This window comes from Dicentrarchus labrax, unplaced genomic scaffold (genome assembly GCF_905237075.1).
Source record: "Dicentrarchus labrax unplaced genomic scaffold, dlabrax2021, whole genome shotgun sequence".
Taxonomy (NCBI): Eukaryota; Metazoa; Chordata; class Actinopteri; family Moronidae; genus Dicentrarchus; species Dicentrarchus labrax.
In genome coordinates, this window is record NW_026136707.1 from 24,633,588 (window position 1) to 24,741,462 (window position 107,875).

The window sequence follows — 107,875 nt, forward strand, 5'->3', positions numbered from 1 at the left end:
AAGCTCATCAACTGGGTATATTTCTTCACATAGTACTTTTACCATTGATACTTCAATTGATCTGATAATACTTGTATACTTTATTCGAGTCAAATAACGCAGGGCTTTTACTCGCAATAAAGTATTTTTATATGCATTGCTACTTGTGTGTACTACTTTTACTTCACAGCTAATAAAGGATGTGAACCCTTTTTCCACCACACACAAACACACACACGCACACTTACACACACTTACACACTGAAATATAGAGCACGGTACTAATGTGGAGGTACTGGAAACTATTATCAGCTGTGTCTTTGATTAACGATCCAGAAGCAAACACACACACACACACACATACACACACACACACACACACACACACACACACACACACACACACACGCACTGTCAGTCCAGGAAAAGAAACCCCAAAGGAGCAATGATTATTTGTATTCAAAGTGTCCCTGAGTGGTTGGAAGAGATCAAAAGTACTAACAGTAAGTACTTACATCAATTCTGCAGAATTCTGTCTCTTGGTAGACTTTGCAGAAGAGGAGGTTACTACTTACTTACTCATACAAACCGGCAGAGTCTACATTTGCTGGCCTGTGTCTGTGAGGGAGGAAAACTTCAAGCTGATTAATAACCACAATCCACGATCAAATGCACATATACCCATACCCACAAAGCTTTTCCTGTCTTGTTCTTTCAACAGCTGTATAGACTGCAGAGTATGTTGTGGCCTTACTCATCCTCCTGTCATCGTCCTGCTCACCACGTGTATCTTCTGCCTCACACAGCTGTCTGGGTGTCCCCTTTAGACAAGCACACAAACCACCAGAACCTCTCCAGCCTGCTCACAGCCCGTTATTAGAGGCAGGACCTCGTCAACATTGTGGTTGACTCTTCGGTTGCAGTGAGGTTCAGCTGTCTGCGGGCAGAACACTAGCAGATTTAATCATGGTTCAAACTCTGTATCAGAACTGACATTTTAAAACTCTGTTTTCTGAATCAGCTCTGGTCTGATGCAATCACTGAAAGAGAAGCATGCTGATATTCTGGCATTAAGTTTTATTTTTGGACCTTTAAATAAAATATAGAGAATGCAGGTTATTCAGCTCCCTGTATATTTAATCTGCATTGTGGCAGGCGTGTCTTTGACTCCCTAAGGGATAATTCAGGTTTACTGTATGACAACTTGAGTCTTGCTTAGTTTTAGCTCTAATTCTTAGCAGCACCAGTAACACAGTATTGACCAATTCAATAGCAAAGACCAGAGTCTGACAGAACAAGAAACATAAAAAATCAGATAAACAGGCTTTAAACAAACCCTTTCATTTTGGGAATAATATATGAGACGTCGGACATCAAACTGAAACTTAATTCACGATTAGTATTGAAATGATTTTCCCAAGATTTTAAACTTTTTGTTCATTTTCCAAAATCTTCCAGAAGCTGTCTCACCACTGTCTGCAATTTATCTGAATAAATTCCAGCTGTGAGCAGCTCCTGCATTTCCTTTGTGCATTGCATAATGGGAGAATAGTGTACATAGACAGCACACTTAAAAATTGGCCGTATTTAAATTGCTTTCTGTCTAGTCTGAGTATACTTAGTTTTGTCATGTTTCCATTGTGAACACACTGTGCACTCAAACCCTGCTTAGAATTGGTGCGTATTATGGTGTCAGCCACAACCAAGGGGCAACCTCTGTGGCTGGCAAATGAAGTATGAAAGTGTCAAAAACTGCAGTTCCTCCAACATCCACTTGGGACTGGCTCAAGAAGTGAGTCAATCTCCAAAAGGCCCCATATTAAAATGCCCAAATTTACAGCAGAAATAAACAAGTTTAATACCTGGTACAAAATACGCTCCACCTCTTTGCTCATTTTTGGATTAGCCAGCAGAGTCAGGACTTCCAAGATGGCGACAGCTGGAGCACAATGAGTTTCATAACCCATGTGTGATGTAACAGAGACTACATCCAATATTGATTTGCACACTGCAATTCAAAGATGGCACAGGATTTTTTCCTCTCTAACCAGTAAGAGTGGTGCTCAGCAGCGGTGTGCTCAGTGCTTCCACCGATGGCTATGAGCTAAATGGCAGAGTCACTACTGATTAAAAGGTAGTCTCACTATTGTCATTTTCCAGCCCCAAAATGCTGGTAGGGTGTATGTAATCCTGTGTAGACAGTTGAGGTTTTTTTTTCCCTCCAGATATTTAAACTCTTTTCAACTTTAAGGCTTGTTTCAAAGCATGTGGTTAGGGTATCCTGTGTCGATTTCTTCCCTCCCTTCTGCCATTCCACTTTAGTACTGCAGAGTTTATTAAACATTCCTTTTGGCACTGGTGCATTGGAGCAGCAAGTGTACATACAGTACTCCTCTCTTCTGTGGTTTCATCTTTAATTATTTCTTTGTTCAGACAAATAGCCCACCAGGCCTGAATGTAATCCATGCAGCCCTGGATCACTATGATGTCAAACTCCCTCTCTGTGTTGCCCCTTGACCCCTTTCACTTGCCCTTTGACCTCAGTTCTCTTCCTATCTCACCCTGCTCTCCGTCATTCTCCTCTTCACTTCTCTGTTTACGCCTGTTTTTAGGTCTGTCCCCATGGCTACCAATCTGGGCCCTCAGACCAACGTCTGGGCTCACAAACATATCTGGGGAGAAAGAGTGGAAACGAAGAGGAGGAAAAGAGAGAGAGAGCAAGGAAGCCAGAGAGAGAGAGAGAGAAAGAAAGAGGGAGAAAAGAGACCAGATCCAAAACGCTCTCAAGACATGGCAGCAAAAAATACATCTGTCTGGGAAAGCGAGTCCAACTCTCCAGCTTTAATTATCTTTTAAGACGCACATGGGGGAAGTGAAGGATTCCAAAATGTAGGGACGAGAAGAGAGGCCACAGAGATTCATGCTGCAAATTCCTACGACTTCTTCTTTTTCATGGCGGACCAACAAGAACAAACACAAAAAGTCTACAAAGAAGAATAAATGATTAACAGAGATGTTGGGAGGGAGATGGCAAGAGTAATAGCGTGTGAAAGACACATCCAAAGAGTAAAATGTAAAAAAAAAAAAGTCTAATTTCAGTCTCATCCTCTAACAGTTACAGATGAAAGAGGCCTTAAATGAACCTGCTGTGCAGAGCAGCATCTGTTTGCCAGGGAGCAACTGAGGCCTCCACCGTGGACCAGACCAACACTGAGATCATAGTTGTTCCACAGCCCTCGCCGGGCTCTAGCACTGGGGCTCCACTGTGGTAGGTCCTTCTCGCTAGGTTTTAACTGTATTTTCCAAAGTCATTACTGCTCCGTGAGATAATACATCATGGAGTATGACAGGAACACAGGAGAAAGATGTATTGATAGGTAATTAAAAAGGTCACAAGATAAAAGCTTGTGATGAAATGTTTGAAAGACACAGGAAGAGTGAATCTGTTGACCTGACTGCACCAGATTGTTTCTTACAGGGAACCATCTAGGAAGTCATCATTGGAAACTGTTTGGTAAAGCGCAGGCTTTATCAAAAAATACTCGGCAGGTGATTGGATGAACCATTTGCTCTATCACCGTCTATCACAAGGGAACTTCAAATTCAAATCAATGCACCGTATACTGTAGTTAACCTCTTACTGACCTTCTGTTCTTCTCTCTTTCAATGAACAAATACCCTCCAGTTCTGATATAACTGATGCTAGTAGTTACGCTAACCTCTTTAGCAGCCGCCATTTTTGTTTAACGCTATGTCTCCTCGCTATGTCACCCCTAATGCTCACCCCAGTAGCTGCCAGTACTTCCTCAATGGATGCTGATGGGTTAAAAAAAAGACAGGACTTAATTTGAGACCTCAGTTATTTCCATACATATGAATTCAAGTGCCTGACCCTGTGACCTATCTCAAAGTATTTTCTGTATGGTTCGTGGCAGTATTGGTAATTTACAGTACATAGTATGAGAGACATAGAAAATGGTAGAACATTAACACCACTAAAACTATATTCACACGAAACCCTCAACTGAGGATCCTTACATCGTAGGAGGTCCCTGTTACTTTATTTGGATTAAATAAGGAACAAACAGATGCAAAAGTTTGGGCCTATGTATATCCTGTATGTGTGAAATCTCAAATTTCACATCAAGAAAACTGTCGGGCAACTGAAGGGGAATGGATTATTTTGTAAATGTGGAACATGTACAGCGCTGACATTTGGTTGGTTAAAGCTCTCGTCAATTCCCTCAAGGAACCACCAACCTCAATGAAGCAGGGAGCATCCCGAGATTACAGGATGCTTGGGTGAGGGTGGGGCTTTTCAAATGTTACATGAACACTATATGAAATGTTAAACGAGCAGTCTGCTTCCCCCACATTGTTGGGATGATGTTAAAAACAACTGCACGACATTCAATCCTATTGCGATTTTCTGGCATTCATTACAAAAGAGGAATCTTGCCTTGGGTAACTCTCTTGCAATACCCCACATGGACGAACACACACAGCTCATCTTGTTTCTTGTCTACAACACAACGGTGGTCTTAGTAATGACATCACTCACACTGGAGCAGATTCCAGGATGCTGACTTTTGTTGTTGTTTCTTTGTAGCTGTGATGTGCTGCTCTCCAGTGCACAAGAAGTGGTTGTTTACGTGAAATATATTTGTGCTTTGTGTTCCTATGACTCAGCAGTGTATGGGATATTCATAAAATCAGCAAGGATTAGAAAGTACTGGTTACTCTTTTTTTTCCATCTTCTGTGCTTCTCCTCCTTATTCTCATTCTCAACCCTCATCCTCCCCATCTATGTCCATCTGGTTCATGATGTCCTCTGTGATAAGTTCCTCACTGACATACAGACTTTGGCACTATGGCTTATGTTTAGCCCAAAACCGAAATCCCATCCTGGATATTCTCATTGCACAACTGAAAACACAGTATGGTTCCCATCATATAAAGATCCATCCCAAATATTTCCCCTTGCCCTTTTCACACCCTGACTCACCTTTTAAGAAACAAAGGCTGGAGATGTTTCCACTCAGCTACATCAGTCAGTCTGAGGTTGGGATGAGATGACAGAACAGCTTGACACTGGTTCAAATCCCTAGATTAGTAGGGAACATTATGATGGATATTGTAAACCCTATTGTTTCATTAAGAGACTGATAATCAGAATTGACTCCACATGATAAATAAAGATGAACTAATAAAAAGTATACAAAGCTGACATGTTGTAATAGTTCAGACCGGAAGTGGAATAAGAATCCTTTAGCTACAATAAATATTTTTATATATGGACAATGTGACAATACATATATTATTTGCAGCTCTCTTTAACTTTATGGAGCTTTATAGTGAGTTTTAGCTCTCACCACTTTCATAATGTTGTATTTAACAACAGCTTTCCTGTTAAACAAAGTCATTTGATCTGTTTATTTGAGTCATTCTTCCATCTTTAAAGTATCAAAAGGTAAAGTTTTTTAAAACAATGGGAAAAATAAAACTTTAATAGTTAATAAAATAGTAATAAACTCACCAAAATAGTCTTTACAGGTCGTGTGTTTATCAAGAAGCAGCCCTAATATTGCTATAGTTTGCCAGACTCCATAGACAAAGGACAGGACACCATGACTCAGCTATATCTTTATGCATCAGAATCAGAATCAGAATCAGGAATACTTTAATAATCCCAGGGGGAAATTATTTTAGTTACAACACTCCAGATATACAAACGACATATTATACAAACAACATATATATATATACAACATTCAGCACAAAAAATATAAATATATACATATATATAACTATATATATATATATATATATATATATATATACAAGATCAATGTATGCAGCAGGTCTCGCTGCCACCATGAGTCCCCTCAGCACACAAACAGACACAACAGTCTAGTTATTCTTTCCTGCAAACGCACACACACAAGTATACAACTCCTTCTTACATCACTAGTTGCCCATCTTCTCTAGCACCCACAGTTCAACAAAAGAATATTTCCAACAACAGTCTGATGGGCTACCTGTCTGTACTTATACCTGGAGCTGCTCTCAGATGCCAGAACACCCCTAAAAATCAGATTTTCATTGGGTACAGAGAAACTTTCCACTTTCAGCAAAACATCCTTCTAGAGTCAAACTCTGCATATACATCATTCAAACAGCACACTGCAGGAACAAGAAGAAACACTGATTTCTGACTGGAGGGGGGTTTTTAGTAAAATACAGGTACCTCAAGAATGTACTCAAGTGCAGTACTACAAGTTCTTAGTTATAGTTCACCACTGGTTCAGAGGGACTCAGCACTACAAAAGAACACATAACAAAAAGGCTGAGACATGACTAAAAGAGCGGGCCAGCAGAAATGAAAAAGGAGAGTAGTGACAGCTGAACAAAAAGAGTGTGTGAACAGACTGTCATGGTTGTAAAAATCTTGGCTGGGGTTTCCCCAGAGCTATCAAAGCATTAAATTATCTTTACCCCCACTGAATACAAGTATAAGGGAACTTATCTGATAATGGTACAAATGTGTGTTTGTGAAACAACGCCCCATTTGTTATCTCTGACCGCCTGTGACTCATGGTCTTGTAGGTTTTAAGGTGCGTGTCTCCAACAGCGAGCTTTGGGAGTTTCTGCAGATTTAACAGAAACTTGCCCTGACCAGCTGTGGATCCTGCAACAAGAGGGTTACATAACCGCAGCACTGTTGACAAAGAAGATGTGTTTCTCACAGGTTAAAGATTTCTGGGTTTCACACAGAACAGTCATTAGTGGGAAGAAAAAGGGACAGCACAACTCTGCTTCACCACATTTTCCCTCTCAGCTACAGACTTTACAGAACACATCAGGGAAGACAGCAGATTGGATGTTCACTCTTCCCTTTACTTGGAATGCTCTGAGTACAGTGCAATATAAATGAATGTAGTTTGAATGATGGTGGGGTTCCAAACTGCTGATAATGTACAGTAGTGTAAAGCCAGAGGAATGCTGCCAGGGAACAAAGCTCTCACTGTGTGGCAGAGAAATATCTCTATCTGCCTCTCTGTGGTTTGGAAATATTCTCTTCCATAAAGCCTGTGCAGTGTAACAGAATGGAATGATGCAGTACAAATGAGCACACATTATGTACTGTACATGCAGTCACTCAAATACTTTATTGGACATGCTCTCTGCTGCACAAAAATCTCTGCTTGTGTTTTCTACACACACACACACACACACACACACACACACACACACACACAGAGCGTCCTGTTACGCAGATCTTTTATGCAGCTGAAATGTCATACAGTGTGAGCCGTAGGGGTCGTGTGGCCTGGGGGTCGGGTGAGGGGTCAGAGGTCAGCAGAGTCAGATGAAGCAGCTGATTGTACAGTGAGACAGTAGTCCTGAACATTAGGAATAAGTGAGTGGGCGGCAGAGAGGCAGAAAGGTCAGAGACCAGATGAAGCAGATCACTTTGTTTCTTACACACACACACACACACACACACACACACACACACACACACACACACACACACACACACACACACACACACACACACACACACACACACACACACACACACACACACAAACACACACTACATTATTCCTTTCCCTCTTTCTCCATTTCTCCACACACCAGGGGTAGAATTCTCACCGTATCTTTTTTTGTACTGATCACACACATGAAAATTGAAATTGTTTTCGGACAGGTTTGAGTCAGGAACTTCTTCTTCTATGGTGCTCTTTTGAACATGCAAAATATGCTGTGATTATAAAAAGTATGAAACTGATAACATCAAAGGAACTTTAACAGAAGTCCAACTGTTCAACTATACTTCTTTTACCAAGACAGGCCATGCATATGATGCAAAACAACTCTTCTGAACTGTTGTTAAAGGATATGTAGAACAGTAAAAGAGTAGTAAGTAGGTTCATGGAGGCACAGGTGGCTGCAGTCTGTCACTGGCAGGTCTCTAGCCCCACAAGTTGCATTATATTCTTGGATCTGGATTGTATCAGTGTTTAGTCGTAAGATATCAAAAAACATGTGAGTAATTGCATTCAGGGGAGTTGAGATTTTTTTAATTTAAAAAACAGACCAACATCGCCACCTACAGGGATTCGTCCTTCGACACATCTGACAGCAGGCTGAGGGTCTACCGTACTACTGTACATACTGTGTAGGAATACATACTCATTTTCCTAGTGTACTTCTTTTGCAGTTAGTATTCAAAGAATGACTTATCTGCACTTCTACTTGCCTGTATTGATTTAGTTATGTACTTTTTCTTGTTTTGTGCCTTTCTTATTTTTTTATTTTTATGATGATTATTATTATTTTTTTGTTTAGTTATTTTTCACCCCAGTAGCTGTCATTGTCTATTTTGCCTTGTCATGTATTCCTGTCTCAATCATTTATCTTGCATTAAAATATTTTAGAAAAAAAGTATTTGAGGAGTGAATGTATTTCCATGTTGTACTAAGGAAGTGTTACAAGACGCATGGAAACTTCACAGAGAAAGAAAAAGCAAAATGTTTTTTCCTGTTATATATGCAGTATTGTTTTCCAAGAACTTCCTGGAGCTGTTTCCTATAGAGGCCAATTTCTGCCAGGAAAAAAATGCAAAGAAAATAAAAATGTAATGAAAAGTATAAATAGTATCCAATATTTTAATGTAGTAAAGTCTGCAAATTCTCTATGCACTCATACAGACGGTCTGGTCGTAAGTCCAAGTTTTATACTTTTATAATCATGTTTAACTATCTTAAAGTTGTGACGTAGAAAATGTCATAATTTTGACACACTATCTCATAATTGTGACAGTCCTTACATTTCCTTTGTTTTTTTCTTTACTGGCAGAAATGGGCTTCCACAGTTTCACCAACAGTTATGACTAGTCTCTCTATTTTCATTGTGCACTCAAGTGAATTTACTATGCATACAGACACCTTAATTGATTATTTTCACTTTTCCTGTATAAATGCACAACATACTCAAAACCAGCTTAGAATGAGTTAGGAAATTATTATTTGTGCTGATTATGTCAGCATCTACTGGGCTTAGGACAAACACATGATAGTGTACACAGACATAGAAAAGCCAAAAGTTCAGATAGCCTTGTTGAACACAAGAGGGCACCCTTAACCTTCTACGAGAGTGCAGTATGGGGTGCACAGCTTGTGGCAGAGGTCATAAGATACTGTCATTATCTGGTCCTGCTGATGAACTGAACTGTCTCTCATCAGTTAATGATATTAGTATATAATACTTTAAGTTTCTCTAGGACATTAAAGCTATTGATAATAACTTGATATAGGGAGCTAAAATAGAATTTAAAAAAGCTATATTGTTATTATTAATAATAAACCCTCATTAACCTTTAACCAGTCAAGGCATTAAAGGAAATATGCCCCTGGGAAAAAATACTGAGGTCTTGACCTCGGTGACGGTTACGACCATGCTCACCAGAGGTGGCGGTACTCAATAAGAAGTAAGGGTACTCTTGTGGACAAAAATCTGAAGTGCCGGTACTCAGTTCCGTTGAGTACTGACCCATTTCAGGCCCTGCTTACATCATTATTAGTGTGTATGAAAAAAAGCAGAAAAAGCAGCAGGACATATGAGTCAAACAGACAATACAAGCTTATGACTGTTATGAAATCTGTTAAGTATGTGGATATGTTAGTAAATATGAAATGTGTACCTACTAAGTTATTATTCAGATATCATTATACATGCATGCTCTATGTAACCTATGATAGGTGACAGCGAGTCATACCGTCACCAGTAGAGGTCAGGGATATGGCAGTGACACTTCATTTATCTCATGTCATGTGCTTTTTTAGATATGGTAGCCAAACAACCTTTAGCTACATATCATTATGATTTCTTTCCACTTTAAAAATAACTTATTTGATTTCCCATGTGGCTGGGAAAAGATGTTTGTATGCGTGTGAATTTGATTTCCCCTTCCAAACATTTCCATAAAATATGTAAAGCTATGTTTTCCATTTCGAGGCAATATAGTCTGGGTTATTCCCTGTGTCAGGGTCTGTCTTGAGTTTTCTGGCAGCAGGGAGAGACGTCATTATGGAAGCCCATTTCCACCAATGTAACAGGGAAAAAAGATTATTTTTCAGTATATTGACTTAGTATCTCAAAATAATGACTGTGTGATACTCATTATAAGTCATTATTTTAAGATACTAAGTCAAAATACTGAAAAAGTCTCTCAGTATTTTGAGAAAGTTTCTTATGATAATTGACTTAGAGAATCCTTTTTTCCGTCACATTGGCGGAAATGGACTTCCATACATTATTTTGTGGAGGGGGAAGACTCTTCTCATATTTCACTCCAAGCAGTCTGAGTTCCTCCTTTAACACAGGGGCTTTTACTTTGAAATCAGCTTTCCCAGACGCTCGCGTGGAGCAGCGCGTTCCCCCGGGGGAGGCTGGGCTCGCGACAGCATGTCGATCAATGTTTAGTTTGCAGTGAAGGAAGTGAACGTATGGTGATGTGACCTGTACTGTATGCAACTTTTTAAACAAAGCAAACTGCGTTTAGTTAACTGTGGAGAGGTTTTTCAAAGTAAAGTGACTGAGTGAGTCGCGCGCGGCTGCAACTTCAGGACCACCGGCTGTCCAGTGCTCGTGCGGAGATCGACCGACCTCGGGACGGATGTCTCAGCGATAAATGACTTTAAAGAGGCTGGAGTGGCATGCTCTCGAGCGGGGATATGAACCATGGTAAGACTCCTGTTCGTGCTAACGTTTCCCCTCCAGCCGACTCAAACTAAACGGAACACACCGAAGTTTGGGCTCTGCTGAGTAGGCAGATCCTGGACCTGCAGATGCGAGTTCAGTTATGGCTTTAAGAGTGTCAGTTGTTGTCACCAGCAGCTTAAATGCTGGCTCAGTTGTTCTCAGTGTTATTGTTGGTAGGGAAGAAGAAAAAGCCCTATACAAAATTGTATTCATTTTTCAGACTTTTCTCAAAGCTTTTACTTTGAAACAATTTGGTTTTGCTGGAAGCCCACTGCATCTTCCTAAAAGCCAAAAACCACATTCAAACTGCGGACATGATCAGTCAACAAATACTATAACAGGACAGAATGCAGCTGTTTTATAGCCTATAGCATTTGGTGTAGTCTAGCATTAGGAAAAGGGGCATTCAACATTTGTTTTGTTTTTGATTTATTTATTTTCTTATTTTTCTTCCAAGGTTTATTTATTAAATGACTGTGTAAAAGTATACAAGGAAACATCTTTCCTAGTTATATTTTCTGTTAACCCAAAACACCAAAAAACAAAAAAGCAAAAAGGTCGTAAATGGAAGTTACAAATGGATAAAAAAAAATAATCTAAATTCATCAAAAAAGAACATTAAAAATATTAATAATAAACAGTTGCAGTAAAATTGTACATTTGCAAATTGTACTGCAAACTACCAAACATTTCTTATTTGCATCGTTGGGATTTGGACTGTTGGTCGGACAAAATAAACAATTTGAAGACTGTGGGAAGTAGTTCTGGTAAATTGTCAGATGTTTTGAGAACATAGTTTGCAGATTAATTGGCAATTAAAATACTTTCAGCCCCACTCTGTCTATCAATCTATCAATCAATCAATCAATCAATCTTTGTAGTTTAGTCATCTCAGATGTAAAATTGAAATAGATGGAAAGGCAACAACTGAAAGGAAATGCAGTACAGACATAATGGAGATAATAGGGAGAGCACAAACAACTGTGTCGCCAGACATATTTGCATATGTTTACTAAAGAGGTAAACTTCGAAAATAGCTCGGCTGGCAAGTCAAAATAGCGTTTTCCTATCTTCTGTCGGGTGATTGTCTGTCTTTCAGGCAGTCTCTGCAGTCTCACATTTCAAATTGGTTCCATATGCAGAGCAGACAGGCCCCTGGTCTGAGCTGCCACATAGAAACCAAGAGGGAAACTCTCTGCCCATTCTTCTCTTTTCTCCTTTTCTTCTCACGTTTATCTATTTTGGACATTTCTGACTAAATAGCCGCTTAGTCTACATCCCCACTACACCCTTCAGTAGGAACAAAAGTACACTAAGTTGATTTAAGTTGTTGTTGCACATTACATTCAACGAATGTGACAGATTGGTCCACGTGTAGATGTTTCAGAGTTACTTTTATACATTAAAGTGTGGCACATTCACTGCTACCTTTCCTTTTTAAGTTTGTAAGATTTGTTTGAGACATAACCTTCCAGTCCTCTGCAGATGTCAGGTCTGTTCTTCAGTTACGGGGCCCACATTGGAATTCAGCGCTGGGCACATAAACCCCTCCAGACCAGCAGTATAGTCAGTCTTTGTATGTTAAACACCAGGGACTGCTGTCCTGCTGCCGCTCATTGTGTTCTCAGCTGTGCTTTCCTGTTCCTTTGCTCCACGTCTACGTCTGTGTGCAGGGAGAAAGAAAAATAGAGGGGTAGCCATGCTTTAAAGGTGCAGTAGGTGATTTAAAAAAATATATTTACTGAAACTTTCACTATATCCTAACAGTAGTACATGAGACAGATAATCTGTGAAAAAAGGTTTCTCTGGCTCCTAGTGCTCCTAATGGCATTTGGAAGAATCCACCAGGCCTGAATGAAAACCAAGCCGAGAACGATAGAAAGACGTTTTGGGTTGGTGGCCAAGATCGTTGATTGTTGAGTCTTATTCCCAGGAGCACTAGGAGGAACCAGAGGAAGCTGATTTTTCCACAGATTATCTGTCTCGTGTTCTACTGTCAGGATATAGTGAAAGTTTCAGCCAAAATGGCAAAAAAGTTATTTTTATTACAGGTTCCTACTGCAGCTTTAACTGACTGGAGTGACTGAGTGTGTATGAAGTGCCCCCACACACTCCCTTAGATTTTGAAAATGAAAGGAGTGTGGTTTGGAGCTCTAGGCCGAGTCAACCAACCTTCTTGTTTTTTCTTTCTCTCTCTCACACACAACACAGCAACTAGCAGGCACTAGGACCCCGAGCTCTGCAGTCACTCTGAAACAGTTGTGAACTCCACTTTTCTATTATGTTTTCACTAGCCCTGCAGGGTAACTTAATTGAGTACCATCTAACATTTCTACTGGACAAATACACACACATATGTTTCAGTGCAGCAGCAGACTGTCATTTATTATGGATATTGTATGTGCAAAAGCAAACCTTCCTGACTTCATTCCATCTAAAGAAAGCGAGCAATTTAAAATGACAGGAAATGTCTGCCTCATTATAAACTCAGGTTTCTGGCTATAATTAACGATTTTGCCTGAGGCAGCACATTGGCACAGGATGGCCCTAATGCATGGACATTTACCCACACACCGCCTCCCGTGCACACATTTTTGTACAGATTCTACCTCCCCCCTCATGCTGACACATTCATCCAGCAGGGCAGAGCGTTTCTTGCCCTGTTGCATTATGAATGACCCATGAAATCTCAGCTTCACCTTTAAATGTGCAGCGTCCAGCCAAATGACCGGAGGGGAAACTAAAGCAGATTTACCTCGAAGCCATGACCCTCGCATTTAATCGTTAATGAGCTGGCATGCATGTATCTTCTGAATCATAACTGGCTGCAGTATTGTAGCGTGACTTGTGCTCACTATGCATCTAACTCTAGGAAAGACTGCACACAGCTTAGGAATGTGTCCATTTCAGTTTGATTCCAACTTCATTTGTTCCTTGCAGACATTGCAGTGCAAGGTTTAAGTACAGTTCTCATTGTGAGCAGCCACACACGATATCTTCAGCAACAACCAGCATTAAGGAGGCCTAGTAGACCTTTTTCATTGCAGATATTTTGCCTTTTATAGCAGCGAAAGCACTGGTGTAATTAATGACGCTAATAATGGCTCAGTTCCATTAAGTGTCCAGGGCAGCCAGCGTACACAATACAAGGGCCTGGAAACTGTTTGACCTAAATGGATTGCAGTCAACTTTATTACTTACACCTTAGAAAAGTCAACATGTCTGCTTTAAGATCACGTTTTCTTAAATGTCATGTAAATGCAGAAACTTTTCATAATCAGCCGGGGATTAGAGAAACCTTCTTGGTCATGTGTACAGGTAACCAGGTTTCTAATCTGCTTTTTACAAGAATATGCGAACAACAGAGTGGCTGAATGAAAGGAGAGATCATTGAATGGAGTGAGTACTAGAAGAAAGTAGCCTCTAGACAGATAAATAAGCCAGTTTCTATTACTTAAAATTGATTTTATATTTGTTAAATTCAGTCACATTTGTGCTGTCAGGAAAAGCTCCAATTTGTCTGTCAGGTCTATCAAGTCAGGAAACAACGTCTTCTATCACTACTGCAGTTCAAATAAGAAATCCACTCTTCAAAAAAAGGCTTGAGATTAGGGGAGAAATCTGATCATTGGCCTGTAGCATTTATTCATCTTTAACGGCCCATTTTTGGTTTTGTGCATCATGTAATTCCAAGCATAGCTCCACCCAGCTTCAACCAGAGCAGAGGTCCATTCAACCACAGTGGTTTAAAGCACCTGTGGGGGTGTGCAGCCACAAAGAAAACAATGGGGTTAAAAAATTGTGTAATATCAAAAACATATCTTAGTTTGTATTGTGTCAGAGCTAGGGACTAATTTATGATTAATGATCAATTTAGCCTTTTATAGCACAGCACCCATTAAAACAGTTCATTTTTAAGAAATAGAGGGCGCGCCATAGAGGCCTCATGTCTCCACTGCACTAGTTAGTGTCTCACCAAGGTTGTCTGATGTGTACCAGACGGAGAGACTCTGAGTGAGGAGCATAATAAGTGTTTATCTCCCATTCAGCAGTGATGAAGTTAGTTAGTGGTGATGCAATGTTAGCTTGTGTTTGTGTGTGAGAGCTGTTGGTACAGCAGTTGGGAGTCAGAGCAAGCTTGACTTTCAGCTCGTCATTATTCACCTCAGAATGTTTTTCAGTACATTTAAGTTACACAGCAGCTTGATGGCATAACGTATTCGGGCTTGAGGGACCGAACTAACATTACGTCTTCTACCACACTGATTGTTGTATAGCAGCAACACTGCAAACCATTCTCAAAAATGGAAGCCGGGTGCTTGCTTACTGTGATACAGCATAGTATAGCTAGTAGTAGGAAATGGTTCCACACTGAGCTTTATTTAGCATGCCTCATCAAACTGATTAACAGTTAACCACTGACATCAGAGCATTCTGCTTTCTTTTATCAATCAGAAATTACATTAAGCTCTATGAAACAGTTAATCAAGGTTTTAAAATGTAGAGCTTGTATAATGTTTATTTAGCCAATTTAAAATAAGTATAATGTTATGTAGTGTAATGTTGGCTGGGGAAATTCAACTTCCTACTCCCAGTGATGAACTTAGTTGACTCACCAAGGCATTTCATTAAGCTCCCAGTATAAGCCCATATCCTGCTGGCCTTAGTGTTTATTTAAAATGTTTACACTATAAGATAATAAACCAGAAAAGAGTGAATAAAATATGTAAGCACATTTGAAAAAACAGCAGTCAATAGATGATGAAAATGCATGCTGTCTAACAGCCTCTGGCATTTGTGTGTCTGTGTATGTAGAATGAATGATTTGCCGCCCTCTGAAGCTTTGTGGCATTGGCTTTGTACAGACCAACTGGACAGAGAACAATAGGAGAGATTTCAATACAGTGAAAGTGACTTCAGAGGCACTTTGCCTCCCACTCAATCTGCCACGAGTAACTCCAAGAGGGACATCGTCCACACAGCCATCTGCCGCTCGTCTCTGTGCGGAGGTGGCTCGTGTGTCATTGAACGCTCATGATGTGCAGAGTGACTTGTTGTTTAAGCAAACCAGGTAGTGGGTGGTCAAAGAGAGAGACAGGCAGGGGTAAGAACAAGGTAGAGAAAGGGGGTGTTAACAGGGTATAAACAGGATGACGCATAAAGGCTGGAATAAGTACTGGAACACAGTAGTGTTTATAGTCAGTGGTGGTCTTTACAGTGGAGGTGTTAAAACAGCTCAGTGCTAAAAGCCGTTTGCTTTATGATGCCTGATGGGCTGTGTTCCCCCGTCTCCTCAGAGCATTTAAGAGAAGTAGCCTTGTAAAAAACTGTCACTCTCTTTCTCTCCTTTTCTAGAGTATCTCTTCTTCTACCTCTCAGGCACAGACAGGTAGCACTTGCTGTGTCTGTGTGTGTGTGTGTGTGTCTGTGTGTGTGTGTGTGCGTGTGTTTGCTTGTGTGTGCAGGCAGATCCCCGCAGCTTGTTTGTAAAACAAAATAACCAGGTTGGTCGCCACAGCATAAAAATTACATCTGTATGGGTTGTAACTGCAGGTGGTTGCGTGACAGTCAAAGGAGGACAGAGCAGAGTGATAGGAAGCAGAGCCGAGGAACTGAAAAAAAATAGAATAATTAACAGATATGAGAGAGGGAATGGGAAAGTGTATGAAAGAAGAGGGGGGAGAAAGGCGTGAGGACAAGACAGGCAGAGGTCAGATGTGACAAGCTACATTGATTGCCATTTATTTGAATTAAATATGCATATTTACAGTAAAATCAATATCCAACATTTATTTTTTTGTCTAACTTGCTAGCGGTGGGACCTGAGGGTGCCAGTGTTTGTTGTACTACACATCAATTGGTCCATTGGTGTTTCTCCTTCCATCTGACAGTCAAACTGTCCAAAACTTTTGTAGAAAGCAATTTATCCTGACACTACTGGCTATATTGCAGAGTTTCCCCCAGGAAATTGCTTAACAGAGGTGGTAAGCATTCACCCCCTGACCTCTCACCATCTCACCATCAGCTCTAATTTTCTACTTGTACAGAAGACCTCTCACCATCTCACCATCAGCTCTAATTTTCTACTTGTACAGAAGAAATATGAAATGCTACTGGCCAGATTGCTGTGAAATTTACAGAGCACTTTTATACTTCCCAGAGGACAAAGTCATTTCCATTCGGAACTTTTCTCCTCTACTGCCAAATGTTCAAGTTTGAGAGTTGCATGCAACAGAATGAGTTGTCAAAATAAACTGCAGCCAATGAGCAATAAAGTTAAAGAGTTTTTTATACCGTGTTTCTGTAAAATCTCTTCTTTAGTTTCTGGATGGAGGTAAAAGAGGCAATGTTGGCTGTGAAGGCTACGGATTAGTGATTATACAGAGTGCCTCTCCTACCAACTTCATAACACAGAAACAATCTCTAACAAATTTCCTGCTTAATTATTGTTTTGAATAAAGGAGGAAATCGAATTTGAAATGGAGTTTATAAGCCACAAGTAAGCTGCTGTTTTCTCACTCTTACCTATGCCACTAGCAAGGGATGGCAATGCCAGGCAGTCAGTCCACCACTGTGCTCCAGACTGAAATATCTCTACTACTATTGCATGGATTGCCATGAAATCTCGTGCAGATATCCATGATGCCAAGAGAATGAAGCCTAAAGACTTTGTTGATCCTATGATTCTCCTCTTGTGCCACCAGCAGGGATTTTTTACTATCCTGAGAAATATCTCAACATCTATGTCTCATCTCAACACCTGATGGGTTGCCACAAAATGTTGTGAGACAACCATGATTACATGTTAGCATGCTAACACGAACTAACATGGTGAACCTGCTGAACATTATACTTGATAAGCCTAGCAGAGTCGCTAGCATAGCTGTTGTTCTTGTTAAAAGGATATTGGACTCAGTGTCCATGATGATGTGTTATTAAAGACTAGTGCTGTCAGTTAAACGTGTTATTAACGGCGTTAACGCGATCCCATTTTAACGGCGTCAATTTTTTCACATGCTGTTGCAACAACTAGTAACGTTAGAAAAACTACAACACCACATCGGATCTAGCTAGACCAGAAATAAAACAACAGGCACGCCGCACACACTTGTTTAAGAGTAGTAGACGTTACGTTTTGAGTGGATGGCGAGCGTGAGACCCCGAAATGGATGCCAATAATATTCTGAATGGAAAGTTTACTTTTAAAAAGTTGCCAAATGGTTCCATTGACAAGACCAAAGTGATCTGTGTGTTTTGTCGTTGTGAACTGAGCTATCATCGCAGCACGTCCAGTCTGAAATACCACTTGATGGCCAAGTATACAGCTGATGGCAATTCTCCTCCCCCTCGTCAAAGCCAGACGACAATGGATGATTTTTCAATAAAAACAACATTTGCACAAAACAAGCTGATCCACTTTTCCATGTTGATGAGAACATTAAAATAAGAAAAAATAATGGGACAAAAAGAAATCAAGGGACATTTAGAATAGATAAAAGTGTGCGATTAATTGCGATTAATTCCGAGTTAACTATGACATTAAAGGGACATTGTGTAGGAATTTCTCCCATCTAGCAGTGAAATTGTATTTTGCATTCAAACGAATAGTGCTCTCTAGCGCCTCGCGTTTTCAAATGCGTGTTACAACTACGGTAGCCGTTATGTACCAAGAAGCCTACCTGTCGAGGAGAAAGCAGGCAACTTCAGTGTCCCTTTGAAAGTCTTTCTCCTTCATTAGCTCTTTCCACCTGGGATAAGCTACACCAATGTTTACCCTCGTTTTTTGAATTTGCCGGTCATGTTGCCTTTTTAATTCCCTTTTATCGCTTTTTTGGCGACGAGGATTCCTTCTCCTGTGGCTCGGCATAAGTATGATCCTCCATTATTAACTAAAGTGCAGTGCAGACTTTCAAATGTGCCGGGGTAGTGACAAGCGCCTCTCACTGATCTCCTTCTCCGTTATAGCTGGTTTCAGTCATGTGACGCTTGTGCTGGTAAATTTACACCACTGAGGACACATTTATGAATGAAGACATTGATTTTAGCTAATAAAATACTTAAAACACTACACAATGTCCCTTTTATGCGATTAATCGCGATTAAATATTTTAATCGTTTGACAGCACTATTAAAGACACATGTCAGTGGCTTACTGTATGTGGACAACCCTTACAGCTCATTATACAAGTAGCCCACAGTCTCCAATATCACAGTGTTACTTCCTCTGTCAAAGGTCTTCCCTGAAGGTTGGTAGGAATTTGGCTGTAAAATCAGAACAACAAGAACAGCCACAATGGCCCTGCAAAAGGGGCAATGGTAGTCACCTTGCAAGGCTGCTGGACAGACTGGCTTTGTGATGGTTCTTTGGACGGACTTCAACCTATGCACTGGTGTCCAACCCATAGACATATATACATAGACACCATACTGACCACTTCAGCCCACTGCTGGGACAAATACCAGTAAACCGGGGAGCTGCATTTTTTCTGGACAAAAAGAACTATAAAGTTTACATTTCTCAACCGATTTCATTGAGTTGTTTTTACATTCAGAGAGTAGAGTAGATTTTTTTTTGTCTCCAGTTACTTACTTGCTAAAACTAGAATGTTGATGTTATAGGCCACCATAGCAGTGAGACATTTAAGAGAGCAGGGTATGTAGTCTTACTTGCCAAAATAATTGCCATAATATTTAAAATATTTATAATGTTATATACTAATATAAGTATTACCACGTTTTTCTGTCATTGAGGGTCGTACTTGTTGTAATCATGATGTTATATACAGGGAGCAGACAGACAGCAGAGACAATTGCGGAGCAGTTTACTGGAGTTTAAAGTACAAAGTAGAAAAGTAGAGAGGTGATATTTCACCACTCACTGCTCTTATAACCTATTAACTATTGAGATTCCAAGTGAGAGACTATTTCCTTATTGAAAGCAGAAGCATGTTATAGGGTTCTTTGATCTGATTGGTTGAAGTTCGACTGTGATAGACAGATGGTTAATCCAATCACCTGCCTTGTATTTTTTGAAAGTGCCTGTCCTTTTCCAAAATGTTTCCAATGATGACTTTCCAGATTGCTCTTTGTAACAAACCATCTGGTGCAGTCAGGTTCCATTGGTAGAGGTGGGTTCCAAAACCTATTAAAGCAGCAGTGGTGACCTGTACAGCCACTGACCCTCTAAATTCAACACTTGTTCAACCTCAGGAGGGGGACTAAGAAAAGGTTATGGTTCCGGTAGCTGTGATAGTCTTCCTCCAGCTTAATTTTAAAAACTGAAAACATGTATTAATGATAAGGTGACTCACAAAAGAATAAGAGCCAGAACATTATGCTATTTGTGCTTGAATTACTGTTACAGTAATTGTGTCATTTTGGCTTAAGTGGATGTGCTTTGGCCGCCGCCCAAATTTAGTCTGTTTCTTGCGTGTCAGCAAATGATTTTGAAAGTCCGCCTCAGTTATCTTTTGGCAACCATTTTTCTCAGCAAATGTTCCCTCTTATGCTGCACCTTCCTCTTAGGAGAATGGAATGTGCAACGGGAACAGATTCTACCACATGTGCACTCCCATTGCAGCCATATGGAGCGAGGATTTTTGAGCCACGAAGTAATTACTTTCAGAGCTGTGATCTGATGTCTGGGCTTCATTCTATGCTCAGAGATAAGGAACATAAAGCACGGCATCCTTTATTCCTTAGCCAAAGAAAAAAAAACATCAAGTCTGTTCACTCACAACAAAGCTTTTTAACAAAGCTTTTTCATTTCAAGGTGAGATTGGTTTGGCACTCTGAACAGAAAGTGATGTTTTGTGGCTGTCTGCAATACATATTTTATTATGAGGTTGCCTTTGCAAAATGGGAAACCGTCAAGGGCAGTGGAAAGTGATTCAGATAGATTTTATTTTTTACAGGAAGACATGTTTTGAAATAACTGAATGTTCCCCCAAAGAAATAAAAGAGCAGGGTAAACCTTAAATTAATCACCACAGAAGTCCATAGAGGACAGGCTTGCTTTGCAAGAAAATGTCCCAGTGCATGTACAAGTCCAAAAGACTTGATATCTACCTACACTGGTGGTGATTTCATATAGGGACTGGCTTGTTGTTTATGGCCCTTAATGACTTTGGCACTAACTTACAAAATGTCAAATTTATCGGTTCATCCGACCAACCTTCTCATTTATGACACAAGCACATATATGTGTATTATTCATTCTGGGAGCTTTTGTGTTATTACTTCGGGAAAAGCATTCAAGGAAAGAAAAAATATTTATAGTGACCTAACTTGGAATTATGGCTCTGTATTTTATTATGAATTGGTAGATAGAGATCTTGTAATTATTAGATCTGTAGCTTATTCAGCCTATTGCATTCAGCATGGCTGTAGAAACTGATGTTGTAGGTTGTTGTGGGTCAGTTAAGAGGGGAGCACCAGATTTTGGCTAAACGTTGAGGGTGTTGATTGTAATAAAGTGAGATAGTAGATAATTATGAGACAAATATTTTTCTTTGGTGAATGCAATGTTGGACTTATAGTAATTGTGCAGCACTAGGGTTTGCTCTTCCAAAGTATTCTATGAAGTTGCTTTATAGTCCTGATAATCACACTGAATTGTTCATTTCTTCACTCTATCGTTCAGTCTGACATTGTGTTTGACATTGGTAGGAAGCATTAGGTAAGAAACGTTCTGCTTAAAATAAATATCTCTATCTTATTAATCAAAGCTAAACAAAGGGATTCAAGTGTGACTAAAGTATCTAACATTTATGCTTTTATTAAGTGCAGTCAGTAAAGTCCTCTCTGTTTGCAAGTTGCTGTATGTATGTATGTGGCATATCCAAACTAAACTGTAAGCACAGCTACAGTAATTTACTAAATTTGGAATTTTTTCAGAAAAAAAGTCTGTTCACTGCTCCCATAGTGCAGTGTACACTACAGGCAATTTCCAGATCCTATCACATTTAAATTCAGCACATTGCCCTGAATGAACTGTGAGTTAACTAGTTAGATACCAGAATAAGAAATATTACTAGGTGCTGTTTGAATCTTGAATTAGGCTTGGCTATGTGGTGGTACTGCCAGAGCGCACTGGAACAATGCTCTGCCACTTTGTTTGTCCAAGTGAAGAAGTAGAATATCATCTCAGTTTGCATATCTGGTTGAAATTCATATTCATTTTTGTAAGAAAGCCAATAAAAACAAATGGAATGGTCAAAGTTGGTTTTCCAGTAGCCTTTTTCTCCAGTCTGTAGCTAGCTTACATTCACTAGGAAAGATGAAAAGGCAGCAAAGCATCCTTTCATTCATCATTCACTCTTGTGACTGATTCTTTATATGATTTAAAGAAACATCACAAAGCCAGCCTGTTAAACGGGGCCAGCTTGAGCTGCATCCACAGTGCCTGTAGGAAATGAAAGTTTTTAGAACCTAGCCTTTTAGATTGCATGGTCAGTTATAGCTGACTAATGTATGTAAACTTGCTCCTGTAGGAGCAGTGGTTACATAACCTTTGAAACTGGCCACAACTTAACCGTGTGATCACTGGTGCATTCCGGTACTTAACCCTCTAAAAGCAGACCTCCCACAGACAGCCGTTTTTTGCATTATCCTGGTTAAATCAATTTCAAATAAAAATGATAATAGCTAGAGCATCCATTCTGTCTTTACATCATCACGTCGTGCACTCTGGATGATGCGCGGGTGGGGAAGAGCAAAAGAGCAGCAAAAAAATGAAAGTAGAAATTAACAGAAATTGTCCAGAAATCTTTTGTACATGTTTCTACATTTAGAAATCTTTTGAATCATTCTATTTTCTTGTTTTTATTTGATAAAATGTGAATTTGATGTATTATATTTATATATATTTATGACTCAATTTTAATACTTTTTTTTTTGCAGTTGTACAGATTTAAGGGACATTAATTATGTCAACATACTGACAGAAATGACATCACAATAAGCATAACCATTTCTATTGAAGTGTTCAAAGGGTTAAACAAATAGCACTACACCTCAGGTTCTGAGAAAGTGTACTTCTGTTCTGACTTGGTGTTGAGCCCTTTTTAGACTCTTGCCTCAAATTTGACTGCACAGACTGACTCTCCTCAAGTGGTCCTCATTTCATACTTTTAACATTTTTTAATGGCTCATTAAGTAGTCTGTCGCCTTCATCAGCGGCTAATGTTGATCATTAGTACTGACTGTTGTGAGGCAGTGATCGCATGCCAGGAAACAGGGCATGCCATTTTATTCAAACTGGACCGGAACATGGGTTTTTATAAACAGGAATATGTGCAATTCACACCTCAAGCTGGATGCTCATGTACAATAATAGTGTCTGATTGTTCCCAGCTATCCCTCAAACTCTTCTGTCACTCACGCACATACAGACAATCATACATGTATATGTATTCTGACAAATATTCAAATGACAGAATATGCAAAAAGGTACACACACAGCCTATGATTCACAGATATGCCCTCCCCCCAGAGACACCTACCAGTTGGCCAGCTGAAGGCCTGTCAGTCAGATTGTGCCTGCTGTCACACGGCAGCTCAGCTGACATATGATGACAGGCAGGTCACCATACAGACAGAACACACACACACACACACACACACACACACACAGTCAAAAGACAATGGGTGACAGCTGCCACTACACAAACAGAGTAGGTGTTGGGGATGTCAGATCATATGCTACAGTATAGCAATATAAATGCTCGGTAGAGGCTACACTGATATGGTAATGCTTGTTCTAAATAAAACATAATTATTATTCAAGAAAAAGTTAGCAGTTAGCCTTTCGCAACTGTATCAATGTATGGTACATCACATGCTGCAAATTCACAATAAAAGATCCTCAAAAGATTACTCGAATAACACCTTAAATTTCATATATTATTTTTTACTTTACAGTAAAGTAGTATGCATTTTAACTTACATTAACTTACTTTGTTGATATTTTTTGGTCACCTAGCGGCAGAACTACAAGCTATAAAAAATAACATTGACATATTATTAATATGGCAAGCTGATTAGCGAAGACATTCTTGTTCACACAGTTGTGTTGCTGGCCACTGGATGAATTTAGGTCCAATAATCACTCTCTTTTTAGTAGAGTTGATCTAGTACACCATTATCTGTATCTGTTCAGCCAACTAAATTATCTCTATTCCTATCTGTACCTGAAATGGATGGGACTTACCCAAAGTTATAAATTTAAGCCTGAAATTAATATAAGTTGATCAGATGTTGCTTTTATTATAAGAAAAACCTTTACAGAATTGAGCTTCAGATCAATGCTTTTGATAAGAATGATTAAAAGAACAAGTTTTCTTTATAGAAGTTGCTTTACCGGTCTTTAAAAGTGCGGATATTGGCACATTTTACTTGTACGTATAAAAAGTACATTATCTGTGCTAGATACTTGTTTCATCCAAGGGATTGGCTTAAGCCTGCTTGCTAGCTCTGTTTTGGGCTCCTAACTGCATAATTCCCCCAGCAAGGCTTCAACGCAACCAGAGCTGATCATGGCCATTCTAGACAATACCTGTGATTCCATCAGAAGTGCAGCAGAATAAGCGTACCAGAAGCGACTCCCTGACAGAAGACACGACCACCCGCGTCAAACAGCACAGAGCAGAATCGCAGGAAGTCTGACAAAGAAAATCATCACAGAAAATCAGGTGAATTTTCAAAATAAACACCCTGTGCAGACCCCTGGTTATAAAAACAGACAAAAAAATTACATACCCTACTTACCCATGGTAAAAGCACATAAACAAGGAATAATGTCGAAATCAATTAAATCTGAAGAGATGAACAATCCTCTTCAGAATGGCTTCTGGTGGGGCATGAAGCTGTGTGCAGGACAGACAAAAATAGTGTTGCAGATGCGACATCTCAGAGTCGTGCCCTGTGGCGGTGTCTCTTTAGCTGTTAACTGTTCACCAGTTAGACACTAACTTGATAACTAACAATATAAGAACAATGAGACTGAACCAAACAGTGAAGTTGTGGGTTGTAAAGCCAAAACAATGAGCATTGCACACACTGCATGTAGACTAACCCTAACCCTTAATGTCTGTGTAAAAGTAAATCTGTAAAGTCTAAATGCTGCCAGATGGGGCAAAGAGGTAATTGACTTCACTGTTACAGCACTGATAAATGTTGGTGAGTGCTAATTAAAGATTACAAAAGCCAGCAATGCTTTTAATATCCCCCTGGATAACTTAATTATCCAGAATGCATTTCTCTATTCCATCCCTGTGTACTCCTCTGTAATTGAATACCAGCATACCATGCCTTTTTCCAGGAAAGCTGAGCTAACAAAGGTTGGAGGAGAAGCCAAAGGGCAAAGGTGAAGGAAGATGCATGCCTCCTGGTCTCAGTTTTATAGCAGATAATTATTCCAGGTTTCTTCCCCAGCTTTCCAGTTCCAAGACAAGATGCTTTCAGGAACCTTTAATCTTTTTCATTGCTTGTGCTCAGTTTTATCTCATGAAAAGTATTACTCAGCTTTTGAAAATAGTTTTATAATTTCTTGTGAGAAAAAATTTCATTAAGGTCATTTCAGTGTCGAGACTACAAATGTTTAAGGAAGTTTACATTGCAAACTGTGGACATTGAGTGCTAAAGATATGTGTCGACCTAATGAGAGACCCTACTGAGTTGCATATTGGGAGTTGGGAGCCAGTGAGAACGTCTTGCCCTCTTCTGCATTGATTTGACCATTGTTTTTTCAGCCACACTAGCTCGTCAACAGGGATGATAATGTTTGCCTGTGGGTTTGTTGGTAGACTGAAACTATTGGATAGATGAAATTAGCAGTCCCCCACAGTGAATTTGAGTAACTTTCTTGATCCCTTAACAGTCCAGTATAGCAGAAATGGAATATAATACTTATATCATAGGTATGTTTTTATTAGTGTATAATCGCCTGAAAATAAGAATGGTTGTGTTTTTGTTACCTTAGAATGAGCCATTTTATCTACAGAGGGTGCAGGCCCTCTTCTACGGCATCTTGAACACCATGTTGAACTACCATGTTTCTACTGATTAACAGTCTGAAATGGGGAGTGCATTGATTGGATGTTTCTGCTGGGCATACATTCCACAGCTTTTGTAAGGAAAGCAGAGCAGATTTAAAGTATGTAAGACTGATGAAAACCTTATTTTCAACTTAACATAAAGTACTGTATATAGTAGTGTAGCATAGTGAACAGTAATACCTTTTGAAAAAAGTACTTCTTTTAGAAGATGTAACTTCTGTCTCTAAAGATGGCTCTTCATTAGAAACACTGAACATTCCTCAAAAACAACATCCCTGGCAGATTTGATCCATGTCAGATTTCCCCTTTGTAATTTAATCCTACGGCTGCTTTCCAGAGGAGAAAGTTGCTGACAGGAGATCAGTACAGAGGCCAGCTCAAATTTCACTGTGCAGGAATACAGTGCAGTACAGGTTTCTTCTTCAGAAGGAGCTGCTGTGGATCATTAGATATACACTTATTGACCTGACAGCATTGAAATATATAAATCAGTGTGCAGTACACATAGCATGTGGAAGCACATACAGGGTGGAGTTCATACTGAAGGCTTTCATACTGTATGCTTACATGTAACTGCCTACATGCATCACTTCCAGCTGTATGATCATTTATTCCTGTATTTGTGCGCTCCCATCATATTGGTTCATATTACTTCAGCTATTACACGACTTATTGATGTATCCATCCGCCTCAGGCTTGGTTGTCCTTGGGCTAGTACATTATTGCTTTCTTCCTTCCTTTCTCTCTATATATTAATACCACATCCTTCTTGTATTTCAAAAGCTCTGATAGGTATTCCCGGGGTCTTACCTTGAAATGCATTGTACCTATAATATCTAGCACTGCATATGTGGTGCAAATGTGGGCGGAAAGGTGCAACACAATAGCGGTTACATGCAAATGACACAAAAAGGCAAGGTGGTATTTTGGTGAAAAGTGTGTTTTGCTATTCAGCATTCATGAATATGTCCAGTAGTCCATTAGATGTTTTTAGATGCAGAGTCACTGTTTGCATTTGAAACTAAAAGCTTTATGGAAATGCACAGCAACTGTAGAATGATAATGAAAAAATAATTACTTAATCTAATGCTTCAAAAGCAGTAAATCCACTTAGCTTTGCATTAAAAATACAAACTTAATGCGATTACAGCCGCATAGTCAGTTTTATACATTCAAGTTTAAAGTACTTTATTTGTCATATGCACAGCAGTTACAGTGAAGCAGTCGCTGGCAATAAAATTCCTGTTCTCGGGCTCCCTCCAACAATGCTCATAAATAAAATAAACTCAAGTAATGACTCAAGTAAAATGAGAGATGAGAAAGTCAAAGACATAAATAGTGCAGAAGTTAAAATGTAGAAGCAAAATAGAATATATGTGTATAAAATAGAATATTATATAAAAAAAATGATACACCCACACACTTATTAGGTAGTACTAATGCTGTGCAAGTAAAGTGTCAGTAAGGAGAACTCAAGAGTTCAACAGCCTTATGGCCTGTGGGATGAAGCTGTCCCTGAGCCTGGTGGTGCGAGACCGGGTGCTGCAGTACCATCGGACACACGGCAGCAAGAACAGTTTGTGGGTGGGGTGGTTGGGTTCACCACCCTCTGTAGAGCCTTATGGTTGAGGGCGGTTTAGCTGTCATACCAGGTGGTGATGCAGCCAGTCAGGATGCTCTCAGTGGTAAAGCTTTGTTTTGCTGATGTTGAGATGGGGGTTGTTGATGGGGGATTGTTGACTACCCTCTGGAGTACGCAACATGTTGTCAGTCACAATCTCCATATATTTGTATCTCAAAAAAACATCCACAGGCAGTCCAGCATAGAGAGGGATAATCAGCAATAATACCATATGACAAAACAGTGGTACTGAGTGTCTGCGCTTTAGAGTTTTGGATTACCCTCACTCCTTGGTCATCACTATACCCCGGCATAATGCTTCATTTTATTTGCCTCCAATTGGCTAATCAGTCCTTTCAGAATTTTTTGGGCTGTATTAAAATGAGTACCTGTGTGCCATGAGAAATAAAGTGGTTGAATTAAAAGTAAGGTGATAAAATTAAAAATAGTGGTTAAATTATACCTTTTTTCCACCTGGTCTTTATTAAAAATTGGTAATTGGTAAATTGTTAATAATTAGAAATGTCAACTGAAATAAAACATTTTATCCTAATATGTTTTTCAGCTGTATCTCCTACCCCTTTTTCTTTCCTTTTTTCTCCTTATAAGACATCCTCTTCAGTTGATTTAAACCCAGACACAGCACAAATAAGGCCTTTTACTTCTAAATTGCAAAACCTTAATTGAAAATACATTTTAAAATAAAGTATGGCAAGCTCTTTAATCTGCGTCTCCTCTTCCTCTTGCAGCAGTGCTCTTGTAGGAACATTGAATGGTATCAGGTGCTGATCTCTCTGGATAGATAAACTCATTTATTTTTCATCTTTCATGTGTTGTCATCATCCTCAGTCTGGAGCAGGAGAGGAATTGAGCAGTTGCTGAATGCATTCTGTGTCTTTGTACATCAATTTGCTTTTGTTGAGTTGCTTTTGCTTTTCTTTTATCTTTCCTACATCCTTTCTCTTGTGCTCCTCTCCATAAGTGTGTGTGTGTGTGTGTGTGTGTGTGTGTGTGTGTGTGTGTGTGTGTGCGTGTGTGATCTGACTGGTTTCATTAAGGTCCGCTCTCAGCTGACAGGCTTGTGTTGACAGCTGAGGGACGCACACACACACGCACACACAGCTTTTGCCCTTTTTTCCTCTCATCTCTTCACTCTTTTACCCCATTTTCATATTTGTTTTCTGAAAAAATAAATATACTTTTGTTGTTGATTGGCACAAAGTAATTGAAAAACAACACACATGCATACTGTAAAACGAACAGTGTATTTTTTTTTGTATTTTCTTCTTCCTTTCAGTCAGTTTATCCTATTTTCTTTTTCTATTTTTCCACATTATTCTCTTTTATTGAATCACATGAACACGTTTAGTTAGGTAGTGTTTGAAAGGTTCCATCCACACTGAAATGACACATTTAGAAAACAACTAAATCTCTTCTTCTTCCCCCTCTTGCTAACAAAATTGATTCTCAGGTTACTCTACAGTGTTTAGCTGCAATGCTAAAACACTATTCTGTTGCCCTCCATCATTGCTTAATACAGCCAAACAAACAATTTAGTTGTTCCCAGTGACATATTGTTTTCTTTTGTCAGACAACTGAATAAGTTTAAAATGGATTTAATCACTGCTACCAGAGAAGAAGTAGTTCCTGCACTGCTGCGCTGGCACAACCAAATCATTTTATGCTGTAGTCATCTAACAAAGATTGGAACAAACACCAACCAGATGTATAATAGTTAAAGGAGTTCATTTTGTGGTATAGCTTTGAAAAGGAAATTCAAATATAAATAGATAGAAAACCCAGGTATGTGCATATGATTTTTTGTTTGGGACTTGTGAGTATATATAATATATGTATATTAAGAAGTTTATAAAAAGTTGAAATCTTAACATTACTGCTTGTGCCCACCCTGAGCAGACGAACTTCATTGCTTTTGGAAAGCTGCATTTCCCCACCAACTCTAGTATTTCCTGATTTATCCACTGTGGAGAACGTTTTACTCTATTTTGATCCAAATTGTGCGATCCATTTAATCGATGCCAGCAGTGACGTTAAACTCGTGCACCTATACTGCTGGAACTTGCGACCAGGAGTCGGCCGAGAGGAGGAAATGTTCCAAAACGTGGCCTCATTTCACAAAGAAACTCAAACTATTGTAACTCTTTTTCTACACTGTGTTCAGACTCAAAAGGAAATACTGTTGTGCTGAAGCTGAAAACGTGTGTAGGCTTATACATGAAAAGTTGCTCATGAATCAATAAGAAAATCAACAAAGACCGATAATCAGCATTAATAATGGTATTGGTATCAAAAAAATCAATTCCCATTCCTATTTTTGGGTAAGCCATAACTGAGAGGAATGTGTACTTTTTAGTCATGCAACTGCGGTGTCGAGGTTCTAGGAACTGCAATATTGGTTTGTCAGTCAGCCCACCACTTCTATCCAGAAATATCTCAAATAACAAAAGTCTTACGCGAATGCCATCAAGTTTTGCACAGGCATTCAAGGTCTCCATACGATGAATCCTAATGACTTCAGCTTGGTGACTACTTGCAGGTTGTGCAGTGACCCCGGTGTTTGTGACTTGTTTCATTCAAGTCAAAATTGATACAAAGAGCAAAGCAGGGTTATGTAAAGTACTGTTACAGTTGGTCAACGACATGAATTTGAGTGTCAGAGTTCACCAAAGTTGAACTATGCAAAAGCACTGTGTAAATTTACTTCATCTCCGCGAACAAATCCACTAAATCTGACAATTCCACTGAAACTGACTAATTTTAGTCTACAATAGGGCTGAATATAAATGCTGGTGTGGCTGGGCTTTAACTGTGGACATGTCTGTCTCTTTCTCTGTGACACTGTCTCTCATGTTTGTCTCTGTTACACACACGGATAAGCTCCCGCACATGCATGCATACACACACACACACACACACACACACACACACACACACACACACACACACACACACACACACACACACACAGAAACTGTGTCTTCCATACTGGAGCATTCCCATTAGTGAATGGATGATACCCATTAACACACGCATGATGTCTCTCTCTCAGGGGATGGAGTGTCTCTCAGATTGAATTAAGCCAAACTGTGTTAACTGATTACTCTGTGAGCCTGTGAATCCTCTTTGATCCAGTTGGAGAGATATTTTTGCTGCGTGTGTGTGTTTGCTAGCTAATAATTGAAGCTAGCACAGACAGATACCTTTTGACCTCATAAATTTCAAACATAATTCCTGCTTTGATGGCTCTATTAAACCAATCTTGACTACCGGCACATTCTAACTACAGTGTGTAACGACAGCTCACCGCTCCCTGATGTCCTCCTCACAACTTCTTATCATTCATATGGTGTTAAACCTCAAACAAGGTAACAGCTTTGTTTTTTTGCCCCCAGATTTCTCTGCCAGCGGTTTAGAGTTACACAATAGATTCACTTAAAATTTGAGATTTCTATTCCATTATTTACAGTTGACTCACGTCAGCGTTATAAGAACTACCTAAAGTGACAGAAACCTTTGGGAAAAATGGATTTGGCATGTACTTTCTGATATTTTTGTTTTGATTGCCCTATTTCCCATGTTGCTAACATGGAGGCAACGGGTTGTCTGACCTATATTGCAGTCAGCCACCAGGGGGCGATTTAGATGTTTTAGCCTTATTTTTGAAGAGCTGTCATGTCGTCCATTTTTATTATGTCGATGGCCTGAACAGATGGTTGGTCGGTCCATCACTTTGGTTCAGACTGGACAGACAGACATGACATTTGGTACAGACATTGAGTCATGGTATGACTTTGGTGTTCCTCTGACTCACTTAACAATAGGATTTAGTTTTTGTTATTTTTATAAAGCTTTAAAAAACATGCACATCCATGCTATGGCAGTCTGACTGCAAATGATGTGTACTTTGTGTCCTATTAAAAGTATTTATTAGTCTAACCATATCCTGCCGAGTATAAATGATACAGTGTATGTGTGTGTTAATTATCATCCATGGACCTGCCTTCCTTTTCTTTGTGTCTACTCACAGCAACACTGATTAAAAAGCTGCCCCACTTCACCATTTCTGGGCTTTGGAAGGCCGCATTGAGTCTCCTGTCTTGTTAGTAAAGCATTAAATATCTTTGTTGGAGCTTTGTAGTGCCAGCTACAGCACAGATGGTTGGCTAATGCACTCTCAACCTGATGACCAGTTTCCAGGTGTTGAAGTGAAGACCTCCATCTGGTGCGTTTGAGCACCTTAGTTAAGTTCCCTCTTGCAGGATTGTTCCAGTGTTCCAGAGTTAAATACAGTTCTGAACAGGGCTCATTCACTTTTGTCAACATGCTTCTCTGTTATGCTATTTCTCCTACAGTTGTTTAAACAGGGCGAATAAAAGGCAGTGGTGGAACGTGACTCTTCATTCGAACTCAGCAGAAAGAAAATATAACTGACCAAAACCTTGGTTAGTCTTCCCCCTGTTCCAACAATCACCAACCCTGGTTTGGTCGAAATAAATCAGAGCAGCAGTGAAGAGAAACAGCCTGTAGAGCCAGAATACTTTCACATCTAACTCTCTTCCTTTCCATAATAGAGTCAGCTGCAGCGCTCCGGCTCAACACTGGAGTAACTGCAAAAGTTGTTGTCCCCATTAGTTATTAGACACAAACATCAGAAAATAGGGTTCCTTAAATGTGAGGATTCACTGCTTTAGCTTGAAATTATTTTGATCATCTTAATTTATTTTGATGTTTGAACTACTACTAACAAATATTCACTATTATAGTCAATATTTTCTGAAATACAAATCAGTCAATCAAAAGGAAAATAATTAGCTGGAGTCTTGTATAAAACCACCCATTCACCCCAACTACAAGAGTATAATACTCTAATGACATTCACAGGGGACATTTGTGCATTGAGTACCTTTACTGTGGCAGTAAATTTCCCTGATTATACTTAGAATGTTCAATACAAGACTTGTATTTGTAATAGAGAATTGTTACATTGTGATACTTTTACTCTAGTCCCCCCTCTAGTCAAATCATTTTTCAGTGTTTCTCTATTGTCCCTACAGTGTGCTGTTTGAATGCTGTCTATGCAGAGTTTGACACTAGAAGGATATTTTCACATTCATCTGCTGAAAGTGGAAAGTTTCTCTGTGCTTATTGAACATCTGATTTTAATATGAGCATGATTTATGAGCATAAATGGTTTGGAAGTCAGTCCTGGTCCAGTATGCAACTTGTACAAGTTTGAAAGTGTGAAGGAAATTATACTTAAACATCAGACACACATTATTGTTCCGTACAGACTATTTGTATATATGTCTTAATACATGTCTGGAGGGGATCTTTAAGTAAAAGGATCTGAATACTTCATCCACTGATAAAAGGTCTCAGAGTTGAGATGGTGTAATGAGACAGTTTTCTGTCACCAGACTTTCTCGCCCCTCCTCCTCCTCCTCCTCCTCCTCCTCCTCCTAAAGGCTAGCTGGCTGGCTGCAGCACCTGTTGCGTGTCTCGACCTAATGCTGCATACCTCCCCTGCAGCTCTCAGCTGGGAGAGAAGAAAAGGAGGAATATTAAAAGAGAAAGGGAAGGAAAAAAGAGGGAGCTGTCAGATAGTCAGACACCGGGCCTGTCGGAGCGGGCAGGAGGTTATTAGGGGAAGACGTGTGTATGTGCATTATATATATATATATAAATACACTATGTGTGTGTGTGTGTGTGTGTGTGTGTGTGTGTGTGTGTGTGTGTGTGTGTGTGTGTGTGTGTGTGTGTGTGTGTGTGCAGGGGGGAGCTGGCCTTCGGCTGTTGTCAGAGCAGCACAGTGAGAAGAGTGGAGCCAGACAAAGAGGGAGGAACAAAGACAGAAATAACCTGTCAGAAAGAACGAGAACGTAGAGAGATAACAAGTGGAAAATATCTTTAGCTTGCCAGTAACAGTGTCATTTTTCTTTTTGAAAGAAAAGACAAACTGTTACAATAACTTAGACTCTGTAACCTCCCGCCTTTAAAGAAAATGTAATCCTTATCGCAAAAGCAAGCACTTTGTGTGTGTGTGTGTGTGTGTGTGTGTGTGTGTGTCTAAGCATGTACCCATAAATAATTTCTCCCCATACTGTGGGAAACCGGTGTTTACATCATTTCACTGTTTTCTCCTAAAGTATTCATTCTGCAGGCCAGAGTGCATGGCGTTGTCAAGAAACCTAAAGTACAGCCAACCACATCACATGAAACAACAGTGTGTTTTTTCTTGCACCAGTTCCCAGCTGCATTCACGCCACCCTCTGTTGACCCTTGCCGTGGCCCGGCCGTGCGTGTTTGCCAGAGAGAGGTGTTAAAAAGCAAGACAACAACACTCTCGCGTCAACACCTTCACTCTAAGCCACACTAAGATGCACACGCTTGGACGCTAATTAGCAATGCTCAGCCAAAAGCAAGTGCTAGCAAAGAGGGAGATGTAGGATAGGAGCAGAGATGGTACACCACTGGGTAAACAAGAGTGAAGCGCTGCCACATTAATATGCAGTGACTCATGTATTTGTGCTTGTGATAATAGCAGTGGTGTCCTCATGTCAGGAATCAGCACGGACACATTTACATGCCAGTTTTTATCAGCACATGTTGAAACTTGGTGAGCGGTGAATCAGTGTGGACTCTCATGTACATCCACAGAGTTGTTGCAGCAGCCTTAAAGGATAATTCATAAAAACATACTCCACAGAGTGATTACTGAGATCTGGGAGCACAGCTGCGATGCTACAACGGGCAAAGCAAACAAGCAATGTCCCATCATCAGACAGCCAACATTTAGCCAGATCAGAAGTAAAAATCGAAATTGAGGATTAATGTTTACAACAGACAGTTTGGGTAATAATTATAGTCTTTGTGTTATGTTCCAAATAACCTGGAGGTTTGTTTAAAACCTGAGTGGTTATCTTACTGCTCGTCCTGTGTTTGCCCTTTCTGACTCCTTGTAGAGATGGTGCATTCCCAGATCAGACCATTTCACAGCTATAACACTAGTGAGTATAATGTTATTATTACTGAGGAGAAGGATAGACAAAACCGTAAAGATATAATTCTTATAAAAATGTAATATGTACAGCTGATCATCATGAGTAATGTGAAAGATCTTGCTGTGGAATAAATGCACAAAAATACAATAGCATTCAAGGTGGTGATATGTTTGGATATGGATAGATATCCATATCCAAAAGATCTTTAACAGAATTTATTTTTATATAATGTGATATATGATATACAGGTCTGGATACATTTCCATAAACTTGGATACCATTAGATCTTTCCAGATAGAAGTCCTTTTTGTCCAGTGGTATTGACAAATTTACTGGAAATTCACAGCAAGTAGCCTATGTAGTATATTTGACAAAAGGTTTACCCTGAGCCAGAAGGAACAGAGATGCCTTTTTAACTATTTTAAGATTTTAATTTTAATTTTAATCTGACACACATTATTATTCCAAACAGACTATTTGTATATGTCTAAATACATGTCTGGAGAATATGTTTACATTGTTGGCCTTCAAATAACTATTTGCGGGCGTATAAAAAAATAAAAAATAAACAAATGTAAGTGAAGTGGCTGTTACCTCGTTGCTCATCCCACTGGAGTGAGGCAGAGGCATATTTGCTGTGAAATCCGACACAGTGGCGTGAAATATAGAAAGGCATTTAGAGGTCAGTAGAGGCTGCCAATCCTCTCAGCAGTGATTGCATTCATTTAGTGTGATTTACCAAAGTCTCACACTAAGTGCTGCAATAATTCAATGACATTAAATTGCTCTATGTACCTCCTTTGAGCAGTTTTGAGCTGATTAGTATTCATTGTGTTGCCTCTGTAAAGCACTTCAGATTCCATAGTATCAGTACAGTGGTACCATTCATTTTGGCATTTAAAAAGATTTTTCTGAGAGGTTAGATATGCATTTGAGTCTGAGACATGCACTGTCCAAGCCTCTGCTGTGTATGTATGAGTGTGTATAATATGTCAGGCTCTCTCAGCCTGGTGCAGGGCATTCCAGTCCAGCGGAAGAATAATGGGATCCTTTCACAGGTGGAGGGATCTGGGAATGTTGTTAACGGCTCTTAAGATGAGGAGGACGCCTCAAGGGTTTGAAACATTCCTTCACTGTGCATTCACCCAAATGGAGAGGAGGACAGAGAGGGAGAGAGCAGTCAGGGGCAGAGAGGAGAGGCAGCAGTTATCTGGGTCATCCTGCTGGGAAATGAAAACGGCAGCCTTTCACCTCTGGCTTCACTTATAGGTGAGGGTAAAAAGTGGGGCATACAAATAGAGCGCACACTATTGGGTTCAGGTTTCTTATGTCGTTTGGGCACGATTCCAATTTTGGGAATGAAAGGAAGCTTCGTTATTGGGATAAGTGGTCTATGCTTCCTCTGCTGTTTATCTTTCCACTGAACATGAAGTGTAGGCCACCCTGTCTGTAGGGGAGCCGCCAGCCTTCCTCAGACAATCTTATTTGTAGTTTCTGTTGAGACGCTTGTTGTCACATAGAATAAGTGTTGCTATAGAGGCTTCTTCCAACACAAACCCTGAAATAGTCGACAATAAATCTTTTGAAGGCCTTATTTTGGTTTTATTATTTGGATGTCAGTTTCATAGAGCCGCAGTTTGCTGCCTCTGTTTAAAGGCATCACATGGAAGGAGTGCATAATATGTCAGGTACTGCACAGTAAATAAAGAGCCAGCACTTTGAGTTCCTTCAGCAAAATCACTTTTATAGCGCCTTCACTGAGTATACAGTAAGCCATATTGGGGCTGTGACAGCATATTGTGTGAAATATGGCTTTTCCCCCTTCGCTGTGCGTTGCGTGCAGAAGGCAGCACTGAATTATGGGCGCACCACAATCGTATTGTCTCAGCTGGATAAGTCCAATTCTGCTGTAAGCTACTGGAAACACAGAGCCCGGCTGACACACGCTTTATATTCTACTGCTTGCATATTCAGATTTGTGCAGCATAAACAGGATGTTTTAGTTCTGCTCCCTCTTTGTCACCAGATTCCTGCTTTTCTCTCTCATTTCCATTTTGGGCAATAAGCACTCAAAAGGTCACACATCACTATTGTGGTATCACAGAACTCAACAGAATAACGTGCCAAAGCACAGTTTGTTTTTTCTACTCCCGTCCCCTTGCAGAGTGTGAATCATGAACACATTTACTTTCCACATGCCTGGAGCCAAGAGATCTCAGCGCAGCCTTTGGTTAACCCCACAGGAATCCGAGCGCTCTGTTCTGTTTAGTTCAAATGCTATCAGTGCAATTTATGGTACTGCTCCATTGTAATCATGGTTCTGTTGGTCTCCCTTTAACTAGTGTTTCTGTCTTTTTTCTTTTTGTCTATTTTTTTCTTCCAGGCCTGGCGAGCGTGGTCAAAACTCTGCTGTGGTCACAAATGGCTGCTCCTTCTCTCCCCCATCTTCCTCCTCTTCCTCACGATCTCTGTTATGACGATGACTCTCCCTCTTCCTATGCCGCCCGCCGACATTGACCGGCGGTCGTCTCGAGCCCTGAGCTCAGCGGGGGAGTTCGGCTCCAGGCCCAGGGTCATGGAGCTCCCTCCAGTCGCTGCCTCGCAGCAGCTGCTCGCTCACATCTGGAAATCCAGCACTCATAAAGAGACTTCTAAACATTCAGTGGCACCTAAACCTTTCGGGGATGCTGCTGGCGATGACAAAAACAGCATCAAAGAGAGAAGTCATGCAGACTTGCGCAGAAATAAACGCAAAACCAAAAGCATTGCTTCCAAAAGAAAACAAATGGCAGGCACCATCCAGCACTCAACCAGTCATCAGCGTCCCCATCTCCCAGAGTTTACAGTCCACAACAAGGGGCCAAAGCATAGAATTAAGCCAGGCAACCACAGTGCTGTGGTAGAGCACACTGCACAGGCATACATTCATCTTGAAAGAAGAAAATACACAGCAGCACATATCCCCGCTCCAGCAGATACCCTAATAAGTGACAGACGAGCTGCAGACAGACAGGCAGGCAGATGGGAGGATAGACATACAAACAGGAATGCAGACACACAAATACATGGCAGCCATACAACTGTGAAGCTAGCTGAACATCACCAGGCTTTGGAAAAACACAGACAGCACTCTGGGAAATCTGACAATGTTGGTAAGGAGCAACAGGCTGTGAAAAAGCCCTCCAAGGATCTCAAAAAACACCATAATCTCTCAGACGATCCCTCTGAAGCGAAGAAGAATCCTGGGCCATTGGGCCGTAGAAAGGCTTTGTCCAAAGCTGAGGCAGCCATAAAGAAAGTTGACAGCGGCTGGTGTCGGAGCTTTACAGAGCAGGACTTCCCAGACAGTGACCACAGGAGGATCAGGATTAGTCCAGATCTCCGTTCTCTCCCTTGGCTCAGCGAGGATGACATCCAGAAGATGGTGCTCCTCTCTGGGGCCAAGCTGGTCAATAAGGCCAGGGTGCCCGCACATGGACAGGTTCTCCAGGTGGCGCTGGATCCTCCTGCACACCAGCAGGTACACAGTTTGATTGCTTTTAATGATAAGATTCAGAGATCATATGAAATGTCACATAGTGTGGCTGGATTTGTCTTTTCAGACTGTTTATCTCCCAGCCACATACTTTGACCATAAGCTCTGTGTGGAACAGCTGTTACAAATCACAAGTGAGTCAACAAGCCACTTATGACCTGGTGGTGTCCTCAAATTAGTCAAAGCAATTTTATTTATAAAGCCCAAAATCACAAGCTTGTCTCAGAGAGCTTTGAGACAACATATGACCCAGCAGGCTCCTTGGCTGTAAAATGAAGCCAATGCGCAAATGCCAAAAACTGCAGTTCCTCAAATGGCCACTTGAGGCTGGCTCCCAAAGCAAGTCAATCTCCATAAGGCACCATATTAAAAGCCCAATTTCCCCATGACAACAGGCAGCTGTTTTCAGAAACCAGGCTTCATTCACCTGCCTCAGCTCCACCCACGCTCCACCTCTTTACCACCTCCTGGCTAATCCAAAAACGGGCAGAGTCAGAACTGCCAAGATGGCAAAGCCGACCACACTGAGCTTCACAACTCTCTTCAGAAATCTATGGGTGAAATAACAGAGACTATGTCCATTTTAATTTATACAGTCTATGCATATGACACCCTCTTTTCTTAGACGCTTGGTTCTTCACCAGGATGGACAGACATGTACTAGGTATGAATTGAATTGCAATATGGAGAAACGGAATGACAACATCAACAACATGAAGAGAATAAAGTACATATTGACTAATATTGTAGTTGTGCTTTAAATTGCACTGATTTTATATCAGTTATTCCAGGCCTGCATAGCAATGAACATGTTAGTTTTGTACTGGCCCTCAACCCAAACAAATAACATGATGCTGTTTCTTTTGGCAGACCTTAAAAAGGTGCTAAACACACTAAATGTAACACCAGAGCACCAGCATCTCAGACCAAAACAAATGGACTTGTCGGCCACACCTCCCCCTCCCTTCACATCATTGTTGGTTTTGCTCTGACGGCTTTGTTGACAAGAAAAAGAAAAGAAAAATACTGAATAACTTCTGTTTAATTCTTAAACTGCATTACCATGGTATGTATACACTGATAGAAATGAATGCAGAAGATTGGAAAGGTTGGAAACAGAAGAAAAATACATCAAAATATAAATCTGGTTAAAAATGGTGAGCAGTTGTTGAGTATACATGATTTGCTAAAACTCTAAAATACACTGGTATGGCCCTATAAAGGTGGGCACCATAGTAGATCACTTGAGTTTTTCAGGTTCATATCAAAAGTCTAAACAGCTCTCCTCTCTATGTAGAAGGCTGAGGACAGACCTGGTGCTATTAATAACCAGCTGGCTCAAAAGTTATTTAATTGTTTTATATGCATTTACATTTTCACAAGTGAAGCTGTTTCAACAAAACGAATGGCTGTAGCCTCAGGCACTAGATAGTGACTGTGGCGTTTAATACAAAATTGTGTTTTAGAAATAAAAACTAAATGACAAAGCAATATATAACTGTATTTCTACATCACAGGAGCAATCACCAAAGAGGGATTCAGGTCAGCATGGACCTGGCCACAGACACCCAGAAACCCACGGTGAACGCTGCCAGCAGGGGCACTGCTCCCTGATCAAACGCACTGATGACTGGTTTGAAGTGTTTGCCTTCCACCTGGACAGGGTGCTGGGACTCAACAGAAGTCTCCCTGCGGTGCTGAGGACTTTCCACAGTGAGATTTTACCGTATCGATACATCAGCGGCACCCCCAGACCTGTAGTGTGGTGGGATCCAGACATTCAGCACCTGGCTGATAGAGACAACGACCAGAACTCAGTACCGCTCAGCTGGGTCCAGTACCAGAAGCTGCTGCAGGTGCACTGTGGGAGAGAAACAGACCTGAGGTCAGCGCCCTGTGTGGGAGTTCACCACTCGGAGTGGGGGAGACTGGCTCTCTTTGACTTCTTATTACAGGTAAGATAAGTGCTATTTTCTCATGGTGGCTTCCTCACATAGGAACCACAAACCAGTAACATAATAACCGGTAACATAATCTTTTAATTATTATAGAGGGGGAAATAAATGTTTTCCATCCTAAAAAGGATAGGGTAAGTGGAGTCAGGACTGGTGACAGGGAGGATTCCTACATGAACCAGGAAAGAGTATAAGACATCAGGCTGCAGTGGCGTGCACAGACCTTTTGAAGGGCAGGGGCGGAAGGGAAAAAAGGGCACATATAGCGCGTCCTCACCACTGTAGAGGGCACTTTAGCACGCCTCCCAATAGGACACTTTAGCACGCATTTTGGCTCCCAAGAGGGCACTTGAGGGCAGTTTAGCACGCGTTTTGGCTCCCAAGAGGGCAGTTTAGCACACGTTTCGGCTCCCAAGAGGGCACTTTAGCATGCGTTTTTCAACAATTGGGCTGCCCCCCCCGTGCACGCCACTGTTAGGCTGTTTTCATCACAGAACTTGCAACAATTAACAGTAAATGCATCTTAGATGTTTTAAAAAGTTTGTTTGTTTTCACTGCTTACCTTCCAGTACAAGTAGACAGGGTAGGGATCCTACCAAAACCTTGCCTACTGATTCCTTCGCCGGCATCCATTGGTCACGTGACCCTCGCCTTGCGGGTCGTAGTGATCCGTCAAGAGTGTCCCAAGCTAGCTAGCCCTTGTCCCTTTTTAAATGCTGGTCTATGAGCCATGACCTTTCAAGTCAATGTTATCGGTCCTTGCTCCTCATTCTTCATCATTTCTTCTACTTTCTAAAGCTTCCTCCAGTCATTTCTCAGGCATCGATTTCTGCTTTAATGGACCCCGCCGCTGTAAAGACTTGCATATTAGTTTCACAGTGACCATCAAGGCACTCAGAGCACACAGTTGTATAAACCTGTGCTTCAGTGAATGGAAAGAGATAAGGACACACACAGACTGACTTGAAGTCTGGTCTGTCACACACACACACACACACACACACACACACACACACACACACACACACACCACATGTCCTTGTTGGCTGAGCCATTAAATTTAGGATGTTATCAAAGAGCTTTAAGTGTAATTGAGACAAGATGGCATCTGATCTCACATATAAGAAGCATAAAGCTGTTTGTAGCAATCCTCCGACTCAAAAGTTTCCCTATTCCCTGTGAGGATTACACAAGGGAGCAGCAACAGTTCAGCAAGAAGGTATGTGGCTGTTATAGTAATATGCAGCAATAAAACACTATCCTATTGACACATAATTACATGCTACAGTGATAAAAGAATCTAGTTCATTTTGAGTAAACAATCCATTAACTAAAGGCTTGTTGTGTTACTAATGTAAAATATGTATTATTTACAAAACACTGATAATCTTTAAACCTGCGAACACAAGCCTTATTGCTTTTGGAAATGAGGTTGCCACTGGACAGGAGATTATACCCTGTGTAGACTAATATTGATTTTAAAACGGGAGAAATTAACTATTGGACTGAAGTTTTCTGAATGTGAATTCTCCTTCCTACTTAATTCCTGATTACTCCAAGCTCAATATGAATGCTATTCTATTGAGACTGTGGTTATGGCATTGATGGCACTGATGGCAGTTTTTAATGTCTAAGGTTTTGTACAGTTGCCCTGGTAACCAATAGAGTAGATGTCACGTTGTTGACTGTGCAGCAGCAGTGCATCCATCCAAGTCTACATATTCCTGCTCATCATATTCAGCAACGCCGCTCCTATAGTGTAGTGTATCCCAGCATGCAGTGGGTGAGAGTACACCCTTGAACGTTGTGCTATCTCTCAATCATCACATTGGGTTGTGTGTCAGTATGTCTTCTTGTGATGAAATGATACCACAGAGCTCAATTGGGAGCCTTTACAGAATCCAGGTGCAGCATCTGAAATGCCTGTGTGAAATGCTCTTCAAGCACAATGGCCTTATTTGCTTCCACATGGAGGGAATTGTTTTCCATTTTATCTGTCTTGTCCAGTATTTTTAACAGGACTTGAAATAGTAAGGATGACTAAATGAAGCCAGTTCTCCAGAGAAAACACAATCTCTACTTTCTCTATTTGATGTTTTGAGAGAATCTGGAGAGTAACATCACTGTTGTCAGCAATGTACCACAATATAGAGTATAATATACCCCATATATATTGTCGAAATGCAGTTAAATCGTTTTATATAATATAAACATAGACAAACGTGTCAAAAGGGTGGTAGAAACTCAAGGAGTAGCATTCTTGAAAGCACGGCTGGTCAAGTTCAGATGATTCAATATACAAAATGGCAGTGGCACATAAACCTTCAAGACCCTGAGGCAAACCAAAATCAAATTGGGCAGGCAAAAATCCAGTAAATAAAGCAGAAAGTGCATACACCGAGATATAAAGTCTAAAAAACACAAAGAAACGCTCAACAAACTGACAAAGAAGAACTGGCATTGAAACAAGGAAACACAAACACTAATGAGAGTAGGATAACTAGGCAAAACTGAAAAGAGGTGGGAAAAAGACAAAGGCAGGAAGTGAAGTGCACAAGACAGGTGAGAAAGGACTATTTCAAAAGACAGACCTGCCAATCACTGAGAAGTGTGACAGAGACTGTGAAGTGGTGTATAGCTCCCTCTGTCTTATAGCTAAGGTTAACCTTACCAATTGAGTGAAGGTGTAACTTGAACATCTTAAACATGTATCCTTTAATGCCACAGTCTGTGAAGCCTTACACTGCTATGTATTGTGCCATTAGTGTCATTTCTGTTCTGCATGTTTCTGAATATACTCTACTACTTGTAATTTCTTGATGGTGCATGTTTAGCACAAGTTGATTGTCCAATTAATCTTGAGGTTATATAATAAAAAAACTCAAAACAGAATTAAAGAATATAAAATGGATACTGGTTCTATTGAAAATTGAAAAGGCTTGTTAATAGTTCCACTAAACATGCGTGTCTTGCATGCGAGGAAATTGGTTGCCCTAGCAGTGCAACTATTAAAATAAAATATCAAAACATTTCTGAAGGGGCTACAAGAGCTAACCCGTACCACTCTTGATTGAAAGTGTAGTGGAGAAGTGAGCCTGACTGTCTTTTGTCAGAATTCCTGAGTGTAATTAGATCTCAGATAATTCATTTCTGACTGATGAAAAGGCACAGAGGTTACAGGAGGCCAAAACTGCCGGGCTTATTTCTACATAATGATCCAACTTAATAATGAGCAATACCCACAGACTAGAGGTGTGTTTTTGTGTGTGCAGAAGAGTGTGGGTCCAGGGGTATTGATGTGTCAGTGTCTGTGGGTATATGGACGCGGTGCTGTCGGTTCAATTAAAAATCCAATACAGCTCTCGGTCTGGATACCGGTGTGTGTGCTTTTGTGTCAGTGAGCGTGTGAGTGTGTGTGTGTTTGTGTGTATTTGTGCGTCTTTGGATTTACATTTTGAGTGGAGCTCGTTTATAAGGTGTCAGCTGCTAATGATTGTGCCAGAGCTGTTGTTTCTGTGCTAAATGTATTAAGAAGAAGCCTTACCACTGTAGATGTAGATAGATAGATGGATGGATGGATGTGGTTGCCATGGTGATAGGGAAGTATAGACAATCAGACATTCTAAAAAGGAGAAGGTGAGACAGAGTGAGAGTGAGAGGTGCAAATGATGCCATCTCTTCTCTTCCATAGCCAGAGCAAAGTCAACATTTGTCAACCTACAGCTCTGAACACAATAGGTGGCATTACAATATAGAGCAGTAACATAGAGAATGATGTTATATCCTGTTTCCTCATGACTGTGTCCATTCTGACTGTGGGTCATGCTAACATTGCACTCACCACCTCCATTGTAGACATTCTTAAGCAGCCAAACCTCCTTAAGCTGTCAAATGCTTGTCTCTTGAGTCTAAAAGTAAACACATATTAGCTCCTTAGATTAGCTATTACAGCTGACTGCACAGAGTCAGATCTACTTTCTGGGAACCATGCCAGCTAACCATACTAGCTGCCTATTCATCTTCACACGGCCTTTATATGACACTGTGGGTTTAGCATGTGGACAGCTGGAGAAGTAGCAGCGTTCACTCTCCCAAAGCAATCAAAACCTTTCAGGATATTTTTGGACGTAGATTCTACTTGTCCTGAAAGTGTACAGTTGGCTGCAGTAGCTATTAGCAATAGCTAATCCAGGGTGGATGTATGTATAATGTATGTTATTTGGAAAGCTTTGGAGGCTCATGCTCTTTTGGGGGGTTGTTGTTGCAATTGTTATGTCTCTACAACAAAGGTGGCAAGTGCTGAAAATAAGAATCATTGTGTTTTGTTACCTTAGAATCTCGCCCCTGTTCTAAGGAGTCCGCCATGTTGAACCAACATGTTTCTACAGTAGCCCAGAACGCTGGCGCTGCGAGTTTCGTGGCCACCGTAGTTTCTCCTACACACTTGGAAAGATGTAGTATTCAAATGGTTGCTATATTCAACTTCACCGCTAGATGCCACTATCCTACACACTGGTCCTTTAATATTTGTAAAATGTTCCAACACTAATGCACATGTGTAGAGGGTCAACCAACAAAAAGGCAAACCATCCAAACAGAATACTTGTTGGGACCAAAATTAGGCCGTATAGGTGTGTTGTAGAATTTTGGGACTATACTTTTCATGAGAGAGGAATATCCCACCGGGTGATCTTTTCTCCAAATGATTTCAGCGAGGTTGAGCAGCTGACTTTGCAACTGTACAGCATGACACAATCCCCAATTTTTTCACTATGATTTAGCACCTCTCTACAGAGGCCCAGTGCCATGACAACACTGCAAGAAATGGTGCCCTTCCCTGCATCACGTGACACAATCATGGCTGAGGAACAGAAATTGTTGGGAGGCAGCTCTGTTCAGAGACCAAAGGAGAATTGTCACTGTAGCATTCTCACTGTACTTCAGAAAACAACAGCGTGTGGCTACAAATATCGTAAACTGGTAACTTGGAAAAAATGGGTAAAATTGGAGGATGCAGTTCCATTGTTATAATGTGTTGCTTATACTTATACTTACATATCAGTTTACTGATTAAAATGGGTGTGTTTACATGCACAATATAAACCCAAAAATACATGTGAGAAAAGTAACAGTCTGGCTGCTTACATCAGCGCTCAAAGCTCCCCATAATAATCCTGTTTACACCACTGGAAATACTGTTGTGATAATACGGAGGAAATGGTGTTTGAGTTCTGCTTAAAGTAAATAAAAGTTCCAGCAGCTTTGATAGAGCTCAGCATGCAAATGATTTCACTGTGTAAATGTTCACCATTCTGATGTGCTTGAAAGCACAGACGGTTGTATACCTACAGTAGTTTGTTAGACCCTAGTAGTACCATGTCTGGAGATGAATTAATAAATGTACACATACACGTTATTACTGCTGTGTCAACTGAGAGGAAAATTAAAATAAACTCAAGGGGAAGAATATTTTATTTTTTATAAGTGCCTTTGAATTACATTATTATAATGGTACTCATTACAGATACATATATTCACATACTGTATATTATACATATATATTATACACATATATATGTGTATAATATATCAATATACAGCAAGAAATCTCTGTCTGTCTGTCTGTCTGTGTGTGTGTGTGTGTGTGTGTGTGTGTGTGTGTGTGTGTGTGTGTGTGTGTGTGTGTGTGTGTGTGTGTGTGTGTGTGTGCCTTAAATATCTCTGCAGATCAGGATCAGACTGACCTGAGAGTTTCAACATGGCTGCTGTGTGGTTTAAGGGTGTGCAACGTCCGCTGTGTTTGGACTACAAAGATACCGTTAATAAATTATTTCATAAATGATTTACGAATTCCGCTAGCATTGTCAACCATAGCCACCATAGCCACGTGCACACCAGAGCCAATCACTGCAGAGCCCACCCCCACGACACACCTTAAGAAACACGCTGATCTATACCTGCAGCAGCGCGAGCAGCTTTATACCTGCAGCAGATTTTGCCGGCTGTTCGGTCCCGTTCTGTGCATCTAAACTGACTGTTGTGGATTACTGACACTGAACAAGTCTGGACCGAGTCTGTTCCGGTCTGAGGAGATCCGGATACGCGAGGACAACAAACTGGAATCGGAATCTGTGAATGTTCGTCTGTAGCTAGCTGCTACACCTTCAAACACAACCTCATTTGGCCATCCATGAAAAAGCTACTTCACCTCCCACTTTTCTATAGCAATACATATTTCCTACGAGCACTGCACTAGTATATATAATTGATTTAAAAACTGAACATATATGTGTGCACCTCCATGGACTAAAATCAGGGAAATTGCTCTGCACTTAGGTTTGCAGTAAGAGATTGTCTGAGCAGGAGTTTCTTGATTAGGCCCAGGAAATAATAGAGGTTGTATATGTACAGGTTCAACCTGAGCATAATTTAAATAGAACTGTCAATCTTATGGTAATTGAGAAAGATACACATTGGCAAAGAGACTAGATATTTGATTTAATAATACATGATTTATACAGTATAGACACATTTTTGATAGTGAATAATATTTTTATTTCGCTATTGTTTTATTAACTAGAAGTTAGCCCAACGAGAGAATGTATACAAATAACTATTCTGTTCAAAGGTTTCACACTCTTCACTTTTAATCTGCCAATCTACAGTATAGACTGTTATTAAATAATTAAATCAGATGGGTTTCTTTGATAAAAAAGGTAACAAGGTACAAGCCTGTGGACATCAAAACTTTGGGAGAGAAGTTAATTGCAACTTCTAAGGTGCATTTCAATGAAAACATCCAGTCACAGAGCTTAATATTCTGTGACTGCAACCCAAATGGCGAGTAAAAGCTAAAGATTACAGTATTGAGAAAAATGACAGTACAATCTGCAGCTTAAATCAATTCACTCTGGGATTCTGGGTCAATTCTAAATGAATTCAGCAGCCCTGGTGCTGTGTTTTCTTCCAACATTCAAGAATTCTCTCTGGCTGGATTCTCCTCCATAGAAACAACGGCTCATGGGTATTGTAGTGTTTAGAGGTGTCTGTACAATGGTGGTTATAACATAAACCTATGTGATTGTTACATAGTCAGGAGAGTCACTTATTGCTTAAAAAAAAAAGTTTAATGGCAATACAGAAAAGGGAAAAACACTTCCAGAACCACCCTGCTTGAAGAAATTATTAAGGCTATTTTAAAAGGTGAAATGGGAACAACCCTTGTTTTTGGTAATAAGTAGACACTGCTGTGAGAAAGATACCAAGCCTTAGAGTGCTGTATTTTCACCTGTGTATGTGTGTGTGTTTGTGCACACTTGCTGGAGTGGAAAAATAAGGCAATATAACATCTTGCTTGAAAAAAATCAGAGGAAATGGCTCAGCAGGCAGTGGTGTTCCCAGAGAGTAAAAAAATGTTTTTTTGTCACTTCAGAACCTGACTACACAGAACCATCTGGGAAGTTGTTAATTGGAAAATGTTTGGAAAAGGGCAGGCCCTTTGAACAAATACTCCACAGGTGATTGGATGAACCAACTGTCTATCACGAGAAAACATCAACCAATCAGATCAACGGACCTTATAATGTAGTCCAACTCATACTAAAGCCGGGAGATGAGTGAAAACATCTTTTCCATGCTAGCAGCATCTACGCTTACCTCTTCAGAAGCCGCCATTGTTGTTTTCAAACGAGCACAGGTCGTCACACACGCAGCGTTGCATGCTAACATCCATGTATTTAGTGTTGCTGTCATACCTGAGCGCACACTCACTGTAAATGTATTTATAAATGTCAGTCTTCAAACAGTATTGTTGAGCATGTCACTGTTACTTTCACATTTCACCTCCTCGGTGTTGAGCTCACTCAGTCCACTTACACTGCAGAGGCTGCACCATGTCACTGATTTTACAACCTCCAGTAGTAATTGTGTCCTGCTTTGTTCTGTCCGCACACTGAGATGGAATGTGTATCTAACACCCATCTACAGAGTGTGTGTGTGTGTGGGGTTGAATATGAATAACCCATGAGGCGGCTCTCTCCCCCTCGCTGCCAGAAGTCAATCCCTGTAACAGGGCCAAGCTCTAATAGCCTCCTATTGATCTGCTGAGAGCCGATGAGCGGGCCTCTGAACACTTGTTCCTACCTGCTCCCTTAACACCTCCCTGGGCTCTGATAGCAGGAAACCAAACACCAAAGGCGCAGGAAGAGCAGTGTGAAGGACGCACCCTCACTCTTTCACACACACACACACACACACACACACACACACACACACACACACACACACACACACACACACACACACACAATGGCAGTGGAGGACACCCTGGGGAGGACAGGGAAGCTGAGGATAAGGTGACAATTTGAGTGCAGGTTTTCAGAATGAAAGGTACACTGCTTCAGACTGCTGCCTAGCTGTTCCTGCTACAGCTGTGAGGAAAAAAATCGACCAAACCTCAGCACGCTCAGCATGTTTGTGGTAGACTCAGATTATAGTCTGAAATCAGTAAAAAGTGTGATCATGGCCAAACACGACTTAGAGTCTGGAGTCCTGCTGGCCTTTAGATGATGCCCACACACCATATCAACAAACAACATAAAGATCATTTTGTTTTTCAGAGGGCCTGCCACAGACGGGAGCAGAATGGAAAACTTGACTGTAATAGCTTGGGGTCATTAAATTAAAGGGTTTCTCCTCTTGGGTCAACACGTTCTAAAATATGATGCTGAAGGTATCCCTCTTACGTCATTTCTGGAAGGCAGGGCTCTGTGGTCAACTTACCAACAATAAATGCCATAAAACTTTAATTAGAAGCAGGGTCCTGATTAGAAGCAGGTCTCTTTTACTGGCCTGGTGTGAATATATGTTTTGACAAATAAAGGTAGGTCTCAATTAGAGGCCTGGTGTAGATTTTATAGAACTAGCCAGGACTAGCCAGGAAATAGTCCGGCACACAAACTACCATAAAACTACAAACTGTCATCTTTACACTTCAGTTTTTATACAAATTAAATAAACAAGATACATTAAATTAGTGAATCTTAGAGGTGCATGTAGGTGTTTTTTGTACGTCTGGAGAGAGCCAACTTAGCTGTTCCCCCCTGGTTCCACTCTTTATTGTAAGCTAAGCTAAATAGTTGCTAGCTGCAGCGTCACAGTGTCAAACAGACATGAGAATGCTATCAATCTGCTCATCTGACACTCGGCAATAAAGCAAGAGTTTTTCTTTTAGTATTAAGTATTCTTTTAAAATGTGCACAGACTTTCAAACTTAGAAGCAAGATTCACTGAATATCTATTTGACCTTGAAAAAGCCCTAAATAATAATTCTGTAAAAAAAAATTCAAGTGATGTAGAGGGGTATTTAAAGTACTCCATGTCCTTCGTTTTCCACTTCCACTTTTCTTCTACGGTGACCCTGTATAAATGCACTCAGAAGGTTTCGCTGGTGACCTATCAACTCATTTCCTCTTCCCCAGCGAATCAAAAGCTCTCTCACCTCGCCGTCTTCCCATTGTTGCATCTTGTAATGTACAGAACAAGATCCCACAGACCCTAAAAATACATAAATAACACACATCAAAGCATTGTGCCGGAAAATGGCAGAATATTGGTGTGTCATGTATCCATCACGGCCTGTGACTATTGCAGGGTCATTTGACCCGAGAACGAATGCAGACTGTACCCTTTCCCGCTGAAGACAAAGACCAAATGTTAGTGGGTTGTTTGTCCAGTGTGAAAAGGGCTTTAGTCTTGTTAAGTATGCATACTGATTTGATTGAATATTCATCACCTTTCTAGTAGAAAAGTACTCCACACCTGCTTAGAGTTAATATGCAGTAGGACTTTGGAACACTTAATTGTCATTGTAACCGCCAGTGGCAGAAGAGTAGAGAAAAGAGCAGCACCCACACAAAGTCAAATATTTTTAGAATAAAACCTTAAAAAATAAAGGCAGCACATACTGCCCACACTGTTTGACTGACTAGTAAACGCTGAGAAGTTCAATGGATAAATAGAACAGCAACAAGCACTTAGCAACAAACACTGAAACAAGGAGATTTAAACACTGAGGGTGCTGATAGAGTGTGCGTACAGACTGAAAGAACAGCATGCAGTACATTGATTGTGCTGAATATAAAGACTTGCAGTATTTCAGTAAATCAGACTCCCCACATAGACTTTACAGTTTGTTCCACTTTAGTTTTGTGTCGACTCTGACCACAGCAGAGCACCACGTCTCGTCTTTCCCTGAGGCTTGCTGGTGTTCAGTGGCAGTGTAAGTCAATATTGGCTCAGTCTCCACAAGGCTGCTGGACCAAACTCAAAATCAGTGTATTCCAGTGTGGGATGGAAATGTTGCAGCAGGGTGAGAAGTCTCCTAAAATGGCACCACACAAGTGAGAAGAAACAGTGGAGTTGCAGCTTTACTGCACAACAAAGCACACAAAGGGCTGACCCGAAGGCAGCGGGGTTGTGTGAGGGACACAGGTTTGTATTAGTGCACTGATGCACACAAAACACACACACTGCATACACACAGACCCTCACAAACAGCCAAACCCTGAGGGCAGATCTCATCAAGGTCGTGTCTGTTTGCTTCTCTGTGTTGTCAGTCTCACATTTTAACACTGGAGAGTAAATCACAAGGCTCTCACAAGGGTCCTCTCGTATTGTTCGTCATTTCATTGGCTGTAGAACAGAAGAGTTCACCGTAGGTTGTGATTTTGCACAGCAGCTTGCAGACATTGATACATTTCTACTCATCCTGTGACTGCTTTGTTAGGGTTAGCTACTGTACAGTATTAGGCTGCTGTCACCAACCTATTACTGGATAATTCCTGTTTATTATAACTTACTTTCACAGTTATGATCATCATTCATATCCGTAATGATAATTTTACTGAATTTCATCGCTGAAATCTGGGAATTTAGCTACATTGCTTATAATATATCAGACATGTAGAAGAAGGGTATGGAACAAGACCTGTGACCTGCCTTTAAACACATCCCAGGTTAGGTGAACTTATCCGGAAGAGAAAACTAATGAAAAAAGTCTGTTTACTATAAACACAGGTGGGAAAGATAGTCTGTATTCTTCTCTGTATTCGTATCCCAAGTCAAGACCAACAAGCCCCGAGTCAAAATCCAAAATGTGTGTTTCCAGTCGTAAACAAGTCATCATGCACACTTCACCTAATCTCTATAAACAGATATGTGCATTTAAATGCAGAATCTGTTGGCAAGGGACCAAGATTTTGGCATCAGAAGCGTCCTGGTTTTCGTTTGTAGTCCGAGTAGTAATCACCGATCACATTTGGTTGCGCATTGGTTGCATGCAGGTAAACAGTCTGTGTGGAGAGATAAAGGGGCCGAAAGTATTGGCCGAAATGTAATCTCGGAACCCATCGGCGATATGGTCTCACAGCGATTTAGCTTTTTATTCGTTTTTGAAAAACCTATCTGCATTCATTTGCAGATATCTGTTTAGAGATTAGCTTAAACGTGTTTTCGTCATTCTCATGTGTAAAGTGCCTGATCGGACTGCGAAGGAAGTCTTGGCCCAAATATCCATTATCTGTCTACACCAAAGCCCCGAAACATTGGTTGTTGCCCCAAGAGGCAAAATTATCATCAGTTGCAAGCAAATGGGTACAGAGATTGCTTTTCACACAAAAAAAGCTGAAAATTAATTGTTAACTATTTGGTTTATCAACAACTTGGGTATGTCAAAAGAAAAAGAAAAATGTCAAACATTCACTGACTCTTGTCTTTTCAAATGTGAATATTTGCTTATTTAGTGCTATACAGGAGAGGTTATCAGCCTGGGAGTATGAGGTCCTTGAGGGGGTTCCAGGGGTTTTGGAATAACTAAATCCTATCAGACGGTGGTCCCTGAGACTATACCTAATCAAGTATACAAAGAGTCCAAGTCATGTGACGACTGACTGCTATTTCAACTCTACTGTACAGTGTTTTCTTGTTCAATGAAGGATTATTACAGACGTTCTCAGTTTCACTTTCAAATGAAGTGGTGAAATAAGATATTGGTTGGTTGTCTAAAACCGGACTGCTCCTCAGACTGGGGAAGTAACCCTGTCAGACTTCATTATAGCGGTATCTCTTGTGTTCCCGATCGATCGGAATCAGAATGAGATTGAACTTTATTTGCCAAGTATGTTGACAGATACAAGGAATAAAACTTTCCAGAAGCTCTTAATGCAATAATACATTATGGTGTACATAAATTATCATAGTAATATGAGCTAAAACTATGCAAACAAGACCAGAGTTGTAATTAATGTGGAATTTTCCTTTTTGTGTGCTTCTGGCTTTAGAGCCGATTAAATAGGAATTAAACCTTAATTTAAAGATTCCCTACAGAATCAATGACATCCCCATAAGCTTCAGCTGTTCTTTGTATGTGCACTGGTGGCTTCACGTTTCTACATCACACTGTACAAGTTGCATACTGGACCAGGACTGACTTCCAAACTGTTTGTGATGTCACAAACCATGCTGGTAGGCCCTGCCCCTTAAAATCAGATTTTCACAAATGCATCATTCTGCACAGTGCAGATCAAACATCCAACTAGAACACAGATTGTTGTGGCGCGGAGGGGGGCTTTATTTAACTACTTAACTGTGCAAAAGACCAGAAAAAGTAGAATATGTGTACAGTCTGTGAATACAGGCATTTCATTTATTACAAATCTCTTGAGCAGATGTCCTACAGGGTGGAATTTCCCTAAACCACAGGCATGTCCTGAGACATTCCTAACTCCAACTAATGATTTTAATGTTTTTGGCAGAGCTTGGACAGTATGTGGTGTAGGCCTTCATCTCTGATGATTCTGGCTGTACATTTCAGTTTATCCCTGTAGTCATTAAGACTAGTTGTTTGTTTCACTTGATATTTATGTGTTTTCACATCAACACAGGCACTAAATGTGGGTTTCATCTGTTTTCATACTGATAACTCTATGAGATTAACAGACTGAGATCCAGAAGCAGATCACCCTCGCTGGGATGATGAGCCAACACTGTGCTTGTTTCAACATGAGCTACAGAGGAAATCAATGCTGACTGATCAAAAGCTGAAAGTTTGTTTTGGCCACAGTCTTTTGTCTAATCTTTATTCCAAATCACAGTCCACTGAAAGGGCGACGGTTCTTAAGAAAAGAAGAAATTGTGATCATGCTGCTTATAACAAATGCTTTCTGAGTTAGTAGTTCCCTTCAAATCATAGTTTTCATTTCATTTTCATTGTAGCTAATATTTTTGCAGCTGTACTAGGGCTGCAAAATAATTGAAACATTATCAAAATTGCAAAATGGCCAAGTGCAATATCCAAACTGCAGAAGCTGCAATTTTTTGATAAAGGTAAAATGTATGACAAACAGCATTATAATGAAGTACTGTAGTGCTGCAGAGATACCCTGACCTACAAATCTTGTTCTCCAGATTTAAGAAAACTCGTGGTTTAGTAAATACCACATAAAATGTCATATCATCATGATTTAAATAGTCTTAAATAATTTGTGATGCAAAAATGATAATTCCCGCGAGTCGTGAATCATATCGCAATCTCATTATCTGTCAAAAAAATCTCAGTATGATGTTTTACTATATCATTCAGCACTAATCTTTACCAAGACAAGCACCGTCTTTTTTGGAGAATACAAAAGCCCCTACAAGGAACTGTCTTTTTGTGTTGATTCTGGTGGCCCCTGTGGACAAAGCACTAGTGTTTTCACCATCTCGTTTCATTGATTTCAGGTGGACTGACTGAATCCGACCCGGTGGCCAGCATTAAGAACAACTATATGGAAATAGCCAGTCTTCTGGCTGATGGTCTTGTTTGTTTCAGGTCATACAGAGGCATCAGTATTAAATTGAGACCAGTTAAAAACTCCTTCTAGTGCTTTTAACGCTTAATAAAATTATAGATTAAATATTCCTCTCAGGATGCATACGATATCCACCAGGGAAGGTTGAGTGCAGCCTGTATGTAGCTGAGAAAAAAAGTAGAATTTTGCCCAATTTTCCAACTGGAAATGAACCCTTTGTGTCCATAGCTTCAACAGCAACAAATACCAGCCATAGCTCACTGTTTTTGTGTGTTCTTCGTGTGTTGGTGCAGGTCAACGACCGGCTGGACCGGTACTGCTGCGGTTTCACACCTGATCCAACAGAACTCTGCGTGGAGAACCTGCTGCACGGCAAGTGTGGCAACACGAAGGACCTGCTGCTGGTTCACATCCTGGTACGTATCACAGACAGCGCTGGTGTTATTTCAACTCTACAGTCAACCTTTTTCCCTGTGCCATTCTCATGATTTATGTCCTGAAACACTACAAGGCCTTTGGGGTGTTTTCTCTTTATTTGCAGTAACAGCACTAAGACTAATGACTTACTCTCAGTCAAAGGACAAGTTTACTGATCTGTGCTTTGATTGATGTGCTGGTGTAAATAAAAAAAAAGGTTTTTCTCCTGCTGTGCCAAATTGTTGTTTGATATGAAAACTTAAAATTTAACTGTTTTTGTGATTGTCATATCATTAGTCATCATATCAGAGGAAATGAAGTAAATGAAGTCCACCCCGGCTGCCTTGTTTGTTTTTTTGTTGCACAAACATTTCGGTACTCCCCTTCCTCCATGGCAACATAGGAGAAAGGCTCTATATTTAAATATTACAGCAGAAGCAAATGTTATACTCAAGGTAGTGTTGATATATCTAGCGATGAGCTCTCTCATTCGTTAGGTGCCAGATGCTGATTATGTTACAAGTTGTTTGTATTGTTCATTACAATATGTAAAAATACATCAAGCTGTTGTGTGAAAATCACAGCAGGAGCTCTTTTTCATTCTGCAGTTGACTTAAAGGTTCCACCATCACTTGGAAGCCTCAGTGGAAACATTTATTATGGCTGTTTTTGTCATATGTATGAGGTTGTTATTTGAATAATCTTATTCCAAGCTGGTTTTGCCGTGCACTTAATGTTCAAACCACAGGACAGCAGTTTGATTTGTCTTGTAGAAAAAGCACAGGTGTTACTAATAACATTAAAGATGGTTCTGTGCTATTAAAGTGTCCCAGTAAGCCATTACAGTGTGACAGAGCCAGCAGGACCTTGACACTGAAGCAGCAAAATGGAATTCAACCGCCATTCATTTTATTTTTTACACCTGTGCTTTTCCTGCTGTGAGATGTCAAAATGTCTTCCTAAGACCTATTAAGATTGGCCTATTTTTATCCAAAATGATTCTCTGCTTGTAATTACAAAGCCTGGCAGGAGAGAAAAAGCTCATCTGTGTGTACAAATTAACAAATTGTGCTCTCAAATTAATAATGAATGCACACAAACTACTAAATAGTGCTCTTAAATTATTATGTTGTGCATGCACATAGCATTTTGTTAATTTTTTATATATATATATTTAAGAAGAATAAATAATGTTAAAGTCATTTATTGTTTTTTTTAGCACCTTGAAGGCAAAAAGCTATAACACACCACACTGACAAACCATCACCTCATAAAGTTGATGTGGGGACCATGTTAGCAAATCTGTTGTCACCATGTCCCAGGGCAAAAGTGTTTATAGTTGTTCCAGATAAAGAGAGAGAAGTTCAAACACTGGCTCCTTTTCTCACCTCCACATTACAGAAATTGTTAATTCCAACGACAGAAAGGTATGGGGGGAGGGGATTTCTGAAACTCTTGTTCACATGTTCTTGGGCAAGATGCTGAACCCCAAATTGCTTCTGTTGGTCAGGCCGGCACCTTGCATCAGCTTCTGATTGGTCGACAGACTCAACCCAAGGCATCATGGGATTGCCAATGGATGGCTTACAACTGTGCTGAACGACAATGATTTTCAACACGGAACAAATAATAAATAATCACAGAAGACATGCAGTGTTATTTTATTTGACCAACTGTAAATGCTGAATATGCAATATGAAATCTATCTGCACTGAAACTTTTTGAGATGGTTAATGAGAAAAAGAATATTCATGGAACAAATTTTAGTATAAAGGTGCTATAGTTTAAAAACATTTTTATTGCAATCCAATGGATTAATTACAGAATTAATATTAACAAAATTGCCATGTCATTTATGTTTAGTAACTTACTACATTTAAAAGTAATCTGACCCAATCCTGCATGTTCATGGACACACTGTCCGATACAGTATCACATATAAAAAGTCTGCACTGGTCTGCAGTGCTGACCAGCTTGGTATTTACCTCTGTGTAGCTAAATGCAGAGCAAAATAAACCGTAAAAGATGTGAAACCATGGAAAATCTTCCCCATCTTGGATTAAATGCAGTGTAGTTGTCTTCATTTGACATCCTTTAAATATTCTGTCATGTTGCAATGTCATCTTTGTTTAACTAAATTCATGTGCAGAAATGAATAATCAGATAGAAGCATTTTTTAAATTTGTGAATACAAATTAGATCTTCCATAACTTTACTTTAAATTACAAAGTTATTTCAGTTTTATGCATCCCATCGATAATATTTAAATTGCAATGTTTGCTTTAATTTGCATTATTCATAATAGAAAAAGATAAGAGTGCTACAAAGATTAAAAAGTGATAAATAAATTAAATTAAAATAGTAAAAACTACATTTCGAACTGTGCCTATGTGTAACCTGTGTTACCTCCTGACAGTGTGTGTGTGTGTGTGTGTGTGTGTGTTTGTGTGCAGGTGAGGAAGGCAGATCCCTCCAGACTGGTGTTCATAGACAACGCTGGCAGGCCACAACAGGCCAATAACAACCTCAACTTCAGGCTGGTTGAGGGCATTGATGAGTGAGTACAAAGCACAGTTTTAAAGCAGGAGGATGCAGGAGTTATTTTTTGCTCCATTCTGGCACCCGGGCCCTATAAATTACACCACACAGAGTCCGAGGCTTATTTGGGCTCACAGCAGGCGCAAACACTGATGTGAGGAAATGTTTCAGGAGAAAATAAAACACATCTAACAACATATTTCCCTGGTGATCGGCACTCAAATCAGCAGCACAGAAACGTTCAGTGGAAGCTTGTTAGGGTTTTGTTACAATGTCTGTCTGATTAGATTAGTGTGCATTCAATTAGCCTGCTATTCAATATGCTGAATGAATCAGGTCTGATAGAAATTCCCCTTTGTCTGTCACTTAGGATTACTAAGCCCCGCTATAAAATGCTCTTAAATATCTTAAGCCAGGACGTGAAACTGAATGAAAATGGAATGTTAAAGTCTTGTATTATTTCTCATCACTGAATAATATAGAGCAAAATAAAAGAAAATTTGTTTTTTTTCCCAGAGGTGAAGTCTGACTCATTTCAATTGCTTCTTAATCTAACAACTTCTTGGACTGCCTTTTTATCCAATCTATGAATAAATATATAGAAATCTGTTAGCATGGACTGAGAAGGAGCCATTCACAGTTACTGTGCATGATGGATGAAATCATTTACAAGCAGCATTTCAGAGTCATGGTAAATAACTTATAGGGAAGGTTTTGAATACTTGAAGCAAACTGCATGTTATACCTGCAGAGTGAGTAATCTTAGGCATCCAGTGTTCTGCATGTGAAAGTTCCATTCATTTTCTGCATTGACAGTTTGAGGTTACTGGAAGTTGGAGCTCTTCCAAGGCTTGAATGGACAGGCCTTGGGCTACGGTCACACTGCAGGTCTTAATGCTCAATTCCGATTTTTTGCTGAGATCCGATCCGGCGCAGAATTGTGAAGTCTGTCTCACTTGACGTAAAAGTCGGATGAAAAGCAGAATGACCGTTCAGACTGAGGTCGCTTTGAAAATCATCAGATATGTATCCGATTTAGGACCACGTATGAAAGTGGCCTGGATCGGATTTGAAAAAATCGGATTTGTGCTGTTCAGACTATCATAAAAAAAATCCGATATGGGTCACATATGGGCAAAAAAGTCAGATTTGGGCCACTTTTGCCTGCAGTCTGAACATATCCTTGGTCTTTATTAAATCTTCAGTACAAAAGATGACCAATTAAAACATTTGGTTAAAAAGCCAAAGCATTTACACATAAACATTCCTCTTAAGATTTATTTTGGTTAGAAAATCCAATCAAATTCTCTTATGTGCTCCACCAATGGCAAGCAAGGTTGCATATTGTAAAAACCAGCAGTTTAAATGACTTCACTTTTTGTTTGAATTCAGTAACTATGACAGAATATTTTGAGTATTATTTTGTTCCAAATTTGCACCATCTCTAGTTTGTGCCTCTGATTGGCTTCTGCCCAAAGCAACAGCATCTGTGGCCGTGGTATCCAAGTATTCAGAGCCATTTGCCATAGCAAACCTTAAGTATTATTACATTATACTACAGAAGGAGTAGGGATGTGCTAGTCGGTTAAATGTTTTTAATCTCGCTAGTCGACACCAGAAATACTAGTGGTATAAACTAATTATTATATAAGGGTTAATGCCTGACGTGGTGTCCATTATCAGGAATTAATGACGACATGGAGGCCAGAACCAGTTGCCTACGCAAATTAATTCCTGATTATGGACACCACGAAGGGCATTAACCCACTTATACCATGGTCACTTGCCAAACAAAAAAAATTAAGATGATTATTTCATGTTTTCATGAATTTAAAAATCTAAAGTTGTTATACTAGCCATAACTCCGTTTCCTTGGTAATGCCTAAGGTGCTTCTTAATACCTGGGAAAATCATTAACATCATTGTTACAGTCTCCATCCTCTGGTGATCATTTTGTTTTCATTCAATTCATTTCAGCACATTAACATTAAGAACAGTAAACATACAGTTTCACTGGAACTACTACGTAGGTGTCGTACATCAGGTATTAATGGACACCCAGCAGCCAGTATCGAGAATACTACTAGCCAGGGATCCAGCCCTAGCAGGTGGCAGAAAGTTAGTGTCTATGTGTTGCCCATTTCAGTAGTATCCCAACACTTTTGGGATAGATACGATTTGGCCCATCTAACCCTGACCCACACTCAGAGGTGAGACAATGAGCCTGCTGTCATAGAGAGGGTCAAAGTGCAATGAATTCTACAAATGGGTTTAACAGCGCACATTTTCAGACCTCCTAGTATCACCCATACACTTATTATCTCATGGCCTTTCTTCCAGTACTAGACAAACTTTACATCTTTAATTGTGAAGCACTTTCAAAATGTTGCACAAATATACCATAAATAAACCGTTTTAAAGTGTACCTGAAAAGTCCACCATGTTGGACCACCATGTTTCTACAGAACAGTCAAACCAAACCTGGCTGAAGATAGAACCTTTCACAATTTTGTGTCCACCGTAGTTAATGCTTTGAAGTCTGAGCAGTATTCAAATGGCTGCAGTCTGCAACTTCACTGCTAGAGTCTATTAAATCCTACACACTGATCCTTTAATATTAGCCCAGTTTTAGCAATGCTAATGATAAGGCACATCTAGAATCAAATCAAATCAAATCAAAATCAAGTTTATTTGTATAGCCCTTTACAATAGCCGAAAGGTACCCAAAGTGCTTTACAACAAAGCCATAAAACAATACATAACACATATATAATATACAAATACAATTTAAAGTGCTGTAGTGCTGCAGCGCTGCAGGGTATTAAAAGCCTTCCAGAAATGCACAGAAAGGAGCAGATAAAAAGAGTACACCTAAGAGACAGTACTGTCCTAGTCAGAATTAAATGCTAATCTAAAAAAGTGGGTCTTAAGCTGCGATTTAAAAAGGCCGAGATCAGTAGTGATGCGAATGTCAGAGGGCAGTTTGTTCCACAGTCTAGGAGCAGCGACGGCAAAAGAACGATCGCCCCACTGTTTAAGTCTGGACCTAGGGACCTCTAACAGAAGCTGACCCGAAGAGCGCAAGGCTCTGCCACAATTGCGAAACGTTAAAATCTCTGACAAGTAAGAGGGGGCCAAGCCATTAATGGTGTTAAAAACAAACAACAAAAGTTTAAAATCAATTCTAAAACGGACTGGAAGCCAGTGGAGTGACGACAGCACAGGAGTAATATGTTCACGTCTGGACGTGCTAGTTAAAAATCGGGCAGCAGCGTTCTGCACAAGTTGGAGACGATAAATTAAGGACTGACTGAGGCCGACGTAAAGGGCATTATAGTAGTCCAGTCTTGAGCTGATGAAAGCATGGATTGCCTTCTCAAGATCCTGCCGACTGAGAAAAGACTTCACTTTGGCCAAAAGACGGAGCTGAAAAAAGCTCGTACTGACAACAGAGCTAATCTGTTTGTCAATTTTGACAAGTGCAACTGGACTTGCTATTTGTTTTATTATGGCATATAGAGAACTCTGAGGGCTGTGACAGAGGCTTTACACATTAGTAGTCTTGTTTTCTAGACTTTGAACAAATCAGTGAAGCTACAGCTGATCAAGTGTAATGCGGTTTCTGTTGTCAGGTTTCCAGAGAGAGCAGTGTCTGTGCTCCAGTCAGACTGTCTGGAGAGTCTTCTTCTACGCTCCCTTTACACAGACAGGGAATTCTGGGAAAGCCAAGGTGGGGCCAGTGGTCTCAGGCCTCTCATCCGCACAGTGGAGCACAGAGGGAAGATTCTCCTCCAGCACATCAGGGACAAGAAAGTACAGCTCAAGAGGGACCTGTGACTGAGGTGACCCGGACCAAACAGAAGTAGAAATGAAACATCATTTGTGACGCTGACTGTCAAGATGACATTTCTGCAATGTAATCGAAGAGAGATCATTCTGCAGCAAGAGGCTCTGAGCAAACAGAAACCTAAAGAGATAAAATGGTGCAGCTATTTCGGGAACAAAAGAAAGACCTTTTTGTTAGGGGTTACAATAAATACAACATCCACAGCCTCATGGTCCATGGACCAATCTATTTCAGAGTGGTGATATTATATTATTATACCTTTTTTTTTATCCCATAAAGAGAGAAGAAAAAAGGTCAGAAATACTCCTATAGCTTCCAAACTTCTGAGTGGGTGGACCAGTTTCCATATTGGATTGACAGCAAAGTTACCTGACACAAAGTGTTCACAGTGTGTGAACAAGGACAATCAAACATTTACTTTTAAGCTGTTAAATGTTCTATAGCTGACTAGCTAAGTAGCTAACTGGCTCACAGTGTACATTTGTTTCCACTGGTGGATGTTTGTTAGCTAATGTTGGTTAGCTCTTCTTGTGTTGGGTGCCAGGACGCTGGCAGCCTTGTCCCCGTCAGCCTCACAGACAGTTGTGATGATTTATGCAAATACGTTTAACATTAAATGATTTGATTGAATATTTGCAAAGAATTCTAAGTAGACAGGACCACAGGCATTCTGACTGGGTAATGCAAATACAGACGACGCTGTCATGGAATCAAAACATATATAAACAAATATATAAAATTCTTCATTTTGGTCATAGATTTGTTTATCCCAAAGGAGAGCTTGAGGAGAGAGTTTAAGAACAATTTCCCACTAAGGTGCCACTTATAACAGGTTCATATGTTGGAACTAATGGCTTTATTAATGGTTAATAAGTCATTTATTTGATCACTTGTAGCCAAGTGGCAACCTCCGTGGCTGGCAAAGCCAACATTGAAGTAACAAAAACTGCAGTTCCTCTAATGCCCACTTGAGGCTGGCTCCAGAAGTGGTTCAGTCTCCATAAGGCCCCATATTAAAATGCCCAGAAATATGTTTACAGCCTGGTACACAAATCGTTTGGTCTCTAAAGCTAATTTCCACATTCATGATAACTGTACAGGGAGGGATCTTTCTATAAGTCATCGTTTAAAGTTATGCATAATTAAGGGTATGACCACTTTGATTGACAGGTGGTTGCCATCACAGGAGGCTGTTTCAGTAACCAGGCTTCAGTCAGCTTCACCCACACTCTACGTCGTCGCCCATTTTTGTGGGCGACGATGTGGGCGACAGTTGGGTGGAGTCAGGACTTCCAAGATGGCGACGGTCAGAGCCGACCACACTGAGCTTCACAACAGCTCTTTAGAAACCAATGGGTCACGTCACAGAGACTACGTCCATTTTTATTTAGTCTATGGTTTTAAGCCCTTACTAAGGCCAACTTTTAGGTTGTGATAAATCACTCCAGCTGGTGTCAACAGTCAGGTTATTAATAAATGTTCACAAGTTCTTTTGTTTTATATGTTAATAAGTCATTAATAAAGGGGAATAATCTCCACTCTGCAGTCACAGATGGTAATGAATGGTCACTGGTTCCTCCTTGTCCTAAAAGCTATTAGCAAAAGTATTTTCCAGAAAGTCAAATGGTCCGTTGGAGGAGTCTTTATAATGAAAGGGCTAGAGCGAAAAAGACAAAGCAGCTGTCCTGCTAGACACACAAGGCAACCCCAAAGTTGTCCTAATTAACAGCTCATAAGTGATCAATAAAGTATTAGCTGATGATTCATTAACCATTAATAAAGCCATTCCATACATCTTATAAACACTTCATAAAAGGAATCCCTATTTGAAAGTGAACCAGACATGCAGTCATTTATAAAGCTGATCTGTTTGTGTAACAGGAAAAAGCAGCAGTACTACAGACTACAGTTCCATCACTGAAACATTTCACCATCGAAGTGCACAAGGAGAGTGAATTTGCTGTTGAACCAGAATCAAACATAAGCCTCAAGGTAACAAGTATGTCAGTGAGTTTGCTGGACAGGCATAAAGCAACAGCAAACCCACACAGGCCCACATATTCAAAGTGTCTAATTCATGCTAATTGTTTGATCATCTGCACCAAATGAAATGCCCCCGTAGCTCTGTCTGTCAATGAGAGGTGCTTGTCACTCCAAACATATTCCTGTTTTTCATTCCGGCTTCCAACATCTCACCAAATGTCGCCTCACAGAAGGGAAATGTGAGACAAATTATTCCCCCGCTCCTCCGCAACAGCCAAGTGACAATTCTTCCAAACAATTTGGCGGAAAGAAGCCCAGTCTATTTCTTTTTTTTTTTTCTATTTTAATATTTTACTGAGAGCCAACAGCAGATCGAGTGATTGATTTGGATGTCTGTTTTTATGAGATAAGCTTCTCTGCTTTTAATCGAGGGATTAAAAATGGCTGTCAGCAAATAGCTTCTGCACCAGATCCTGGAAGCCTTTTGATAAAAATGGACCAAATATATATATATAATTTTTTTCTACTCAAAGTGGCTGTCATGCACATTGTTAAAATGCACAGCAGTGTACAGAAGCAAAAGATGAAAGAAAAGGGATAAAAATTGGTTGAAAATCAAGTGTCATTAGGGACGGAATAGAGCTGAGGCTTTTCTGTGTGAGCGACACAATTCTAAAGCTCAGCTGTCACAAAACATTATTTTGGCATTTGGGTCTTGTGAAAAGCACAAATGATATGACTTGAAACTGTTTTATGCATTACCCGCTCTGCATTACAATTCCAGCCGTATTGCTAGTTCATGGATTAATGACATTTTCTCTGGCTCCCTCTTTCATCACTGAATAAATGGCTCTAATGAGAAATGGTTTGAATGTGTGATCCTCTCTTTATCCCCACTTGATCTCTCTTACATGAAATCTTTTGCTTTTTTTCATGTGTCAAACCACCAAAAGTGTGATGCCCACCACTGCTTTTAGATTGCATTCATTTCTCTGCTGCTGTTTGAACACATTTTTTGGTCCAGCTCATTAAGCCCCATCTGGATTATATTGGATTTAATGCATTTATACATTTACTATAAAGCCTGCATGCAGCACTACTAAAGGACAGTGGGTGAAAATAGCAGAAGCTAGAAAAGAGACAGGGGTTGCTTGCAATGTGGATGAGTGAATTCACAACATGATCATTGTTGATGTAAAGAAACTGGCTGAATTGGCTGGAAATGCCAGACCTCAGGAAATCCTTTCACGTGGAGAATAAAGAAACAAAAAAAGTACAGAGAGATGATAAGCCTGCTATGTAAACCAAGGTCAGGAGTCTAAAGCGCAATCCACATATCTATTCATGCTGACTCTGAGAGGCGTGCTCCACAGACAGCCAGATGGCACAAATCAGCTGTTTATGTTGTGAACTTATTAAGGGTACTATAGAGCTGGTTTCACTATAGGTGCACCACAACGTTTGCTGTCCCTTCATGCTACACACAGAATAATATGGTATACATGTATAATATACTGCAGGAAATAATTCTGCAGTACATCTTTTGAATGTGCGTCTGGTTGAATGTAAACAGCCGCAACAAGATAGTGATGATAATATGGTTTCATCTTCACATAAAAAGAGTGTCCATCCACTTTGACTGCGTTTGAGCACCAAGCATCATCGATGTAAAAGGCTCCTCTCGCGGCAGTGGTAGCTCCTTGATGTCTGAAAGTTGTTGGCCTGTTGGTATAGAGCGGTGGTTCTCCACATTTTTTAATTAATGTACCCCTTTGAAATATTTTTCAGCCAACCTCCTGACCAGCGCAAAACATTTCTGGTAGAAATGCCTCAGTTAAGAGTATTTATAAAGAAATACCCTTAAATGCTTAATTTCTGGTGTTTAGAATCTGTTAATTCATGGCAAACCAGTTTTTTTGTCATTATACAGTAACACTAAGACGGCATTGCGATTGCAATGAACTGCATCTTTTTGACACTCACAATTTAAAGCTGCGGTAGGTAACTTTTATAAAAATGACTTTTTGTCATATTTGCCAAAACTTTCACTATATTCTGACAGTGGAATATGAGACAAATAATCTGTGAATCCCCATTTGAGAAACATTATAAACACTAAATACATATATTAGTGCTATGTACTCAGTATAGATAAATAGGACATCATGTAAAGGATACATCAATGGGATTACTTTTGCCAAATAAGCTCAACTTTTATTATGTAGATTGTACACTTTTCTTCTCCTTCCTAAAAAACAAGCGCACCAGTAGTAAAGTAAAGTAAGATTTTATTTATATAGCCCAAAATCACAATTGACCTTTACAATCTGTACAAGGCTCGCCTCAATTCAAGAAAAATCTCCCCCAAACAACCCTTTTAAACCAAGGGAAAAACTGGAAGAAACTTCATAAAAAAGCGACAGAGGAGGGATCCTTCCCCCAGGATAGACAGACATGCAATGGAGTAGAAGTACAAATTACCTTTTATCAAATTAATGTTATTGCATTATATTTGCATTTGCAGATTTCTACTTGTATGTCAGAGAGGGGAAGAGAGTGCAGGAGACAGAGGGAGATAGATGACCAACATAAACAGCCACTCACCCATGACTCATCCATAATAGCTATCATCATGGAGCAGTATGGTGAAGGTCATTATCTGGTGCAGAGCAAAAAGAATGGACTATTATGAGAGGCAGAGGAGAGCCACAGGTCTGCTGCTGCTACCTTGAGGCTGTGATGTGAACATGTGAATCACAGGCCTGCTTCCTGGGGAAAAGGAGGCCATGCGATAATGAGGATATTTATCTTCCCTTATTAAGATGATATCAAATTCTGAATTAGCTTCATTTACAATGCCATTACCGCAGGCACATTTATCCAAAGTGACTTCCAGGTTCATGAGTGCACACAGCTCCTGTCTTCATCAACGTCTGGGTATGCTTTACTTGTTGACTTGCACAGGAACATAAACTGATTTGTACCCAGTAAACAGCAGAGATCCAATTCAGACGTTTCTTGCTCAGACAGAAGCCAGACAAATGTTTTCATTGCTACTGCTACAGTTTGTCACAGACTGGTTGCCAATCTCAAGAGGGAGGGTCTTACATAATGTGCGATCAAGGGGAAGAAGACAGAAATGATGGAGGAGAGTGGTGTACTGTGGAGAGTTTCTGCCTGTCTGTTTGTTAACCTGAGTGAACTGAAGCTAACTGCACAATGCACGGCTGTTAACACAAGAAGAGGACTGGAGTCAACCTGCATGCAGTCCAGTGTGCAGGGAACAAGTAGCAATGGTGGAAAACAGCAGGCATTTAGAGTATGCGATGGCCTGTTGATATTAAAGCCCAGTGTTGAATTAACTCCCACAGAGTTGATTTCAACACTTCTCAGAGTTTATATAGCTCCACACTCTCCAGAGTTAAATGAACACTTTCAAACTAGTTAAACATTTTAGTTCCTTCGTTAACTCGCAAAAGAGGGTTAAATTAACATTGATACAACATAACACTGCTATTAGTTTAATTTTACTCCCTTTAAGTGTAAAATAAATCGACACTAAAAAAAATTAAATATTAATTATAACAATAACAATAATCTCAATAATTTTAAAAATAACATTCATTTTTGCCTTTTCATGTGTAAAACAAAGCACAATCTTATTGTCATGTAAATCGTACAAATTAAAGGCAAAATGTGCTTTGAAATGTTTATCAAGTGGCTTGAGGGAGTGGTTTGCCTGGCATGAAATGAGATGTTTATCCATGGTGACATGGAAGCTGTCGATCCAGTTCTTCTGACGCCCAACAGCGAGGAGGTACGGTTGTTGATCCTGCTGGTTGTGGAGATGATCCTCCAAACTGTAGCATGACTGAGGCTGAGAGAAGGAACCAGAGAGAGAAAACTACATTATTGAAGTGATTACTCAAACATCTCCCTGGCTAGTGTGAGAAAGGAAAGCCTATGAAGACAATTTCATCCGTTTCTAAACAACGTGGCTAAAGATGGAGACATACAGAATAAACCAAATTCATAAAATAATGAATGAAACAACTGTAACTGTAGTTATAGAAAGAAGCAAAACTAATAGAACTCACTTGTTTCCCCATCAGAGATCCTTGGCTTTCAGAACAAAGAGTAAAGTCTTGTTCCACCTTTGAGAAAGAAAATATTGATTAACTTATTATTAACTACTAGACAAAGAATACTTTGAAATTTTCCAATCTTTTTGTATCCAGGAATCTTGGGAAGGTGGAGAGGATATCAACATTTCTACCTGGGTCATCAACAAGCTTCTGAAAGGTCTCTCTCCTCTTGTGCCGGTCCAGGTCACACAGACAACCAGGTACAACACGCTGCGGCGCGTTTTTGTGAGCTTGCATGTGAAGTGTTGTTAGACAGTCATTGAAGTTGGAATGGTTTAAGTTAGTGACTAACGGTAAGCTAGTCAGTCCGGACAACAAACTAGGCTTTGTAAATAAATTCTCTGTAGATTTATTGTTCGTACTCCAACCGACAAAGTGCAACGCGTTTCTTCTGTGGGCGGAGTTTAATTCCATCTACACCAGAGAGGGTTTGCTCACACTGATGTTAGCAACTCTGTGAAATAACTCCAACACTGAACAACATTTAACTCAGAAAGTGTTAAAATGTTTAACCCTGAAATTCCAACACTTCAATTATTGCTGGATACAGTCAGAAGGCTCCCTTGTTTGGGCATTCACTGTAGAGCCACGTTCAGCCACTGGGGCTCCCTCAATACATTCATCTTTAATGGAGCCCTGGTGAAGCTCCTGATGGCGTGGGATGTCTTCTTTGTCTCCTCACACAGTGCAGCTCAGCAGCAGTGCACTCACTGTTGCCACTGGTGGCAGTAAGATGTATTGCAGGAAAACTACAGACCACTGATTCCCAACCAGGGGTTCTTGTAGCCCAGTGGGTACCTGTAGCCCAGTGGGTACCTGTAGCTCAGTGGGTAGCCCAGTGGGTACTTGTAGCCCAGTGGGTACCTGTAGCTCAGTGGGTAGCCCAGTGGGTACCTGTAGCCCAGTGGGTACCTATAGCCCAGTGGGTAGCACCGTGGGTACCTGTAGCTCAGTGGGTAGCCCAGTGGGTACCTGTAGCCCAGTGGGTACTTGTAGCCCAGTGGGTAGCCCAGTGGGTACCTGTAGCCCAGTGGGTACTTGTAGCCCAGTGGGTACTTGTAGCTCAGTGGGTAGCCCAGTGGGTACCTGTAGCCCAGTGGGTACCTGTAGCTCAGTGGGTACCTGTAGCCCAGTGGGTACCTGTAGCTCAGTGGGTACCTGTAGCTCAGTGGGTAGCCCAGTGGGTACCTGTAGCTCAGTGGGTACCTGTAGCTCAGTGGGTACCTGTAGCTCAGTGGGTACTGCGGGTGCCGTATTGGAGAGATTGCAGAGTAGCTCAACTAATTTGAAACAAAACTGACTGAATGTTTTTATTAAAAAAAATACATCCACATTTTGAGCTATAATTAATTTAGGTGTTATTACAATTAAGAGTGTGTGGTAGCTAATTTGCAAGCAAGCAGAGGAGATGAAACCGTTATCTAAAAGTCATGGATACACGGTTGCAACGTGCAGCTTTTGCCACTCCATGTGACTGTAGCACAATGCCAACTCGACCACACTAAACAAAACAGTTCGAGTTCAACTGCATAGAAATATTGTAATATCCACTTTTATATCCACTTTAATATGATTAGTAGTTAAATAACATCCAGTTTGAAATGAATTGTTGATGAAGGGGTACTTGAGAAAGACAGCTGGACCACAAAATCACCAGATCACACAGGAAGTAGTGGCAGCTACAGGGAGAGCTTGGCATAGCTGCTGCTAGCATCAGTTCTATCAGCACTGGAGAGTATTTCTTGGAAAGTAGAGCAAAAAACAGCACTGAAGACTTTTCTTGATGGAAAAGTTGTTTTCTTCTCCCGACTGACTTCAGCAAGAGTTTGACTACGTATGGTTCATTGATCTGATTGGTTGAACTTTGGTTGAACTGATAGTGACAGTGACAGAAGATAGTATTTTTTGAAAGTGCCTGCCCTTCTCCCAACAGTTTCCAATGACAACTTCCTACATGGTCCTGTGTAACAAACCATCTGCCGCAGTCAGGTTATTGCTTGAGATCATTTTTGTTATTTTTCACCTGATTGATGTATTTTCCACATTATAATACTGTCTTCTCACCTGGTACTTTTAACATTCTTCCCTTAATAAATAATAATAAATGTTAAGTCCTGAGTGACTGCACTGTCTGGTTTTCAGCAGATAGCTGTCAGGGTTAGGTGACAACACATTTGAGGTGCAAAATCTGAAGATGCAATTGTGATTGAAATCATGTTGGTTCTTACTACATACTGCACTTTTATGATGTAAATGATGGAAGTGAAACTGCAGAATACAACTCACTTCATCTAGATATGAACCCCAGTCCCCCTCTCCCCAATTACTGCTCCATTCATGCATCACACTTTCAGTCGTAGTGATGACTGCTGCAGGCCGCCAGCCATTAAAAGAATATTTACACACTTTCTGCTCTTGCCCATCAGCTAATAATGATGTTCTCACAGCAGGTGACAATGAGCCATAAATAAAGGCTGTAGAAGAGAGCTCAGCTGCTCAACTTCCAACCATGGAAGCAGGGAAAGTGGATGAGAGATAGGTCAGTGCCTGGAGCCTCTGCTGTTCTCTCATTTCTCTTCCCTTTCTCTTGTCTTATCTATTCCTCTTTCAGCCATTCTAAGCTCCACGTTTAGAGCACTAAATCCTGATTTTGAATATGGCAGCTCTCCTGTCAGGGTCTGAGTATTTGAGAATGTGATAGGGCACTTGCTAACAAGCTTTGATTAGCAGGCTTTAACGGGATCTGTGCTTATCTGGCTACTACAGTCCTGTCTGTTCCACAGTGAACACCTTTTAGACAAATGAAAGAGCGGGAGGGGAACACTGGGAAGTTGACACATGTTGCTCAGATCTAGTGACACAGTTCCTCTTGTGTATTCAGAACATCTGTTATGCTCACAGTTCTCGCCTTGATCACAAACCTTTTTTATAGCCACACTGACTCCTATTGGCTGTGGCAATGCCTGACCAATTACTGTATGGACTGTCATGAAATTTGTTACAGATATCCACGATGCTCAGAAGAGGGGCAAGAACTGAATGCTCCATGTCTACAGCCATTACTATTTTCAGTTAAGCTAGTTAGCCACATATTTAACCCAACAGTTCCACTGATGACAATAATAATCAACATTAATATTCAGGGAATATACATATAGCTGTGACGACCCTCTGAGCAGGTCTCTCCCTCACAGAGCCTGGTGGGTAGAGTCGGGTAATCAGCCAGATTAAGTTCACCTGGTCTGGTGGCTGGACTATATAGGCTGGAGGTGGGTTGTGAGATAGCTATATATCATTATAATTCAATTTCCATGGAGAAAACAAATGTGAACAGAACAGAAATCATATTGGAGTGTTTACAAATGCATAGGTTAGAAATCAGACATTCAAATTTTAATTAAACAACAGCCAATCAAAAATGTCCAACAATAAGATATCATTAATTGTTCCAATGAAAGACAGGAGCTGTGTATAGAGGGCCTGTAGGAATTCCCGCTCAACTACTGGGGATATGTTTTTGGTAAGGTAAGAAGAATCAGACGAGATATAATGGGCGCACATTCGAAAAGGGTTGAACCACCCAGGAACATCAAAGTTCAGGAGGTGCTTAACGTGGATTTTCATGTTGGCTTTAAATATGGCGTTATTTTAGCAGATCTTTTGACAGTTTTTTCATTCAAGCAACTTAAATCGTTTTATTCATAGAACTAAAGATGTTTAAGACTTTAAAGTTTATGATGAGACAAAACCGCTGCAGAACAGTTGCAGTGGTGAAGAATGTTTGAGAATTGTTTATTATGACTGTACAGTTTGTGTAATTATGTGAAACATAGTGTGCAGTAAATAATAATAAAACAATAATAACTGAATTGATGTTAGACAATAAGTTGGTTTCACCCCTTCTAAATGTGTAACCACGGCAATATCACTGCGTTCACGGTGTATCCGTGAACGCAGAAATGTAAGAGAAATGAATGCTTTCAAGAGGAGGAAAGTCATCCATGGGTTATAGACTGTGTTCCAAATGATTATGCAAATATGATTTCAATTAAAAAAACATTAGATTTTTTGTTTTTCAATGAAAGTTTTCAATTGTGCTGCTTCCCATGTCTGTTTAGATCACTGACATCAATCTCAGACAGGTCTGTCTTTATTAGTTTGCCAGATGTGCCTAATTAATGGGAAACTACTTAAGGATGTTGTTCCACATTATTAAGCAAGTCACAGGTTTCATGCAATATGGGGGAAAAAAAGATCTTTCTGCAGATGAAAAGTATGAAATAGTGCATTTAAATAGGTATGAAACCACTGGATATTTTCCGAAATATTAAGAGAGATCATCGTCCTATGAAAAGATTTGTGTCTGATTCAGAGCGCAGACGGGTTCGTTCAGATAAAGGCGTGTTAAGGAAAGTTTCTGTAAGGCAAATTCATAGTATTAAGTGAGCAGCTGTGAAAAAGCCACTGATGGGTAGTAAAAAAGGTATCTGTAGTTGTTGGCGACCGAAATACACCTTTATGTACATCAGCAAGCCTCTGGAGTCCCAAGATCCAAGCTGTGTTTCGGCCACCCTTAAACAATGCCCACAAGGAGACATGATTGCAGTGGGCTAAGACTAATTGTCTAACAGTTTTATTCACTGATGTATGCCGTGCTCCACTGGATGGTCCAGATGGATGGAGTTCTGGATGGCCACCATGTCCCAACAAGGCTGTGACGTCAGCAAGGAGGTGGTGAAGGGATGTTTTGGGCTGGAATCATGGGAAGTGAGCTGGTACGCCCATTTAAGGTGCCTGAGGGTGTCAAAATGACCTCTGCAAAATATGTGGAGTTCCTAACTGCCCATTTCCTGCCATGGTATAAAAAGAAGAACCATGCCTTCCGGAGTAAAATCATTTTCATGTAAGACAACGCACCATCCCATTGTTGCAACAAATACCATTGAGGCCTAGGCTGCTATGGGCATTAAGGGAGAAAGAATCACGGTGTGGCCACCATCATCTCAGCCTCAACAGCGGCTCTGGGAGGCAACTCGGGCATCCTCAAAGGAAATACAGGCAGAAACTGTACATGGACTTACAAGTTCAATGGATGAGAGAGTTGTTAATGTGGTATCAAAGAAGGGCTCCTATGTTAATATGTAACTCGATCTTTAAAGATGTTTTTGATTTAAATAGCTTTAATTTGAGAAAAATGATCCCCTCTAATGCAAAAAATACAACAGATTTCGGTTTTCAATCCTTTAGAAACTATTACCGTTTTGTTGAACATGTTTTTAGAAAATATGAAATAAAATAAAATCTATTTATATATCCAGCACCTATGAAGCAACATTTGATTCATTTGACGTTGTGTTTGTGTCTACCTGATGAATTTAAGTCCAATTCTCTCTTTTAGCTCTGTTTTTGGTCTCTATCAACTCCTGATGGAAACATCTAGCTCTTTAGATTCAGGTGATAATTCTCTGTAGGTTCAGCAACCCCTTTCACACTGAAACATTGTTTTCACATTGTCATTTGATAGTTATTATAAAAACATGAACTGTAGCTGCTTTACGGTTTACAATTAAATGCTTTCATGTATTTTATCAACTGATTGGTGGTAATGGAAAAATATAAAGCTTTATGTTTCTTTTTACACTCCATTATAAAGATTTTACTCCTGCTATTATATATTAATGCGTTCATAAACTTTCACTACATTATGTCAGTTTCACAGCTCCAACCAATTCCACCAATCAGATGGAAGCCTACATATAACTTGAGAGACAAAACCAAAGGCATACAATCCCAATATGTTCACTGCTCTTCATAAAGCCTGTTATGAGGCCACAGTAACAACTGAAAGCAACCCAAATCATTGTATCAACATTTAAATCAACTTAATGATCTGGATTTTGGTTATTTTATTGGAATTTATGTCATAGACTGAAACTATAGGAGTGTGTGCACACCAGTGGGCACATGGAGGTCAGAAAAACAGGTTACAAAAACTTAAAATATTCTATACAGGCACTAGAAGAAACAGTCCTCACACATTTTCTTAGTAATCGCTACAAACTTGCAGAACTGCCTCTTCTCTCTCCTAATAACAGCATAAGAGCACCACTGATGTGCTGAGCGGAATAAAAACAAGATTAAACATTCAACAGGACAAGCATACACAGTGGGGTACAAAATGTTATTTTTCTCAACCCACACTCCTCTCTCTGCTCACTCATTATCCCTCACTGTGGAAAGTATTAACTAATTGTGGTGGAGTTGCAGGCGGGGAGCCAGACAAATATATTTGGTTGATAGAAAGCAGTTGGAGACGTTGGCTGTTTCCTGTCCCAGAATGAGTGAGCCTCCACCCAAAAGCTTTTGCCTGAATAAACTGTCTGCAACACTGCCACAATTAAACATTACTGCTGTAAAAGGAATAGTGGTTTTCATAAGCATGGCTAGATTTTTGAACAAGAAGAAAAGGCTTGTGGTTATTATTCTGTATATTTAAAAATACAATACACACATAACTGTATCAACTTTATGCTTTCATGTGGCTTAGGCTCACTCACTAACAATTCCTTACTGAGACACTGCAGTGAGCTCTCCAACATTCATGTGAGCGAGCCGTGTGGTCCTTTGATATGATGCTGCTGCTGTGAAGATTCATGTGGAGGTGACTGCTGCTCTTTCACTCTCCGCGCGCCGTGTCAGTTCTTCACAGGTGAGTGGGATGACAGCAGCCGACATATTACCCCCCCGCCTGCCACATATTAACCATATGCCTGCAGGGCATTCTGCGCTGACCTACAGCCTGGATACCAGCACTGCAGTGGCTGCTCACTGTACTGTGCATTTGACTCCGTGTTCATGTGTGTCTCTGGCTGCTGCAGTATTTAGTCTTACATATTTAGCACTGGCTAGTCTAGGCCAATTTCATGTAGCACATGTCCATGTAAACCAGGTTATTGGTCATTCTCTCTTTAAACCTGCATTCATTCATTTTTATTGACCACTAGGAGGCAGTGCAACAAGCTGTAAACACAACATTAAAGCCCCCCCCCAGTCAGAAATCAGTGTTTCTTCTTGTTCCTACAGTGTGCTGTTTGAATGCTGTATGTGTAGTCTGACTCTAGAAGGATGTTTTCACATTCACCTGCTGAAAGTGGAAAGATTCTCTGTGCTCATTGAACATCTGATTTTAAGGGGCGGGGCCTACCAGCAGGACTTTTTTGGGGAAAAAACAAAACATAACACATTGTTCAAGGCAGACAATTTGTATATATGTCTTAATACATATCTGGAGGGGATCTTTAAACTAGTGCTGTCAGTTAAACGCGTTATTAACGGCGTTAACGCAAACCCATTTTGACAGCGTCAATCTTTTTATCGCAAGATTAGCGTTCTTTTTGGCCTAGCACACTTTGTAGTTTTTTTCACATGCTGTTGCAACAACTAGTAACGTTAGAAAAACTACAACACCACACTGGATCTAGCTAGACCGGAAACAAAACAACAGGCACGCCGCACACACTTGTTTAAGAGTAGTAGACGTTACGTTTTGAGTGGATGGTGAGCGCGAGACGCCGAAATGGATGCCAATAATATTCTGAATGGAAAGTTTACTTTTAAAAAGTTGCCAAATGGTTCCATTGACAAGACCAAAGTGATCTGTGTGTTTTGTCGTTGTGAACTGAGCTATCATCGCAGCACCAGTCTGAAATACCACTTTGGCCAAGCACACACCTGATGGCCATTCTCCACCCCCTCGTCAAAGCCAGGAGACAATGGATGACTTCAGACAGAAGCACATGGATACCACAACTAATGGTCAATCCATGTCTCGTAAATCCCCCGCCCGAGTTGCTCTGATGCGCGAACGTGACGTAATTGCCTGGCTGGTATCACTTATAGCGTTCCGAGTCGGAAAGAACATGGACGCCACCAGTGCAGCAGCTGTGTTGTTATTGTTTGTGGCTCATCTAAACAAGCTCAATGTGAAATAATAATATGTTTTTCTACAGAAACACTAACATTTCAAGTAATTCCGTTATTGCAAGTCTTACATTTCAATAATATTTTGCCATTTTCGCCTGTTTCAATTTCAACAATTGCTGTGGCGTTTGTCTCGAGCCACTGGGGGCAGTGGCAGGCTAGTGTTATTGTTAGCTACATTAGCCTATTTAGCAAACCAGCTAGAAAACAAAACTTTACATTGTATTGCACGCACAACAACACCGTGCAATGCATAAATTGGTGACCGGACTAAAGCAGCAAAGTAAACAAGTGTGTAGGAGCATTTAAAATCGATATTAAAACGACCAACGTAGTACAAATACAAAGAAAATACATCTCAACATGGATATGGGAGCAGCCATCTTTGTTTTGCGAGTCGTACGTTCACCCTCGTTCAGATCGGTGTACTCTGAGGAGCCCCGAGTATTACGACCAAAAGGGGGTGTGTCTCGGGAAAATGTCGCGAGATAACTGCGAGATTTACACTTACCAACTCGGGCGGGGGATTTATGAGACAAATGGATCGCAGCATAAGAACAAACTTACTGCAACTTACTCCCTCTTACTGAATGACTGCTCCAAGTGAGAATGTTAGTGTGAAATTGAACGCTACAGTATATGCCAATGTTGTTTTCAATAAAAACAACATTTGCACAAAGCAAGCTGATCCACTTTTCCATGTTGATAAGAGCATTAAAATGAGAAAAAATAATGGGACAAAAATAAATCAAGGGACATTTAGAATAGATAAAAATGTGTGATTAATTGCGAGTTAACCATGACATTAATGCGATTAATCGCGATTAAAAATTTTAATCGTTTGACAGCACTACTTTAAACATTTTGACACTAGTTAATATGGCAATATGACAAGATGTCACCAGGAAGGAGTTGTTAGGGACCGACTTTAGGGATCCAGGAGGTAAGCAAACAGTGGTGATGAGTGTACTGGCTGTCTCATGTTCAGAAAGGCCTAAAAAAGAAAGAAAAAATAACTGTGACCTTTGGGATATTATCAGGCTGATATTAAGTAGTCTGAACCTGGAATTAATTCAGTATTTACTCTATTTGATCTATACCAACTCCTGAGGGAAATATCTGGCTCTTCAGCTGCTGTATGCTCCACTAAGTTCACCAGCTTGTCGCTAACTTCTTCCTGCAGTTTGAAGCTGGACAGGTAGTGTACAAGGGGACTTTATCAATAAGTAGAGCACGGTGTTTATCTTTTTCATTAAAATCTGCTGCCTGATGCTGCTATAAACTGTGCTGATTTTTGCTGTGTGAGAATGAACCAGAGTTGTGGGCTGCAAAACCAAACCAATGAGCTGAAAGATGCTAAAACGCTCAGTAATATCTGAAGGGAACTGCAAAGTTGGGTGATAATTCTCTGTGGGTTCAGCACTACAAGTGACCCCTTTGACACTTGATCCATTTGTAATATAAAAAATATTGATTAGTTAAGCTTTAAAGAGTAATGAAACACTGCCTTCCAGCCGGTCCCCATCTCCTACACACATTTAAAAAATCAACTAGAGGAGTGGGGGATGTCGAGGTAATAGCCTGGCTCGGTCACACTAAAGGCACTGTCACATTAACCTTCTGGACAACAAAACTGCTCCTGTCAGCCCTGAAAAATAATGTGATATCACAGTTTTAATGTGTGTTAGAAATACATATTGAGCAGGGCAATCTTAGACTGTATGTGTATGACAGCAATACTGCAGTCTGCGTAGTTCCATAGGGTAATATTGTACAAAAGTATTGTATAGCCTATTTAGCTGCAGAATGCGCTTGACTAACAGCCTGCCGTTATGACAGTTTAAGATTCATTGCCTGTCTTAAGTCCATGGCTTGACGTATGTCTTAGAATATCTCTACAGATGATAGGAGCATTTCCTCATCAATGTCAAATGTGGATTTATGTGTCCCTGTCCCTCATCTAAACCAATGCTGTTAACAAAACATGCCAAAGCAATCACAACCTTTTGGTTTCTTGGTAAGGCAGCCACTAACTACAAGCTGTAGTGTGTCATTTGTGCCTGTTATAGGATACTTTAAGGGAAAGAGATCACTGTCCTGAGTGGTATGAATAATAAAAAATAGGGCCTGTCTCCTCCCTGGAAAGCAGGCTGCAGAGTGACATGAAACTGCCCTGGCTTGGTCTCGGACTCCTGGCTATTGTTGCTTGAAGAGCTGCCAACCAGGCTGGCACAGCTGATGCTCCTTACTCCTGCACTGATCCTGTGTCTCTAGCATGGCAGCCTGTCAGCCGCTGACTTCACTGTTTCCTTTAAGCGGCTAAACACAGCCTAGGCAGCAGGTTATTATTCCAATTCTGCCATCATTGCAGTGAACTATTGCCAGTGGTCAGCAAGCATTGTATTCTTTCCTCTGTTCCCATGCTACATTCATTTGTGTTATACTCTCATGGGATTTAGCAGGTTTAAAAGTATTGATGTATATTTACCTGATTATATAATAATAATATTTACATGTATAACATTTTAGGTTGAAGAAGCCACAGCTTAGAGTGCGGCATCTGTCTAACATCTGTTTCCACCCAGATATCTCTGCTTTCTTTCCCAATGTGTCCCTGATTGTGTGTGTTTGTGAAAAAGAGAGATTCTGTAACCTTGTTTGCTTGTACTTCCATTAATATCTTTAAATTTACACTAAGATGTATTAATAGTAATACACAGTACAAGGACAGCAATCCATATCAGTGCCCTTGCCCATATAGCAGCTTATAGAGCAACAGCTACATTGCTGCTTTCATGCACTTGGGACTGCGGACAGTGGATGATTCAGCCTTAATGAATGTAGTCATCAGCTGGAAGTGTTCAGGTTTCATTATCTTACAGCACTGAAGCAAAGTAAATTTATTATGGCTTTTTTGACACTGATAAACAGAAAACGTCAAAGTGAAAACAGATCTCTACAAAGTGATTGCAACTGATTACACATATTGGTGAGCATCTCCTCAGTGTAGAGGAGATGCTCACAAATATGAGTGTGCATGGACCTAGTGTGAACTTATAATGACGTCATCCAGTGGTTTGTGGACTGCTGTTTTTAGCCTCGAGTTAGACATTATGGCAGTCGCCATGACAGTTTGTCCAAGCCAGCAGAGGTGATGTACTGCAAGTTGAGCTGCTCTCATTGGCTGCACAGTTTCTTCTCGTCTATAGCAGGAAACAATGGCAGCTCACCTGGTCACACACAATCTCGTATTACAGCTAAACGGTACACTAAAATATGTTTGTGAAACATTTTAGGAGAGAAAAAGTACACAGTAACAGAATCTGGATCCATATCTGTAAATAAATATCATTTTTGCTACATCTTCGCCCGTCCCAGAATCGTGCATATGAGTCCACCAGTATTGTGTCAGAGGTCGTGACAAACCGGAAGCTCAGTCCACTAATTATATACTATCAATGGCGTGGACTGGTCCTTACGAGCTTTGCACATATGGACACTGCACTGTCCCCCAATTTTCTTTTTGAAACTGGGAGAGGGCTGCCATGTCTTCCTTCTACTGTCACAGGGCTTCCAGGGCCAGCTGCAGAGAAGAATCCCTGCAGCATGATGCTGCCACCACCATGCTGGGGATGTTCATGACGGTCGATCAACAAAAAGCTCAGTTTTTATCTCATCAGACCATTTCTTCCAGAAAGTCCTTCATGTGGGTTTTCAAAGAGTGGTTTCACACATAACCTGATTAGTTTGGTTCAAAAGAAATCTTGTGTGTGCAATCTGTCAATCGAACTCTGGTGCAGACCAAACAACCGCTTCATATTGGACTCTAGTGCAGACAGTTTGTGGTATGAAAGCGAATAGACCAACTACAGGGTTTTATGAGAGTAAATCTGTGATCTTGGCATGACTTTAAAAGCTAAAGCACTATTAAATCTAATCAGTGATGTATATATTTATGCAAATCATTCGGTAACCATGGAAACATATGCACAGCAGCACATGGTCAGAAGTCATTTAAAAAGTGTGTAAATCCACAGTACTACTAAAAGAAATCCTTAAATATTCCTGTACGAACGCTTCTTTTTCATCCTGTCTCTACCCGTTTGTTATTATTTATAACATGCCGTTGACTTGCTGTCTAATGATAATGCTCATTATAAGTTATTTCTTCAGGAGTTCTTTGTGACACCAGAGAACAGTCCCAGCTCTAAAACAAACTTTAATACTCCAACCAAAGCCACGAGCAAACAGCACGGAGGGAGTGAGAGTGAGAGAAACAAGCAGCTTGTTTCTTAAGCAAAATGCAAATCCTCCTCCTTACATCACATTATCACACAAGCTGTGTGTGCGGTCAGCAGGATATGGGTGCATGACAGCCAGTCCTCCTACCACACAAAACCAGCTACAAGTAATATACACATCACACACATATACACACACAGTCGACATTAGCAACATGTGAATATTAATGACCATTTTTCTCAAATAAACAGTAACAACAGTGGCAGCAGCAGCCATCAGTGGGCACGGTGGCCATACAGATCTGATATATGTTTTTAGAATAGGCTCCTGGCAGTGTGCTGAGACAGAAGGGAAGGACAGAGAGAAATGCAAATTACAATAAGCACCCTGGACCAGTGGTTTCCAACAGGGGTTGCCAAAGCTTTACAGGGGGGAGGCCTTCTTAATTTTAAGAGTTGTAAGAAAAACTTTTAAAAAATATACACAGTAGGCCTATATCTCAATGTTTCGTTCATTTCTGTGAAGAAAATTAAATGAAATTGTTTCAATTTAGATACATTTAGATTATTATTTAAGATTTAAACTTGAAGAACAATGACCAAGCATGACCAGCCACTGCAGTCTACAGTACAAACAGCAACAAACAACAACAGCCTCTATGACACGCCTCTGTCATCACAAATAACGAGTATGAAACAACTTACCCATGATGTTTTCATCCAGCAGCTGTCAGTGTGAATCAGCAAAGCCATATCAGCTTCAGCCAGGAATATAAATGATACTGAAACTAGTATTGCAATTAATTGTAAATTTAAGTAATTAAAATAACCCAAGATGTTGCATCACCGCCTCATGCTCAGTGGATGAGGAATCTTCCAGTGGAGAAGGATTACACAGCTGCAAGCTCAGCTACAACACAGGTACCACACAGAAACGTTTACAAAGGGCCCTGAATGTGCTTCTAGTGACTGTAAAGGTTCCAGCGGACTCTGTATGTTTCCTGGACAGACACGGAGAGTCTGACAGTAGCTGCTCATGACTGGTTAGCTCCAGTGTGGGAACTATGCCACAGCTTTCAGGGGAACTCACTCATAGTTTGCTGACTGCACACCAAATTGCCATTATTCATATCTGTTTAGTAGAGTGAGTGAGTGTTCTGATATCTGAGTTAAAGTGAGTGAGTTTTATGATATTGTGCCACAATGCTTCAACTGTATAGCATGCAAAATAGCATGCATGCCGGTATCTTTAGTGAATTAGTGATGAATCACCCTCATGCATGAATCATACATCAATAATAGCCTAAGTTTACACATGGCCCATGATGGTAAAAATACAGAAAGATAGAAATGTAAGACATCTGCTACAACTTAGAGCCTCTCTGAGTCATCAGCTACATCAGCTTTATTTTTTTACATCTGTGCACTTCTATTGACCGGACTCCATTTAAAAATATTGTCTTTTAATACTAACATGCTGTTACGCCCCTGTCTAGGGGGAAGGAGCACAACATAAATGTAAGAAGAAAATAAACCAATAATCCTACCCTGATTCCCAAACAAACAACTAACACAGAGTTAACAATCAAGTGAAGTGATTTATTTACAAACATGTGAACAAAGTGCAACAAAACCAACAACAAACTTCAGGGTGAACCAAGGCCAAAACAACAAACAAAACAGAGCTAACTTTCTCGAACGAAAAACCTGACTAATCCCTATTTAATATAAAGCAAAAGACAGTTACTAAACCTAACTCCCTAACCTAATGAAAAACAGGAGAAAAGCAGTACAAAAGAAAATGGCAGCTCACCCCTACATTACTCACTAAATACAACCATACGAAAACACAATCTAATACTAACTCAAAAACTCACCAACCACCACGCTATTTCAAAAACACTCTCTATACGACCGAGGACAGAAGGATGCTGCTGCTTAGTGTTCTGTCCAACTTCTTCTGTGTGGCTAGACGTTTTGAACCCCGGCGGGTGTTGCGGCTGTCCCCGGGAGAACCAACCAGCAGGCAACACTCCACCAGCCGAGCCCACGTCATTGACCAGTCAGAGGGGACCTACGGGTTGCTGTCAAAGATCTTGCAAGACAGGTGACACACTCCTGCAGAAAAACAGGGACAAAAATACCAAACACACCACAGACGAAAACAATACCAAATAACAATACAGCCAGGGCTGTAACACATGCATTCTGACAATCACATCTGCTTCCTAAAGTTGAGAGCTTTTCAAATGCATGGCAAAAAATAGCACTATTTAAGAGACCCCCCAAAATTTCACAAATCATGTTTTCAGGGAAGCTCATGTCTTATTAACCTGTTAGACCCGACAGACCCGCACAGCGCTACAATGCTTTACTGCCTGTAAAAAGTTAATAAAACGCTGTGGTGGTTTCCAAAAGACGAGGCTTCAACTCTACCAAAACAACAGTCCAAGTGTATTTTTCTCAAACACAGTTTGTTTTGCAATAATTTAAACAATTAACTTAAAAAATAACAACTCTGTGAATATAAGGGACAGTCGAAATGAAACGCAGCAGTACACATATATCTGCTCACTCGACTCAGTCATGTTAGGTGTCAAATTAAACTAGAGAAGCTCATCTTTCTGCTGGTACCAAGCAAAACATAATCCGACCTAAACAGCTCGTGTCAGCCCCGTAGCAAAGACGCAGCAAAATTTAGCATTTTATCGTCAAAATGTGAAATTCTGTGTTTATGTCTCAATATTCCATCAAATAACAAAGCAATTGTCATCAACTTTTTTTTACTTTGGGTGTGTCTTTTTAGGTGTTTTTTTCTGAAAATATGGCTGGGGCTTAAAAGGTTAAGAGGAGCCAAGCTGCCCCTGGCTCCCCTGTAGTTCACATCCTGGTTAGCGCTGAGCACCAGCTCGCTGTTCCTGCTACGCTGCTGTGGACAGTCTGTCAATCACTCCAGTCAGAGTTGAGGCCACACCCCTGCTGTGGCAGTCTTTGCAGGTATCTGCTAGATTGTTTTAATTTGCTGAGAGGAAGCGAGCTAGCAGAATTGGGGTGCAATTACAGCCAAGCTGAGCAGTTGGGTGGTGTGTGAGTCTTTTATAGTTGGTTTCAAATCTTATACCACGAAGCCTAGACAATAACATAAGTGTGTTAGCTGAATCCCTCAGTGCCTGTAGCTGCAGCCAGGGATATAATCACCATTTTTGTATTTGTTATTTAGATCACAATAAATGGGGCTGAATATTTTTACTAGCACTGTAAATAAGTCACAACTCAAAGTGAAAATCTTGTTTTGAAGCAGTTTTATGCTCCTTCCTGCTGCGTCCTCTACATCTGACTGCAGGGTGCAAACATTTAAAGTGGATCCACATGAAAATATATTAGGTAACTAACATTTACATTGTTTCCTGTAATATGAAATATGAGATTTACTGCTCATTGGAATTGGAACACATGACAGACACACAGACAAATAGTGTGGCTTCAGCAATAACACTCAGCAACTTTCACCCAAAATAGCTTGGGATGTCCTTGAGGAGTTTTTGGATCAAGACAAATTTCTTTTTAGAACCATAATGGAGCCTGAGGTCGGACAAAAAACCCAACCCCAGAGGCTTCTGATGACCGACAGTGGAGGCTGGAGCTCAGAGTAAAGGAAAAGAGGCACATGACAGTTGCATTTATTGCTCTAATGTCACAACATGTCCTCACAGGGTCATTTTAGGTGAGATTTACTGGAAAAGACAACTGTCAGCAGCTGCTGAGCTAAGCTCCATTCAGCCTTCCACCTATATAACCTTCATTTCTATCTTATACTTTTGCCTCAACAGTGTAAGAGAGTGTGACAATCCTTTTGTCAAAACCTCAAAAACAAGTCTATATGAAAGAAAACCAAAAGTCATATTTACTTCTGATCTTCAGCTCTTTAGATTTCGAAAACATGTGAGGTTGGTGAAGTTTTGAGGAAGGACGTCTGAATATGTCTAGGAATACTCCCTGAGAGTCATCTTGTTCTGCTTCAGTCAGCCAGTCACTCACGTCAGCTGTCAGCTCAGCTGGGAGCCGGTTTCACCTCGAGAGATTCCCCATGCTGTTTCTCCAAGCAGGGGCACCAATCATATCAGGAATGATTATACATGAGAGAGAGAACATTTACTACAGTTTATTTGGTGTCTTACAGAAACACAAGAAGACTGGTTTGAAAGGACACTCTCAGAAAAGGACAATACCAAAACTACTATAAAACCACAGTTAACCACAGCTAAAAACTGGTGTTTGTGTGATGATAGTTTGTGAGAAACAAAATACACAGAAGTTTCTTTTGCCACTATGAGACAGTTCAAGACATTTGATGGCACTGACTTCTATATATATGACATTCACTGGGTGTTGCACGAGAGCACTAGCATCTCAGAACAAAACAGTGGGACAGAAAAGAAAATTCGCCAAAATCATCTTTGTTAGTCTTTCCAATAATCACCAACTCTGGTTTGGTCAAAATAAATCCCTAATTCACAGAGTTAGATGAGAAAATATTGATGCAATGGCTGCAGTGTAAGCTAATGTTAATCAATGGGAACAATGGCGCCTGTCATAGTATGTCCACTAAAGGTTCTTGGCACTTTATCATGTCTTAAGGGCACCTTAGAGCAGTGGTTCCCAACCTTTTTTCCTTATAGGACTCATTTTTAACAATCATACAGACTTAATAGGCTCCTTTTCTGTTGAATGTTTCCTTGTCTCTAACACTTGGCTTACGTCTATTGGACTATTTACTATTCTTCACAGAAGTAAACCAAATACTGACATATAGGCCTATTTTAACCCTAAGAATAACCCTATTTATATAAGTGTCTATTTCAGTCCAGAAGGCCTCGCCAATCCCTGTGAAGCTTTGGCGTTCCCTAGTGTGTGTCCCAGCCCCCAGGTTGGGAACCACTGCTTTAATTCAGGGCACAATTCAAATGGGATCAAAAAATTATTTGTCTCTCACCACTGACTACTGTACAGAACAAGGTCCAATGGGAGACACGGAAGGGGAGGGACCTCGCCTCTCTATAGCATTAGCAGAAAAAGCATTAGCATCCATTACACAGGTGGTATTATTAGTGATAGTAACAGCAGTAACGTTAGTAGTAGTTGTTTCAGTAGTGAAACAGATAGTACTGTTAAGCTTTGGCGTCCCCTAGTGTGGGTCCCAACCCCAAGGTTAGAGGGCACTTATCATGTTTTATCTACTATAGGGGCATCCAAGAGGGCACTACTGCAGCGTTTGTGGAGGAATCCATGGAAAGGAGTCCTCTAAAGTTGCTTTAAAAGCCACAGCAGCATTCCCCTTCTCACATGATTTCTGACATTTATTTTGCAGTCAACCAAGTGATTTTATGCATTGAATAAGCTGAGGTAATAACACTCTGGCCACCCAGGGGTGTAATCAGCAGTGTGATTTCTCTCCTTTTTATTTCCTTCTGCGAGTCCACTGAGAAAAGTGAAATATTTACCACATTTGGTACAAGCACATCATAATGTTTCAGGGACGTATTCAGTCTTGTGAAATATTCAGAGAATTACAACTGAGGGAGGTTGTATTCCATATAGTAAAATATTCAAGCAGAGCAGGTCACACTCATCCGGAGGTGCTTTCAATAAGGTGAAATATTCATGGCTGCCTGACAGCCGGGCTAAGCTGTTGTAAATCCTATATTTATTTTAAATTCACCACTCAGACCACTAATTGTCTTATCAATTTTTCAGCACTCATTACTTGGAATAATTTCTGTATTATTATTTATCATTTCCTCATTTTTAGCCAGGGTTGAAAGATTCATTAACCATCAGCATGATATATTCAAAAGGGGGTTTATAGCTCGCCCCACCCGGCTGAATTAATTCCCCCGTCCTCTTCATTGTGTTCCTGGGCTTTTTGAGGTCTCCCTCCTTCAAGGAAAACATGAACATCCTCCCCAGGGAACCCTTGCCCTGTGCTCCCCTCCTTCTGATGGAAGAGAGTGGGGATGTCAATGGTGTGTGTGTGTGTGTGTGTGTGTGTGTGTGTGTGTGTGTGTGTGTGTGTGTGTGTGTGTGTTTGTGCATGTGGTAATGGTACACCACCTCATACCTTATTTATGCTGATGTCTCTGCACTGGCTCCCCTGGCTCAGAGGGTAAAATGTAGAGCTGGATGGAGATTGCTCAGAATGGGTGGATGGGGAGGAAAAGAGCAGAGAAAAGAAGAGAATGACGTGACAGAAAAGTGGTGAGTAAATGATGTCAGAAGAAACTGTAAGAACCATGTAGTCAGAGAGGCAGAGCAGCGGGGGGAAAATAGTGGAGGAGAAGGTGGAGAGGAGTAGAGCGGCGTTCTCCGCAGCCATCCATCCTATTCAAGAGGCTTGTTGGAAGCTGTCTCATTAACCAGACTGAACACACAGATCGTCCCTCAGGTGCATTGCTATAACAATGATGAGCAGTGTATCGCCATAATAACTCTCTCTCTCACACACACACACACACACACACAGGTATGCACTGCCACAGTAGTAATGAGCAATGGGATCTGTGTGTTCTCTAATTCTCCTATGTAGAGCTGTGGAGTTTGTGTGGGACTGATTGGTGGGGAAATGATGCTAATGACAAACTGTCTCCATCTGTTTGCACCAAGGCTGAAGTCTCAAAAAGAGTGAGATGAGCCAATCAGAAAACATTCATTGTGTTTCTTGTGACATAAGCGCAGCGGCTCTGGTGTTGCAGCTTGCTCTAAGCACCGGGGTGTCGCAGCTTCCTGTTGAGCCTTCGTGGAGTTGGGGCTTATCTGAAGGGGGGAAGTGCTCACCTGATAAATCTGCTGACATATCTCTCTCAGTGAAGTTTCTCTGCTGGTGGTGGAGAGAGGAAAAAAATGTCTGGATACATTTTCTGAATAAAATGTACATGTGTTTATTTCTGCAGAAGAATAGCAATGAAAGCATTTGAAATAGTCTTTAAATGTTGAGCTTTTGAGATGTATTGTATTACATATGATGTTTGCCACTTTAAAAGACAATTTTGCATGTGAAGAAAGTCACAAAACAAGTATAAGATTTCTTACGTGAAAATATGTAAGTCTGAGACGTAAGACTATTATGGTCTTGTAGAATAGCTGTTAGGCAGCTTTAATGTGAGAAATACTGGTGTAAGCCTTCTTCAGGTGATACATTTAAAAATAGTCATGCACTAATGAAAGTGTTCATGATCTATGCTAATGAGGCGAAAACTTACAGCCAGTGGCGCCCACAGAAACTCTCTAACATGAACTTTACACACTCCCTGCCCTGCCCAATCCCCTAAAGTCACCTTAACCTTTTAACACAGATCAAAGAGGGGCAAAGCAAAAAAATACAGAGTGAGACACCAGAAAGCTTTAGTCACAGTTCAAAGCACTCCTATGTGTGTGTGTGAGCAAAAGAGATGGGGAGAGAGGGAGCAAAGAAGAGATGAAGAGAGTGATGAGAGAAGAAAGAGAGAGAGTCAATGAGGCACAACCCCGACTTCAAACACATACAGATTAACCTTACACCCTTCCTCACAGCAGCACGTTGTTTCTGTGAAAAGCCAGAAACCCATTAGTGAGTTCAAGCTCTCTTTTGGTGGATCGTGACGGGGGGTACAGCGGCATTGTCTGAATACAAAGATAACCTGGAGAAATTCACCAGAGAACTCAGTTCACATACAGTAGGTCATTGCTGCCAGCTTAAAAGGGTTCAAGCTTGATTTGTACTGATGTGTACATTTGTGCCAATGATGTGAACAAACCAAGCAGAGGTGAGGAAGAAAAGAGAGAGGCAAGATTATCAGCAGTGTCATCAGGAGGTAAATTCAAGAGCCGCTCTGCTGTTAGTGAAAGGACAGACGGCACAGTTGGATCTTGATCTCAGGGATAAAGACGTACTGTGAATTCTGTTAACGTTGGATCCTTTTTGCCGTTACTAACCTGAATTTGACCTCTGGTGTGTTATTTGAGCTCGTGGCAGAGAGGATGTTTGCATCTCAACTTGGGCTGTGTGGTGTAGGAAAGTCTTAGGAAACAGAGCCCAGAGGAAGGAAAGGTTAAACAGCGGTTTGGCATTAAATTGTAAAAAAAAAAAAAAGATATAATTGCGAGTGTGTAGCATAGAAGTTTCATTCATTTGGAGTAGGTGGCATATGGCTCTCTGTGAGATGAGGAAGGCACAGATACCCCCCCCCTTTTGGCCAGGCTGGATTTAACTGCCCCTGAAATGTTTGAGCTGGTGTTTGAACAGGGACAGATCATTTACAATGTCGGCCTCAAAAAAGGCGAAGAGTCAACGCAGGTACAGAATAAAGGCCGCAGACAAGAGTTTCGACAAGAAGACACTCAAGGGCAACACACTGCAGAACAGTAGCAGAGTGCTGTTTAAGTTGGTTTATGAGGAATATTAAACATTTTGGGAAATATTTTATACCACTCTGAGGGGCCGTTAGCCCAGCTTAGCACAAAGATAGATAAATTACAAATATTTAAAGTATGTAACTCCCCCTTAAACTGCAAATGGTCACATTACTGTGGATATTCATGGCAAAGACGCAAGTGGGAACAGATGCAGATTCACTTTAGCGCAACAATTGCACGGGACAAATACAGTGTACGCAGGGGCGTGTCCTTCTCTCTTCCACTCAGACTGTCTTTCAGAGGCTGCAGTGGGCTCCCTTTTAAAGTTAGAGTGAAGATACTGCTATCACATGAAACTAGATGACCTATCACATTCATTGGTATCAGCCATGTCATATTAGCATGTCCTGAATAATGCTCCAAAGTTAGACTAAATTTTGTGATGGAAAAACTGGCCATGGCCATTTTCTAAGGGATCCCTTGACTTCTGACTTCAGGATATCTGAATGAAAAGCGTGCTTTTGGCGTAGTGTATTTGAATATTTCCGCAGACTGGGGTCCATAAACAGTGTTGGCATAACTTTGGAATGACTGGAAAGCTAAGAAACATACTAATGCCACCCCTGCAGAAGTCAATGCCCTTCTTGTGCCAACCTGTGGCCCTTTTCTGTATGTTATCCACTCTCTCTCACCCCCTATATTGAGCTATCCTGTCCAATAAATGCAACTGCCCCCCCAATATATAATATATATATATTTTAAAAGTGATAGTTCAGGCTCCTTGAAGTGTGTTTGTATAAGGTACTTATGAAGTCAGTGTATTACCTGAATTAGACAGAGGTCAGTGCTCCCACAGTTTGGAAAAGCAGATATGAGTCGTGGCAGAGAAGCAGAGCACTGCTGTGGAAGGGGGCTGCAGAAAAACACATTTTAGCCATATAAAAAAGACCCACCTAAAAAAATCAATATCTGTTAGTGTGTGTATGATATACTGCAGGCAATGTAGTGACTGGAAAAATACCTCATACAATCACACTTCAAAATACCCAAACAATAACTTTAAGTCCCCTTCAGACACAACATGACAACATGTGCTCTGAACTCCATTATTTCCAATGGCTTGCGCCGCACCACGATGGCTTTTTGCTACATCGAGCAAAGCGGGTGCACAGCACATCATGTGGCACAGTTGTGCAGAAAGTGCAGCTCAGATTGTGTCTGAAAGTGTCTTTAGTGTGCCTTGAAATCTTTGGTACTGTAACAGTCATCCTGCTACATAACAAGGAAAAGTGGCAGTCTTCCATTATCATGACTTTCAAATGAAAAGACACAAACAGTGGAACCAAACATGTGTCACATGTTCCCATGTTTTGCTTTCATATTCCAAACATAGTTTTTTCTTGTGTTTGTTTCTTTCTTACTCTATCTTCATCAGCCCGCAGGACGCCTGCAGGGTCAGGTGTCTGATGTAATCTGACTGGAAAGCTGTCTAGAATCCGCTCGTGCTCCATAAATGCCAGATAAAAAGTGATTTAGTTTTGTACTGCTGGCGCACAGCTAGGCTGCGTTATCCTTGGACCAAAGTGAGCTGAATTTTTTCTTTGCCTTCTCAAATGTAAATCAGCAGAGGTGACTGAACCATTTTACTCAGAACATGTAAAGAGATCCAAAGAATGAAACACCAAAGACTGATGCAAAGAAATCTTACCATGACCCCTTTGTATTAAATGTGCCATTGTGAATTAGACACAAAAGTTTTACATTAAAATACAGTCCCTTTGAAGACATGTAGCTGTTCCTCACAATGTCTGAACCTTTTGCAAAAAATGTCTGTAATTGTCTGTTTGTGCCTGTTTCCATGTAGCATAATGTAGAAAAATGTGTAAAAAATACAAAAGGGCCTGTCACAGCTCCTCCTGTTTCTCCACTCTGTGTTAACACCGAAGCTAATAAAACACTGATGGAGGGTGGAGGAGGGAAAAAAACATACTTGGAAGGTGATTTCATGTAATTCTATCCCTAATGATGATAAATGTACTCTGGGGAGTTATTCAAATATTCAACTCCTGCGAAAGAAATTAGGAACGTTTTCTTTTCCCGAGGCTCAAGAAAAACAGTTCTACAATTCATCTAAGGAGCTAAGATGCTCGCCATGTTTAATGTCAATCAGACGAGGTCAATTTAACTCCTTACCCACCATGTGCAATATGCAGCTGTTTCATGCCACATATTACACACACACAGTCCATTACACAACAGTCCATCTCTCAGTGCTGCTGTGGGCTCCCTCCTCTCCAGTTACGGGGAAGGCCACTGTCACTTAGCCGAGCGCTGCCCATCTGCACCTGTCAGGCGGCATCTTGTCTCTGCGGTTAAGCTGGCAGAAAATAGCCCTGGGAGCAGAGAGCACTATGGGAACTGAAGAGGGGAGCTAGGCTGAGCTGACTCTCAGGTCTGACTGCGCAAATCGGCCCGTCGTCCTGGAGACCCGCTCACTGTGCTGCTGTCCGCTTCTTCAACTGGAATTTAAGTGTTTTCTGAGCAATGTGCTCTTATGCTCTATACACATAATGGGCTATAAAAGAGGGGTTTATTTATTTAATACATTCCACTCTTAATAACCTTCATCACAACAGTTCCATATATACATAGACACTGGGTACATTCTTCAATTGAAGTACTATGAACATGAGGTGAGGTAGGGTGAGGTAAGCCTTTATTGATCTCTAGTGGGGAAATAAAAATAGAAACGACAAGAGCAAACTGAACTTAAAATGACATGGTAATGATACTTAATGTGTCTGTATTAATATAGAAATATAATATAGCATATAATGTAATGAAACAGCATTAAATATTAACATTATATAATATAGTATATATATAAATTAAAGGATAAATTGTGATAAAAACATTTTTAAAAAGTGTCCTGTAAGGTGTTGGGCCATCAGGTGCTGCCAGAACAGCTTCAATGCACCTTGGCACTGATTCTCTGGAACACTGGCTATAAAAAAAAAAGGGTTCCAAGACTGGCTGGTCAAAGTGATTGGCATAGTCTGTAGTTTTTACGGTCTGATGGCAGTAGGCACTCCGTTTTGCATTTGGTCAAATAGTGAATGGAACACCTTGGGAAAACACATAAATAGCAGATCTAGAAGGGATCTTTTATTGGGAAATCTATAAAATATTATGTTGATAAACAGTGAGCAAAATGACCAATATTTGAGACAAATGTGAATATTACTATTTGATCATACATAAAAGGAGCACCTAAATACCTTTGTGCTGCCCTACACATTAATGAACTGAGTGCAGGGCTTGTCAGTCTGTGTGATAAGGGGGACATGCATTTGGAGGAATGCTGCATACGTGTGGTAATGAATACTAATGAATGAATGAATAATAGTTGTAAGAAATGAGTTCCCAATTGGGAAAGTTCTGATGAACAACGCCTCAAGTCAGAACAACATTTTTGAAAGTTGGCAAAACTTTGGTACATGACTTGCAGAGCGGGCGTCATATTAGACAGAAACATGGCAGACGAAAGTCAGTGTTGAGTTGATGGGAAAAAACTTTATTAATTCACATATTATATACCAATCTTGTAATTACATATAATTTGTAATATGGTATTAGGTTGTAAATGTTAGTTGCTGTCCACATAGAGTGACCCTTATTAGAATTAACCCGATAACAAGTCAGGTAAAGTAATATATTAATGGTAACAGGGAATCTACCTCTTCATATTTTTTGGAACACTGGATTTTGGGTTTACCTCGCCACTGAGAATCCCATTCTTAAAGCACAACCTCCTTTTCCAGTTTATTACATTATGCCTGGAAGCTAATTAACACGCCAAAGATGAAAGAACAACTTCCCAACTCGGGAAATAGGATCATCCGAAGAGCATGTGAACTCAGCACAATGCTCAGTCAAGTTCATGGGAAAATCAAGATGGCTGTGTGCTTCAACAAGCCTCCTGAGTTAAAAATAATTATATATGTTGGGTATTCTGCAAACTCCGAAACTAACTACATGACTCTGACAGTTAACTGATCAATCTACTATCATACTGTGTAAAGTTCTGTATGTACGGTGGATTCTTCTTCTCTGCCTTTGTCTACAGTACCTGCACCAGCATTCACAACTGCATCAGCCTGTACGTTATTGCTGCTGCTAATTTCCAATTTCTTGGAAAAGAAGCTTAGCTCTTCTGCAGTTTCCTGAAATTGTTTCTCTATTTCATGGGGAAAAAGTACACTTCACTGTCTGAGCTGCTTGTTCAGCAGAAGTCATTTTGCAAAGACTGGACTGAACAACATGAAAGTACTTTGTTCAACTGTTTATAGACTCCTCTTACCAAAGGGTCGACACTATCATGAAAGATGTACAGGACAAAAATAACTGTTTGAATTCACATAAAAGGAATTAGATGACTGATAATGAGAATGAGTATCTGGAGAGTCAATGAAAGGGGAACAGTGAAGAAAGGAGTGGAATATGGTTGCTGGTTGAGTGTCAGATTATTAGTAATTAGAATTTTATTTCAAATATTGATCAATTGATCACGTTCCAAGTTAATAGCTGAGATCTGGGAATGCAGCAACATGGCTGAAGCAAAGTCAGTCTACAGACCGATTGTACTGTTAAATCTTGACCTACTGTACTTACTGTAGTCGGGCACACATATGGTTTTCCTGCGCAGAGTGAGGCAGTATTTCAGATGTACTCACGTTCAGTTTTAACTTTAAATAAAGTGCTTTAGATAATCTGGGTAAACTTGCAACCCATGTGATTGTCAGATTCTTTATGTTTTTGTCCAGTCAGACTTGGTTGTAGCGTAGTGTAAAATATCTGATAGAAATAATGGATAAAACTATAAAAGTAAGAGTTTTACTAAAGTAGAATATAACAAAACAGCACAAAGAACCTTGTTTGGATTCCTGGCTCACTGTTTGCATGTAATCCCTCTGCATTTCCACCCACTTGTAATTATATACAAGTGAGTTGGATTGGAATGGGATTGGCTTCGGCCCACAGTGACCCTGCACAAGAATAGGCGGTTAAGCAAAATTAGTTATTAAATTATATTAAATGATGATGGTCATTAAAAGTGTTTCTTAGCGTAGGAGTGGCCGACTCTTTTGCTTTACTCTGACCTGAAAATGCCACCGGGAGCGGCTCCTACATCTCATTCAGTGTGGGCAGGCACGAATCAAAGATCATTTCCCTGTTGATTATGGACAGCACCCAGTTGGCTGTTAATCTGCAGTTTAGCATTAAGGTGTTATATTGAGGCTTTCATTTTCTTCAGTTTAGTTATTAAAGCTTGATGTCATATCATGGTAAACACTGGCCTTGGGCTGGTAAGCTGTTATCATCAACTCTAATATTAAAGCACGCTGCAATCTCGCATTCTGAATTCTACGTTCACTGAGATTTCTCCACTCTGTTTCAAGGATTCTTTTAGCCGGCCAAACATACACGTCTTATAAGTGCTTTCAAATCCTGCAAAAATTAACTGTATGATGACTTTCACTTCATCTTTAATAACTTTCACCCTTTCCTTTTTTTAGGGTAACATTTTCCTGAGTCACCCAACTCTTCAAAGGTGTAGCAGTTATTCCTGAGAGCAGAAATCCTCTTCCAAGCTCCTTTGACCTGTGAGGCATATGAAATACCATATAGGATCATGGCTGGATTAACCATTTAGGGAGGCCCAGGGCAAGAATGAGTTGCTGGGTCCCCGTTCCTTTCAGTTTGTTTAGTTTTTCTATGCTGCAGTACTACCTGGACCCAAATATCATTTGATAAAACAATGTGTAAACATGCACCATAAGCATGGATCTGTAATAGTTCTTAAGATAGGTCTCCACTGGCTGCAAAAAGATGTGTTGAGCTACTTCCTGGTTGGTTGCAGTGATTTAAATTGCCAGAACTGCTTGTTGGATGGTCGAATATCTTTGGAGAAGTCGGTTAATGGATTACAGTTACCTTTTTTACGTAACCATTCTTGCACTTTAAACAAACAAGACATAATAGTATAGTAAGCTTTAGAGGTGCTAAAGGCCAGGCTAGCTGCTGACCCCTGTATCTGATTTTCATGCTATGCTAAGCTAACCAGCTCATTTTAAATATTAAGTCAGCAAGAACGGTGGCGCTCTCACTATCAGTGCATATTATCATATAGAGGTGTTCAGGGTGGGACTCTTATCAGGCAAGTAAAGTTTGGAGCCGATTGGACAATGTACACTCAAGTTAGAGCAACTTTGTGTGCTCTGGCGGTACATCAAACTTTGACGCCACGCAACGGACACGCCCTTTAACAAACCGTCACCACAATCATGAAATATCATCAACAACATGTTTTGCATTTCCTGACTAAATTTCAGCTAGATCTGATCATAATAATAACTAGAGATACAATAGGGCCTTTGCACGATTTGTGCTCGGGCCCTAAAAAGTTTATATTTGTTAAGCTCCTGGGCAGTTTTTATTTGGACAGCCACCTCAAGAGAGAACTTTAGACTCACATTAATCTGACTTTTCTTAGCAAGTCATTCAAACTACCAAATTGAATTGGATCCTCGAAAAACCCTATTACAAGAAAATGATACGGCACATTTTCTTTCTTCCAACAGAAACATTGGGTGGCAAGATAAAAGGCAATGAGAACCACATATTTATTGAATCGTGTTTCTGATTTAGCCCTTTCCCTTTTTGTCTTTTTTCTTTTATTCCTCAGCACCTTAATAGATGATCTTGAGTTGAGCATTGTTATCATTTTATTACTGATTTAAAAAAAACAGCTGAACAAAACAGATACTGTAAGAAATAAGCTTCTTTATTCAATCACAGTTACTGAAAAAGAAACTCCAACTATTTGCTAATGTAGAAAACAGAGACGGGTACACTCTCATTTCACTCGGCACATACAGTATGATGTCTCCACTGAGGGGGGGCAGGGGCACACAGAAATCTAACCAACAATACAAACACATCTAAACCATCACATCCTGCACACACGACAATGGCTTCAAATAATCTCTTAAACGTGCATCAAACAGAACTGCATCTGAGAACGGGGGGAAACATCAGTGAAGGGAAAAACTGATACATGGCAAAAAATCAATGTAAGATCTCAGTTAAAGGAAAAAGAGCTTCATTGCATCCAGAGGGCAAAACATTACAAAGAGGGTAATGTAATGTTTAGAGGACTGGTCCTAGATATAAAGTTCAAAACAACATCATCTTAACAATGGCACAATATAACACAATATGTTGGTGGCAGTGTTTAGTTTAACTTGTGCCATTCCATAAGCCATCTCTTGCTACATGTCTACTACCACATACTAACACCTCCAGCTCAAGAGTCTAAAAAATAAACACATTTTTTGCAGTCTAGCTGCTAACAAGCAGCACTTCATTAGCAAAAGACACAAAAAAAAACAACTTCAAAATCCAGCTTTGGATATAAACTCCAACATTAGACTTCTTTTTACCAGCTGGAAAACCTCTGAGGAGAGGAAAAAGACACATAGCAGGGAATTTAGTTGTAATTAAGAGTTTAACACAAGGCAGTGGAATCCTACGCTGCTTGTTATCTTAATGAAAATGCTTTTAGACAAGGCAGTAAAATCTGACTGTCCAGCAGCATACTGCTGCTTACAGGAAGGAAACCGCTTTACACTAATCATAGCCTGGCGTAACACTGTCCACAGAAAATTATAATTATTACAGTTGTTATTAGTGACAATTAGAGAAATATCATTTATTTATGCAGTAAAACGGATGTAAATTATCTGTGGCTGGGGACCACAGAGAGGCAAACACTTGTGTGTCGTTATATTTATATCATGTAAAGGAAAACATTTGAAGAGAGTGCTGTCTTTCGTCACAAAATGCTCCATAAAGTATTCTAAAATTATACATACAGTTGCTTTGGGGCCAAAAACATTGATTACTGTGGCATTCATGAAAACTCTTGCTTGACACTTCTTTTGCACAAATCCTTCGCAATGTCATTAAAGACAGGGTTTAAAACTGTATAGCTCATAGCAAACATTATGAGAGATCTATAACATGAAAAAGTAATATGGCATGAATGATGACTGGCTGAAATTATGTTTGCTTTGGTTTTGGCAAGGTTCTGCAAATAACAGTATATGCATTCAAACAGTTGGAAGGTAAACTAAGCCACACAGGTATCACACACACAGTAGACATTGGACAAGTCAGAAAACATAAAAAAATCTTGCTATTCTAAAATCTCTCTTGCTCTCCACAGAAAAGCTATATTGCATACTGTAAAAGGTAAAGAACCAGTGTTTCGACTACTACTAAAAAACATGTTATATATTATTTTGCACATAAATAAATCTGCTGATTTAAATTCTGGTATTTTCAGTCATGGTTTAGCACTTTCTTTCTTTCATTCAATATACTTTCCATTCATTTACGCCTGTTACCATTGAGTTCAAACCCTGTATTTCAAGTCCTTTGCAGTTCATCCAGAAGTCTGTTCCACATTCTCTGTGCTCCGTGAGTTCAACAGCCTGTTCTAGGACTGTAGAGATATGCCTTATCACGTTTCTGACTCTGATCAAACAGTCCACTTTTCCAATTTGATTGTCTGGAACAAGCACAACTCAACTTTTGTGTAGAACTGCACAGCAACAGACTGGCAAGGTGTGTGTACTAAGTCCGGCACATAAGAACATCTGCAAAGGGGCCCAGGAGGTTCTTGTTGAAGATACACCTAACCCACACCAGGTAGGTGGTGAAGGGCTTAATGTTCTCTGAGAAAGTGTAGTTCTGCTGGGGAAGGATATAAGGCATGTAGGTGTTCTCTCCCTGCTCCTGGATCCACACCTCGTACTTCACCTCTCTCACCTTCAGGTATTTCAGATTCCACGGGATCTGCCAGGAGACTGTGAGTTTAGCCTCATTAGTGGTTTGTACTGAGGTGTGACAGTGGGGTTCTCTGACCCGGCCCGGGTGGACTGTGCTGGCTGGCTTTGATTTCTTCAAGCTGGGCTTTGTCTTAATGCCCTCTTTGAGGACCTCAAGGAAAGAAGGGATGTCCACCAAAGTGTCCTGGTAGATCCGGAAGAGCCACTCTGGGTTGCGGCAGCACAGGTGCCTGGGGACATCTTTGCTCGCCAGTATTCGCTCTTGTTCCTCCTTCTCCAAGTGAGCGATGCCCCCTTGTTCCCAGGGTCTGTCTGGATGGCTGATGGTGTTCTCCTCCTTAGTGTTCCTCCAGGAGACATAGTGAAGGTCCATGCCTGGAAGGGAGGCAAGGGTTTTATATGGGGTGTACTGCTCTGGGTTCACAGCAAAGGGGAATAGTTCTACCACAGCAGCTCCCCTGGGGAGGAAGAGTGAGGTGATAAGCTGAGCTCCATGCATGCTGACTAACATGGTGGCACCGCTTATCACCTGGACGATACTGGGGAAAGACTGCTCCTCCATAGATACTGTGACCACTCTCATCTGGAACTCCTGGGCCAGCGCCATGATTAGCTCTGCTTCATTCAGTATCAGCCTTGTTGTCGAACGACTAAACACGACAATGTATTCATCCTTCTTCTCTTTCTCCTTCTCATCTTCGGCACTCCCTCCATCCTTCTCCACCTCCTCCACCCTCGTGATGTTCATTTTCTCCATCAGAGCCCTGGCAAACTGCCGGATTTCATTTCCTGAGACCAACATGTTGGCTTTGGGCCCCTGTGGCTGGACAAAACCGTACTGGTACCAGGTGGTCATCTTGGACAAGCCAACGTAAGATTTCGTAAAACACATGAGCTTGCCAAAGTTCCTAAGTTGTTCTTTGAGTAGTGGCTGTTTGCTGCTGAGAAGTCGGTAGAGGTCAAAGTGTGGACCTTCACCCCAGCCCTCCATAAAAACCAAACGAGCTTCATCATCTAAGTCTGAATACTGTTTCATAGTATAGAAGGCTGGGAGCAGGTCATCGTGGAACACATGCATTAGGTTGTCTGGATTAAACCGGTTTAGGATCAGAGTCACATCTGGTACAAACACAGGCTTGGGCATAAACTTTAAAGTAGCAGCTGGGAGCTCTAAGAAGTTGAAGTACTGAGTGTTGTGATCCTCTACCGAGGACAAGTCCAGCAGGGCAGGTTGGAAACGCCGAGACCCCAGGTTAGGCAACATAACAGAGGAATTGGAGTGGAAGAACACAAACTCCTCTGCCTCCGAACAGTAGCAGAGGTAGTCAAAGCGGCAGATGCGGTCGGTGTGCATCTTGCCGGTGCAGACCATGCGTGTGCCGTGTTCCTGAAGAGCCTGCAGAGCAACATGGTAGTCGATGCGGGCTTGTGAGAGCTCCTGGGACTGTCGTGTCATGTGCAGCTCTTCCTCCAGCAGGGCAGCATGCTCACTCAGCTTGGAATACTTCCAAAGCAGAGCTGCGACTACAGAGACCAGCAGCCCGTTAAGGAGCGCGCCAACGCTCATCCTGCAGCCTGCCACTGAAGCCCGCATCACCACTGCTGCTGAGGACCCACCTCCCGACTCCAACTGGCCTCCAGTCTCAGAGGCAGGCGACGAGACATCCGCCGCCAGGGAATGACTAGGGAAAGTAAGAAGAGGAGGCAAAAGGGGGTGGAGCAAGGGTTAGCCACAGGGGGAAAGGGTGAGGATAGGACAGGGTAGAAGAGGGAGAAAGCAAGGAAGGGAAAAGAAGAAAAGATAAGTTTAAGAACAAACAAATCATAAAAACAACAAAAGTCTGAAGACCTGATTATACCAGTGCAGCAGACACAAAGAGCACTGATATAATTAACAAATCAATAGTCAAGTCTATAACACTGCAGTGCTCTTTATGTAAGCGATACGATCCAGTGATTCATCAGAGCAGGTTTCAGCTCTCACCTTTGGGAATAGTGGTTGTTTACCTTGGCGAACAAATTAGACATTTTCCTAACCTTACCATCCCGTCACCCTCCCTGAATATGTCGAGACAAATTACACTGCGAGGAGGTACAGAGAAAAGAACAAGAGTATTGCTCTCAACTCTACTCATCTGCATACTGAGAGAACAAGTGAGTCATTGAGAGAGTCTAAATCAAACCAACGGTTAACGGCCAGCAGCTGCCTGCAAACACGAGGCAACTAGCATGCTAAATACCCATCTGAGGGCTAGCCTCACTACCTTACAACAAAAGGTTTCACATGAATTAATTACTTGACATTTTATTCCTCACTCTACCGAGGGCTTGAGGTGCAAGCACGTATCAACATGCTCACGTCTGTGCTTTGGTATGACATCCAATATGTGACAAAATGGGATTTAGGGAGCCACTCTTTCCCTCTCTGAAAGTGGCCTTCTGGCAGAAAGTAAAGTAAATCAGGTCAAACTGAACCTGGACACAAGTCTAGGTGACACACACTCACAATGCACAAATTCAAACAAGTGGACCCGCTGACACGAGCCCAGACCAGAAACATGACCATAAACTCGTTTTATTCTTTCTTTCTTTCTCAGCTCAGTAATATTCCATAACTCACCATATTTCTGTTTCTGCTCTAACTTTTTCCTAACGCCCCCCTTTATCTTGTACACCGTTTCACTCTGTACCCAGTTACTGGGCACTTTTTGTGCCTCAGTTGTCGCACTCATTCTCTTTCCGCTCCTCCTCCGTTTTCTTGCGTGCTGTCTCTGTTCTGCAGGAGCAGAGCCTCTGGGCTATTTTTGACATCCCTGCAAGTACAATATGTCACTAGCAACAGGGTCACTCTTTGTGATCAAACTGAATACACACATGCACAATATGGGCAGTTCAACATGCAGCTATGTTCAGTCGCTCCAGACAATGTTAACTGAAAAGACACAATCTTCAAATGCATTAAAAGACAGTAGGTCTTATTGCTGAGCACTCCATCTATAGACTACTTTAAGGTAAGAACAACAATATTATTTGTAACAAATATCAAGTCCAGCACATTGCATTTTAAATGTGACTTTCTTGCTGTGCTGTACTACAGGAAGACTGGTCATAGAAAAGGTTAGAAATTTTAATTATGAAGCAGATAATAGGCTGGCGAAAGAAGGAACATGACAGCAGCATAACTAGTTATAGTTATTAGTTATTTCCATGCAAGTAGCGATCGACTGATACAGATTTTTCAGTGGCCCTACTTAGAGAGCAGGGTGAGCAAAGGCCAATGCATAATGCCAATATCAAAACAACATCTACATATACATATATATAAGCTTAGGGGTGCATATCTTAGTATGGTTTTAGAGATATGGAACTAGGAGACACTAAAATATATTGTAATACAGTATTTTGTTTTTTAATATTGTATTGATTCTCTAAAACACTGCATCGATTTTTGTTGTTTGAGTAACCTATCCAAAGCCAGAAGAGGACAACCAACTGGAACAGAAGCCATTACCAACAGCAGGACATTGAGTCACGTGGGTGATACAGATATAGAGTCCAATACTGCGGCAGGTGAGTCAAACTAGGTCCCCCCAGACCAGTGAAACGGGACACTCACAAGGGACAAACAGGAACAGTTTCACATCAAACTTGTAACGCCCAGGGACAGGCTCTCAGGTTACAGGCAAGTAAGGTGGATGGTAGGCCAGGTTTTCAAAATTTTTGACATGTCACAGTACAGCACCGGTGTGAATAATGAAGTGAACGACGGCTGCATTCCATTTAGCTGCTTCAGTTTCAGGATGGTCCTGGTATGGCTCACTTTCACACTGTTGTGACTCACTGGAGCACTTAAATAGAACAGAGCCATCATAATGTTAGATCTCAGAAAGACACACGTTAATAAGAAGTTCATAAATTGCAACACAGCATCAGTAATACATACATGCTTACATCTCCCTGTGGACAAGCATATGGTAGACCAACAAAGAGAATACTCAAACAACGGATCTCAGAAAAAACAAGAGATATTCACACAGGGAACAAGTAAAATATGCCCTAACCAAACACTAAACAAACAAAATGACACCTGCTGGACTGAATGATGGTTTCAGTTTTAAATGCTTCCTCTGATTTGAAATAGGAAACAAAATGTATATACAGTTAGACACATTTAGAACTGTGAAACTGTACAGGATTTACCATTTCACTTATTTTTAGTCACTGTCCACTGATTAAGAAAAAAATAGATGTGACTGTAGGAAGGTAATTACCATGTGACCCTTGAAACCAATCAGTGCCAACACCAGTATACAAAAGACGTGACTGCTGTTTCCTTCCCTGCGCTGATGAAGACCACCAGGCTGAAACGTTAATTTGTTGGACATGGCCAGAATAAACTGGTGAAATGGAGATTAGTCAGCTTTGTCCTGGACATCTGTGTGTGTGCTACCTTTTTTGCCTTTGGGTATTCAACATTGGAACCATCATTAATGTTATTAGTAACACCTGTGCTCTTCCTACTGAGACAAGTCAAAATGTCTGCTGGGAACAATCTTACTGTTTCACTGCATTACAATATTGTTAATGTAAGTGGATGTCCTCTTTTAATATACAGTTCATCTCTGTACATTAACACTCTGCTTAATATAGTTTAATATTATATATTCTAAATGACAAACTGAACATATAATGGTTGATGTTTGTAATTATTACTTCTGTTTGTGCTAGAGCTAACCTGGAGTGCCAAGGTGTCACAGCAGGGCTGTTTTACCACAGGGGGCGCCTGGGGCAGCACTGACTACTCCTGAAATCTGATTGGCCAAGCCAAGTGCCACCCCATTATCTTCTACTCTGCACTGCCTTTAGAGGCTACAGCGGGCTTGGTTTTTAAACTAAAGTGAAGATACTGCATCATGTCATGTGTGTATGCAGTGCTAGCTTCTCGGGAAAGGGGCTAAATAATGCTAAACATAGTCAGGCTAAATTTTGGCAATGGAAAAATTGGCATGGCCATTTTCAAAGGTTTCCCTTGAATTTATTTATACCAACTGCAGCTTTTTGCATGTGGTGTAAAAGTGTTAATTTTGTCTAGTGTATTTGAATACAGAGTCCCTAAACAGTACTGTAATTGCATACCTTTAGAATGACTAGAAAGCTGAGCCACATACTTTATGCCAACCCTGCATAAGTCAGTGCCCTACTTGTGCCCCCCCACCAAGTCTTAAAAGTCTAGAAACGTCCCTGCACCACAGCAATTCACAGTGAATGTCTGTACACTGGACTAAAGCTGCAACAGAAGATTATTTTCATTAGCAATTTTAATCTGTCTATAAAATGTCAAAAAACTGGTGAAAAATGTATTTGTTTGCACAAAACCTGAATATATTCAGTTTACTATGATATAAAGGAGAGATAAACTACAAATCCTCAAATATGAGAAGCTGGAAACTTTCAAAAATGATTTCAGTGATAAATCAATTATCAAAACAGCTGCCAATTAGTTTTCTAGCAATTGACTAATGAACCAATTGACTTATTGCTGCAGCTCTACTGTACGCTGGACCTGGGCAATCTTTTAAGATTTGGAAACAAGAGAGAGACGGAGAATACTTTTGATCTCCTTTCAAATTAGGCGACAAATACGAAACTCAATCTGAGTGTTTTGTGCCGCCTCATTAGCATGTACAGACAGACCAGCTCAGAGCTGCCTGCAGCTGTGGTATTTTACACTGCACACTAATGCTCGGTGCCCTTGGCATGACCATGACCATGGACACACAGTAAGGATATACTGGTTACCTATTGTTACATACTGAAATTGTGTGTTGTTGAATAGGCTGTAAGATAAAATGAACATAAAATAGAGAGGTGGATCAGGATGAGCAGCAAAAGCAAGCAGCAGGGAGAAAATCCAATGTTTATATGCAAATAAACACACTAAATTCAGTAGAGGAAGCAAAGCAGGTCATGCAGACTACCAAGAAAAGATTTGTCTTCACTTTCTCAAAACTCACTCGCTGCATAATAAGCCGATAAAGAAAGCTTATGTTATTTCCCATGACAAAATGTCATGGACAGCCAATGTGAATCAAAGCACCACGGACACCATATACTGTAGTATCGCCTTGATGCTGACGCAGCAGCTGAAATAAAGTGAAACGAAGTGTGAAGAGGAGGCTGCTAGGGGGACTAACATTAGGCAGGCACCCTGCATGCTCCTACAGTCCACGCGGACAAGGGCAGCGTGAGGCTAACAGTGCCAGCAGTGCTGCTTAATCCCTCTCACTGCACACTGGCTCCCACGGGGACGCATGTGAATGCCCTCTGCAATTTGCCCGAGCCAAGCAACCGAAAGCTTCGAAATGTCAAAGCCCCTGCAAGACACCGCAGCACGCACAAGACACCCTCATTTGCATCACCACATTTAACAGGCTCCAAACAGAGGCCTGGACAGCGGGAGCTGCTTTCTGGTTCTGGCCGGGGTATTTAAAACATGCATGTTAGAATGAAGCCAAGGGAAGCCGAGAATATGAGGGCACTTTTCCTGAATCCGATGTCTGTGTGTGTGTGTAGTCATTTAAAGTGACCTTGAAGACAAGTGGCTTTTGTATCTCGTGAGCAGTGTGAAGGAGTAAGCCGAGATACTGCCAGAGAATAAAAATGTTCAAATTAGGAAAAAGGTCACAGCGGTTCCAAATATAATCAAATGTGAGATGAGATCCATCTCCTGAGCTATGCTAACACTGGGGAATGGTCTCATATCCATATTCCATTTCTGAGTGTGTATGAGTAACCCGCTGCTTCTCTCCCGATCTCTCCAGTCTGACGCTTCCTCTATCTGAACTAAGCTAATTCTCCTCTAAGCCCGACGTCACTCGCTACCAACACTTGTGCCGCCACAGTAGGTCTTCTGAACTTGAGTTCGACCCCAATCATATGAGACTGCTGTTACAGGTTAATCTCTGATCATCACCATTCAGATGCTCTGAATGGTCTGCAATTGCAGTTTCACACACTGCTGATCGGAATACTGAAGTATCACCCAGCTGTATGTTTGCTTCTCTTGCACACTTGACCCTGGTTGCTTGCTCTCTCTCTCCCTCACCACCTTTACGTGCACGCAGGAAATCAGGTTATTTGGAGAAATCAGGTTAAGGCAGGAAATCAGAGAACATGTTTGCAAGGTTACTGTAAAACTCATGTTTACATGCAGCAGAAAATCAAATTACTGGACCCCTGTCCCCAGGAATAATTCATAACTACTGTGATGTGTATTAGACACTGCAGCCTAAAGCGTCTTTTCCTGGTCGAGGCAAGGAATGAGTGTGCTCTGTAGTGAGAGACAACACTTTTTTTCACACTTTTGTGGCTGAATTTCACAGATGGTCTACTGTTAAGCGATGGCCATTGGCCACTGATAAGACTTATTTTAGCTTAAAGTCCCTCTCCACTCAAAAGTTTCTCTGTGCACACTGAAAATCTGATTTTATTACTTCTGCAAGGATGATGTAGAAACTTGAAGCCACCAGTGCACATCCACTGAGAATGGACTTTACAGTGAGGTAGGAGACATCTTGTGTCCAGCAGGAAAACTTTAGAAATTAACAACATTTGCATATTCACAGATTTTTCCACTGCAGCCTCAGCTGAGCACAAAAAACTGTTCAAATCAAGTAGAATTTATTTTGTTTTATAGAAAATGTATCTTCTTACCTTTTAGCCTATTAAAAGAAATTTAGAAAGTATGTGTCTGTTGCACATACAATTAGCAATTATCAACCAACAAATGTAATGTAAAATACAGACATTATAGATTATTTCCAGGATTTTTGGTCATTTGAATCAGTTTCCAGGTGTTTCCATGACTGGAAAATGAGTCTCTAAATTTCCAGGTTTTCCAGCATGTGTGGGAACCCTGCAGACTACACATGCCTTAATACATGTCTGGAGGGGATCTTGAAAGGTTATGGACACTCTCAACTGGTTGAGATTGAATCATTTCAGATAGAAAGTCGCACAGCAACAAGTGATGAGGATTTCTTTCATCTCTGTGTACTGCTGACAAATGACTTTATCATGCACATGCACTCTTGGCTCCCAATCCTATTTGGAAACCTGGTTATGCATATGCATGACCAAGAAATCTAGGGCCCTATTCAGGAAACATCCTAAGGCTAAAAGTAGCTCCTAACTGGCTGAGTGAGGGAAAACTCAGTCCTAACTTTAGGACTTCTGGTCCAAGATTAATTCACAAAACTTTCTTGCGCTGAAATTGTCACCTCGGTCTGAGAGAAGTTAGTGACTAAGACCTACTCAGAGTCTGTGGTGCAGGTAATGCCCAATCAGTGTTAAAAGCCAATTGGTAGACAATTAATAAGGATTCAGTCAGCTCACAGTCAAAAAGTCCAACAACACCAGAGATGACAGTTTGCACGCTGCTAATACAGTGTTTTACTTGACAAAGTCCTCGCTAACTTTGTCTGCCATTTGGTGGTGCATGGATCGTGTACTTTTGCTTTACCGGAGCTTTTTATCAAAAACCTGCTGCTGTAGATTTCCCCAAAATCTAAAGCAATCAGCTAAAAGAAGCTAAAAAATAATCTTTGTAGAGCTGCAGAAATGTTGATAATTCCCTGTGTTCATCACTATGAGTGACCCCTTTCACACAGCTTGTAGTCATTTGATTTAATATTAATGTAAAATACTGATTAATAGAGCTTTAAAGGCATCCTTGATTAAAGCACTGAAACCTTGCTTAATGATGTGCACTTCTGTACTGAAATAAATGATCTCACGTCACAATCCAGATCTACTTTTTCTAAAGACATAGCAAGCCTCAGTTGTAGAACAACTGCTGTAACAACACCCCTCTCAGCCCCTTGTTAGCCTAGTTACATCAACATTTGACTTTGTACTGACTATCATTTTCAACGGGCAAATAATTACAAGAGATTTAATAAATGCAAGGGTTGGGGGTAGTCAAAGGCTGATTTCATTATGATGAAACGTATGAACTAGTTTTGACACAAATTTTCTTAACATCTAAATAAAAATTCAGAACCAGAGCTGAGCACACTCCGCCGCACACCACTGGGCCTCACACACTGGATCTGAGCACCACTATAGGCTTGCAAGCAAGTTGGAGATCACACAACATCAGCACTTCTGCAGTTGGATTTCTCTGCCCAATAAACCTTGAGGCAGTCCACCTACTTGTATAATACTTTTCCTCCAGCTTCCCGAAAGTCTGCGTAAAACAGCATGCATATATACAGCGATTTACAAAATGTCTACATGATTCTGGAGCAAAATTAAGTGTATTCGGTTACTCCTAGAGCCTTAAGCCCAAAGTAAATCGAGCTAAATACAAATAATTTATGCTCCAGGTATGAGGTATGGCAAATTGATGCAGGGAAATGCAAAAACAGGTCAACAGTGAAGCCAATAACCCAAGTTACAGGCTGACACCACATAATTGCATCATTAGAACAAAACTGAAAGAGCACTGCTTTCATTAGACATTTGCTCCTGACAGCTCAGTCTGTCCTACCTCCCCTTTCACATCACTGTAGAAACCACTGTGGCTTAGTTCTCTAAACTCAAAAGAGTGCCGAGCATTGTAGCAACCACAAACCTACAGCAAAACTCAATTTTGATTGTCTGTCTATCTGTCTGGCAAGGTGCAATAGGGCGTGTAATATCCTTTGCTGAGGCACCAACACGAACCCTTTCTGATCCTCGCTAGACAAACACACCACTGTCTACCGTGGGCATCAGGACCTCATTAATGTTTGGAATCAGTTGAGAATATATCTGGTGAGAAAAAGACCATGTTTAAGGTGAGGCAAAGCCCAGACGTGAGGCCTGATTCAACAAATTATTAACTCATGCTTCATTTTACATCTGGCTTTGTAAGACTGTCCTGATGCCTATAAATTAACCCTACTGTGACAGTTTCCTCACCGTCTTCCAGTAATTATTGTGAGAGCACCCGAAGCTGCTGCTGTCAGATAGAAAGTGTTTACCGCTGCTACCTCCGTTGTTTCCACAGCGACAGCCTTCCAGCTCAGGTAAGGGGCAGCAGCATGGTAAGGTAAAAGACCCACAGAATCCAACGCAAGGCTAAGGGTTGCCTTATTCCTTTGCTACGGGTCATGATTAAGTAACCTGTCAAAGCACTGTGAGACAGCAAGTGACAAGTAAATTGTTGGAGAAAGTCATACCGTGCCATTCATATGTATCCATACATCTTTGCTAAGTGTGTAGTGCCAGAAGCTTGTGACATAGTGTAGACTCACAGGCCTAGTGGGAAAACTATTTTATCAAATTCATTTTACATATTTACAGAAAATACATCATGCATTACGGTACAAGTACTCACTTCAAAGGAGGAAGCTGTTCAAAGACCTGGGAGCAGCTGGAGGAACTATTTTCACCCTGCACACTTTGCTCAACCTGGATAACTGGACCAAAATGACAAATATCTGTACAGAATTGGGCTACATAAAAACTGCACATAACTGTCAAAGGGAACATTAATCAAAAATAGTTTAGGGACGATACTTGCAGTCTAATCCAAAGAAGATGAAGGAAGCGAGTGTGTGGGGGATGTTTATGGTCCTGGGAAATAGAGGCAGAGTGAGAGCTCTTACTGTCTCTGTGCCACGGACCAGCTACTCCGAGTCTGACAACAATACACCATCAACTCCGGTACGTTTCTCTCCTTTTACCTATTGGTCTGTAAACACCACCATGCTGTCTGAAATGCTCAGTGCCCAGCGGACGATGAGGTTAATGAACTCAACGAACAGAAGTTATCCAACATTGATGAGTTTTAATCCGTTAGTAGCGAAAATTTGGTACCGAATGACAAGACATTCTTGGATCCTTGGCAGTATCGACCCAATTCCGTCGGTGCCACAAAAGTATCTAAGTTCGGTACCCAGCCCTAAGCAGAATAAATCTGTGGTGTCCACAGCTGTCCGTGTATGTGTCCATTTGGGAGTATGTTGAGGCCTCACAGCCTCTGAGGTAGACTTGCAACTTGCTGATGCTCATTCAACAGATACATCCAGAACAACATCATCACTGGGTGTAGTGTAGCAGCTTCCTGTTAAGCACCTTTATGGTCATGATAGCTGTGAATGTACATCAGTGTAAATTTCACTCCAGTGTGTGCTTTCCATTAGACTTCAGAAGTCCACTGACCTGTAACTGTCATGTCTTCTTGACCATCTCATTCCTCATCATCTTCAATAAAAGTGGTTCAAGACCACCACATCCCCTCTTATACTGCCTGTCAGTCCCCGCTCTCTCTACGCTGCCTTCCAGGCTCGTGCTGAAGCTCCAGCTTTGCCAGTGTTACTGGTTAGCATATCTGTTTGCTCTGGAGATGATAGTCACCCCAGTGATGTGGTGGAAGGCGGTGTGGAGAGTCTAATGCATTTTAATGAGAATCCTGGAAAGTCACAGCTGAGGGGGCTATGGGAGGGGAGTGGCAGCGGTAGAGCTGCGCTGTGGAAGCTCGTTCGGCCCCTGGTGTTCATCATTCCTTGTAACTCACTCCCCCGTCCCCCCCTTTGAAGTCAATCTTCCCTCTTTCCCTACCTTTCTTCCCCTTTCAAATCTCAGCGAGC

The 107,875-nt window shown here is 40.7% G+C and overlaps 2 protein-coding genes and 1 long non-coding RNA gene across 7 annotated transcripts; 1 reads left to right on the top strand and 2 right to left on the bottom strand.

The window, feature by feature from the left end:
• The first annotated feature begins 10,367 nt into the window (after nt 1–10,367).
• gask1a (golgi associated kinase 1A) lies at nt 10,368–72,038 on the top strand. 5 transcript variants are annotated; one of them, XM_051407008.1, is made up of 7 exons: nt 10,369–10,731; nt 36,832–37,968; nt 39,501–39,938; nt 54,082–54,204; nt 56,659–56,762; nt 66,812–66,918; nt 68,652–72,038. In XM_051407008.1, exons 1-6 carry the CDS (start codon nt 10,729–10,731, stop codon nt 66,870–66,872), a joined length of 1,866 nt encoding a protein of 621 aa, XP_051262968.1. In that variant the 5' UTR covers nt 10,369–10,728; the 3' UTR covers nt 66,873–66,918; nt 68,652–72,038. The 5 variants fall into 5 exon arrangements, with proteins under 5 accessions (XP_051262970.1, XP_051262968.1, XP_051262969.1 ...); XM_051407009.1 differs by having other exon boundaries at nt 71,350–72,038; XM_051407006.1 differs by having other exon boundaries at nt 66,812–72,038.
• An 8,479-nt stretch (nt 72,039–80,517) lies between these two features.
• On the bottom strand, nt 80,518–85,370 carry LOC127367232 (uncharacterized). The gene is made up of 2 exons (XR_007885453.1): nt 85,058–85,370; nt 80,518–84,934 (listed from the first exon to the last, which is right to left on the bottom strand). It is a non-coding gene; the product is annotated as an uncharacterized LOC127367232 (long non-coding RNA).
• Nucleotides 85,371–94,150: 8,780 nt separating this feature from the next.
• Nucleotides 94,151–98,070, bottom strand: pomgnt2 (protein O-linked mannose N-acetylglucosaminyltransferase 2 (beta 1,4-)). The gene has a single exon (XM_051406915.1). The coding sequence runs from the start codon at nt 97,831–97,833 to the stop codon at nt 96,025–96,027; it is 1,809 nt and encodes a 602-aa protein (XP_051262875.1). The 5' UTR covers nt 97,834–98,070; the 3' UTR covers nt 94,151–96,024.
• Nucleotides 98,071–107,875: the final 9,805 nt, after the last annotated feature.

What these genes read in the sequence shown, in the direction of transcription:
- pomgnt2 (XM_051406915.1), bottom strand. Translation starts at nt 97,833, where the DNA reads ATGCGGGCTTCAGTGGCAGGCTGCAGGATGAGCGTTGGCGCGCTCCTT.
- gask1a (XM_051407005.1), top strand. An exon ending in ATCCTCCTGCACACCAGCAG is followed by an intron (nt 37,969 to 39,500) that starts GTACACAGTTTG and finishes TCTACATCACAG; the next exon opens with GAGCAATCACCAAAGAGGGA. An exon ending in TCTTTGACTTCTTATTACAG is followed by an intron (nt 39,939 to 54,081) that starts GTAAGATAAGTG and finishes GTGTTGGTGCAG; the next exon opens with GTCAACGACCGGCTGGACCG.